At 36.2% G+C, this 119,268-nt stretch overlaps 2 protein-coding genes and 1 long non-coding RNA gene across 4 annotated transcripts; 2 read left to right on the forward strand and 1 right to left on the reverse strand.

The window, feature by feature from the left end:
• The first annotated feature begins 27,925 nt into the window (after positions 1-27,925).
• LOC113717412 (alanine--tRNA ligase) lies at positions 27,926-60,393 on the forward strand. The gene is made up of 23 exons (XM_027242252.2): positions 27,926-28,289; positions 28,732-28,970; positions 29,126-29,266; positions 30,054-30,200; positions 30,302-30,454; positions 31,388-31,517; positions 32,159-32,255; positions 32,431-32,551; positions 33,134-33,193; positions 34,743-34,793; positions 34,907-35,002; positions 35,218-35,319; positions 35,816-35,938; positions 56,327-56,470; positions 56,584-56,655; positions 56,787-56,862; positions 56,990-57,132; positions 57,225-57,333; positions 57,401-57,588; positions 59,041-59,130; positions 59,257-59,439; positions 59,513-59,689; positions 59,825-60,393. The coding sequence occupies exons 1-23, from the start codon at positions 27,926-27,928 to the stop codon at positions 59,897-59,899; spliced, it is 3,081 nt and encodes a 1,026-aa protein (XP_027098053.2). The 3' UTR covers positions 59,900-60,393.
• An 18,339-nt stretch (positions 60,394-78,732) lies between these two features.
• LOC140016725 (uncharacterized) lies at positions 78,733-81,303 on the reverse strand. 2 transcript variants are annotated; one of them, XR_011822932.1, is made up of 3 exons: positions 81,135-81,303; positions 79,607-79,692; positions 78,733-78,960 (listed from the first exon to the last, which is right to left on the reverse strand). It is a non-coding gene; the product is annotated as an uncharacterized lncRNA (long non-coding RNA). The 2 variants fall into 2 exon arrangements; XR_011822933.1 differs by having other exon boundaries at positions 78,733-78,963.
• A 5,159-nt stretch (positions 81,304-86,462) lies between these two features.
• LOC140016882 (alanine--tRNA ligase-like) lies at positions 86,463-104,164 on the forward strand. Its single transcript, XM_072070974.1, has 23 exons — positions 86,463-86,980; positions 87,423-87,661; positions 87,817-87,957; positions 88,745-88,891; positions 88,993-89,145; positions 90,079-90,208; positions 90,850-90,946; positions 91,122-91,242; positions 91,825-91,884; positions 93,434-93,484; positions 93,598-93,693; positions 93,909-94,010; positions 94,507-94,629; positions 100,098-100,241; positions 100,355-100,426; positions 100,558-100,633; positions 100,761-100,903; positions 100,996-101,104; positions 101,172-101,359; positions 102,812-102,901; positions 103,028-103,210; positions 103,284-103,460; positions 103,596-104,164. The coding sequence occupies exons 1-23, from the start codon at positions 86,827-86,829 to the stop codon at positions 103,668-103,670; spliced, it is 2,871 nt and encodes a 956-aa protein (XP_071927075.1). The 5' UTR covers positions 86,463-86,826; the 3' UTR covers positions 103,671-104,164.
• The last annotated feature ends 15,104 nt before the right edge of the window (positions 104,165-119,268 follow it).

Raw genomic sequence — 119,268 nt, forward strand, 5'->3', positions numbered from 1 at the left:
TAAAAAAAAAACAACAACAACAAACAACAAATAACAACAATGGGCGGGGGCAACCTTAGTAAAAACCCGAAGGGGCGCTGAGGTAGGGTATCATAAGGAAAAGTAAGTTTGGATCCGAAAAGCTGGTGACTTAGTTCATTGGAATTTCTCCTCATATTGCAGTTCTCTTTGTCAAGCATGGAACTTCCGAAGATTGATATCCAAGGGGTCAAAAGCGGCATTTAGTTCGAGAACTCAAATGTTCGATTTATCAAACACGAGATTTGGCTACACAAGCTTATTTATTTGAAAATGATTTTTCATGCAATAAAAGTAGAGGGTTGTGTTTATATTGTTCATTTAGAATGTTTTTCATGTGTTGCATGGTCACATTTGTCTCTTTTGTTCTATCAAATGGCAATCCCCATGATTTATCGAAGAGAATAGATACTAGATGACACGTTGGTTTGCATATGAGAAAATTATGAAAACTTGATGTTGCTCGCAGGGCAAGATTGAAGTACCCGCTTCGCCAAATAAGGAGTCTAAATGCTCATGTTTACACTTCTCTTGAAGAGTGGTTGATCGGATGGAGGCGGTTTTATCTATCATTATTTCTTTTCTTGCAGGTCTGATAGTCCAATAAGCATAACACTGTGGCAATTTAGAGGAAGTTGTTTATTTCCTTCCTCAAATTCTACGAAGGTTTGTACGGATCGACCAAATGAAGAACCTCGGCAGGCTCGGGTTTTATCCCACTGACCGCTTTTATTCTCAGCAGGCTCGGGTTTTATCCCACTGACCGCTTTTATTCTCGGCAGACTCGGGTTTTATCCCACTGACCGCTCTTATCCTCGGCAGGCTCGGATTTTATCCCACTGACCGCTTTTATTCTCGGCAGACTCGGGTTTTATCCCACTGACCGCTTTTAATCTCGGCAGGCTCGGGTTTTATCCCACTGACCGCTCTTAACCTCGGCAGGCTGGGATTTTATCTCACTGACCGCTCTTATTCTCGGCAGGCTCTGATTTTATCCCGCTGACCGCTTTTAACCTCGGCAAGCTCGGGTTTTATCCCACTGACCGCTTTATTCTCGGCAGACTCGGGTTTTATCCCACTGACCGCTCTTATTCTTGGCAGGCTCGGGTTTTATCCCTTTGATCGTTTTCTCAATCATTTAATTGATAATTGTGTTTATCATTCATTTTGTATTTCATGCTTAGAAGTTCTGAGAGTTTTGACTTCCTCTACTTTGCAAAGATCAAATATAGTCAACGCATTTGTTTCATTATGGTTCATTTGTATTCGAACTACGTTCGACCTGATTCCCATGATGGGATACGTAGGCAACTCTACATGAGTTCGGTCACATTTTCTGCAATGTTATTACATCATTTTGTCCAATAATTTCAGCCAAGTGTTGACTTGTTCAGAAGCAGCTAGAAGAGACAGATAAGTATTTGGTGTCTACATCTTTGTCTCAAGTTTCTTTGAAACTCAGACAAAGAGAGGCAAACTGTAGACACCAAATTTTAAAATATTTTTTATCCTAACTTTATTTTTACTTTTAGTAACAATTCTCTTAATTCCATAATTTCTAGTTCTTAGACTTTTAGAATTTGTATAACACTTTAGTTTTGTTTTAGATTATTATTATTTATCATTTTTTTATTTTGTATTCATTTTTACTCTTTTAGTTATTTGTTTTATTTTATTTTATTTTATTTTATTATTATAAGACTTTTAGCATAAATTTTTGCCAAAAAAGAGAAAATTTGGAAAAAATATGTTTTATTTCTTTTTATTGAAAAAGAAAAGAAAAAGGAAAAAAGTGAAAAAAAGAAATTGTAGCTTTTTATTTTATCGTTTGGGTACTAATTTTGTATATTTTATTTAAGTTTGTTTAAATTGTTTTTTTTTGTATTTCATTTTATTGAAAAAAAAAGGGATCTACGGCATGCAAGCTGCGTATTTTCGCAGCTTGCAAGGAAGGACTTGGGCAGCCCTTTGGCTGCAATTTTAGGAGAAGATGGCTAAGGGTTTAGGGTTATGATTCCCCCATATAAAATGAAAGAAATAGCAGCCGCAAGGGAGGAGAAAAGATCTGGTCAGAAAATCTGGATGAGGGCTGAAAAGAAAAAACTAGGAAAAACAAAGGGGCTGGGTATGGAAGGTAGAGTGGGAGATAGGGATAACCGAGAGTGTTGGAGATAGAGGGGAGAGAACTCTAGAAGAGGAACAGCTAGGTTTAGCCGAGAAAGGGGAGAGAGCAAGAGAATGGCGGCATGGGTTCTGAAAAAAAACAAGAAAGGGAGAGCAAGAGAGAGGCGGCGAAGAAAGATCTGAGGGGGAGGAACCACCGTGAAAGAGAAAGTTTATCGAGGTTTGACGGAAAACAACTAAGTTTGAGGCAAATCAGGAGGGAGCTACGGAAACTTGGTGGTTTCAGACCAAGCTCAAGTTTTTGCCATCGCTAACTCTACCGAAACAGCAGTGTAAGGTCCCTTTTAGTCTTGTCCTATAGTCAATCTCTGTTAATAAGTCTTTGTCTATGAGGGTTAGGAATCTACTTGATGTTTCTAATCATTTCTCTTGGCTTTGAGTCCGCAAGTATGAAAAATCTGGTCGCAGTAGTTATTTCTTTACCGTTAGTTGCAAAGCTGCGGTCTTTTGCTGTTATGCTACATAAATAAACTTTGTTAGGGTTTCAAATCTGTTGGGTGTTGTATATTTTGTTCCAAGGCTGTAGTTTAGTGGCAAAGATGTTAACTTTGACAACAAAAATGACATTTATATAGTCAGTTCATTCGAAAATGCATCTAAATTCCTGTCATCTGTTGGATAAGTCGTGAAGGTCCCAATTTGTGCGTGTTTTTCCTTCTGATTTTTCATGCTGAAATCCAAAGGTCTTACATTCCCAAAGTTGGAAGATTGTTTGAGGATTTTGTTGGCTGAATTTAAATGGCGTTTAACTATTGGTTGCGCATAAAAAAGAAATCTGCTGCAACAAGCTCTAAGCTTTCGGTTTGTTGCAGCGGCGTTGGTGAGGCTTAGTCTTAGGCTAGTTGAGGTTTTGGTTTGGCCTGATTTTGTTGCTTGTGTCTGTTTGCTATCGGGTGGTGAGCTTTTGCATACATTTGCTACCATTTAAAGTGAGAAATGCAAGACATAACAGTTGGCCGCAACAATGACTTTGCTTGTAGTTTTAGTTACTCCTGACCTGTTTGAATTTTTGTTGGGCCGAAAGATGTGTTGTAGGATTTGGTGTTCATAGGCAATACCAGTTTCGTGTGTATGTAGGCTCTTTTTTTCTACTTATTGTGGGTTCAGCTTTGGGTAAGGGGGGGAAGCATGGAGATTTGCAGAATGTTGAAGTGATTCTCTGCGTGTTATCCTGCTTCACGTTCTTTTTCTCAGAAGTTTGGTTGGCTAGATTTGCATGTTCTTGCTCTCTGGATTTTTCTGTTTAAAGATGAAAAGAAAGTTTGGTTGTCTTGTTGTTTAATCTGAATGTTTGGTTGGCGGAGATGTTATTTGCGTTAGGAAAGATGGGAGATTGCATGTTGAAAAGCTCAACCTGTTGCAAATAAAAGAAATCAGCAGAAATAAAGAAAGCTTCGTATGCATGCATGAAAAATTTGCACTTTGGCCCCCCAATTTCAATCTAATGCTACAAAGGCCCAATTACATTCCAATTTCTTGCGATTAAGTCCTAAGTTGATTGCAATTTGAACTATTATTTGATCTTGTCCTTTACTTGTGGACCTTTGAGTTCTTAAATGTTTCAATTGGATTCGAATGATTGACTAATTCTTTCAATTGGGTCTTTGTATGCTTTAAACCTTTGTGTATAGGTTGTTTAGTCTATTTGGGTGTTTTAAGTGCTTCAATTTCGTGTTTACTTTTATTCCATGTAATTTATTGGTAATTAAATTGGTGCGTTAATCCTTTGTTTTGATGGATTTAGCCCAAGTTATCCCTTTCTTTGGTGACTATAGCCCACATTAAGTTTTGTCCACTTTATTAGCGCCACAAAATGGGGAGATATAATTTCTTTTATCCTTTTTGTCTCTCCTATGTGATCCAACGTGCTAAGTGAGAATTACATGTCTAATTTGCTTTCCTTGCTTTTCTTTAGTTCCTTTATTTCATTTACTCTTGCTTTTATTGAGTTATTCTTTTAATGGGGTATGTGTACACCTCTTGGCTTGTAATAGATAGGGCTTGGAGAGCAATTTTATTCATTTTTCCCTTTCCCCTTTTGTTTTAGTTAGCAAAAATGTAATAGGTTCATTAGCTTGGTTGTTTGCCTTTGTTACTATGTGTTAATTTGCTTTATTAGACTCTTGCATCTAGTCGAGCATGCTAAGTGTTATGTGCTACGTGTTTATGTAACGGCCCCACCTCCCCCTAAGGCGAACCAGAGGGTTCGGCGGGCCGCCTGCCCAGCTCTCGCCGGGATTCAGTCGCTCACTACAGTCCTCAAATGAATTACAAGAATAAACCTCAAATATTACATCAAATTCTCCAATGATTACATATTACAAATGCAGCGGAAACTGATTCCAATCGTAGAACGTATACTTACATCCATATCAATTTCAAATATTTATACAAGACCAACTCATACATAAAATAGATTCAAACTTAAACTGTACACGATATAAGCCATCCAGTCACGTGAATAAGCACTCAAAGCTTTTCTTCGCCTTGAGCCCTGTGGGGGGAAATATAAAACATTTTTTGGGTGAGCTAAAAGCTCAGCGAGTAACCAGAAAATCATTAATCAAATCGGTTTCACAATAGTTCATTTCAATGATGTCATATAGCAATGATAAATCCGGAAACAACTACATCATTTGCAAAATAGTAAATATGGATTATCAATAATTCAAGAAACATTTACAATGGAAAGCGATAGTAACATTCATGAAAGGATACATTCATTCTCCTGACATTTCCTCGCTCATTTGGTCATTTATTTCATTTCATTCACCCCATCCCTGGCTTTTGGCCAGGCTCCACCAACCTACATAGGTAATACTCGAGTATACCAAACGTTCACCCAAGTTCCTAATCGCCTGACCGAGTCCGCTTCTGGCTCAAGACGACCGGTAACAAGGGGCAATGGCCAGTTCAGCCCAAAAGGCTTACATTCATGCGCAAGTAACATTTCAATCGAAAATTTCACATTTATCGAGGTCGAGTGCGATAAAGTACACACTCGCCTCGAAAACTCGTTTTGGAAATCATTATAAGCGCTTAACACGTTATCAACCAAAATACAAGTCATGAAGTCAAGAAATATAGCAAACAAGGCACCCTCACATGCCAGCACGCATGATATGCAAGAAAACATTTCAAAAGTAACTTTGGAAACAGTTCAAAAGTAAATAATGTAAGAAACGGTTCATAAATAACTTTAGAAGTAGTTTGAGGTCACTCACCTCCACGGCTCAGAAACCATCCATCATGTATCATTGCCTTGCTCAAATCCAAGTCTTGGATCACAAACTCAATGCAAACAAGTCCTTTAAAAGTTCGAACAGCACTTCCCCTGAATTTGCTACTTTCCCAGCCATCATGGCTTCATTATTACTTCAGCCAGTCCCAAAGTCACACAATTAAGTTCATCCAATAGCCATTCAGCAAGCTCCAAGTAGTACTAGCACAAGTCAAGCTAGGAAAAAGTCCGGAAATGAAGGTTAAGCTCAAAACCAGAAAAATAGTTTTGACGTCATTTTGCGGTAATGGTACCAAATGCGCTACGATTGTCGGATGAGGGTGTAAGACCCACCATTTCGAAGCTAAGAACCAGGGCTACAACAATGTAGAAGGTCACTCAGTCCAGTTCCTAGCACAACTAGGTCAAATATGCCAAAAATACCAAACCAGAACCACTAAAACAGGTTCACAAATCCCACTATGCTGTAATTGGTATAAATCGGCCTGTATAGGTCCAAATGCATTGATTCCAAAGGCATATGGAAGCTAAGACATCCAGTTATATTTCATCAGAAGACACCAACATCCAAATCCAAAGCAATTCCAGTCAAAATGGCCAATTACAAGTGCAGTTTTTGCATTCTGATCAACCCAGAACAGCAACAGTAAAATCGACATATCTCACTCTACACTAGTCCAAATGACCTGAAATTTTGCAGGGACTTCAAACTCACCAATACCTACAACTTTCATGTTTTGAGAAAAGCCAAATTCAGCCTCTAACCCTATGATCCAAAATCGGACAGAATTGGGGTTTTATGAACCCTAGCTTTGCAATTTTCACACCAAATCCAAAATTGGCTGCATTTATCCACATTTCACATCCACTAGAGCCATTATAGTCCATTGCCAATCATCACAAACAACCACACCATCATAATCCAATTAAACCAGAAAAATCATCATAAAATGGAAAACTTCACCAAATCAATTCAAACCAAGATAAAACCAGAAATTTCAGCACTTTAATCACTAATAAGCATAACTTAAGATTCATTAAGTGTAGTAGGATGTTTCAAGCTTCACTTACCAAAAACCAAGAGAGAGGAAGATGATGGACACCTTAGCTCTTCCAAAAAGCTTCAATAAACCAACCAATATCACCAAAAGGAAAGATTGTATGGAGTAAAACTAACTTAAACTCTTGATTTGGTGGATTTTGGTCCAATTGGAAGCTTGAAAGTTGAAGAATTTCCTTCTTCTTTGAGAGAGAAAGGGCCGGCCAACACAAGGAAGAAAATGGTGATTTTTGAGCAATTTTTGGATATTTAACCAATTTTGGTCAAAAGTCAAAAAAAATGAATAGTAACTCTTAAGTCAAATCAAATGAAATGGTGACACTTGTCACTCTCATAAATGCAATCCTATCCTTTCTTTTCTCTCTCACATCAATCATTTCACACACTCTACTTATCTCTTAACACCCGATAAATTTTACACAGTATCCGGAATTTAACCTAATTGGCCGAATTTTTCCGAACTTTTCGCACTAGTGGGTCCCACGTCCATTATACACTCTTAATTTTTCAAAAACTCTCCAAGGCTAGAAAAATCATCTAAAAACTATAATTGCTCATAAAAATTCCTCAGAAAAATTCCTAAGCCAGGAAATGCAGAAAACATGCTATTAAAGGAAATAAAACCCTCGGAAAAGATTAGGGTTTTTACGGGTTCTCAAACTCTTTTTTTTCGAGGCGTCACAGTTTATAAGTGATTCGCATGTCTACTCGCTTTTTATAGTCATGAATGAATGTGATGGATGAATGTACGTCACCACACTAGTCCAACACTAGTTATGGCTCATTGTCCGTTTCCACTAGTCCAAAACTAGTAGGAATTCAAAGAAAGTGCTAGTCCAATGCTAGACCCAATAGGCCGTTCCCTCTCAATAGAACGTATTTGCATGTTTCATTTCATTTCATGCATTTTTAGTTTTCTAGCTTTTGGCATGCTCCTCCAATCCTTTCCCCTTCATTTTAGGCTTTTGCATCTTCATGCTAGTTATAGGGTACATTTGCCTGAGAGTCCCCTTTCGATAAGGGAAACGAGTGAGTGTGGCTACAAAATAGCTTTAGCACGCTAGTTCTTCCTTCTAATCAAAGGGAAAATTAAAGTCGTGAAATTAGGAGTCATTCCCGTACCCGACTTGATGCATTCCTCTAGGCTCATGCACTCTCATTCTTATCATATCACTTCCCCACTCTTTTATCCACATTTTCTCACAACTTATATTTTTCTCACTCCACATGCCATGTTCACGCACTTTTTTCCTATCACTTATTTATTTTCTACCTCACGAATTGCACCCGATTGCACTTATATGTATCTACTATCATATTTTCATCCACTAGCACACAAACACCTTTATTTGCTCAATTTGCACACATGCACTTGTCTTACATTCGCACACATGCACGTTTTCTTACATTTTCACACTTGCACTCATATTTAGGTCTTCATTTGCATCATTCGCGACCTCTATGAGGACTTTCCTTATTGGCCACCACAACTCATGTGGTTGGGACCAATAAGCTTCATAAGAGACATTTTAGATTTAGGATTGCATTTTTTTTAGCATCCATTAGTCATGACCAACATGCAAAATATACTTTGGGTAGAAGAAATTAGGAAAAGAAGGGCGAAGTCACGCAACTAGCTTTTGCTAGGGTAAGGGAGTGCCTTAGGCTTTGCCTTTGCTTTCTCCCTTATCAAATGTGACCCCCGATCCCTTTCTTTGGTTACGTAAGCCTAAAAGTTCTTTAAAAAGGGTTTGTTTACTTTTCTTTCCAAAAATCACTTTTTGGGTGACTTGGTACAATCTAACTCTATACCAAGTGGCGACTCCATTTTCCATTAAAAACCCTTTTTGAACTTTGTTTGGCCAAATCGTCGCATCATCAAGTCCCACGGCCTTTTATTTTCATTTTCACACACGTTCACATACACACCACTTTCACACCATCAAAAAGTGGGGCGCGACAATAGGTCATTTTTTGTTTAGATGTGGTCTCTCTTCTATTCGCCCTGTTTGGAGGAGCTCTATATCTAACCTCTCCTTTAAACCAGAAGTGGATCCAGTCTTTCATCCATACTTCTTGATCATTCGTCCAAAGGTAGTAGTAAGCGAAAAAGAGATGCCTGCAACTCTTAGGGAGAAGTGGCTTCCCTTTTTTGTCACAAATGAGAAGTTCCTGCATTAAAAGAACAATTTCATCAAAGAATGAGCCATCGATTGAAAGGCCACCAAGTTTATAAAGGTCCCAAAGTGTGATGGACAACTCCCTAATGGGTATATGTAGTGTATTTGTCGAGAGACACCAATATTTAAAGAAAGCTTGCAACATATTTTCACAGCGATCGTAGGAGAATCTCGACACGTAGACGACTTCAAATATACCGGCACGTATAAGCACCTCTTTATATCTTCCAAGGATGTCCTCTACCCTTTCCCAATAATGAAAAATGAAGCACGCCTCACCAAAAAAGGAGGAAAGAATCTTCCATGTAGTTTTGTCAATATTTAATCCCACGAACGGAAGCGTGAATTTGGCTATTTCTGGATCTCCATTATGAAGTGACAAGTTTAATACGACCACTTCTTCTTCCTTCGACGTAGTGGAGAAAATCGATGATTCTACAACTTTCTTAGTACACTTGCTAGTCCAATTTTCAAGATGAAAACATTCTTCAAGGGGTATAAAAGACTCAGCAAAGGTGCCGATTGCTGGCTTGTTCACATATAATGACAAACTTTTCGGTTGAGACCCTCGTCGTTCATCTGTCAATGAGATATGTGGTAGTGGTAGTATAATTCTTAAAAGAAATTCTTTCAAACTTTTGGTAATCAGATTACCAAAGTGGCTATCTTTTGCCAAGATCCTGAATTTGATTCCCAAACTCGTCGATGGCTTTTACAAGAGGGCTAGCCTACAATGATTGAAATCAAGAGCATTAACGAGTAATATTTATTTGATGGGAAATAAGTGAGCCAAATATGACATTGAAAATTGGACTTAAATTTGGAATCACGTTACAAAACTATATTGTCCTATAAGATGCAACATGCTCAGCATGCAAACCTGAAATATTAGTCACATTAAATGCGACAAGTGCATGTAAACTCCAAGTATTAGTCACACTCAAAGTGGCAAAGTGCATTAAAATAAGCACGCAAACCATTAATATGTGAATATCTATGAACAAATGGTTCGGGATAATTACCTTCAAATTGCAGTGATAGCAGCAGCTAAATTTTGCAATGGCTCACGTCTGTCGGCGTAGCAATTTAAAGATGACATGGGAGCAGTTTGCAAATGGCAAGCATCAGCAACTTGATGATATCAACGCAAAGAAAAAACAAAGGGAGAGAGTTGGTTCTTGTTTTGATTGTGAATAAATTAATGCCTCGGTCTTGAGTATTTATAATAGATGTCCGCCGCACATTCAAGGAGAGTTCAAATTGAATAATGTTCTAATTTGAATCCAAGTAGATTTCTTTTCCCACGGAAATTTAGTTAACAGGCCTGAGGGATTGGTCTTCTTTTACAATTGGAAGTTGACCTCTTACAGATGTAAGTCCTCATCAGAATATTTCCTAAGTTCCCGGAAATCGAGTTTGATTGAATTCGCAAAGGAAGAGAATTCTTCTGCGCACGATACATTGGCAAATGGAAAGCTACACGTGGGACGGTGGACGTAAGGTTTCAGTATGAAATAATTTGGCCTCGGGAATTGAAAGTACTAATACTTTCAATCACCTTTTTATACCATTAATTAAAGGCCTATGCAAGTTCACCTACGGACTTTGGTTGGAAATCAATATTGCCTTGATCTTATGACATTCAAATTAAGAATATCAAAACTTGTTCGTTCAAATACTCTGTCAATTTCTTTTAGTATTCACAAACAAGCTTTTAGGGGGCATTTGTAGACAATAAAATTTTAATTAAATTCTAAAAATTACCATTAGTCTATAAATTATTTTTATGACTTATTTTTATTCAATTGAATATAGCCATATGTCATGCACACTTGGATGTTTGGCTATTCGTCAGCCAATTATGTCTCTCCATATGTCAAGATGAGGTGTTGCGGCTAATTAAAATTACCAAGATATCTCTATCAATTAAATTATGCCACGTCACATGCCTATATGATTTGGCAAAATTATGGATGACTATCTAAATAATTATTTCTTTATTAAAAAATAATATTTAGAGTTATTTAATCCATGTAGATGTCTTATATACTGCAATAGCGTATCCAATCAAATGACGTTATGTCATATGTCCCTACAAGTCTAGCCAATCGAGGGAATATTGCTTAAGTATTATCTCTTTGTTAATAAATACAAAATAAAGAGATGATATTTAAATTGGAACAGTACTTTCAACTATGAAGCAAATCTGATTCAAAGATCAAAAGCACTTAAAAGAGATAAAGGAACTTGGAAGCTGTCGGATGCGTGTGAAGACAATACCGGACGTCCGATAATCATTACATAACTTTGGACGCATGAAGAACTCCGTTACCGGACGTCCGAAAGAGTTAAGATATTCCTTCTAACTCACTATCTGCTTTCGGATGCAAGTACCGGACGTCCGATAGAATTGAAGAAGATTTTTCAAACTCACTGTCTGCTATCAGACGCATGTTTCGGATGTACCGGACGTCCGATACTCCCAACAGCTAGTTGACTCTTCAGCTACTTTCTATCCATTGAAAGCATTAATAAAACACTTTTTGTCTTATATAAATAGAGTATGGTCAGAAATTTCAAATAACTTTTGCACACTGAAAATACAAAAGATATAAAGTAGTTTTAGTGAGAAAATATTTTTCAAGAAAGATTTGTAGTTTTGGTGGTGTGAAATTCATTGTAAACTTTTCATTTGTGAGTGAATAATTCAATAGTGTAGTTCTGAGAAGATTGTCCTGAGAGATAGTAAAATTTTCTAGTTTGACCGAGTGGAGTTTGAGGTAAGGAGGAAGTGATCCTTCCTTTGTACATTAAGATTGGTTGTAATTGATCAAGTTGAAGAAACTTACTTTATAAAGTAACATTCAATATCAAGAGGAGTTTGGAATTTGGTTTGCTATTCTTTCCTTATTACTTACTGTCTTTCAAATATAAATTGCTCATCTCTTCCACTCATAAGTAATCTTACTTTCTTGTTATCTGTTCCTTTGAGTGGTCATCTAGAAAAAAGGGTAAATTTCATATTGAGTCAAAAAGTGTCTCATAACCTGATTAGTTTTTAAATAACCTGATTCACCTCCTTCTTAGGTCGTTTTCGATCCTTACAATTGATATCAGAATTTGGTTTTCTAGAGATTAAACTCAAATGAGTTTGGAGTAAAATGACAACCAACAATGCTATATTTTTTTAAGAATAATCTGTCACTAGACCCTTAATATTTAATGGATCAAATTATGTGCGTTGAAAGGAAAGAATGGTTATTTGCTTGCAATCTATTGATATTGAACTGTGATTTGTTGTTAATACAGGTCCATATGATGCCTCTATAATAGATTAAGTTACTCATAAATCAAGACCAAAAACCAGAAATGAATTGACTGATGAAAATAGAACCTACCTTACCTTGAATGCCAAGGTTATGAATGTGTTGTATAGTACTTTAGATTTAAATGAATTTATTAGAATCAAAGGTTGTAAGTTTGCTAAAGAAATTTGGGATAAACTGAGATAAATCCATGAAGGGAGTGAAATGTGAGAGAAGAAAAGATAACTATCCTAATTACTAAGTATGAATCATTTAAGATGTAATCTTATGAAAATACTAACAAGATTTATTATAAATTCAACAACCTCATTAAGGATTTAGAGGTTCTGGAAAAGGAATACTTCTTAGGTGAGAAAAATAGAAAAATTTTGAATGCCCTGTCCAAGAATTGGAAAAGTAAAGTGATTAACATTGAAGAAACTAAATATTTGAATTCTATACCTATTGAATCTCTTATTAATTCTCTAATCTCTTATGAGCTGAAAGTTAAGACTAAGATACAAGAGAAAGAGGATACAAAGGTAAGAAGAAGCATTATTCTAAATCTCTTATGATGTGAAAGTTGACGACAATGATCTTGCTTTTATCACAAGAAATTTCAAGAGAATCCTCAACAAAAGGAGATTTAGAAAAGAAGGACCTAACAATCCATTTCCAAATCAATTCAACAATACAATAAATAAAAAAAAAGTAAGAGATCAATAAAAAATACACTGACAAATGCTATGAATGCGGCCAACTTGGACACTACATGAGTGAGTGCCCAATGAAGAAGAAGAAAGAAGAAAAAGGTGAAAGAAAACCAAGATTCAACAACTTTCAATTCACATGGAATGAGTACAACTCCAATGATAAAATTAAAAAGGAAGAAAAATCTACTCAATTGGCTTTTATAGCCATTGGAGATAATGAAGTGACAACTTGTAACTTTCAATTTGAAAGTGATGCTGAAACTGATGATGATTTTGAATCTTTCATTAAAAAATTGCATGATAGTTTAAAAAAATCTTATGTTAGAAATAAGGAATTAAAACATAAAATTAGTTTTCTTCTTCATGACAATGTATGTCATTTTCAAGAAAACAAAAAACTGAAAATTGAAAATGATTACTTGAAAAAAAATGAGATTGATCTACAAAATGAGTTTGATAGAAAAATAAGGCTTTGTGAAATATTTAAAAAGGAAAAAGGTGATTTGAAAAGAAAAATGGATGATTTAAGTGAGTTGCTCCAACATAAAAAATAAGATTGTTTTCAAGGGAATGAATCAAAGGCTAATCTTGGCACTTATGAGAAGAAAATAAATTCTGATGCAAATGATTTTGATGTTTATAACAGAAAACTAGTAAGATTTATTAAACCTATTCATGTAAATAACTCTTTGATTATGCGTAATTTTGGTTGTCAAAATGGACACATGAAAAACGATTGTTATGTGAGAAAGAACATGAGAAGAGGTATGAAATGCATATGAATAGTTAGACATGATACTAATTCTCAAGCACCTAAAAATTAATAGGTTCCAAATATTAGTTCTTGAACTCATGAATAGGTGAATCTGATGAACATCATTAAAGAAGCAATATGGTTCATAGACAGTGAATATTCAAGACACGTGTCCGGTGATCCATAACAATTTATCAAATTCAAACCAAACTTAAGTGGCAAAATGACATTTGGAGATGATATCAAAGAAAAAAATTGGAGTAGGAGACGTTGGTAAGAATTGTCAGATTTTTATTCATAATGTTCTTTTGTAATTTTCTTTTGATATTTTTGATACTTTGAACTGAGTTTTCTTTGATTTTTTTTTTTGGATTTCGGTTGACATAAAAGTTGAGTTTTTTTGCTGAATTTTACTCTCATCTTATAATGACAAAAAGGAGGGAGAAATAGATGTTATATGTAAGCTATATGTAAGACGGAGCTTAATGTAAGAGGGAGTCATTCTGAAATTATGCTATGTGTAAGAGAGATTATAAGTTTGGCACTTAAAAATTTTTTATTGGATGCAATGAGTGAAGGGGAGTTTATGCTTAATTCTTTTTTCTTTCTTCCATCCATTGTTTTGTCATCATCAAAAAGAGGGAGAATGTTGATCTTGATTCCTAACTTTTGATGTTTACAAAATAATTGGATGATACTAATATCTCTTCAAAAAATACTTTCAACTATGAAGCAAATCTGATTCAAAAATCAAGAGCACTTAAAAGAAATAAATGAACTTGAAAGCTGTCGACGCTTGTGCAGACACTACCGGACGTCCGATAATCATTACACAATTTCGGACGCATGAATAACTCCATCACCGGACGTTCGAAAGAGTTAAGATATTCCTTTTAACTCACTATCTGCTTTCGGACGCACGCACCCGACATCCGATAGAATTGAAGAAGATTTTTTAAACTCACTGTCTGCTGTCGGACGCATGCTTCGGATGTACCGGACGTTCGATACTCCCAACGGCTAGTTGACTCTTCAACTACTTTATATCCATTGGAAGCATTAATAAAACACTTTTTTGGTCTTATATAAATAGAGTATGATCAGAAATTTTAAATAACTTTTGTACACTGAAAATACAAAAGATATAAAGTAGTTTTAGTGAGAAAATATTTTTCAAAAAAGATTTGTAATTTTAGTGGTGTGAAATTTATTGTAAACTTTTTATTTGTAAGTGAATTTTCAATAGTGTAGTTCTGTGAGGATTGTCCTGAGCGATAGTAAAACTTCCTACTTTGACCGATTGGAGTTTGGGATAAGGAGGAAGTGATCCTTCCTTTGTACATAAAGATTGGTTGTAATTGATCAATTTGAAGAAACTTACTCTATAAAGTAACATTCAAGGTCAAGAGAAGTTTGGAATTTGATTTGCTATTCTTTTCCTATTACTTACTGTCTTGCAAATATAAATTACTCATCTCTTCTACTCACAAGTAATCTTGCTTTCTTGTTAACTGTTCCATTGAGCGATCATTTAGAAAAGAGGATAAATTTCATATTGAGTCAAAAAGTGTCTCATAATCTGATTAGTTTTTAAATAATCTAATTCATCTCCCCTCTTAGATTATTTTCAATCCTTACATGGTATACATGTTTTCAACCTCTATCTCATACTGTAGCTAAATATAGGGGTCTCTCTACCAAATAGAGGGACATCCGAAGGCATCTCATGCGCTCAAGTCTTTTGAAGTTTTAAGTTACAAAGGCCTGCATTTTCAAATTTTTTAAGTCTTCCATATATTAAAGATTTCAAATATCATCCAAGTTCTTCAAATTTTTCATATTAAGATTTGGAGGAATCGATGATTGATCCAATAACAAGTTGCGAAACCCTTGGATTGGCATTTGAGAAGAAGAATCGAAGGAAACTCTCTATAAGTTCGAGAAAACCCCAGAGATTGTACTAATATATTTTCAAAAATTTATATATTACATATTTGTCATGTATTTTTCTTGTCTTTTGTAGATTTGAAATTTTGTCGCGTACAATATAATTTTTTGAATTTCTAATTCATATTCTTTTATACGAAAATCAAGAAAATTCAATGATATTTTTCAAGTAATTTTCTTTTTCTTTTTTGGTTAATCTTTACCTCTGCTAATATTGAAAAATGTGATTCATCAAAATGAAAATTTGCAAATCTTACAATAAATAAATCACCTATTAATAGTTCAATGGGCAAAAAATCCCAACGACCATTAAATTATTGTTATAATCATGTTTTGACCATTGAACTATTTTTCGTCAATAATTGACCACTGAACAATTTAATCAGTAAACTAGTGGCCATTTCATCGGTAATAGCTCATAATTTCTGAAATTAGCATGGCATGTGGCAAAACACAAGGGCAATTTTGTCCAACAATTTACAGATCAAATGCTACCACTTTTTGCTGCCGCTGCTCAGTCACACGGGACCCCTGAACCCTTAGCGATGGCAATAAGCCGAAACCTAAGTCCAAGAACCCCAAGAATCGATTTTTCGACACAACGCCCACCAGATTATCAAAACCAAAGCCCAGTACTTGAGCCAATTGAGGCGCAACCAGGGCTTCCAGGCTCAGACTCCCAAGTGGATTAAAATGACCCTTGAGTAGATGGTCCAGTACCTGGAAGATGATAGGAATGGCCACTTGTATGGAAAACACGTTGTTGCTGCCATCAAGAGAATGAGGAGCCTCTCCGGGAAGCCTGAGGGGTCTTATGACATGAGGGATGTGACGCCCCCACTTCTCCCAAGAGTGAACCCTAGGGTATCGGCGGGACGCTTGCCTAGCTCGCATCAGGATTCGAAATTTCAAAACAATAAAAAGTAGATAACCCAAAAGCATACTATTCACAATATAGCCAACTCCAAAAGAGTTCTATTTACATCTCCAAAAGCAGCTAGTCAAACCGCTATATTACATTATGATAACAACCAGCAGAAAGTAGACCTTAAGGAGGGTCCTTATACAAACCACCAAAACAAAAACAACCATCTTAATTGTCCAACTATTACAAGCAAATCTAACTATACTAGTGAATGTGCCAAAGAGTTCCCCGTGTCGTCCCCTGCTAAGAAAAACAAAGGAAACGGGGTAAGCTATATGTTTAGTAAGTAAACAGGGGTAAAATCATAAATTGCATATTCAAATAAACATATAAATCCAAATATTTCCCATCAGTACAGAAGTGTAACATCACAATGGTAGGATACGGGTTGGCTCCAAAGCCAAGTCGTTTGCTATATGTGACCTCCTGCCGACACTCCGTCGACCACAAATAAGGTCCGTAGAACTCCATTTGTACTCCCACCTAACACCTTATCACTCTCACTGGCCAGTCACCTCACAAACTTGCTCGAGCGAACAAAATGAAATTGAACTTGCTTCGCAAGCTCGATTCACAAACTTGGTTCACAACTTGAACCTATAAATTTGGTGACCTCAAGACTAGGTTGGACTAGTTTCGACCAAGTCCCGGCCGGCTCGAATAGTCCATCTAAGTCTTGAGATCGGGTCCCACAAAAGTCACCCCGAACTACAAGTTCAAGGGGTTCAACACGCAAAATAATTCATGTATATACATCTCATAAAGGAACACAAGTGCAAATTAGAGTTTAGGTCGAGTGTGATAAAATACACCCTCACCTAAGCACCCTTACATTCATCTCAAAACACATAAACAACGTATACAAACAAATGACCTGAATACTTACACAAAAGCAAGTATAGCAAAAATGTGAAGATTACGTCACGTATCCCAACTAGTAGGCCCCACCGGCACCGTCTCACTCACCACTATCTGAAATAGAAAATTGCATCACAATATATCACAAACGGCTACTAGAACGCATAAATCAAGCGAAACGGCAAAATTGGGACATGCAAGTGCGGAAACGGCATACCGAAACAGAAATGGCAGCATAACCGTTTTGGTGTCAAAACTGTTTCGAACACAATCGAAGCTATGAGTATCGGATCAAAGTGCATTAGGTACCGTTGTGAAGCTAAGAGGAAGGGCTACAATTTTCACGAAGACATCTTAATTTAGATCCGAATGGAAGCAAGTCGAAATTATAGAAAATAGTACCGGAAATTTGCAATTTAGGGTGACGGACAGGGTTTGTTTGCTGGACCATAACTCACAACTCACAAATCCAAATCAAGAAATTCCAAAGGCGTTGGAAAGCTATGTCATAATGCTAAAACTTTTATGTTCTGGACAAAACCTGAATCAATACAGGGCATGGGAAAAAATGGGTCCAAAGTTCTGTCAAAACTGTCCAAATTCAAAGGCAGTTCTGACAACCGATCTTGGTTTGATCATAACTGAAGCTACGGAATTTGGATTTGGATGCACTTGATACTGTTTTGAAGCTAAGACCAAGATCTACATTTCTTTTGAAGGGATTAACACCCAGCTCGCATGTTATCAGGACAAACAGAGCATGGTCAGAAGCAAAATTTAAAAACATAACACAATCCAGTGTTCAAAATAGGAGTGAGTGTTTTGGCTATAACTCTGGCTACACTAATCCGTTTGATCTGAAATTTTGTAGGCACATTAAGGACTTAAGAATCTACAACTTTTATGTTTTAAGAAACTTCTGAATCAGCACACAACATAAAGAAAAATAGAGCTCAAGTTCGGATTTGTGGACTGCCCTGCTTCCAGTTTTGCCGGTTTTCGCGCGCCGCAACCGCATAGTCCGTTTCTATGGTTCTCATACAAACTTTCTAGCCAAACTCATATCAAAAAATACTACCTATACCAGATTCTAAAAGACCTACCAATGGTCCAAAATTTCTTCCCCAAATTACCACAAAAATTACCAAACACCAACCACAATCTAGAATCCAATTTCACTAGTTTTTTTTTCTCACTTCAAAAACCCTAACCAACTAAACCCTAGCCAAGCTAAACTAACTTCCATTTATATTAGGATTTCATAACCAAGCCTGATTTTATTAATAATTCACCATTCAAATGGGATAATCACACCAAAAGTTCCATTATCAAGTTTAATCACCAACCCAATCAACTAAGAAAACTTATAACAACAAGTCCTAATTTCTCTTGGTTTGACCGAAATTTCAGTAGCAAAATCTCAACAAGATGAACCATTAAACTCTATATAATCACCATCTATATCATATAAGATCATAAAAATAACAAAAGCATCACTTTTCATGGATTCAAGACTTAAGCACCAAACTTTAACTTTCAAATCAAATGATTTACCTTCAATCCAACCTTGTTGATGATTAAAGCACAACAATCAAGTAGCAAAGATGTTGTCTTAAACTCTAAGATCAAGATGGAAGCTAGAAGAAGTTGAACTTGGAAGAACTTTTCCTTTCTTTCTTGCTCTTGCTCTCGGCCCTCCCTCTCTCTCTCTCTTTGGTTTTATTTTGTTTTGCTTCTTATGATTATCTTGCACATCCTATGATATATAAGCTTAGTCAAAGCCTTGGAAGATATTTTCTACTACCACCAATCACATAAAAGCTTCCAATTTGCTCTCAAGCCCTTACACCTTCAACTTTGCATTTGATCAACTCTTGCCCTTAAACATTTGGAATTCTTTCAATTTACTCTATAGGTTATAAACTTAATCTAGTCCAAAACATGTAATCACACTTAATTGCTTCACTAATCACTTTCCTTTCTTAATCACCTATACTTAATCATACTTTCTCCATAATAAAAACAATTAAACAACAACCTTTATAACATTGGCAAAATTAAGGTTTTAAACCCAACTTAAGCTTTCTAATCTATTGGAACACTAGAGGGTTTACTAGTATGAGGTTTTCTAACTTTTAAACTTACTCAACCTATATAAAATAAATCGAATCCTATACTTACTTGTACCAAAACACACTCTAGAATACCAAATGTTGACCTTGGTCGATCAATCCTTGATTTTGATGATTAACAAACCAAAATGAAGATTTGGGCTAATATTTTTATGTGAGTAATTTGTTAGAACAGATTCTTGTGACATAAAAGAAGAAGCAAAAACAGGGCACTCATGTGGGACGTCCGAAAGGAAGCTATCGGACGTCCGAAAGGATGAAGAACGTCAAGAAGGAAACTCTGTCGGACGCACATCGATCGCATCGGACGTCCGAGAAACTTCGCAAAGATTTGATGACTCTCTGCCTACGTTCGGACGCAGGGTTCGGACGTCCGACAGGTGGTTTGGACGCAGGGTTCGGACGTCCGACAGGAGGTCTCGGACGTCCGACAGGCCAACGGCTAGTTTTGACAGCATTTAATATTTGACCGTTGGAGAGCTTTTTGAAGCCATTTCTCACCTTCTATAAACACCCCAAAGCACAAGAAGACAAGGGACTTTTGCCAACACAAAATACAAGCTTACAAGTGAGATTTTTGAGTAGAAAGATTCTTTGTTGGTTGTATAAGGGGTTGGGAAAGTTGGGTTGTGAGGTTGCTCAAGTGAAAACCTTAGTGAAGGTGAACCTATCACTTGGAGTGGTAAAACCTTGGTGAAGGTTGCCTCATTTGTATAAAATAGTTCTTAATTGGGTGAGTGATCTTTCAAGTGTAGGTTGTTGAGGGTTAACTAGAATTGTTGTAAAACTCCTTGGCTCAACCAAAGAGTGTTTGGGGTGAGGAAGGAGTGAACCTTCACTTGTACATCTTGGTTAGCATCGCTATCAATTGAAGAGGCTATTGGATTGATATTTGGTTTGCATTTCTTATCTTTTCTCTTTAATTAAGTTTTCTTTATTGTGCTTAAATTTGATATATCTTTGTGCATCATTGTGAAATTGTTTGTACTCATTGGGTTGCACCGGGCCTTACAATTGGTATCAGAGCTTGGTCTCTTTTGATCAAGCTTAACCGCTTAGAGTAAAGATCATGGCAACCATAAAAGTTTCCTTTTTAGAAGGGCAATCTATTGATAGACCACCTATGTTTAATGGTTCTCATTTTAGCATGTGGAAACAAAGAATGATGATTTTCTTACAATCCGTTTATATTGAATTGTGGTATGTGGTAGAAGATGGTCCTTATGAAGCTAGAATAGTTGACTCTACCACCAATTTGAGTAGATTAAAGACTAGACAAGAATTGAATGAAAAAGACAAGAGATACCTTTCTTTGAATGCCAAGACCATGTGTATATTGTACAATGCATTAGATGTAAATGAATCTAGTAGGATTAAAGGTTGTAAATCAGCTAAAGATATTTGGGATAAATTGTGTGTATTTCATGAAGGTAACCAAGATATTAAAGAACAAAAGAAATCTTTGCTTGTTTCTCAATATGAATTTTTCAAAATGCATCCTCTTGAAAATGTTGATAAGATGTGTAGTAGATTTTGTGACATTATTGAAGATCTTAAATTGCTTGGAAAAAAATATTCTTTGGGTGAGAAAAATAGAAAGATTTTGAATGCCTTACCAAAAGAATGGGAAAACAAAATAAATGCTATAGAAGAGGCAAAAGATTTAAATTCTATGTCCATTGAATCTCTTGTGGATGCCCTAATCTCTTATGAATTAAAGCTGAAATTCAAAGTGCAAGAGAAAGAAAATGCAAGAATGTATAAGAGAGGCGTAGCTTTTAAAGCATCTCAAGTGGGGGATAACCCATCCTTCATGGGTAATGAAATCATGGAAGTGGACAATGATATAACTCCTCACATCAAAAGTTTCAAGAAGATCTTCAACAAGAGATGCTCAAGAGGAGATTGCAAAATTACATGGGATGAATGCAATTCAAAAAGAGAAAAAGAAGAGTTGGCCCAAATGGCACTAATGGCCGTTGGAGAAGATGAGGTAAGTTCTTATCACTCTTCTTGTGATGAAGATAATGAAGATGATGATGTGAAAATTCTTATGATTAAAATGCATAAAAGTTTAAGAAAATCTTATGCTAAAAATAAAGATTTGAAAACAAAAATAAATGATTTATTGGAAGAAAACTCCAAACTTTTTCAAGAAAACAAATATTTGAGAATGGAAAATGATGATTTAAAAAATCAAAAAAGTGTTTTTGATTGCAAAAATAATTTGAAAAGGAAGTTGGAAGAGAAAACAAAGTTTTATGAAAAAATGTTGGAGGAACAAAATGTGTTAAAGAAAAGAATTAATGACTTGAACGAGTTTCTCCAAAATGAAAAACAAAAGTTTTCTCAAACAAAAGAAAGCAAATCTTTTCAAGGCACAAATAAGTTTGCTATGATAAGAAGTAAGAAAATTAGTTGCATTAAATCCACCTATGTGCAAAATACTTCTATCATGTGTAACTTTTGTTGCAAATTTGGACATATGCAAAATGATTGTTATGTAAAGAAAAATATGAAAAAAGTCATGAAATTCATGTGGATTGTTAGATCATGTCGTATTAACTCCCAAGGACCCTATAAAGAAAGGGTACCAAATGAAATTTCTCATATTTAGGTACATCATGAAGATTTGATCCAAGTAGTGCTATATGGTTGTAAGTACATTTGAAAATTTTGATATTCAATATGGTCTTGATTTGAAAAATAAAGGGGGAGTTTGTTTGTTTTTTTTATTGATGCCAAAAGGGGGAGTAGGATTTATTGAAATTTCTTTGTATGTTGGCACTTTCTAAGGGGGAGCTTTATTTGAATTTATTTGATAAAAGAAATCTTCATATTGTTTGTCATCATCAAAAAGGGGGAGATTGTTGACCTTGGTCGATCAATCCTTGGTTTTGATGATTAACAAACCAAAATGAAGATTTGGGCTAATGTTTTTATGTGAGTAATTTGTTAGAACAGATTCTTGTGACATAAAAGAAGAAGCAAAAACAGGGCACTCATGTGGGACGTCCGAAAGGAAGCTATCGGACGTCCGAAAGGATGAAGAACGTCAAGAAGGAAACTCTGTCGGACGCACATCGATCGCATCGGACGTCCGAGAAACTTCGCAAAGATTTGATGACTCTCTGCCTACGTTCGGACGCAGGGTTCGGACGTCCGACAGGTGGTTTGGACGTAGGGTTCGGACGTCCGACAGGAGGTCTCGGACGTCCGACAGGCCAACGGCTAGTTTTGACAGCATTTAATATTTGACCGTTGGAGAGCTTTTTGAAGCCATTTCTCACCTTCTATAAACACCCCAAAGCACAAGAAGACAAGGAACTTTTGCCAACACAAAATACAAGCTTACAAGTGAGATTTTTGAGTAGAAAGATTCTTTGTTGGTTGTATAAGGGGTTGGGAAAGTTGGGTTGTGAGGTTGCTCAAGTGAAAACCTTAGTGAAGGTGAACCTATCACTTGGAGTGGTAAAACCTTGGTGAAGGTTGCCTCATTTGTATAAAATAGTTCTTAATTGGGTGAGTGATCTTTCAAGTGTAGGTTGTTGAGGGTTAACTAGAATTGTTGTAAAACTCCTTGGCTCAACCAAAGAGTGTTTGGGGTGAGGAAGGAGTGAACCTTCACTTGTACATCTTGGTTAGCATCGCCATCAATTGAAGAGGCTATTGGATTGATATTTAGTTTGCATTTCTTATCTTTTCTCTTTAATTAAGTTTTCTTTATTGTGCTTAAATTTGATATATTTTTGTGCATCATTGTGAAATTGTTTGTACTCATTGGGTTGCACCGGGCCTTACACCAAACATAAATTACAACTCAAATTTGTGATTAATACAAAAACTAGGATTTTATAAATAATCCAATTTAGGGTTTTCGAATAAGTTAATACAAAATAGAACAAAATGCTATTAATATCACATAATTTCGAAATTAAGGACTATCCGAGGTCTCACAAGGGAAGTGATGGGTTCTTTCGTTGCCAAGCTTACTTTCAGAGAAATGTGTGTGGTGTTGAATGAGCAGAAGGGTTGGAGATAAGTTAGGGACTTCTTTGCTTGGAAGAAATTGCAGGTGCCCCATGCCTTTCCACTTTTCTTTTCTTCTGCTCTTGTGTCTTTTTATGGAAAGCTAAATTATCACTTAGCACAACTGTATCTACCAATTGCAATTTACATTTTCCAAGACTAAATCCTCTTATTATAACATCTCCATTACAAATCTAACATCTTACCTCTCTTAAAGTGCAGACCACATATCTTCTTGTTGGGTTCCAATTTGTCCATGAGGTCTTCACCGTTGCTGTTAATTTGCAGGAGCATCTAGGTATGGGTTTATGAAAGTGTCTCGACATTCTTTGGTTTCTTCGATAGCTGACATCCAATTTAGGACTCCCAATTGAGTCCCTATTTTGACCAGACACACTAAACCAAGATTTTCCCTTCCCTTCTCTTTGATGGTTTAATGAAAACTAAGGTAAACGGTCAGTAAATTGTTGGACAAAATTGCCCCTGTGCTTTGCCACGTGTCATGCTAATTTTAGAAATTAAGAGCCATTACCGACGAAATGACCACGAATTTATTGATTAAATTGTTCAGTGGCCAATTATTGACGAAAAATAGTTTGATAGCCAAAACATGATCCTGACAATAGTTTAATGACCATTGAGATTTTTTGCCCTAGTTCAATATATTGAATTATCGAAAGTGATTCATACCCAAAATATGTCCAAACTTTCTTTGGGGGTCCAATTTATGAAGTTGGGGCGATGCAAGTGGAACATGTATTGCACAATTAAATTTTCGTAAATGAGAAATATTGGAATTATAACCAAAAACTAATTCTCACAAGTGTTGTTACATGTAATACAACATGTCTCTAAGTAGACAATAAAAGTTTAGACCTCATCAATAATGTGTAGCAATTAATTGTTACCATATTTTAAATGATTCGGTTAGACCATTTTTTGTGTGAACATAAGTTATAGGATGTTCAACAGTTATTCTAATGGACATGTAAGTATTATCAAAAGCATGTAATAGGTATTCACTAGCATTATCTAAACAAATTCTCTTAATTTGATAATTTAAAAATTATGTTCGCAACTTAATTATCTAAACAAGTAATCTCGCAAATGCTAGATTATAAGTAAATAATATACATATTTGTGACCATGTAGTTGATGTATCAATTAACACCATGGAATATCGAAATGCTCCACATGGTAGATCTATAGGTTCACATATATTACCATGAATTCGTTCTAAAAATGCAAGGAATTCAATCCCAACTTTAATTGGTGATGGTCTAATAATTAATTTTTCTTGAAAGCAAGTAATACATGAGAATTCATTTGACTTTAATACCTTTTAATTTTTCAATAAGTGACCTTGTGAATTCTCAATTATTCGCACTCATCATTATAGATCTAGGATGTTTGAAACGATCATGCCAAATCATAAAATCATTGAAATGAGTAGACTTCTGATCTATTAGGTAATGTATTTCAACTGCACTAATTTGTGCATAATATAAATCAGAAGAAAATGAAGACAATTTTTCTAATATACATTTCTTTTCAAAAATAGTATTTGTAATTAATAAAAATTTGCTATTTGTCTTATTCACTGTTTCAATGTGATATCCATTTTGGCGGATATCTCTAAAGTTTAATAAATTTTTTCAAAACTTGGGAGAGATTAGTACATTATTTATGACAATTTTAGTCCATCTAAGAAGAAATAAAGTGGCTCTTTCGCAATTTTCAATCAATTTACACTATCACTGATGGTATTAATATTTGTCTCTTTCATTTTTAAATAAAAAAATATTTTTTATTCTTTAATACAGTGTGCGTAATAGCACTATTAATGAGACAAATGTCATCATCAACATTATTTAATCCCAAATATTTGATATCCGTTTCTTCTTTAAGAAGAAAATTACAAACAAAAATAAACATTAATAAAAGATACAAAAATAGATATTTATAATTTACAAAGAAAATTCATAAAATATGTAAAAGAAAAAAACATCAGACATCTAAACAAACATTAAATATTTGACATATGAACATTTTACATCTTCAAGATACTCAAAGAAATCAGCAACATCAAAGTATGTCATGTCAGCATTATCATCGTCATAAGCACCTTTATTACCAATAAAATTTTTCTTAACATTTTAATCTATTTTTTTCCATGATACTTGATAAAAGTCAATAAGATGATCTATTGTACGACAGGCATGTGATCAATGACCTTCATGCAACATTGATAGCATTTTTCTTCATAAGCTTTTTTTCTGATTATTATTATTATTATTATCCCGCTTCTGGGGATATTTTGTTATTTGCTACGGTTATAATTATTATGAGGTACAAGTCTACCACGATCACGGCTACGTTCGCGGCTTCGACTAAAATTTTAAGATTGAGTCACATTCGCTTCAGGGAATAGACTAGTATCAGTTGGTCATGACTCATGATTTATCAGTAATAATTTATTATTTTATTCACTCGAAAAAAGACATGCAACAAATTTAGAATATTTCTTGATATCTACCACGACTAGGCATGTCAATGGATAGGGTTTGGGTTGGATCCCTTTGATCCAAATCCAAACCCATTTAATTTAGTTAGACCCAAACCCAAATCCAGACCCTTTTGGATCTGAAAAAGTAAGTCCATACCAAGACTCTTATGGATCTGGATATCCAATGGGCATTCATGGGTATTTTCTGAAAATACTAAAGTAAACATGTATTAAAAATATATAGAGTTCATAAATAATAGAAATAGCATCCAATTTTCTTTTTTAAATAATAAAATTAACATTCAACAAATTGAATGCAATATTTTGAATTCAAAGAAAGAATTATTATTGACTACTTCTATATATTTTTAAAGATTCAGCTGTATCCACATCAATATTTCATTTGTTTGCCTTTAGCTTTTCTCCTTTTCTTGAAAAATTTTGTACCAGTTACAATGACAACTAGGATTAGTTTTTAAAACGAAAACAACCATAACATATATAAATAATTAGTCTTATTAAAAAATGTAATTTTGTATCTCTTTTTCTTATTTAAATCTCAATGTTGGTAAATGTCTTGCAATCCAATACTAAAATAATGAATGAGATAAAAATCATTTGATTAAGGACCGATGGCAAATAAATAATAAAATAAGAAGATTTATAAATACTTACTCATTTTTTCTTTGATTCAATCCAATCATCAGTAGTCACTAATGTTTCAACCACATCTATAAGCAATTTGGCATGAGTCTCATCAATCACCTAATCACAAATACTAAATGCAGATTTTGATGTCATAAAATCTTATTGTATTCGATCCAATAACCATAAAATATTATATTATTTTATAAAATTTTTAATATATATTATTTATTTAAATATATATGGGGCTGAGTAAGATCTAGTATGAATCTGGATTTGGATATGGATTCTGAAAAATCAGACCCAACCCAGATTATGACTCTCTCATTGGATCTGGGCCTGGGTAGGGTCTGTATTTGAGAAATTAAATCCAAACCCTATCTAAATATATTGGATCTGGATTGGATTTGGATAAGACTCGATCCATTGGCATGCCTAACCACGACCATGACTACGTCCACGGCTTCGACTAAAATTTTGAGATTGAGTCGCATTCGTTTCGTGGAATGGACTAGTACCAGTTGGTCATGACTCATGATTTATCAGTAATAATTCATTATTTTATTCACTCAAAAAAAGACATGCAATAAATTTAGAATATTTTTTAAATCCCTTTTCTTGATATTGCTGCTGCAGGAGCATGTTAAAAACATGAAAATAGAAAATGTTTTCTCTAACATATCTTCATCAATTACATTTTCACCACATAATATTAATTGAGAAATAATTTGGAACATGACTGAATTATATTCATTAACAGATCGTAAATGAAGCCAATTATACTGGGCTTTTGGCGGAATGACCATCTTTAGGTGGTCGAATCTTTCTTTCAAATCTTTTCAAAGGACAAATGAATATTTGACAGAAATATATTCTATTTTTTATCCTTCATCTAAATAATGATGAAGAAATATCATAGCTTTGGCACGGTCTTGATTTGAGACTTCATTATTTTCAAGATTCATTATCTCAAGATGAATTTTAACATCTAACGTCCATGATAAGTAATTTTTTTTTCAGAAATATCAACAGGTACGAACTCTTGTTTTGTAAGACTAACCATAAAATAAATTGAAAAGTAGAAATATTATCTAAGAGATTCTCTCAAGAAAATCAACACGTGCATTCCAATGGTAGAATCTTGTTTATTTTTCTTTATCCCGAGGTAGAATCTTGTGCTGTCACAAAATTTTGAAACTAATAAAATAAATTGCTAAACAAGGATTGTAAAAGTAGAGTAAGAAGTAGAGAGAATTAAGAACTATTTTTTTTTTTATTTTTTCAACCGATCAAAAGTTGTTACGAGAGAGGATAGTACGTGAATAGAATAACTCCATTAAATGAATTAATGAATAAAAGACTTAACCAAATGATTTGAAATGTGTTTTTTATTATTGTTTTTTAAATTGTTTTCAAATTTGTATTTGGATGAAAATTGTATTTGGGGAAACTAGAGACTGGTCAAGAGTAGCGCTGGAGAGGAGCCGAGTCCTTGCGTTTGCTTTAGGCGGCGGTGGCAGAAGAGGAATAAGCATTAGAAGAGGATTCGCTGCTTCTCCTCCTCCTCCTCTGCATCAGCATCTTATTCTAAAAAATTCTTGTTCTTGTTCAGTTTCCCCATCACTACTACTATCGGCCATGGCTTCCCAGCAGCCGACGACAGCATCGGATTGGCCGGCCAGCAGGGTCAGAGAGACTTTCTTTAACTTCTTCGAGGGCAAAAATCATGTCAACTGGAAATCCAGCGCCGTCGTTCCTCTCAATGACCCGACCCTTCTTTTCGTGAATGCTGGTGTGTTTCCTTTACTCTTTCTTTCCTTTTTTATTTCCATTTCATCTTTTTATTACATTCCTTGCTTTCACTTTGAATTGATATCCGTTTCCCCCTTCAACTTGTTGTGTCAATTTTATCGTAGAGTGGTCTTTTTTGCGTATTCATCTTCACCTGTGTTGTATATTGTTCACCTTCGACCGAACGCTTCCTATTTCTTCACTACTAGAGATTGTCAACACCAGAATTTCAATTTTTTTTAAAGGGAAAAAGAAACCATTGTAATTTCTATGGCCTTGTAAAATGTGTTCCCTTTGGTTGCTATTTTTTGGAGTTTTTTAGAAAAATTTGTTGTAGCAATTTGATGTATGAGAGGTAAAGAAGTGATTGGGAAATGTGTTCGTACAAAATATAAAAGTTTTTCAGCGAAAATTCACAATCCAAACAATTTGCTGTTTTACAGGTATGAATCAATTCAAGCCTATCTTTCTGGGCACGGTAGACCCAAACACTCCCTTGAGCAAACTCACCCGTGCATGCAACACGCAGAAGTGCATTCGGGCTGGTGGTAAACACAATGATCTTGACGACGTTGGCAAGGACACCTACCACCATACTTTCTTTGAAATGCTTGGCAATTGGTCATTCGGGGACTATTTTAAAACCGAAGCTATTGAATGGGCTTGGGAGCTACTCACCAAGGCAAGTGCTGCAATTTCAACTATAATTTTACAATTTAGCACCTGCTGCTATGAATAAAACACTTCACTTGTATTCTATTGACTTGTTATGTGACATTTTCTCAATCAATGTTAAGTGATTTCTTTTGCCTGAAGTATCCTTTGTTGTTAGTACAGATCTATGGGCTACCTGCTGACCAAATATATGCAACTTATTTTGGTGGTGATGATAAATCTGGTCTTCCGGCTGATTTTGAAGCAAGGGATCTCTGGCTCAAGTTTCTTCCAAACAAACGAGTTCTGCCTTTTGGTTCTAAAGTATGCTTCTCTTAAGTTATTTACTTGAACAAACTTTTATTTTCCTGTATAAACATGGAACTTAATGGGGAGGACTACCGGGTTGTCTGCTTTGAGATTGTGTGGATTTGAGGGACAGTGGCTTCGGCATCGGTTGATAAAATCATTACTAAGGTGGTTGTGATTTATTCCTATAATAAATCTAGGAACAGCATTATAGGGAATCTAGGAAGACATTTAACATTTACAAATCAACAAATCTTGAGAAGTCAAAAAATTTAAGAAGGAAATCAATTCTTCCAGTTTCGTCTCTATGGAGCATAAGATCAAGAGAATCTGCCTGCGGCAATATAGGGTGGTGCCAAAAGAGATAATGACTGCAACGAGCAATCTTGTTTAATCAAAATGGTAGTGTACATTAAATTCAATAAATTCCTATCTTTAGGATAAATGACGAGATGAATAGGTTGTCTATTTTCGCTCTTTAGTAGTTGTTTACTTAAGTGTGAATACTCGTATGCTATGGTGCCTGCTGGGGCAAGGTCATGATCTGATTTGTTGCCTTGTTATGAATGTACAAGGGGGGCCTTTTTATTTATTTTTCATAATTTTGAATTTCTGGAAAGAAGCTGCAGTCTTTAGCCCTTACGGGACCTTGTGTGCTGGTGCCTTGTGTTGTGCTTGCCCTTTTCTATGAGCTTTGTTTATCCCTATACAAGACAGTATTGGAGATTCACATCCTCATGTGAATTCTCTATGTTAGCTTCAATTATGCTTGTATGCTAAATTGTTATGCTACATTGATTAGGACAATTTTTGGGAGATGGGTGATACTGGGCCTTGTGGACCTTGCACAGAGATACACTTTGATAGGATTGGTAATCGCGATGCTGCTTCACTTGTCAACAATGATGATCCAACCGTTATTGAGATATGGAACCTTGTCTTTATTCAGGTAGCATTAGGTAGATTGAAATGATTTCTTGTTAAAAGAGAAATTAATCCAACTGAACTTGTTATTTAAACAAGTCTAAGTTCTTGATATCTGTTCTGCAGTTTAACAGGGAAAGTGATGGCTCTTTGAAACCTTTACCTGCAAAACATGTTGATACTGGACTGGGTTTTGAACGATTAACGTCCGTCCTCCAGAACAAGATGAGCAATTATGATACTGACGTGTTCTTACCAATCTTCGATGCCATTCAACAGGTAGAATCACTGCCATGTGCAATTCTGTTTTAAAATCATGTAGAAGATTGTGCACAGTCATAGTCCTGGCTGGCTAGTCCAATATAATGGTGTCACCTGTTGCGTATTTTGTTTTCTGATCTTTATGTGAGGTCCAATATGGCATCGCTTGTCTCTTTTCGTTCTTTTCCTGTACGATCACTGTGTTTTCTATGTTACTGATATTTGATGACACTTGTTCAAGTCCTCATTGTAGCTTTTGTTTTTTAATAACTGCTTTATTGATGGCTTAATTTCTTGTCAAGTGTGTTTAGGATGCCATCTTTATACTGAATTCAAGGATGTATCTTTTTTTGACTATTATGGAAAGATACGGTGACACTGTAGTTTGATGAGATTAGTGTCAATTTTCATTGTGCGTTGTTAGGGAATTTAGGAGTTGGGAGAAAAGAAACAATCGAGAAAGTAAGTAGTGGTTATCTCCTTTCAAGAATTTTAGAAGGAGAGTAAAAGAGGAAACCTAGAGAACTATAGAGAATATATCCATCTGTAGTTTTTGAACATATGGGTAGAAACAGGTAAAAAATATATTGAGAGCTTCTTACCTTTTATGCCTTATCAGATCAATCATCTCAATGGAATATTGTGCTTAACGTGCAAATTATATACAAAAATTTCTTTGTTCCAAGAGAAAGAGAGCTCTTTTCATTTTTTCCTTGCTACCAAAATGTCTGTTCTTTACTCTTCATTTCTTTTTCTTAATCTACGAACATAGGGTTTTGAAATTCTTCTCATATACCATGCGAGATCTACTCTTACTCATTCCTTCTTGGTCCTTAGTAAAGATCAACAAGAAATAAATTTATTACCTTGATATACCTGAAAGCCAGCATCTATTATTTTGCTGTAAATGTTTCCAGAAGTAAATATCCAACATTCTTCTTTCCCTGGTAGGCAACTGGTGCTAGAGCATACTCCAGGAAAATTGGAGCTGATGATGCTGACAATGTGGACATGGCATACAGGGTTGTGGCTGACCATATTAGAACTCTATCATTTGCCATTGCTGATGGTGCTTGTCCAGGTGGAACAAAGGATACTTGGACTTAGTCCCTCAAGCTTCCTGCTTGCTTGTGAATTATGTAGTAGTCTGAAGCCTAATTTTTTCCCAGTTCTTTCTGGTATTGCAGACACAATTATTGTTTAAATATGTATGGGGCAATATGGAAATATGTACTTGTTCTTTTGACTTTTGGTTGTGGAAAGTGTAATGGTGTATGAGCTCTATTTGCTTATGTTACCTTCCTGTTTGATAAAGTAAATTGGCAATTTCTTGAAAGTTATTTGTTTCTTGCAACATTGTTCTATTCAGAAAACCATGCACAAGAGAGAGACTGTTACATTTTTTTTTAGTTTGAACTTTAGATATATATAATTGTAACTGTGAAGGGACTGAATTGTTTCTTTTTTGACCATTTCGTGGGTATTAAGCTTTTGTGCACCAGGCGAAATGGACGCATTCTTATGTTGGCAATCTGAATTATATAGCGCGATTAAGCATATATGTATCATAGCCAAGTAAAAGGATATGCCTTTTAAGCTTAGCTTTGACCATGTAGATATCAACAGGGATTGCTTATTTATTCATTGGCTTTGTTATTTTCATTTTTTTGGTATCATTAGTGGTTTTCAAGTTTAAGTTGCTCAGTTTTTCTTGCTATGTAGGTAATGAGGGTCGTGAGTATGTACTGAGACGGATTCTTCGACGAGCAGTTCGTTATGGTACTGAAGTACTCAAAGCCAAACAAGGTTTTTTCAGTGGGTAGGAGTGATAAACTTCTATGTGTTCCTTTCATTTCTTAATATAGTGCATTTAATTCATTCTAATTCTCCAGAATCTATATTTTCCTGTTTGCCAAGTAAGTTAAGCGGTTTACAAGGTTACTGAATATATTGACTGTAACTTCTACGTTCATCATTGTTTGTGCTGAAAGCAGTTTGGTAAAGGTTGTTGTCGAAGTGATGGGTGATGTTTTTCCAGAGCTGCGGCAACATGAAGTGCACATTAGCAATACGATTGCAATTGAAGAAGCCAGTTTTGGCAGGACCCTTGTTGACGTGAGCTTTGACACTGATTCAAATGCATATAGTATTTTAAGTATTACTTTTGACTAAGTGACTTGCTATATATAGTCAATTGACCACACTTTTCTGTGATAACCGAGTACAATCATTACTTGACAAGATTTGCTTGGGTCATAGTGCATCAAGCGATTAGCATTTTCAAAACTGTATCATCCTGACTTGACCTGTTATTATTTGTTAAGATTTGCTTGGATTACAGTACACCCAGCTTTTATATTTTAAAAGCTCTTTCATTGCTGAGTTGACATACACAAAACTTGCTGCGATCCGTTGCTTACGCACTGACAATTACAAGCATTTTTTGGCATTCAAGGACATCTAATTGTAAAATCGTTGCATTTTCAATGACTTTATTTTCTGCCTAGATGTGAGGTAGTCAGGCTCTTATGGATCGATAAGGTTGCCATTTGAACCTAAAAGACTTAATTCTAGTTTTCAATGTTTTGTAGGGAGACACAAGCCCCTTTTTTTTCAAAATAGTAATTCTAGTTCAGATATATCTGTATTCTGATTTGAACCATTAAGTGTTCATTATCTTCTATGCGCTGTCTTCAGGGAATTGAAAAGTTTAAGAAGGCTGCTCAAGATGTTCAAGGAAATACCTTGAGTGGACAGGTAACTGTTGCTTTTTCCTTTTTGTCATCATCAATATTCTTTGGATCATATGTTGGGAAGTTTTCCACTGCTTGACAACTTAGGTCTGTTGCCAAAGTGAGTACTTCTGCATCATACTTGTGGTAGGAACAAATAGTTTGATAATTAATTGATATGTACTGCACTTAAAATAACTATGGAAATAGAGGTAATTTGAGGTTGAATTGGAAAATAAACGTAAATGGACTAGTTTTAGGGGGATGACATATATACAAAAGGTTTATAATCATTTTGGAATGGGATGAGCCGACTTATTTTTCTGAATTTTTTTGTTAGTTCAAAAATCAATCATAACTTAAATCATGCATGTAGATGTTTCTGTTGTTATGTATTTACCTTCTTATTCATTTGTACGCTCATTTACTAATTTGAGATAACTTGCCTGGCTGTAAATGCCAATTTATATTTTAGTTTTACAGTCATGTTATTCTCTAGAAAGAACTCAGTGCTATGTACTCATGATGCCGACCAAAACGATGAACATGTGGACACTCTTGCTGCTTCTGCATAGGAACTTGGAGAGAGCAAGAGTAGAAGGAAGAACAAGTTCTAGGAATTCCACCCATAATTCTTTATGCTTCACCACCTGTTGTGAGGCTGCCTTCATTTTTAGAAAAACGAAATTCAATTTAATAACTGCAAAAAGAAAACATGAATTATCCCAGCGGGAAGTCCCTACTTTCTATTTCCATATATATTTTTAGAGAGAGTTAAAGTCATAGTCTTGGAGGCTAAAACACTCATTTGTAGATAAGCAAACCCAACTACAGAAGCAGCTTTGACTTTCACACTTGCCTCCTATAAACTCTAGCTCCCAATAGAGCAAAATACTACTATTAAGACTGCCGATACTTCCTTCTAGAACCTAAACTCTATATATCTAAAAGTTCTAAAATCAGATCATATCCCAAATTGCTTCTTGTCACTGCATTAACTTGTGGTCAATACATTGGTCAGCATTTTGGCAATTTTAAGGATTGCCACTCCATTCGCAAATTTTACATCTTGGAATTGCGTTACACAGAGTTGTGAAAAGTTTTGAAGGTTGATATAGGAAATCTGTGGATGTACTATGTTGACTTTTGTACTCTTTTGCATGCTTTTCCTTTTGGTCATTTACTGTATATATTTGCAATGTGAGAAGGCATTAGCCTTGGGAGAGTTTTCTGTAGTGAGAGTTATTAAATCAAGGTAATTCTAATATATTTTGATTATCTCTTTAGCTCTCTTGAAATGCTATCATATGTAATTCGTATGTGCATTTTGCTCTTTACAATAATTCTCCGTAAACTTTGCAAGTTACGAAATTCAGTATCTTGATATTAATGTTTTAAATTTCTGTTATAACAGTGCTTCTTTTTTGGTGAAGCTTTTGTCACTGTGAAATTCACTGTCCTGACTTGTTTTAAAGCTTTTTTCCAACCTGTTAATTCCACGGAGTTTTAAAACGCCAATAGATACAGCCAACCTTGTGTCTCAACTTGTTACCCTGTTGCTGTGTTGGTTGCAGGATGCATTTGTGTTATGGGACACTTATGGCTTTCCGTTAGATCTTACTCAGGTGATGAAGACCTATGCTCTCTCTCTCTCTCTCTGTGAGTTTTTGAGTTTTTGTTCTCCTGTATATTATTGTACAGTACCACAATTTCAATTGGTCTGCATTTCTTTTACCAGTTGATGGCTGAAGAAAGAGGCTTGGCAGTTGACATCAATGGTTTTAACATAGCCCTGAATGAAGCAAGGGAAAGATCAAGAAATGCTCAGAATAAGGTTGTCTTGATTTTCTCTTCTTGAAATGATTGGGATCACATACATCAGATTGGGAGCTACCATAAGGACATCTCTCTAACTTGTGTTACTGTTGATCCATGCAAAAGTTTTAGGACGCTAAAGTAGCATAAATACAAATGTCTGACCAAAATTGAGAATGGTTTTTCTGTGGTATTTTATACTTATCTGTTTGCATTCTAATGTAATTCTGGCAGCAAGCTGGTATTGGTATCATAATGGATGCTGATGCTACCACAGCTTTGCGCAAGAAAGGGGTTGTTACAACAAACGACACATTCAAGTATACATGGTTTCAGGTTTGATGTTGACAGATTAGTTAATCTGCATTAAGTTATAAAGTCTTCACTGCACTTTCTGTTTTCAAGGTTTTCCTTCTTTTTCGTTCCCCTTGTTTCTATTTCACATTTTTTTCTTGGGGCACTGGGGGCTGGAAAAGGAAGGGGTTTAAATGTTTAAATTGTATATATCTCCAGTACTTGTTCTGTATGGGTGCTATTTTGTTGCAGAAGCTTTATGTCTCAGGCATAGTTTCCCTTGTAACCCTTTGGCTTCAATTATTGAGGTTGATTTAGGAATATTACTGTATGAGATAAAATGTAAACAATGCTATCTACTGGAAAGGCTCTTTCTCAAGTAACCTGAATAGTTGTAGCAAGAAGCGCGTTCCATGTTTGTCATGATTATTCTTCAATTGGTACTCAGTTTAATTCATGTTCCCTTACTGTATTGATTTTGAAGAGAATTTTGGGCAAACCCATGTGATGCTTTGTCAACCTTTATTTCTAACTTCAGGACCATGAAAGTGAGATAAAAGCTATTTATGGAGGGAATGAGTTCTTTGAAAGTGCTTCTGGTGATGTTAGAGTTGGTATCATTCTTGAATCTACAAGCTTTTATGCAGAGCAAGGTGGTCAGGTAAAGCCCTGCCCTGTCTGTCACATTGAGCTACTATTTGGAAATGGTTAACTTCATTGATGTTTAATCCACTATTCCCAAGAAGTTAACAGAAATGCCCTATTAGCTTGGTTAGTTAGCAATAGATTAAAGAGTGATTAATCTTATGTTGAACTGTTTGTTGTAATGTTTTAGGGCTGTGCTGTTGCTGATGAACTCTTTGATAGACTCTGAATGCAACAATAGGGTTGACCTTGCAATCTTTTCGTTTGAAATCACTTAGAAATGGGATTTACTCTTTTGGTTCCTTTTAAAGAAATGATACTTGAGAAGAGCACTTCTTTAGGGATAAAGTCCTTGGTAGAGAATTGGCTGGTAGTATTATGGTCATTTTTGCAAGTGATGGAATAGATCACAGCTACAGTTGTGATCTAATGGAATTTCTTGCTTCAGGTTAGGTTATTTCTGCTTTGGGGGCACATAAATGTTGTGCATGTAATTTTAATTTCCTGTAAAGTCTGGGTAAGGAAAGCTTTTCTACATTAATCTTGGGCTTTTGAGTATTTGGGGCAGCTTCTTTGCAAACTAAAGTATGAGTGAAGTTTTTCCAGTTCTATTTCTTCATTAATGGTACAAGCTACAGATTTGAAATGGAATGAATTGTTAAACATATTTCTACCTGGTAGTGTTAACAGGTATCTTGGGAGGAAAACATCTGGTCACCGTATTATGAGTGACTAACTAGTATTTATAGGAGTACAAACCTAACCAATTATTTATAAGAATACCCTTACTAATTTATTATCTACAAGAAAACTGATATTCTTCTAACACTTCCCCTCAAGTTGGAGCATATATATCATAAGCATCCAACTTGTTACAAATGTATTTCACCCTAGAGCCCCCTAAACTCTTGTAAACAAATCTGCCAATTGATCTACAGACAGTATATGAGATGTCTTGATGACTCCGTCAAGCAATTTCTCTCGAATGAAGTGACAATCAACTTCAATATGTTTTGTCCTTTCATGAAACACTGGATTAGACGCAATATGGACAGTAGCCTGATTATCACACTAAATTCATAGGCTGTTTATGCTCACCCAATTTCAAGTTAACATACTCTTCAACCAAACCAACTCACAAACAGTGTGAGCCATAGCGCGGTATTCAGATTCTGCACTTGATCTGGAGATAACTGTTTGCTTCTTACTCTTCCACGATACTAAATTACCACCAACAAACACACAATGTCCTGTGGTCGATCTTCGATCTGAGGCAAAACCAGCTCAATCTGCATCACTATATCCTTCAATATCATTGTGTCCATGATTTTGATACAGCAACCCTTTTCCAGGAGCACTCTTAAGATACCTGAGAATCCGTATAACAGCATCCCAATGACTAGTACGACGGGTATCAAGAAATTGACTCACAACACTCACTGCAAACGAAATGTCATGTCTCGTTACAGTGAGATAATTTAATTTATCCACAAGTTTTCGATATTGCTTAGGATCATCAAGTAATGCACCTTGATCTCCTGCTAATTTCACATTGGGATCCATAGGAGTATCCACAGGTCGGCAACCTAACATCCCAACTTCACTCAACATATCGAGTACATATTTCCTTTGACATAAATAAATCCCATATTTAGACCGAGCTACCTCAATACCCAGAAAATACTGTAGATGGCCTAAATCCTTTGTCTGAAAGTTTGCCTGCAGATTGGATTTAAGTTTCTGAATCCCCGCAACATCATCACCTGTAATCACAATATCATCCACATAAACAACTAATAAAATTTTACCAGCATTAGAATGCCGATAAAATACAGAGTGATCTACTCCACATCTTATCAGACCGAACTCCATGACAACACTACTAAACCGGCCAAACCAAGCCCTCGCAGACTGTTTCAATCCGAATAAGGATTTTTTCAAACGACAAACCAACCGCGAATTCTCCCCCTGAACAACAAATCCAGGAAGTTGTTCCATATATACCTCTTCTTCCAAATCTCCATGCAGAAATGCATTTTTCACATCCAACTGATGCAATGGCCAATTATAAATTGCTGCCAAAGAGATAAGAAGACAAACAGAGGTAATCTTTGCAGTAGGAGAAAATGTTTCGAAGTAGTTGATTCCATATACCTGAGCAAATCCTTTAGCTACCAGACGAGCCTTCAATCTATCAATAGAACCATTAGGTTGTACTTTTATAGTGTACACCCATTTACAACCAACAACCGGCTTACCAGAAGGAAGAGGAACAAGATCCCAAGTACCATTGTTCTCCAAAGCAAGCATCTCTTTCTGCATAGCTAACCTCCAACCAGGATCATTGAGAGCATGGGTAATAGACTTAGGAATGGATACCGAATCAAGAGATGCAACAAAAGAAGAATATGACAGAGAAAAGTGTGAGGACTCGCAAAAAAACTATTATTTTATGCCTAATTTATGGCTTAATAAATTATTTAATTGGATTTTTATTCCAAGGAATATTTTCTAGTCTTATTAGACCTAAATATATGGTAATATAACTTCGTTATATTTTTAAAATGATTCGTTTCGAAAATTAATTTCCTGGAGCGCGTTTAGTAAAAATAGTAAATAGTATTTGGAGATTTTATCCGCATAGTAGCACAATAAGCTTGGAATATTGGAGACTTGTACTATGGTCCTAAAATAGGTAATCTTATGAATAAATACTCAAGTGATAGTTAATAGTGCAATCGTTATAAGAATTTCTCGGAAGTTTCGCGTTATAGCGTTAAAATTGACGGTACGCGTTTTCACACCCGCGACTTTATTTGAGGGACTTTAGACCCTTATTTCGAGACAATTAAGAGAAGAATATTTACATGAATATATACGCATTGGAGGTTTAGTGCACTAGTGAACCAAACGCGCGAGAAAATCGAACCGTAATCGCACCAAACGGCCCCTAATGAGAGTTGACTTTTGGGTGAATTTACACCACTCATTTAATCTTCTCTTGGAAGCTCAAAGAAATCTGATTACTCTCCATCTTCTCTCACTAAGACAGCCGGCCAACATCTCCCTCTCACTCACTCTCTTGCTTCACAAATTTCTTCACTAAATCAATCCAAAACCTCAACCAATCTTCACCAAACTTGGAGATCATCTAGCAAACTACTTGGAGGTTGGATTTAGCTAACAACAAGGGCTGAAAATCACGATTTTTCTGGGGTAAAAGAGGGCTGAAAATTCTGCTTGAACATCAAACCAAAGTAAGTGATGATCCACTCTTGGAAACTTGAAGTTTGGAAGCTATCTTACCTTGTTAAGTTCATGCATGCATTTGGTTAGCTTGATATGGTTGTAAAATGTGAAAGTGGGCTCTTTGTATTCCCACACTTGGGTTGTTGTTGCTGATTAGAGGATTAATGTTGGATTTAATGGTAGCTTAATGGTTATAATGATGGATTCATAGAGTATTATTGTTGGAAACTCAAAGTAGAGGTCATGACAAGAAATTTTCGAAACTGCCCCTGTTTTGTTTGGCCATGATAAGGCCCATTTTTGGTGATTTATTGGCATGAACCTGATGTTTATATGTTATATTATACGTGTAAAAATTTTCGTTGGAAAACATTAACGTTTGGATGGGCAAAAGAATTTATTCGTGAACTAGGCAAATTGGAAAATTATTTTCGGGTAACTCTGTCCAGCGGTAGCATTTTGACCATAACTCTGTCCTCGGGTGTCGAAATCAAGTGCCGTCGGTGGCGTTTGAAACTAGACATTCCTGGCTTTAATTTGAGATAAAATGCACGTTCTGATTCTTTGTGAGTGATCCGAACCAAACGTTTTAAGTTAGCTGTCCTGTCTCTCGGATTTGCTGGAATGGCTTGTAGAGGCAGCAACTTGAGGCTCAATTTTGAGCTGGTTGCTTGCCGAATTTCAGAACATTTCCTTCTGTGAACTTTTAGTCCTATGAATGTATTTTCTAACGCCATAAACCATGCCTCATTCCGAGTTAAATTGACTGAGTTGTGACTAAAACAAGTGGACTGCCCTGTTTTGGAAAAACGTAGTATTTGGACTGATTTGGGGCAAAACTTGGGAATGATTTTATTACTTGAAGTTCTTGATGCTAAACCATTACCAAAGGTATCATGGATGTATCTTAGACCTTTATTTCACCAATGAACCATGGTTGGATAGCTTTCTTGGTTAAACGATTTGAAATTGGGAAATGAAAGTCAAAAGGCAGATTGCCTTAGAATTTTTCCTGAACTTTGGTTGACTAATTAACTATCTTTCCGAAGGTATTTTTCCCTGAAATTTGATAGAGCGGTACCTTTCATATAGGAGTAAAATACTGCCAATTTTGGTACTAATCCAAGTTCGTTTCGATACCTAATTAAATTTCTAGTGTTGGAGGTTCAAATCTGGAAATTCTTCTCCATTCTTGAATTTGCCCAACTTTGAGCTACCGTATCTCGGTACTCGAAACTCCGATTCTTGATTCGCTTGTTTTGTTATAAAGCTCACTTGCAACACTACTTGAGTGACAAATTTCAGAGGCTGGTTTGCAACGTGTGAATCGTGCCGAATTTTCAAAGTTGGCCGAAATTCAACTTAATTCTGCCTTGTAAACCAATCCTGCATCTTCAAGCTCATTTTTGAACACTTTTCATTTCGATTCATGGAAAAGTGTCTTCTAGGAACTTATAGTACTTTCTAAGAGGTTTCCAACGGTATAAAGTTTTTCAATTCTCGACTTATGCCGAGCGAGTTACGATTTTTCAAAGATTCATAATAAAATTGAAAATTTTCCAATTTCAAAGAAATAGAGTTTTTCAAGAACTCTTTATTCTTTTGATATTCTTAAACGTTATACTCACGATTTTCATGATAAACCCTCAATTAATATTATACTTAATAAAACGCAAGTTGAACCTCGATTTACGAGTAATTGAGGTTCCTTTTGTGAAATAATCTTTAGATTGTACTAGTGTACAATCTTCCTTGATAATTGGATTATTGAGTGATTATCCACTATTAATTGCCAGGCGCACAAGGAGACCTCCAAGAGGATCTTACAGTGGATTGTACTTTTCGATGTGTTTAGTTCGGTTTTAAATTGAGTGAGATTGCTTGAGTCCTGGCGCGAGTTGGGCAGGCGTCCGCGGTTTCATTCAATTTAAAATCGAACTAAACACATCGAAGAGAACAACATGAATACAAATAATGCGGTAGCGTTCAAGCATAAAATTATCCATTACTCCACCCATAGATAGGGCGTTCAAGATACAACTTAAATCCAAAATATACGTCAGGCCCAAAAGTTACTTCAATTCCAAAAGTACAATTCCCACAAAGGACGTAGCCACTAACAATAGAAAACCTTAAAACAAAAGTACAGCGAAGGGTTTTCTCCAAACTTCTCCGAGATTCGATCCTGTTAAGGAAAACAAACTATAGGGTGAGCAAAACGCTCGTGAGGCCAAAAACACACATGCAAGCACTTTGTTCAAATAGCAATCCCAAATTTAATAGATAAAATCATGTCCCTTCAATAATCAATCATTCGAACAGGAAAAGTAATCAGAAACAATTCAAGGATATAGTAGCTCTCAGGAGCTAAGTTCCACTCGATCTGCCGATGTCATTCGTATACCTTCCCGCGTTGACCCTCCTGTCAACCGGGTCGGTATTTCCATTACCGTAGATCACCACTTACTTCCCTCCGTCCACCGTACACCTCAAGGGCCTACAAGTCATTTATAAGGCGATACTCCACGAGTATGCCAAGCAAGACCTCTCATTAGGTCGAGCTTATATATATCTCATGGCTCGCCCAAGTCCCCGATCAAGCCCATTGCCGGCTCGAGTCTAAGGTTGGCCTATGAGTTTGGGCGTCCCCCATTCATTTGATAGTCGAGGAGGTTCACTCCAACGACATATGTAATTATAACATAACATTGCATTTCATTCATTCATTCAATACACTTCAATCATTCATTTGAAATTAGAACGAGTGCGATAAAGTACGCACCCGCCCTTATTTTTTTAAAATTCCCAACAATTACCACAATTAAGTAAGTACCAAGAATTCACACACTTGACACTCACCGAGCAATTCAATAGGGATTATTCTTTGGAGATTCAAGTATCCACTGTAAGATCCTCTTGGAGGTCTCCTTGTGCGCCTGGCAATTAATAGTGGATAATCACTCAATAATCCAATTATCAAGGAAGATTGTACACTAGTACAATCTAAACATTATTTCACAAAAGGAACCTCAATTACTCTAAATCGAGGTTCAACTTGCGTTTTATCAAGTATAATATTAATTGAGGGTTTATCATGAAAATCGTGAGTAAAACGTTTAAGAATATCAAAAGAATAAAGAGTTCTTGAAAAACTCTATTTTTTTGAAATTGAAAAATTTTCAGTTTTATTATGAATTTTTGAAAAATCGTAACTCGCTCGGCATAAGTCGAGAATTGGAAAACTTTATACCGTTGGAAACCTCTTAGAAAGTACTATAAGTTCCTAGAAGACACTTTTCAATGAATCGAAGTGGAAAGTGTTAAAAAATGAGCTTGAAGTTGCAGGATTGGTTTACAAGGTAGAATTAAGTTGGATTTCGGCCAACTTTGAAAATTCGGCACTATTCACGCGTTGCAAACCAGCCTCTGAAATTTGCCACTCAAGTAGTGTGAGCCCTTTCCCATTTTCCTTTTGTCAAATCCAACCAAGCACGGGCTATTCCCTCAAATTGGAAAGCAGCAAAGTTCACTCGCCTATGCTCAGTGTAGTCTAGAGCGGCGAATATATTGGTCATCCTTTTTAACCAATTCTTTGCTATTTCGGGGTCAGGTTCACCCATAAACTTAGGCGGGTTAACTTTAAGAATCTTTCCAGGGCTCTATCCTCTCCTCTATCCTGGCCCCCAGGTTAGTTAAATGGTCCAGGACCCTGTCTCTCCGCTAGACGTTCTAGGATATCAGTCATCCTATTGATGGCAGTAGCCACTTGGTTACCCTCAATGTTTTCCTGTCCCTGAGTCGGTCCAGTTGCCGATCCCTGGTCATCCCCCTGAGGTTGGGCCTGTCTAGACGCTCGCCCACGGCCTCGACCACTCCTTAATCCTTCCATTAGTCTAAATGTGCCTAGTGCAAGAAGTAGATTAATTTAAGCAGAAAAGAAGAAATATCAAAACTATAACCAACCAAGAAAGCATTAAAATTAACAATAATTTACATTCATAAGCATGTCAAGTTCGTACAATTAGCAAGTTAGGGACAATTCACAAAAATATAGCACACAAGTGCTCAAAAATATACTTTTAGTCACAGAAGACTAAAGTAAGAACAAGTGCCCAAAAGTAGGCCACACAAGCATGCAAAATACAATGGCCTCAGCACTCGCGTCACCCTAACTAGTCCTAACTGTACCGGTCAAAAGTCAAAATGGGTCAACAACTAAGATCTTAGTCCACAGCGGGGCTATCAGGAGGAACCCCCTCCTCGGGATCCTCCTCCTCAGCGTCAGGAATCACCTCAGCAGCGTTCTCAACCAATCTAGTGGCATCAGCCAGGATCTCGAAAGCCCGAGTACAGACATCCCGTCCTAGCCTAATGAGTCGAGTCCTAGTATCCCGAAGCTCCTCATTAACCACTGCAGATGTGACTACCTCACCCTCCAGCACCTCCTCGAGCTCGGCAATCCGCTCACCCTGAGCGCCAACCATCTGCCTAAGGTCGTTGACCTCAGCCTGTAAATCGCGGTTGGCATCCACCAACTGACGACGCTCGTCCAGAGCAAGCACTATATGGTTCGGGTAGGCGAAAGTCAACCTACACGAACATCGAGGGTATCTATCATAAGGTGAGTAGCGTACTTGAGCTCCTCCCGCTAGAGCTCGGTAGAAGATAATCCTAAGAGGCTCGTAATGACCATTCGCATGGCCATTCCCGTTAGCTGCCGGGGCTCCATTTCCGTCATCCATCCCTGCAAAATAATAATAATACTTTTCAGGTTAGAAACTTAAATCACTACTCAGTTCCAATATCCTGCAATGCATGCCTAACTTAATCGTTGGTTCATCCCAATCGTCACTTGAGATAGGACTAACTTAGTTGCTAGCTCGCCTCAAGTATCACTTAGGGTAGGATTAAGTCATCACATATCAAGTCTTAAAGTTAGAGTATCTAATATGTCTTCCATATAGACCTCTAACCTAGTGCTCTGATACCAACTGTGACGCCCAACGTCTCCCTAAGGCGGACCAAAGGGTATCCGCGGACGCCTGCCCAACTCTCGCCAGGACTCAAGCAATTTCATTCAATTTAAAACCGAACTAAACACATCGAAGAGAACAACATGAATACAAATAATGCGGAAGCGTTAAAGCATACAATCATCCATTACTCCACCCATAGATAGGGCGTTCAAGATACAACTTAAATCCAAAATATACGTCAGGCCCAAAAGTTACACTTCAATTCCAAAAGTACAATTCCCACAAAGGACATAGCCACTAACAATAGAAAACCTTAAAACAAAAGTACAGCGAAGGGTTTTCTCCAAACTTCTCCGAGATTCGGTCCTGTTAAGGAAAACAAACTATAGGGTGAGCAAAACGCTCGTGAGGCCAAAAACACACATGCAAGCACTTTGTTCAAATAGTAATCCCAAATTTAATAGATAAAATCATGTCCCTTCAATAATCAATCATTCGAACAGGAAAAGTAATCAGAAACAATTCAAGGATATAGTAGCTCTCAGGAGTTAAGTTCCACTCGATCTGCCGATGTCATTCGTATACCTTCCCGCGTTGACCCTCCTGTCAACCGGGTCGGTATTTTCATTACCGTAGATCACCACTTACTTCCCTCCGTCCACCGTACACCTCAAGGGCCTACAAGTCATTTATAAGGCGATACTCCACGAGTATGCCAAGCAAGACCTCTCATTAGGTCGAGCTTATATATATCTCATGGCTCGCCCAAGTCCCCGACCAAGCCCATTGCCGGCTCGAGTCTAAGGTTGGCCTATGAGTTTGGGCGTCTCCCATTCATTTGAAAGTCGAGGAGGTTCACTTCAACGACATATGTAATTATAACATAACATTGCATTTCATTCATTCATTCAATACACTTCAATCATTCATTTGAAATTAGAACGAGTGCGATAAAGTACGCACCCGCCCTTATTTTTTTAAAATTCTCAACAATTACCACAATTAAGCAAGTACCAAGAATTCACACACTTGACACTCACCGAGCAATTCAATAGGGATTATTCTTTGGAGATTCAAGTATCCACTGTAAGATCCTCTTGGAGGTCTCCTTGTGCGCCTGGCAATTAATTGTGGATAATCACTCAATAATCCAATTATCAAGGAAGATTGTACACTAGTACAATCTAAACATTATTTCACAAAAGGAACCTTAATTACTCTAAATCGAGGTTCAACTTGCGTTTTATTAAGTATAATATTAATTGAGGGTTTATCATGAAAATCGTGAGTAAAACGTTTAAGAATATCAAAAGAATAAAGAGTTCTTGAAAAACTCTATTTCTTTGAAATTGGAAAATTTTCAATTTTATTATGAATTTTTGAAAAATCGTAACTCGCTCGGCATAAGTCGAGAATTGGAAAACTTTATACCGTTGGAAACCTCTTAGAAAGTATTATAAGTTCCTAGAAGACACTTTTCCATGAATCGAAGTGGAAAGTGTTCAAAAATGAGCTTGAAAATGCAGGATTGGTTTACAAGGCAGAATTAAATTGGATTTCGGCCAACTTTGAAAATTCGGCACGATTCACGCGTTGCAAACCAGCCTCTGAAATTTGTCACTCGAGTAGTGTTGCAAGTGAGGTTTATAACAAAACAAGCGGATCAAGAATCGGAGTTTCGAGTACCGAGATACGGTAGCTCAAAGTTGGGAAAATTCAAGAATGGAGAAGAATTTCCAGATTTGAACCTCCAACACTAGAAATTTAATTAGGTATCGAAACGAACTTGGATTAGTACCAAAGTTCAGGAACTTGGATTAGTATCAAATTTCAGGGAAAAATACCTTCGGAAAGATAGTTAATTAGTCAACCAAAGTTCAGGAAAAATTCTAAGGCAATCTGCCTTTTGACTTTCATTTCCCAATTTCAAATCGGTTAACCAAGAAAGCTATCCAACCATGGTTCATTGGTGAAATAAAGGTCTAAGATACATCCATGATACCTTTGGTAATGGTTTAGCATCAAGAACTTCAAGTAATAAAATCATTCCCAAGTTTTGCCCCAAATCAGTCCAAATACTACGTTTTTCCAAAACAGGGCAGTCCACTTGTTTTAGTCACAACTCAGTCAATTTAACTCGGAATGAGGCATGGTTTATGGCGTTAGAAAATACATTCATAGGACTAAAAGTTCACAGAAGGAAATGTTCTGAAATTCGGCAAGCAATCAGCTCAAAATTGAGCCTCAAGTTGCTGCCTCTACAAGCCATTCCAGCAAATCCGAGAGACAGGACAGCTAACTTAAAACGTTTGGTTCGGATCACTCACAAAGAATCAGAACGTGCATTTTATCTCAAATTAAAGCCAGGAATGTCTAGTTTCAAACGCCACCGACGGCACTTGATTTCGACACCCGAGAACAGAGTTATGGTCAAAATGCTACCGCTGGACAGAGTTATCCGAAAATAATTTTCCAGTTTGCCTAGTTCACGAATAAATTCTTTTGCCTATCCAAACGTTAATGTTTTCCAACGAAAATTTTTACACGTATAATATAACATATAAACATCAGGTTCATGCCAATAAATCACCAAAAATGGGCCTTATCATGGCCAAACAAAACAGGGGCAGTTTCGAAAATTTCTTGTCATGACCTCTACTTTGAGTTTCCAACAATAATACTCTATGAATCCATCATTATAACCATTAAACTACCATTAAATCCAACATTAATCCTCTAATCAGCAACAACAACCCAAGTGTGGGAATACAAAGAGCCCACTTTCACATTTTACAATCATATCAAGCTAACCAAATGCATGCATGAACTTAACAAGGTAAGATAGCTTCCAAACTTCAAGTTTCCAAGAGTGGATCATCACTTACTTTGGTTTGATGTTCAAGCAGAATTTTCAGCCCTCTTTTACCCCAGAAAAATCGTGATTTTCAGCCCTTGTTGTTAGCTAAATCCAACCTCCAAGTAGTTTGCTAGATGATCTCCAAGTTTGGTGAAGATTGGTTGAGGTTTTGGGTTGATTTAGTGAAGAAATTTGTGAAGCAAGAGAGTGAGTGAGAGGGAGATGTTGGCCGGCTGTCTTAGTGAGAGAAGATGGAGAGTAATCAGATTTCTTTGAGCTTCCAAGAGAAGATTAAATGAGTGGTGTAAATTCACCCAAAAGTCAACTCTCATTAGGGGCCGTTTGGTGCGATTACGGTTCGATTTTCTCGCGCGTTTGGTTCACTAGTGCACTAAACTTCCAATGCGTATATATTCATGTAAATATTCTTCTCTTAATTGTCTCGAAATAAGGGTCTAAACTCCCTCAAATAAAGTCGCGGGTGTGAAAACGCGTACCGTCAATTTTAACGCTATAACGCGAAACTTCCAAGAAATTCTTATAACGATTGCACTATTAACTATCACTTGAGTATTTATTCATAAGATTACCTATTTTAGGACCATAATACAAGTCTCCAATATTCCAAGATTATTGTGCTACTACGCGGATAAAATCTCCAAATACTATTTACTATTTTTACTAAACGCGCTCCAGGAAATTAATTTTCGAAACGAATCATTTTAAAAATATAACGAAGTTATATTACCATGTATTTAGGTCTAATAAGACTAGAAAATATTCCTTGGAATAAAAATCCAATTAAATAATTTGTTAAGCCATAAATTAGGCATAAAATAATAGTTTTTTGCGAGTCCTCACATTCTCTCCCCCTTAAGAAAATTTCGTCCTCGAAATTTACCTTGGTTGATGAACAAGTCTGGATACTTCTCTCTGATTGTCTCTTCAACTTCCCATGTTGCCTCCTCTACTCTATGGTTCTTCCATAGAACTTTCACTAGTGGTATCTGCTTGTTCCTCAATTCATTCACCTTTCGATCCAGAAGTTTTACCGGTCTCTCCTCATAGGTCAGGGTTTCATCGATCTCAATATTCTCCGGTTGTAAAACATGAGAGGGGTCTGGATGATACTTCTTAAGTATGGACACATGAAACACGTTATGAATACGAGATGAGCTCGGTGGTAATTCCAGCTTATAGGCTACATTCCCAACTCGTTGAATAATCTTATAAGGCCCTACAAACCTTGGTTGTAGTTTCTTCCCTTTTCCGGACATCAAGCTTGCTTTTAAAGGCGTAATCTTGAGAAATACCACATCTCCAACAGTGAACTCCAAATCTTTTCTCCGATTGTCGGCATAACTTTTTTGTCTACTCTGAGCGGTTTGAATCCTTTGCCGTACCAATTTTACCTTTTCATTAGCCTCCTCAATCCAAGATACAGTAGTCGGGTCTAAAATTTTCCGTTCACCTATTTCATCCCAACAAATTGGGGATCTACACTTCCGACCATAAAGTGCTTCGTATGGAGCCATTTGAATAGAAGAGTGGAAACTATTGTTATAGGCAAATTCCATTAAAGTCAAAAACTTACTCCAACTCTCCCCAAAATCCAGTACACAAGTCCTTAACATGTCCTCAAGGGTCTGAATTGTTCTTTTCGATTGTCCATCGGTCTGAGGATGATAGGTGGTACTAAAGTTTAACTTAGTCCCCAACACTTCTTGCATCTTTTGCCAAAACCTCGAAACAAATCTTGGATCCCTATCTGACACAATACTAACAGGTATACCATGTAGTCTGATGATCTCATCCAAGTACAACCTGGCCAACTTCTCCAACGGATGTTTCATGTTAATCGGTAGAAAATGAGCCGATTTAGTCAATCTATCCACTATCACCCAAATGGCATCATGGCCTCTCTGTGTCCTTGGTAAGCCTGATACAAAATCCATGGTAATATTTTCCCATTTCCACTCAGGTATTTCTAGAGGTTGCAAAAGCCCTGATGGTTTCTGATGTTCGGTTTTAACCTGTTGACAAACCAAGCATGTCTGAACAAATTGGGCAATTTTCTTCTTCATATTTTCCCACCAATATAGACTTTTCAAGTTTTGGTACATTTTATTTCCTCCTGGATGTACTGTAAACTTTGACCGGTGTGCCTCTTCTAAAATTTCTTTTCTAAACCCTTCCTCCTTTGGCACAACCACCCGATTTCGAAATCTCAATATTCCATCCGATCCCAAATTGAAATCTGTCTGGTCTCCCATCTTAACTTTCTCCACCAACTTTTGCACTTCAGGGTCCTTTTCCTGAAATTCCTTAATGCGTCCCAATAAAGTGGAGATTATCACAATATTCCCCAAAATTACTTTTCTTGGTTCTAATCGAGGATTCCAATAGCTAACTTCCTCCAACAACTGAAATTCCTTAACCATCAATCCAGCCATTTGTACCTGACGGCTCAAAGCATCGGCCACTACATTGCCTCAAATTCAGCTCCTTCTGAGAAAATAAGTACTTAAGACTTTTGTGATCTGTAAAAACCTCAAATGTTACTCCGTACAAATAGTGTCTCCATTTCTTCAAAGCAAAAATCACAGCTGCTAATTCCAAATCATGGGTCGGATAATTTCCTTCGTGCGGTTTCAATTTCCTAGAGGCATAAGCTATCACTTTATCATTTTGCATCAAAACACATCCTAAACCTTCCTTAGAAGCATCTGTGTAAACCACAAAACTATCCTGTCCATTAGGTAGAGCTAAAACTGGCGCTCTAGTCAACCGTCTTTTCAACTCCTGAAAACTTCCTTCACACTTAGGACTCCAAATAAATTTTTCATTTTTCTTGGTCAACTCAGTCATAGGCCCAGCAATTTTCGAAAAATCCTGGATGAATCTCCGGTAATACCCTACCAATCCTATAAAACTTCGAACTTCCGTTGGATTTTCCGGTCGTTTTCATTTCGAAACAGCTTCAACTTTAGTTGGATCCACTTTAATCCCATCCTGAGAAATTATATGCCCTAGGAAAATCACTTCTTTTAGCCAGAATTCACACTTGCTAAACTTAGCATATAACTGATGTTCCCTCAAGATTTGTAAAACAATTCTCAAATGTTTCTCATGATCCTTCATATTCTTAGAATACACCAAAATATCATCAATGAAGATCACCACAAATTGATCCAAGTAAGCCTTAAAAATCTTATGCATTAAATCCATGAAAGCGGCAGGTGCATTGGTTAACCCAAAAGGCATTACTGCAAACTCGAAGTGCCCATACCTCGAGTTAAAAGCAGTCTTAGGTATGTCCTTCTCCAAAATCCTCAATTGATAGTAATCTTGCCTTAGATCCAACTTTGAAAACACTACCGCCTCTTGCAATTGGTCAAACAGTTCATCAATGTGGGGTAGTGGATATTTATTGTTAATCGTAACATCATTTAAACTTCGATAATCTATACATAACCTTAAACTCCCATCTTTCTTCTTTACAAACAAAACTGGGGCTCCCCACGGGGAATCACTCTCTCGTATAAAATCCCGTTCTAACAAATCCTGTAATTGTAACTCCAACTCCTTTAATTCAGCTGGGGCCATCCTATATGGTGTCCTTGATATAGGTGCTGTTCCCGGAGTTACATCAATTTTAAAAGTTATTTCCCGTTCCGGGGGTAGAGATTCCAATTTTTCAGGAAAAACATCGAAAAATTCTTTCACTACCGGTGTGTCCTCCAGATTCACCTTATCGCTTGGGGTATTAATAAGAAAAGTCAAATATCCTTGAGCTCGCTTATTTAACAATTTTCTAGCCCGAATTCCCGAAATAAGTACAGACGAGGCTAACTTACCCATCACATCCAATTTCAGGGTTGCCTCTCATGGAATACACAATTCTACAGTTTTCGTCCTACAATTCAGTTGGGCATTATAACGGGCTAACCAATCCATCCCTAGGATCACATCATATCCTTTAATCGCTAAGCCTATCAAATCGGCCAGCAATTTTCTTTCCTTCACGCAGATTTCACTAGTCTTATACACCAGATTAGCAATTAGACTTTTGCCCCCAGTGGGTATTTTAACCTCCAAGTCATATGGTAATTTAATTGGCTTCAAGTCTATTCCACTCATGAAATCAGGGTTTACAAAAGAGTGCGTTGCACCCGGATCAATTAAAACCCTAGCTAGGCGGTGAAAGATTGGAATTGTACCTTCAACCACCTCGGTCGCCTCTGGAACTTGTGGATAGTCCAATGCGTAGATCCTAGCCGGTACTTTCGGTCAACTCCCTCCGGCACTGGTCTGCTTAGAGGTTGATTTTTCAGGCCTTTGCAGGCTTCCCCCTGTCTTCGACGTTTTCGGACAATTTGCGATTTGATGCTCAGTGCTCCCACACAGTAAGCATTTTTTCAACTTTCTCCAGCAATCGTTCTCAGAGTGGTTGGATTTACCACAATACCCACATGTAACTTGAGGGGTCACAGTCGATCCAACAGATGGTGCCCCCTAACTTGAGTCGTCCCGCTACGACCTCCTCTAGATAGAGCTCCCCTAGAAGCTCCAGCAGTTCTCGTTCCTCCTTCCCCTCTTCCCTTTTTAGAAGGGTGTACAAACTTACTGGTCTGCCCAGAAGTGCGACTAGAAAAATTCCTTTTTCTGTTGTGGAAATCCCTCACTTGAGATCTTGCATTCTCAACTCTTTGCGCTTTCTCTAAAGCCTCAGTAAAGGTAGAGATTTGGGCTGCAGCCAGGCCCTCCTGAAGTTCCACATTAAGTCCCTGTACGAACCTTCTAATTCTCCTCTGTTCATTGGCTACTAACTCAGGAGCGTATTTGGAAAGCTTAGTGAACTTCCCTTCATACTCTGCTACAGTAAGGGTTCCTTGTTTCAACTTAATAAGTTCGTCCTCCCTTTTCTCTTGGATTAAGGGTGGAAGAAACTTTTCATTAAACTCCTTTGTGAAATTCTCCCAAGTCCAAGGGGTTTGAGCCCTTTCCCATTTTCCTTTTATCAAATCCCACCAAGCACGGGCTATTCCCTCAAATTGGAAAGCAGCAAAGTTCACTCGCCTATTCTCAGTGTAGTCTAGAGCGGCGAATATATTGGTCATCCTTTCTAACCAATTCTCTGCTATTTCGGGGTCAGGTTCACCCATAAACTTAGGCGGGTTAAACTTTAAGAATCTTTCCAGGGCTCTATCCTCTCCTATATCCTGGCCCCCAGGTTGGTTAAATGGTCCAGGACCCTGTCTCTCCGCTAGACGTTCTAGGATATCAGTCATCCTATTGATGGCAGTAGCCACTTGGTTACCCTCAATGTTTTCCTGTCCCTGAGTCGGTCCAGTTGCCGATCCCTGGTCATCCCCCTGAGGTTGGGCCTGTCTAGACGCTCGCCCACGGCCTCGACCACTCCTTAATCCTTCCATTAGTCTAAATGTGCCTAGTGCAAGAAGTAGATTAATTTAGGCAGAAAAGAAGAAATATCAAAACTATAACCAACCAAGAAAGCATTAAAATTAACAATAATTTACATTCATAAGCATGTCAAGTTCGTACAATTAGCAAGTTAGGGACAATTCACAAAAATATAGCACACAAGTGCTCAAAAATATACTTTTAGTCACAGAAGACTAAAGTAAGAACAAGTGCCCAAAAGTAGGCCACACAAGCATGCAAAATACAATGGCCTCAGCACTCGCGTCACCCTAACTAGTCCTAACTGTACCGGTCAAAAGTCAAAAGGGGTCAACAACTAAGATCCTAGTCCACAGCGGGGCTATCCAGAGGAACCTCCTCCTCGAGATCCTCCTCGGGATCCTCCTCCTCAGCGTCAGGAATCACCTCAGCAGCGTCCTCAACCAATCTAGTGGCATCAGCCAGGATCTCGAAAGCCCGAGTACAGACATCCCGTCCTAGCCTAGTGAATCGAGTCCTAGTATCCCGAAACTCCTCATTAACCACTGCAGATGTGGCTACCTCACCCTCCAGCACCTCCTCGAGCTCGGCAATCCGCTCACCCTGAGCGCCAACCATCTGCCTAAGCTCGTCTACCTCAGCCTGTAAATCGCGGTTGGCATCCACCAACTGACGACACTCGTCGTCCAGAGCAAGCACTATATGGTTCGGGTAGGCGAAAGTCAACCTACACGAACATCGAGGGTATCTATCATAAGGTGAGTAGCGTACTCGAGCTCCTCCCGCTAGAGCTCGGTAGAAGATAGTTCTAAGAGGCTCGTAATTACCATTCGCATGGCCATTCCCGTTAGCTGCCGGGGCTCCATTTCCGTCATCCATCCCTGCAAAATAATAATAGGAAGATCTGACTCACAGGAGGGCGTCATACCTGGATCTGAAGATTGATAGTTAATCGGTGAAGTGCGTAGCATATCAGTACCTTTCTCAACCATGGAACGACGAGAATAAACTTGAAGATTAGGGCGAGATAATCGAGTGGTGGAATTTGGTGAACTCGATAATTCAAGTAGTAAAGATGAAGGGACTAGTAAAATAGGAGAAGGAAAAGAGGAACACCGGTCCAACTCACAAGACATACCTTGCTTCATAAAATAAGGAGTGGATTCAAAGAAAGTAACATCAGCACAAGTGAAAAAACGATTTAAAACTGGACTATAGCATCTATACCCCTTTTGCGCTCGTGCGTATCCTTAGAAAATACACTTAATGGCACGAGAATCTAATTTATCCACCCCGGGAGCAAGTTGATGAACAAAACACACACACCTAAAAATTCGAGGAGGTAATTTAAATATAGGGTCATGAGGAAAAAGAATGGAGTGAGGTAGTTGACCTCCCAGAATATTGGATGGCATGCGATTAATTAAATAACATGTAATTAAAACTGCATCACTCCAAAATTGTTTGGGCACATTCATGTGCAACAAAAGTGTCCGAGCAATTTCGATTAAATGTCCAATTTTTCTTTCAGCAACTCCATTCTGTTGTTGAGTGTGAGGACAAGAGGACTGATGAAAAATACCGGATTTAGTCATAAAGGTATCAAAAGGAGTGAAAAAATATTCTTTCGCATTATCACTGTGAAGTATATGTACATGCACACCAAATTGATTCATTATTTCTGTAACAAATGCACAAAAAATGAAATATAATTCTGAACGATCTTTCATTAAATAAAGCCATGTAACTCTGAAAAAATCATCAACAAAGATTACAAAATATTTAAAACTTAATTTTAAAGTAACTCGATTAGAACCCCAAACATCAGAATAAACTAACAAAAAGGGTTCGGAAACCCGTTTATTGACCCTAGGGGCAAAAGAAACACGATGATGTTTTCCTAATTGACAAGACTCACATTCTAATGAAGACAACTGACTCAAGGTAGGGACCAACTTCTTCAAATTTTGTAGAGACGGATGACCCAAACGACAGTGAATTTCAAGAGGAGAAACAGTAGCAGGGCACGCAATCGGACTATTAGAGTTGAGAAAATAAATACCATTATGCTCATGTCCTACACCAATCATATTCTTTGTCTTCAAATCCTGAATGACAACAAAATCAGGAGAAAAAGTAACTGAACACTGTAGAAATTTAGTGAGCTTACTAACGGACATTAGATTAAAAGGCAAACTGGGAACGTAAAGAACAGAAGGCAGCGGAAGAGATGAGTTAATTTCTACAGTGCCTAGTCCTTTAACTTTAGTTGTAGATTCATCAGCTAAAGTAACATGAGGGAAGGAAGAAGACTCTTGAAAATTAGAAAAATTTTTAGAGGTACCTGACATATGATCAGTAGCTCCGGAATTAATGATCCATGAGTCAAAATTAGATGATGTTGAGAGACAAGCCATAGCATTACCTTTTTGTGCTAAAGAAGTAGAGGGAAGAGATGCGTGATTTGCAGTTTGGTACTACAGAAATTTGACATAATCTTCCTCAGATATGGTAAAAGTCTTCTGGGACCCTTGTGCTAAAGAACTTGATTCAGCTTGGTCAGTGGTAACCGTATTAACAAACCGAGGTGGTTTTCCAATTAAATCCCAACAAGTATCACGAGTGTGATTCTTTAAACCACAATGATTGCACTCACGGGTGCCTCGACCTCCGCGACCCTTGTGCTAAAGAACTTGATTCAGCTTGGTCAGTGGTAACCGTATTAACAAACCGAAGTGGTTTTCCATTTAAATCCCAACAAGTATCACGAGTGTGATTCTTTAAACCACAATGATTGCACTCACAGGTGTCTCGACCTCCACGATCCCCACGACCGCCTCTACTTCTTCCTCCACGAGAGCCACGTCCAAAATTAAGTTGCTCTATCCGATTATTGTTAACAATTAAAACAGATTTATCATTAATTAGAGCACCGTCACCCTGTGCATTGTCCTTAGATGTAGAACGTAAGACCCGAGCATACGCCTCTGCAAAGGATGGTAATTGTTCACCTGCTAGAATTTGAGATTTGATTGGTTCAAATTCTGGCTTGAGACCAGCCAAGAATTTGAGCACAAGCATTTGTTCTCTTTGCCTCTGGATAACCGTAATATCACTTGAGAGAGGCATTATAGCATTTAATTCTTTTGAGATTCGCTTAAGATTAGCAAAGTATTCAGTTACTGTCTTGTCATTTTGTTGCAACTGAAAATACTCCAAAGAAATATCATACATCCGTGAGAGATTACTGCAATATAATAATCGGACATAATCCTAAACTTCTATTGTTGTCTCACAATGAGAACACATGTAAGCAATTCATGGCTCCATGCTTTTGACCATTGTTGATAATTGGTGTCATTCAATTTTCAATTTGTGATTTAAGGCATCACCATTGGCATAATATTAGTGGACGTCACAATACTTTTTGATAAACTTTCAGCCACAGCGAATAGCACTTCAAACCCAAAAAAGGGTCAAAACTCGAAATGAACAGTGCCGCGTGAACAGGAACAGCGTGAATAGGACGGTGTGAACAGTGCGCTGTGAACAGTAACGGCGTGTATAGTCTTCTGAACATTAACGGCGTGAACAGTATGCCATGAAGAGTGCCGTGATGAACAGTGCAGCGTGAACAGTATTTTTGCTAGATGTTTAACTCTAACCCTAGGACTATAGCTCTGATACCATGTTAACAGGTATTTTGGGAGAAAAACATCTAGTCACCGTATTATGAGTGACTAACTAGTATTTATAGGAGTACAAACCTAACCAACTATTTACAAGAATACCCTTACTAATTTATTATCTACAAGAATACTGATATTCTTCTAACAGGTAGTAATGTTAATTGCAATGTAGAGTTATTCTGACATGTAGTCTGTTCTTCTGGCTATAGATATATGATACTGGATTTCTTGAAGGCCCTTCAGGGTTGTTCAAAGTTAGTGATGTGCAAGTCTTCGGAGGATTTGTTGTTCATGTTGGTTCTTTCTGTGGAGAGACTGATAGATTCAGCATTGGTGATAGAGTTGTTTGTAAGGTGAGTTTCGTTTGTTTTTGCATATTGTATGACATATAAACTACTGCATAGCTTCGTGCGTGCTTTTTCTTTGATTCTCCTAACTGTGGTCAAATCTCTGGCAAATTGATCAGGTTGATTATGACAGGCGTTCCCTTCTTGCTCCCAACCACACATGTACACACATGCTAAATTTTGCTCTGAGGGTAATTTTCTTATATGGAATGGTTATTAACTTCCCAGGTCCCATAAACTGTTGCTTCTGTTCTAAATTAGCTGTAGTTCTGTTTCGGGTCAATAGATATGAACACTTGACATTGCTGTGACCTGAGTGCAGGAAGTACTTGGAAACCATGTCGATCAGAAAGGTTCTATTGTTCTTCCTGAAAAACTAAGATTCGACTTTTCTCATGGTTAGTTTGCCCTTATTCATAGAGTACCGGATATAGATGTCTGTTCTTTAAATTCTGATTAGGATTGTCGCATACTAATAGACCATGTCTATAAATGCATATTTTTATGCTGTAAATTCTGAAACAGGTAAGCCTGTAAAGCCTGAGGAACTTAGAAAAATTGAAACCATTGTGAATGAACAAATTAAAGCAGAAATGGATGTATTCTCAGAGGAGGCAAAATTAGCTGATGCAAGGCGCATCAATGGTTTACGAGCAGTTTTTGGAGAAGTAAGCTTCATCTTTTAGTGCATTTGAGTGTTATTCTACTAGTAGCTCTTGTGGAAGTCTCACCTTTTGTTGCTTTCTGATTGTATCTACAGGTTTACCCTGACCCAGTCAGAATAGTTGCCATTGGACAAAGTGTGGAAGATATGCTGGCAGATCCAGAGAATCAAAATTGGTTATCAATATCCGCGGAGCTCTGTGGAGGTAAATGGTGGTTGTAATGCTTTTTGATCGGTACTTCTTGTAAGCTTAATTTCACTGACTTGCTCAGGGACCCATATTTCAAACACTCGAGAGGCCAAAGCTTTTGCTCTTTTGTCTGAAGAAGGAATTGCCAAGGGAATTCGTAGAATAACTGCTGTCACCACGGTTTCTGCATTGAATGCTATGGAATTGGCTTCTTTAATCGAGCATGAAGTAAATGAAACATTTAAGTCTGAAGGAGCCTTACTGGAACAGGTTGGTGCCTGTTCACGTCATTCTTTTCAAACTGTATTGCTAGGCATAGAATTCACTTGAAAACGTTTCTTGTTTGTTAGTAGTTACAAACACTGTTCTACTTATTTGAGCTGGTTTGCTGATACCGTGTTTTTGGTTGCATATGCATTTAGTTCTTCAGTCATGATGATTATGGGATTGAACATATGTTAACATGTTGTAAGACTGTTGGAAAAATTTATTGAAGACCTATCGGGGACAATGGTGTGTGTCCGTCGTCTGGATTCCTTTACTTCTTTTTCTCTTTTCCTGATTGACATCTGGTCTACTTTGCTCACCATAACAAGCCATGAAAAAATTAATCATTTCTCAATGTGTTTTTTTTCCTTCCCTCTTTCTCTTTAATCCTTTTTAAGTTATATGTTTTTATTTGTGCAATTCATGGCCTTCCTACTTGACCCAAGTATGCTTGTCTGCGTAAAATTCATTGCTTCCATAAAACTCGTCTGACAGGATTTTTGTCTACTTATTGCTGTTGGTAAAATAACTTGCAAGTGAATTTTTTGCTTCTGTGATCCATTAGCATGCACATATCCTTACGAGAGAACAGATAACAACTTTCTTTTCATTTTTTATTCCTTTTTTGGATATGACTGTGTGTCCTTATCTTAAAACAATCTGACAGTGCAATTTAAACACCTCATATTGACTCCAATTAGATCTCTCTTTCGCTTAATAGTGATAAGAGGATGTTAGTCTCCTTTTAGGGTCTGCATCTAAAGAAGTGACTCCATTAGTTTGATAGGCAAGTCTGTCCAATCTTGAATACTTGACATGGTCTTTTCTCTATTCCTGCTACAATTGCTTGTTGGATCTAGAAAGAGTTAGAGCCTGACTGCAGAGAATGTGTAGTGCTCTAGCCTAAAGCTAAATACAAAAACAAGTACATGTTCTCAGCAGTCTATGCATATTCTTCTTTAGGCAGCTTTCACTATTTAAGTGATGCTATGTGAATAAAGATAAAAGCTAAACAAGCACTTCATTCATTGTCCTTACAAAGAGAGATGGAAGACCAATCCATTTGGGGTTGCATGGAACCCAAATATGAAGATTGATAGCTACAACCAATGATAAGCAAGGTCTCAGCGATAATCACGTTTCCCTTCCTTCGTAGTATATTTTTGCTAACTTTGAACCATGAGTTGCTCTCTGGCTTGGACCAAAGGTCACAGGAACTTGCCAAGCATCAGGTTTGAGTTTGCTTCATGGTTTTCATGGATTACTAGTTGCTTTCCTGTTCCTCATTGCATAACTGCTTTGACAGCTGCAATGTTTAGAAGTGCATTTCTTATATGAAATCATCTGAATATTTGCAACTTTGCTGCTAAATTTATGCTTTGTTTTAGTTTCTATTTTTTCCATCTTGATTACTTGATGTCTTATAAAGCTATTTCTCATTCTTATTGATTCCAGAGAGTCACTAAATTGAATGGTCGTGTGGAAGGTGCTGTTATTCCAACAGTTAAGAAGGCTGATCTCAAGGCCAAACTTTCTCTACTTCAGGTACTTGTCCAACTTTTTGTATCTGTTTTTGTGCCTGTACTTAGCTTTTGCTTGTTTTAGGTGACATAAAATAGTAACACCGTAGAAAAGAACAAAAAGCATAAAAATTGATCTGTATTGTGACAGAATCACATCATTAAAGCCAAAAAGAAGATTGCTGAAGAAAATACCCAGAATGCTGTTAAAGTTGCATTAGAGGAGGCAGCAGTTTCTTCGTCTGATGGAAAGGCCTACTGCCTAACTCATGTCAATGTTGGTGGAGATACTGCTGCAATCCGTGAAGCAGTTCTTAAAGTGACAGAACAGAAGGTTAAAATGTGTTGCTGCGTTGTAAAATTATATTGAGCTCTAAATGTGACTGACTGTCCTGGTGGATTTGCAGGGCATGGCTGTTATGGTCATCAGTAAAGATGATGCTGCAAACAAGGTTGTGGTGTGCGCTGGGGTTCCAGAGAAAAATGATCAGTACAAGCAGCTGAATGCTAAGGAGTGGCTAAGGGTTGCTTTGGAGCCTTTGAGTGGAAAAGGAGGAGGAAAGGGTTGTCTTGCTCAAGGGCAGGTTTGAAATTTCTCACGCTTCTGCAAAATAATTATGCTTCAAATTTTGTTTCACACATTTTGTTAAAGATCTTTTATTGGGTGTGAGGGAAACTAGGAGAGTTAATTTACCTATCTCTGCTTTTAACCCTTTCAGGGATCTGGCATATCGCACGTGTCGGAAGCTATGGACATTGCAGCTTCTTTTGCTACATTGAAGCTTAATCAATAGAAAGATTGTGGAGACCTTTTGTTGGTTGAGTCCATATTCTACAAATGGAGCATTTGTTGAGTTTGTAAGCCACAAAAAAGAATCGGTCATTCAAAAGTTAATCTGCCTAGTTGTGATGGAAGTCAAAGAAGAGGTGCCTAGTTGTGTAGTATTGCAACTGGCATGGGTGCTAAAGACGGTTAGAAGTCTTCATCTACGTACCTCAGCTTTTCGTGAACCTCACCAAGATGCGGGCAGTGCCAGCGGATCTCCCACTGTATTATTTTACTTGGAACTCAAAGAAAGATGGCGATATTGGCGTCCATGATATTTCTCTACTCAGATGCAATGTAATTATAAGGGCAGCAAAAATCTTAGGTCTAATAGACATTTGTGTTGGCCCATTTCTTTGGGGAGTTTAGTGCTCGGCTGAGTAACATTAAACTCTAATATGTGATTTAGTGGGAAATCTAGCTCATTAATTCTATGGAAACTCCTCTGCCGTTTACCCTCCATTGTGAGAGTTCCCTCCCTCTCGGTATGAGTGCATGTCTCTCAGTCTTGAGAGTTTGAAACTTTTTCAAACTTTCCCAAAAATCCCAAATTTCAGACACCAACCTCAAGCATTAACGTCCGGAAGAAATCAAGTAGCATTAACACCCAGCTAAATCAACTGTCCCTAGCTAAGATCAGTTTGGGTTTCAGCAAACTATAACTCCATTCTCCTTTTATTGCAACACCAACTCACACGAGGAAGGTAGTTAAATTAGGTAACACTGGTCTTGATGAAGAACGCCAAAGCAAAGGTAGTGACCAGGGAAATAAACTCCATGATATTAAGAAGGGCTCTAGCAGGTAATTTTCACTGATAAAAGCATCCCTTGCCGAAATTTGCGTCGTTGCCCTGATTTCCTAATCTTTGTTTTTTCCAAGTTTTCGAAGCTAAGCCTACCTTTTCATTTTTCCTTTCTTGTGCATTTTTAGTTTTCTAAATCTTAGTTGTTTTTGTAAGAGATAGCCTTAGTATCTCTATACACCTCATGGCGGAAGAACTAGCAGATGCAATGAGGAAGTTTGTGTTATTTGAAAAGGATTTGGAAGGAGCTGATCTTGGGTGTGAGGACATAGAGGAATTCAAGAATGTCAATCCAACTTTGTTGGCAGAATCAGAGGAGAAAAGACAGTAAACTTTGTTGGGGTTGAGAACTTTGTGAACTCAACATAGGGATATCCTGGAAATCTCAGAATCATTGAGTTGGGTCAAAACTTGTTCCAATTCTATATTCCAAACACTGAGGATAGAGAAAGGATTCTAGGAGGGGGGCCATGGATTATGGACAACCAACTTCTTGTGATAAAAAGATTGTTTGAAGGTATGGAGGAGAATACAAAAGCTTTTAACTTGGCTCCCCTATCGGTTCAAGTTTGAAATTTGCCTATGAATTAGATAACAAAGGAAGTAGGAAGAAAAATTGGAGCAGTCTATCATGAAGTCAAGGAAGTAATAGTACCTTAGGTAGGAGGAAAGGAGGGCAGACATTTAAAGATGCTAGTAGTAATGGATGTCTCTCAGCCTATTCTAAGGGGAACAACAGTTAAGGTGAATGGAGAAATGAAAATACTGAACGTCAAATATGATAGATGTCCGGATTTCTGTTACAAATGTGGAATACTTGGGCATGGGGAAAAAATCCCGCTAGGCAATAATCCAGGTAAGAAAGGGAAAGCAGGAGAATCAGTATGACCCATGGTGTGAGGATCCCATAATTATTTTCATATCTTTTATTTTAACTTATTTGCCTTGAATTCATAGTTGATTTAATGGTTGAGTAATGATTTTTGTATTCTATTGCTTCAACTTATTGCATGTCCAGTTTCATGGTGCATTATGCTAATGTGACTAACTAATGAAGTGAGTGCAATAAATTTGATGGACAAGAAGGAGTTTTGTACAAAAGGGATTATATGTCAAGAAGTATTAAGAGTTAAATGGAGAAAAAATAGATATTTGGGTGCATTAGAAACAATTAGATAGATTTGAGTTGGATACTTGCCATTTGTCACTCACCTAACCAACCTTGACCAAGACTAAGTTTCATACTTATCACAAACCAAGCTATTATTTCAGCACCATTTCTTCTTCTTCTTTCAAATATTGACAATCTGTTATATATTTTTTTCTTTTATTTCTCCTATATATTTTTTCTTTTTTGGAAAATTTTCTCTACTTTTATAGTATTTAGAATTTCTTCTTTTCATATATTTTCTTTTAAAATGTTTTCATTTTTTATATCTATTTTTCATCTTATGATAATAATATGGAGTGTCACATCCTATTTGGGTAAGCATATTAATATTATTACAATATAGTCTCATAAAATTAACGAAAAGCATCATATGAAGAGTTGTGGCCCTTTTGTCAAATCCAGCAGTTAAAATTAACGGAAAGTATCATCTCGTGAGACGCACGACCAAATATCAAGGGCATTATAGTCTCTTTTCCAAGACAGAGTAAAAACACTTTCACCACTGATTTCCCCTCCAACAATTTCCACTCCTTTTGCTCCAAAACCCTAGTGCGAAAAAATCATACTACGCAATCCAGATGCTGCAGCGAAAGTGCTAATTGCTGGCATGGGAGGGGTTGTAAAGACATAAATGGAGTGGCAAATACGGAGGAGAGATGACTACTTTGATCCATACCTTGTTTACGGTAATTGAAAGTCTTGTTTACTAATCCGTTGGCCTCCCAGGGGACCCAAGGAACACCCCTCAAGTTCCATCTGATCAGAATCAAATTCTCAAACGGCTGCGAAATCCTTAGTACTTCTTGGCGGTAGCGGATGTCATTGTCGTCGTCGTCCCGAACAAGAACCTGGTTGAGATTGGTGGAAGCAAATGATGTAGAGGTGAAAGGCTGATATAGATGATGGTGTTGGAGTGTGGTGGTCAGGCGAGGGAAATTATTTGTAGGACTGGTATAGTACTTTTTACCAGTGGCAGTACCCGCCGCATAACTGCCGTTGACGAGCTTGAATTAGAGGGGTGCAAGTGGAAGTGAAAGTGGAAGTGGGTGGGTGGTCAGATGATTCTTGTTTTTTAAGGAGGAAGCAGCTCCAACTCCAACTCCAACCCCAGCTCCTATTCCCATTATTTCCATTTCCCTTCCCTCCGTTGTTGCCACCATCGACTGCTATGGAGTAAGCTTCTGTAACCTCACACTACCGCTAAGTTGTACTTCGGTGGGATCACCAACTACACTCCCCTGCCGAAGCCCACTTTTCGCAGCTGTGTGGTCATGCTGCTTATGATCGTGAGGAGAAGCAAGAGCAATGGCAGCAGTGGCAGTGGCACAGGTGGTGGGGTGGTGGAGGAGTAGGTGGGGGCGGAGGTGTTGTTGCTGCTGCCTAGTGGGAACAGAAAGAGAGGAGGCCTGCAGGTGGTGGGGGTAGAAGCAGAGAAGGAGGAGGACAATAATACCCTTGATATTTGGTTGCGCGTCTCATGAGATGATGCTTCCTGTCAATTTTAACTGTTGGATTTAACAGAAGAGCTACAAAGATGCTATTTTATTAGATCGAGGGCCAAACCATTATCATTAATTATTGGAGGGCTAAAACTTTATTTGAAAAAGAGTTGAAGGGCCATTGAGACTCTTTTCCCAAAGGAAATATGGTTTCACGTGTGGTCCTATCTAAAAGTGTATATCTTTCATTATCTAAATAGCCTTTTTGCTTTGCTATGTTCATTAATGATTTCGTATTTGGATTTATTAATGATTTCATTAATGGTTTCACGTGTGGCAAATCTAAAAGAAGGCATATCATTTATATTTGGATTTATTTCTGATTTCATATTTGGTTTTATATATATCATCAGATCATTAAGTTTATCATTTACATTTTCTATTTCAGAATCTAAAAGACAAATAAAGTTATCTTTAGACTCACTCATTTTATTTTAGCTATATGTTCTATTAAATATTCTATAGTGGTCTTATTTTTCTTTTCAGTAATTTTTCACCTGAATTTATTTTTTCTAGTTTTTCTTTAATTATTTGAATTTCTTTCTTTAGATCTTTATATATATAACATTGTTTTTTGTATTCAAATAAGTCTTTTTCTATTTTTAAATTTTTAGGTTCTATTATTTTATAGTTATCTGAATTCATGTATGTGTTCTTATTAAATGTAAATTTTGATTTGAAACAATTTTTTCTAGGTTTCTTTTTTCAATATCTAATAATATATTTAATACTTCTAATATTATTTCTTCAAAGGAATATTTAACAATAAGTTGTCCTAACTTATTTATTTTAGCTTTAGCTACTAGGTCTTGACTAATAAATTTTTGACATTCTTGGCAATATGTTATTTTTCGTAAGAATTCATGGTTGATTTAAATGAGATTCTCTATAATGATCAGTAAAGTCTTTATTGAGCTCTGCATATCTATTGGTATTAAATATTTCTCATGTTCTGCATCTCTTAAGATCTTATATCTATCATGGCATGTAATTGGATTACAATCATACAAAGTGACATGTATCCACCTTTCTTGATAATATGCAATTCTTTCATTTAATTGTTGTTACTGATATGCATATTCTTGAATAAAAAATAACATTAAATCACATATTTGACATTCTTCCATTTAAGGAGATGGATAGTGTCAATTTGAATCATCAAATTCTATTCCATTATTAAAATATCTAATAGGTACTGGATTTGCATCAAATTCTTCATCAAAAATATAATCATCATTATTATTTAAGAAAATACGTAGATTATTTCTAGGAAGTGTGAGATCATTTATGTTTGGGTTTATGGGATCAAATAAGAAATCACTGGAATTATTCATGAGATCACTAGGCTCTAATACCATTTCGGTGCCTTTCTCCAATTGCCTTCTTCATATGGGGCCTACCTATTTATATAGGTGTTTAGCAGACTTCAATATCGGACAGAATATATCATAGAATCATAGATTTGACAGCCTTCCATTTTTAAGGGGATGGATAGTGCTAATCAGAATCGTCAAATTAAATACCAGAAGCTAATTTTTAATATATATTCAAAATTTCTTATAACATACAAGATAAAAATTTTGATAAAACACTTTTAGATAATGATATTTAAACGATATCATCAAATAGCTATTGATATAATATAGAATAGAGGATTTTCTGTATAACTTAATGATAACTTTTCTTTTATATCTTCTAGAGTAGTAGATATAGATTTTAATTGTAGTTGTTTTAAATGTAGATGTCTTTCAAATTTTAACATAGGATTTCCTTTTGGTATTTTTTATTTTTCTGAATATTCAATATCACCACGCTGACTTGCGCGAGGATGAAAAGTTATAAGAATTTTACGGGTATAAACATGTTTAAGATGGGAAACTACTATCCAATGGCCACAAGGAGTTTTAAAATGTATTTGAGTTTGTAAAGTTTCAAATAAAACTTTATGAAATAATTGAAGAAAATAGATTTTGCAAAACAATCGTTATTCAAGAGTTCTTCGATAATATATTTTTTCTTCAGAAAAATATTCATATTCCTTCCGTTGAGGGTAGACCTTTATTTCCAACTCATCAAACTTCATGACTTTGATATGATGAAAGGCATCATATCTATTAAAATCTTCAAAATTTGGTCCAATTGAAATAATCTTGAGTAGTAAAATGTCTTTGGGACCGTATGTAGGATTATTTTGATAGATGTGCCTAACTCCTCATTGCTTTACAAAATCTAGAAAATACACCCAAGTAAAGATTTCATACATACGGAGGTAATGGAGCATTTTCTTCTATAATGACTACATATGCAGGGAAGGCTCCAGAAGCAGCAATGAATTATTTGAACTGAATAATACGCTTACTAGAAAGCAGCAGAATAAAATCCAACAATAAAGCAATCAAGACTTTGTGCAGGATGAGAAAACATAAAAATAACATGTGTTTATCCTGTACTAAAAAAGACGATAAGGTCACAGGCATCAAGCAATCAAAGAAAAATCAATTCAAGTCCGATATTGAAGTTTGCCAAACACCTATATAAATAGGTAGACGCCATATGAAAAAGGTAATTGGAGAAACCCTAAACCCTAAACCCTAAACCCTAAACCCCCAACCCTAAACCCCCAACCTTAAACCCTAAACCCCCAACCCTAAACCCTCAACCCTCAACCCTAATCCCTAAACCTTAAACCCTCAACCCTCAACCCTAAAACCCTCAACCCTCAACCCTAAACCCTTAACCCTAAACCCTAAACCCTAAAAGGTAAAGGAATTCAACAACGCCTAGCTCCGGTCCGCGGGGCTAATTCGGGCAGGGGTGAACGACCCTGCCCCCGATCTCCGACCTCTCACCCCCGAGGAGCTGGCAGCTTGTAAATTCTTGATTTCATCTCCCTTTCCTTCTTTTTTATGAGTTTCACTATATTTGTTCGAACTGACCTCTCCTCTTTATCCTGTAGTGAAAAGATTTTTCCAGCTGCTGAACTTAGGTGGAACAGGCAGCTCCAGCACGCCTGCCGCCGTGCCAGGCAGTTCGATCCCTATCGCTCCTCCTCCCATACCAGCTTCCCAAGCCCCTATTTAGCCATCTCCTACGGAGAGGGCCAACAAGAAGAAGAGGAAGAAATCCATGGTCAAGAGAGCCCGAACCGAGACCACCTCTCCTACTGCCCAGACGCCGCAACCAACTCCTGCCGATACCCCGCTGGAGCACTATGGGGTGAACTCGGCCGAGCAGCAGGCCTCCTCTAACTGCCCGCCTGCCATGTAGCGTCAGAGGAACGTGATCCCCCTGAAGCACGTGACCGAACTGAGCTCACACCCCCATCCTATGCACTTTTGTCCGAAGTGGGGATTGTCCGAAGTGAGGAAGAAAGCTCATCATGTGTTTGGGTTATTTCAGTCTGGATCTCTTTGAAAGTTTCATACTTTTGATCGATAGGTTAACTAATTTCCATGCCTTGGTTCTTCAAATCGATAAGTTCCTGTTGCAGAACTTTCTTTTTGTCTTCGATGGATTGCAACTTTTCTTCAAGATTTTGCAAATGACAAGTTAGTTCTTCTTTTTTTGACTTGGCTCTCCCGAGTTGGACAATCACTTTGGAAAAGAGTTTTGCATGTATTTCTTTATCATCTTTTTCCATGATCAAGATGCCAAAATATCAAATGCCTCTGCTTTGGCAAACAATTCTATCAAGTAGTCTTTTAAAGGAAGATCATTGGTAGGATCCGTCTTTGTGATTTTTGCAAAAATTTTCTCTACACATTCTTTTAAAGAAGAGATCTGCTCAATATGAGTGTCAAGAATCTGTCCGCGAAAATCTATCCACAAACTTTGCAAGTATTTTCTTCAATACGCTTGGATCAATTTTTGTCCATGAAATTCGGAGACCAGTGCTACATTACGTCTCTTTCGGATCTCATGCGAACTAGTCAACACCTTCTTATGCATTGATGGGTTACATTCATTGGTGGCAAACTGTCTTGGAATACTGATAACGACTTCGTCACTTTTCTTAATTGAAATTGTATCATCAGCTTCAAGTTCAATTAGTGAATTGTTACCAACATCTTCTTAACGGAATTCAAGAAATAGGGGCTGAAAAAAAAGAAGAAAAACGTTACAAAAAAAAAAGAAAGAAAAAAGGGAAAAAAAGAAAAAAATTTACAATGAAAAAAAAAATAAAAAAGTTACAAAAAAAAAGAAAAAAAGGGAAACGAAAGAAAAATGGAGAGATGATTACCTGAAGTGATGACACTCTAACCAACGATGGTGCAAAGGAAACTTCCTTCAAATCAGAAGATGTCCTCTTTTTGATCGGTTCCAATGACGGTTTTGACTGCTACTGCCGTTTGCCAATGAATGGATTTTTCCTTTGGTAGATCCGGTGCGCTGGACTTGAATTTCTTTCTTTTCAATAGTTTTGATAGAATCGTGATCATCAAACATTTCAATTTCGACATCTTCTCCCATAGAAGTCATAGTTAAAAATTGTGAAATTTTTTATGGCGTCTTTTTTTTTGAAGTTGCTAATTTGTCTCTTTGATGGCTCATTGAGAGTCTTTTGAAAACTTTTTTTCGTGACAATACTTTCCAAGCAAGTGCTAGTAATTTTGTTCTTATGCAAGGTAGATACAGTAAGACCCGTTTCACTCTCTATGGCTCCGTTGTGCTGCTTTGACTCGTTGATAGAGGTAATCTTGCCCTTCTTTGATAACTGCTGAGGGATCTTGACCGCCAATTTAAAGGAAGTTAAAGAGACGCCATTTGACCGTATTGACCACCAGACATCATAGTTTTTTGTGATCAATAGATGCTTCCTATGCATAGGTATAATCATCCGAGATCGCGTCTGCGTGCGAATTGAAGAATCTCATAATTGAATAATCTCACTCAAAGTACAAGTGTGAGTAATCTCTTTCAAATTATTTAGAATATCCTGTCAAAAGCCGAATTGTCTACTAAATCTACAAGAATTATTTCTTTCAATAATAAAGATATTGTCCTTACGATGAGTCAAGTGGCAAGAGTGTTGACTGATAAAGTAGCTCGTAAATGTTGATGATAAGAATCCATCGTCAATCAACACTTTTTCTTCATTTTCAGTCCAACACAATTTGGGAAGCATCAAGGAATTCATTTCTTTAATGATTTCCTCAACTTCTGATTTATCATAAAATATTGTTATTTGCTCGCCTCTAAATCTTGTCATGCCCACATGATAGCTGCTCACTTGATTATTCTCATAATATACGTCAAAATATTAGCCAATTCAAGCATAGACATAATGGATTGGAAAAGTTATCCCACATTCTCCAAGGTTAGGGGCGTAGACAATCTCCCTCAACCCATGATATATGCTCGCAAGATCGGGAATTGTAAGATAAAAATTTTTTTCCTATGACCATTAAGCATGCAACCTTGAAAACACTTGGGCGAATGCGATCGGCCTTTTTGTTTGACAAAAGAAACTTGCAAACCCAACACACTATGAATGCCGCAATATAGGTTTTCTTTCTTAAGAACCCTGAGATATCCAATATGTTAAAAGAGATGTTAAAATCCTTTGTATCTGTGACGACCCCGCCTCCTCCTAAGACGAACCCAAGAGTTTGGTGGACCGCTTGACCAACTCTCGACAGGAGTTATGCACTCACTCAAACCAAATCACGATTTTCAAGTCAAACAATTTTTTAAAACCAAAAAAGTATTTGAATAACAACAGCTACAATCTTTAGGCAACAGCGTTAACTATTACAATCATAATATTTCAAATACAAATGAAATCTACACTTCCAAATGTACAAAAGTTGCACAGGGAATCACACTAACTCTAAACAAAAGTTGGCTAGTCTAGCGCCTCCAATTCTTCACTTCAAATTTCTGTTAAGAACAACTTAAATGGATGAGTGGACACTTAGTGAGTCCAAGAAATCAAGCAAGCAAGTAGAGCAAGTACCATAATTCAACTCAAGCAGCACATGTACAAAATAACAACAATGGTTTCACGTAAAGCCACAAAAGGATTAAAACACGTTCATTAAGAGAATATAGGAGCTCTCAGGAGCCAATTTTTTGGTGCAGTAGCTTGATCCAAACCTGTTGACACTCCGTCAACGTTTAAAGAAGTAAAAACAATGATCGTAGATCTCCACTTTATACCAATTTTTTGCCCATCAAACATACCCCTTACCGGATTCGAACACCAAATAGAAACAGTGGTGTTAACACTCGAGTATACACAAGCAAGAACAAGTATGGTCGATGAGATAACACTCCAATCAACTTAATCAAGATAGAGGTACTGAGACTGGATGAGTGGCACCTCCCACTCGAATTGAATGTGGTACATGCTGCCGTTCAGTGCTAGGGTTGACGAGATAACTCTCCAATCGATTTAATCTGGATAAAAGTACTGAGACGGGATGAGAGACACCTCCCACTCGAATTGAGTGTGGTATATGCTGCCGCTCAGCACTAGGGTTGACCAAATAACTCTCCAATCGACTTAATCAGCATAAAAGTACTAAGACGGGATGAGAGGCACCTCCCACTAGAATTGAGTGTGGTAGATGCTACCGCTCAGTGCTAGGGTCGACAAGATAACTCTCCAATCGATTTAATCAAGATAAAAGTACTGAAAATGGATGAGAGGTACCTCCCACTCAGATTGAGTGTGGTACATGCTGCCGCGCTCTCATCCCATCTCAGTACCTTTATCTTTATTAAATCGATTGGAATGTTATCTCATTGACCATACTTGTTCTTATTTGGGTATACTCGAATATTTCTACCATTATTTCTATTTGGTGTTCGGACCTGATAAGGGGTATGTTTGGTGGACAGAAAATTGATATAAAGTGGAGATCTACGGTCATTATTTTTATTTCTTTAAACATTGACGGAGTGTCAATGGATTTGGATCAAACTACTGCAACGAAAAAATTGGCTCTTGAGAGCTCTTGTATTCTCTCAATGAACGTGCTTTAGTTTTTTTGTGACTTTACGTGAAACCATTATTGTTATTCTGTACATGTGCTACTTGAGTTGAATTATGGTACATGCTCTACTTGCTTGTTTGATTTCTTGACCTTATTGAGCGTCCGCTCATCCCTTTAAGTTGTTATTTCTTGCCAGAAATTTGAAATGAAGAATTGGAGATGCTAAACTAGCCAAGTTTTGTCTAGAGTTAGTGTCATTTTCTGAGCGACTTTTGGACATTTGGAAGTGTAGATTTTATTTGTATTTAAAATATTATGATTGTAATAGTTAACGCTGTTGTCTAAGGATTGTCGCTATTGTTATTCAAGTGCTTTCTTGGTTTTAGGAAATTGTTTGGCTTGAAAATCGTGATTTGATTCGAATGAATGCATAAGTCATGTTGAGAGTTGAGAAGGCGGTCAGTCAAACCCTTGGCTTCTCCAAGGAAAGGTGGGGTCGTCACAGTATCAGTAAGGTCATGAGACTTTACACTTTCAGAAGGGTTATAGGTCATTTTTTGTTTAGATGTGGTCTTTCTTCTATTCGCCCTGTTTGAGGAGCTCTATATCTAACCTCTCCTTTAAACCAGAAGTGGATCCAGTCTTTCATCCATACTCCTTGGTCATTCGTCCAAAGATAGTAGTAAGCCGAAAAAGAGATGCCTGCAACTCTTAGGGAGAAGTGGCTTCCCTTTTTTGTCACAAGTGAGAAGTTCCTGCACTAAAAGAACAATTTCATCAAAGAATGAGCCATCGATTGAAAGGCCACCAAGTTTATAAAAGTCCCAAAGTGTGATGGACAACTCCCTAATGAGCATATGGAGTGTATTTGTCGAGAGACACCAATATTTAAAGAAAACTCGCAAGATATTTTCACAGTGATCGTAGGAGAATCTCGACACGTAGATGACTTCAAATATACCGGCACGTATAAGCACCTCTTTATATCTTCCAAGGATGTCCTCTACCCTTTCCCAATAATGAAAAATGAAGCACGCCTCACCAAAAAAGGAGGAAGGAATCTTCCATGTAGTTTTGTCAATATTTAATCCCACGAACGGAAGCGTGAATTTGGCTATTTCTGGATCTCCATTATGAAGTGACAAGTTTAATACGACCACTTCTTCTTCCTTCGACGTAGTGGAGAAAATCGATGATTCTACAACTTCCTTAGTACACTTGCTAGTCCAATTTTTAGGATGAAAACATTCTTCAAGGGGTATAAAAGACTCAGCAAAGGTGCCGATTGCTGGCTTGTTCACATATAATGACAAACTTTTCGGTTGAGACCCTTGTCGTTCATCTGTCAATGAGATATGTGGTAGTGGTAGTATAATTCTTAAAAGAAATTCTTTCAAACTTTTGGTAATCAGATTACCAAAGTGGCTATCTTTTGCCAAGATCCTAAATTTGATTCCCAAACTCGTCGATGGCTTTTACAAGAGGGCTAGCCTACAATGATTGAAATCAAGAGCATTAACGAGTAATATTTATTTGATGGGAAATAAGTGAGCCAAATATGACATTGAAAATTGGACTTAAATTTGGAATCACGTTACAAAACTATATTGTCCTATAAGATGCAACATGCTCAGCATGTAAACCTGAAATATTAGTCACATTAAATGCGACAAGTGCATGTAAACTCCAAGTATTAGTCACACTCAAAGTGGCAAAGTGCATTAAAATAAGCACGCAAACCATTAATATGTGAATATCTATGAACAAATGGTTCGGGATAATTACCTTCAAATTGCAGTGATAGCAGTAGCTAAATTTTGCAATGGCTCACGTCTGTCGGCGTAGCAATTTAAAGATGACACGGGAGCAGTTTGCAAATGGCAAGCATCAGCAACTTGATGATATCAACGCAAAGAAAAAACAAAGGGAGAGAGTTGGTTCTTGTTTTGATTGTGAATAAATTAATGCCTCGGTCTTGAGTATTTATAATAGATGTCCGCCGCACATTCAAGGAGAGTTCAAATTGAATAATGTTCTAATTTGAATCCAAGTAGATTTCTTTTCCCACGGAAATTTAGTTAACAGGCCTGAGGGATTGGTCTTCTTTTACAATTGGAAGTTGACCTCTTACAGATGTAAGTCCTCATCAGAATATTTCCTAAGTTCCTGGAAATCGAGTTTGTTTGAATTCGCAAAGGAAGAGAATTCTTCTGCGCACAATACATTGGCAAATGGAAAGCTACACGTGGAACGGTGGACGTAAGGTTTCAGTATGAAATAATTTGGCCTCGGGAATTGAAAGTACTAATACTTTCAATCACCTTTTCATACCATTAATTAAAGGCCTATGCAAGTTCACCTACGGACTTTGGTTGGAAATCAATATTGCCTTGATCTTATGACATTCAAAGTAAGAATATCAAAACTTGTTCGTTCAAATACTCCGTCAATTTCTTTTAGTATTCACAAACAAGCTTTTAGGGGGCATTTGTAGACAATGAAATTTTAATTAAATTCTAAAAATTACCATTAGTCTATAAATTATTTTTATGACTTATTTTTATTCAATTGAATATAGCCATATGTCATGCACACTTGGATGTTTGGCTATTCGTCAGCCAATTATGTCTCTCCATATGTCAAGATGAGTTGTTGCGGCCAATTAAAATTACCAAGATATCTCTATCAATTAAATTATGCCACGTCATATGCCTATATGATTTGGCAAAATTATGGATGACTATCTAAATAATTATTTCTTTATTAAAAAATAATATTTAGAGTTATTTAATCCATGTAGATGTCTTATATACTGCAATAGCGTATCCAATCAAATGACGTTATGTCATATGTCCCTACAAGTCTAGCCAATCGAGGGAATATTGCTTAAGTATTATCTCTTTGTTAATAAATACAAAATGAAGAGATAATATTTAAATTGGAACAGTACTTTCAACTATGAAGCAAATCTGATTCAAAGATCAAAAGCACTTAAAAGAGATAAAGGAACTTGGAAGCTGTCGGATGCGTGTGAAGACAATACCGGACGTTCGATAATCATTACATAACTTTGGACGCATGAAGAACTCCGTCACCGGACGTCCGAAAGAGTTAAGATATTTCTTCTAACTCACTATCTGTTTTCGGATGCAAGCACCGGACGTCCGATAGAATTGAAGAAGATTTTTCAAACTCAATTTCTGCTGTCAGACGCATGTTTCGGATGTACCGGACGTCCGATACTCCCAACAGCTAGTTGACTCTTCAGCTACTTTCTATCCATTGAAAGCATTAATAAAACACTTTTTGTCTTATATAAATAGAGTATGGTCAGAAATTTCAAATAACTTTTGCACACTGAAAATAAAAAAGATATAAAGTAGTTTTAGTGAGAAAATATTTTTCAAGAAAGATTTGTAGTTTTGGTGGTGTGAAATTCATTGTAAACTTTTCATTTGTGAGTGAATAATTCAATAGTGTAGTTCTGTGAAGGTTGTCCTGAGAGATAGTAAAATTTTCTAGTTTGACCGAGTGGAATTTGAGGTAAGGAGGAAATGATCCTTCCTTTGTACATTAAAATTGGTTGTAATTGATCAAGTTGAAGAAACTTACTTTATAAAGTAACATTCAATGTCAAGAGGAGTTTGGAATTTGGTTTGCTATTCTTTCCTTATTATTTACTGTCTTTCAAATATAAATTGCTCATCTCTTCCACTCACAAGTAATCTTACTTTCTTGTTAACTGTTCCATTGAGTGGTCATCTAGAAAAGAGGGTAAATTTCATATTGAGTCAAAAAGTGTCTCATAACCTGATTAGTTTTTAAATAACCCGATTCACCCCTTTCTTAGGTTGTTTTCGATCCTTACAATTGATATCAGAATTTGGTTTTCTAGAGATTAAACTCAAATGAGTTTGGAGTAAAATGACAACCAACAATGCTATATTTTTTTTAAGAATAATCTGTCACTAGACCCTTAATATTTAATGGATCAAATTATGTGCGTTGAAAGGAAAGAATGGTTATTTGCTTGCAATCTATTGATATTAAACTGTGATTTGTTGTTAATACAGGTTCATATGATGCATCTATAATAGATTAAGTTACTCATAAATCAAGACCAAAAACCAGAAATAAATTGACTGATGAAAATAGAACCTACCTTACCTTGAATGTCAAGGTTATGAATGTGTTGTATAGTACTTTAGATTTAAATGAATTTATTAGAATCAAAGGTTGTAAGTTTGCTAAAGAAATTTGGGATAAACTGAGATAAATCCATGAAGGGAGTGAAATGTGAGAGAAGAAAAGATAACTATCCTAATTACTAAGTATGAATCATTTAAGATGTAATCTTATGAAAATACTAACAAGATTTATTATAAATTCAACAACCTCATTAAGGATTTAGAGGTTCTGGAAAAGGAATACTTCTTAGGTGAGAAAAATAGAAAAATTTTGAATGCCCTGTCCAAGAATTGGAAAAGTAAAGTGATTAACATTGAAGAAACTAAATATTTGAATTCTATACCTATTGAATCTCTTATTAATTCTCTAATCTCTTATGAGCTGAAGGTTAAGACTAAGATACAAGAGAAAGAGGATACAAAGGTAAGAAGAAGCATTACTCTAAAAGCATCTCAAGATGAAGATGGCTCGACTTCCTTGGATGGAGATGATGTGAAAGTTGACGACAATGATCTTGCTTTTATCACAAGAAATTTCAAGAGAATCCTCAACAAAAGGAGATTTAGAAAAGAAGGACCTAACAATCCATTTCCAAATCAATTCAACAATACAATAAATAAAAAAAAAGTAAGAGATCAATAAAAAATACACTGACAAATGCTATGAATGCGGCTAACTTGGACACTACATGAGTGAGTGCCCAATGAAGAAGAAGAAAGAAGAAAAAGGTGAAAGAAAACCAAGATTCAACAACTTTCAATTCACATGGAATGAGTACAACTCCAATGATAAAATTAAAAAGGAAGAAAAATCTGCTCAATTGGCTTTTATAGCCATTGGAGATAATGAAGTGACAACTTGTAACTTTCAATTTGAAAGTGATGCTGAAACTGATGATGATTTTGAATCTTTCATTAAAAAATTGTATGATAGTTTAAAAAAATCTTATGTTAGAAATAAGGAATTAAAACATAAAATTAGTTTTCTTCTTCATCACAATGTATGTCATTTTCAAGAAAACAAAAAACTGAAAATTGAAAATGATTACTTGAAAAAAAATGAGATTGATCTACAAAATGAGTTTGATAGAAAAATAAGGATTTGTGAAATGTTTAAAAAGGAAAAAGGTGATTTGAAAAGAAAAATGGATGATTTAAGTGAGTTGCTCCAACATAAAAAATAAGATTGTTTTCAAGGGAATGAATCAAAGGCTAATCTTGGCACTTATGAGAAGAAAATAAATTCTGATGCAAATGATTTTGATGTTTATAACAGAAAACTAGTAAGATTTATTAAACCTATTCATGTAAATAACTCTTTGGTTATGCGTAATTTTGGTTGTCAAAAAGACCACATGAAAAATGATTGTTATGTGAGAAAGAATTAATAGGTTCCAAATATTAGTTCTTGAACTCATGAATAGGTGAATCTGATGAACTTCATTAAAGAAGCAATATGGTTCATAGACAGTGAATATTCAAGACACGTGTCCGGTGATCCATAACAATTTATCAAATTCAAGTCAAACTTAAGTGGCAAAATGACATTTGGAGATGATATCAAAGAAAAAAATTGGAGTAGGAGACGTTGGTAAGAATTGTCAGATTTTTATTCATAATGTTCTTTTGTAATTTTCTTTTGATATTTTTGATACTTTGAACTGAGTTTTCTTTGATTTTTTTTTTTGGATTTCGGCTGATATGAAAGTTGAGTTTTTTTGCTGAATTTTACTCTCATCTTATAATGACAAAAAGGAGGGAGAAATAGATGTTATATGTAAGCTATATGTAAGACGGAGCTTTATGTAAGAGGGAGTCATTCTGAGATTATGCTATGTGTAAGAGAGATTATAAGTTTGGCACTTAAAAATTTTTTATTGGATGCAATGAGTGAGGGGGAGTTTATGCTTAATTCTTTTTTTTTTCTTCCATCCATTGTTTTGTCATCATCAAAAAGAGGGAGAATGTTGATCTTGATTCCTAACTTTTGATGTTTACAAAATAATTGGATGATACTAATATCTCTTCAAAAAATACTTTCAACTATGAAGCAATCTGATTCAAAAAACAAGAGCACTTAAAAGAAATAAATGAACTTGAAAGTTGTCGACGCTTGTGAAGACACTACCGGACGTCCGATAATCATTACACAACTTCGAACGCATGAAGAACTCCATCACCGGACGTTCGAAAGAGTTAAGATATTCCTTCTAACTCACTATCTGCTTTCGGACGCAAGCACCCGACATCCGATAGAATTGAAGAAGATTTTTTAAACTCACTGCCTGCTGTCGGACGCATGCTTCGGATGTACCGGACGTCCGATACTCCCAACGGCTAGTTGACTCTTCAACTATTTTATATCCATTGGAAGCATTAATAAAACACTTTTTTGGTCTTATATAAATAGAGTATGATCAGAAATTTTAAATAACTTTTGTACACTGAAAATACAAAAGATCTAAAGTAGTTTTAGTGAGAAAATATTTTTCAAGAAAGATTTGTAATTTTAGTGGTGTGAAATTTATTGTAAACTTTTCATTTGTAAGTGAATATTTCAATAGTGTAGTTTTGTGAGGGTTGTTCTGAGCGATAGTAAAACTTCCTACTTTGACCGAGTGGAGTTTGGGATAAGGAGGAAGTGATCCTTCCTTTGTACATAAAAATTAGTTGTAATTGATCAATTTGAAGAAACTTGCTCTATAAAGTAACATTCAAGGTCAAGAGGAGTTTGAAATTTGATTTGCTATTCTTTTCCTATTACTTACTATCTTGCAAATATAAATTACTCATCTCTTCTACTCACAAGTAATCTTGCTTTCTTGTTAACTGTTCCATTGAGCGATCATTTAGAAAATATGGTAAATTTCATATTGAGTCAAAAAGTGTCTCATAATCTGATTAGTTTTTAAATAATCTAATTCATCTCCCCTCTTAGATTGTTTTCAATCCTTACATGGTATACATGTTTTCAACCTCTATCTCATACTGTAGCTAAATATAGGGGTCTCTCTACCAAATAGAGGGACATCCGAAGGCATCTCATGCGCTCAAGTCTTTTGAAGTTTTAAGTTACAAAGGCCTGCATTTTCAAATTTTTTAAGTCTTCCATATATTAAAGATTTCAAATATCATCCAAGTTCTTCAAATTTTTCATATTAAGATTTGGAGGAATCGATGATTGATCCAATAACAAGTTGCGAAACCCTTGGATTGGCATTTGAGAAGAAGAATCGAAGGAAACTCTCTATAAGTTCGAGAAAATCCCAGAGATTGTACTAATATATTTTCAAAAATTTATATATTACATATTTGTTATGTATTTTTCTTGTCTTTTGCAGATTTGAAATTTTGTCGCATACAATATAATTTTTTGAATTTCTAATTCATATTCTTTTATACGAAAATCAAGAAAATTCAATGATATTTTTCAAGTAATTTTCTTTTTCTTTTTTGGTTAATCTTTACCTCTGCTAATATTGAAAAATGTGATTCATCAAAATGAAAATTTGCAAATCTTACAATAAATAAATCACCTATTAATAGTTCAATGGGCAAAAAACCCCAACGACCATTAAATTATTGTTATAATCATGTTTTGGCCATCGAACTATTTTTTGTCAATAATTGACCACTGAACAATTTAATCAGTAAACTAGTGGCCATTTCATCGGTAATAGCTCATAATTTCTGAAATTAGCATGGCACGTGGCAAAGCACAAGGGCAATTTTGTCCAACAATTTACAGATCAAATGCTACCACTTTTTGCTGCCGCTGCTCAGTCACACGGGACCCCTGAACCCTTAGCGATGGCAATAAGCCGAAACCTAAGTCCAAGAACCCCAAGAATCGACTTTTCGACGACAACGCCCACCAGATTATCAAAACCAAAGCCCAGTACTTGAGCCAATTGAGGCGCAACCAGGGCTTCCGGGCTTAGACTCCCAAGTGGATTAAAAGGACCCTTGAGTAGATGGTCCAGTACCTGGAAGATGATAGGAATGGCCACTTGTATGGAAAACACGTTGTTGCTGCCATCAAGAGAATGAGGAGCCTCTCCGGGAAGCCTGAGGGGTCTTATGACATGAGGGATGTGACACCCCCACTTCTCCCAAGAGTGAACCCTAGGGTATCGGCGGGACGCCTGCCTAGCTCGCATTAGGATTCAAAATTTCAAAACAATAAAAACTAGATAACCCAAAAGCATACTATTCACAATATAGCCAACTCCAAAAGAGTTCTATTTACATCTCCAAAAGCAGCTAGTCAAACCGCTATATTACATTATGATAACAACCAGCAGAAAGTAGACCTTAAGGAGGGTCCTTATACAAACCACCAAAACAAAAACAACCATCTTAATTGTCCAACTATTACAAGCAAATCTAACTATACTAGTGAATGTGCCAAAGAGTTCCCCCTGTCGTCCCCTGCTAAGGAAAACAAAGGAAACGGGGTAAGCTATATGTTTAGTAAGTAAACAGTGGTAAAATCATAAATTGCATATTCAAATAAACATATAAATCCAAATATTTCCCATCAGTATAGAAGTGTAACATCACAATGGTAGGATACGGGTTGGCTCCAAAGCCAAGTCGTTTGCTATATGTGACCTCCTGCCGACACTCCGTCGACCACAAATAAGGTCCGTAGAACTTTACTTGTACTCCCACCTAACACCTTATCACTCTCACTGGCCAGTCACCTCACAAACTTGCTCGAGCGAACAAAATGAAATTGAACTTGCTTCGCAAGCTCGATTCACAAACTTGGTTCACAACTTGAACCTATAAATTTGGTGACCTCAAGACTAGGTTGGACTAGTTTCGACCAAGTCCCGGTCGGCTCGAATAGTCCATCTAAGTTTTGAGATCGGGTCCCACAAAAGTCACTCCGAACTACAAGTTCAAGGGGTTCAACACCAAAAATAATTCATGTATACACATTTCATAAAGGAACACAAGTGCAAATTAGGGTTTAGGTCGAGTGTGATAAAATACACCCTCACCTAAGCACCCTTACATTCATTTCAAAACACATAAACAACGTATACAAACAAATGACCTGAATACTTACACAAAAGCAAGTATAGCAAAAATGTGAAGATTACGTCACGTATCCCAACTAGTAGGCCCCACTGGCACCGTCTCGCTCACCACTATCTGAAATAGAAAATTGCATCACAATATATCACAAATGGCTACTAGAATGCATAAATCAAGCAAAACGGCAAAATTGGCACATGCAAGTGCGGAAACGGCATACCGAAACAGAAATGGCAGCATAACCGTTTTGGTGTCAAAACTGTTTCGAACACAATCGAAGCTACGAGTGTCGGATCAAAGTGCATTAGGTACCGTTATGAAGCTAAGAGGAAGGGCTACAATTTTCATGAAGACATCTTAATTTAGATCCGAATGGAAGCAAGTCGAAATTATAGAAAATAGTACCAGAAATTTGCATTTTAGGGTGACGGACAGGGTTTGTTTGCTGGACCATAACTCACAACTCACAAATCCAAATCAAGAAATTCCAAAGGCGTTGGAAAGCTATGTCATAATGCTAAAACTTTTATGTTCTGGAGAAAACCTCAATCAATACAAGGCATGGGAAAAAATGGGTCCAAAGTTCCTGTCAGAACTGTCCAAATTCAAAGGCAGTTCTGACAACCGATCTTGGTTTGATCATAACTGGAGCTACGGAATTCGGATTTGGATGCACTTTATACTGTTTTGAAGCTAAGACCAAGATCTACATTTCTTTTGAAGGGATCAACACCCAGCTCGCACGTTATCAGGACAAACAGAGCATGGTCAGAAGCAAAATTTAAAAACATAACACAATCCAGTGTTCAAAATAGGAGTGAGTGTTTTGGCTATAACTCTGGCTACACTAATCCGTTTGACCTGAAATTTTGTAGGCACATTAAGGACTTAAGAATCTACAACTTTTATGTTTTAAGAAACTTCTGAATCAGCACACAACATAAAGAAAAATAGAGCTCAAGTTCGGATTTGTGGACTGCCCTGCTTCCAGTTTTGCCGGTTTTCGCGCGCCGCAACCTCATAGTCCGTTTCTATGGTTCTCATACAAACTTTCTAGCCAAACTCATACTAAAAAATACTACCTATACCAGATTCTAAAAGACCTACCAATGGTCCAAAATTTCTTCCCCAAATTACCACAAAAATTACCAAACACCAACCACAATCTAGAATCCAATTTCACTAGTTTTTTTTTTCTCACTTCAAAAACCCTAACCAACTAAACCCTAGCCAAGCTAAACTAACTTCCATTTATATTAGGATTTCATAACCAAACCTGATTTTATTAATAATTCACCATTCAAATGGGATAATCACACCAAAAGTTCCATTATCAAGTTTAATCACCAACCCAATCAACTAAGAAAACTTATAACAAGAAGTCCTAATTTCTTTTGGTTTGACCGAAATTTCAGTAGCAAAATCTCAACAAGATGAACCATTAAACTCTATATAATCACCATCTATATCATATAAGATCATAAAAATAACAAAAGCATCACTTTTCATGGATTCAAGACTTAAGCACCAAACTTTAACTTTCAAATCAAATGATTTACCTTCAATCCAACCTTGTTGATGATTAAACCACAACAATCAAGTAGCAAAGATGTTGTCTTAAACTCCAAGATCAAGATGGAAGCTAGAAGAAGTTGAACTTGGAAGAACTTTTCCTTTCTTTCTTGCTCTTGCTCTCGGCCCTCCCTCTCTCTCTCTCTCTTTGGTTTTATTTTGTTTTGCTTCTTATGATTATCTTGCACATCCTATGATATATAAGCTTAGTCAAAGCCTTGGAAGATATTTTCTACTACCACCAATCACATAAAAGCTCCCAATTTGCTCTCAAGCCCTTACACCTTCAACTTTGCAATTGATCAACTCTTGCCCTTAAACATTTGGAATTCTTTCAATTTACTCTATAGGTTATAAACTTAATCTAATCTAAAACATGTAATCACACTTAATTGCTTCACTAATCACTTTCCTTTCTTAATCACCTATACTTAATCATACTTTCTCCATAATAAAAACAATTAAACAACAACCTTTATAACATTGGCAAAATTAAGGTTTTAAACCCAACTTAAGCTTTCTAATCTATTGGAACACTAGAGGGTTTACTAGTCTGAGGTTTTCTAACTTTTAAACTTACTCAACCTATATAAAATAAATCGAATCCTATACTTACTTGTACCAAAACACACTCTAGAATACCAAACATAAATTACAACTCAAATTTGTGATTAATACAAAAACTAGGATTTTATAAATAATCCAATTTAGGATTTTCGAATAATTTAATACAAAATAGAACAAAATGTTATTAATATCACATAATTTCGAAATTAAGGACTATCCGAGGTCTCACAAGGGAAGTGATGGGTTCTTTCGTTGCCAAGCTTACTTTCAGAGAAATGTGTGTGGTGTTGAATGAGCAGAAGGGTTGGAGATAAGTTAGGGACTTCTTTGCTTGGATGAAATTGCAGGTGCCCCATGCCTTTCCACTTTTCTTTTCTTCTGCTCTTGTGTCTTTTTATGGAAAGCTAAATTATCACTTAGCACAACTGTATCTACCAATTGCAATTTACATTTTCCAAGACTAAATCCTCTTATTATAACATCTCCATTACAAATCTAACATCTTACCTCTCCTAAAGTGCAGACCACATATCTTCTTATTGGGTTCCAATTTGTCCATGAGGTCTTCACCGTTGCTGTTAATTTGCAGGAGCATCTAGGTATGGGTTTATGAAAGTGTCTCGACATTCTTTGGTTTCTTCGATCTCTGACATCCAATTTAGGACTCCCAATTGAGTCCCTATTTTGATCAGACACACTAAACCAAGATTTTCCCTTCCCTTCTCTTTGATGGTTTAATGAAAACTAAGGTAAAGGGTCAGTAAATTGTTGGACAAAATTGCCCCTGTGCTTTGCCACGTGTCATGCTAATTTTAGAAATTAAAAGCCATTACCGACGAAATGACCACGAATTTATTGATTAAATTGTTCAGTGGCCAATTATTGACGAAAAATAGTTTGATAGCCAAAACATGATCCTGACAATAGTTTAATGACCACTGAGATTTTTTGCCCTAGTTCAATATATTGAATTATCGAAAGTGATTCATACCCAAAATATGTCCAAACTTTCTTTGGGGGTCCAATTTATGAAGTTGGGGGCGATGCAAGTGGAACATGTATTGCACAATTAAATTTTCGTAAATGAGAAATATTGGAATTATAACCAAAAACTAATTCTCACAAGTGTTGTTACATGTAATACAACATGTCTCTAAGTAGACAATAAAAGTTTAGATCTCATCAATAATGGTGTAGCAATTAATTGTTACCATATTTTAAATGATTCGGTTAGACCATTTTTTGTGTGAACATAAGTTATAGGATGTTCAACAATTATTCTAATGGACATGTAAGTATTATCAAAAGCATGTAATAGGTATTCACTAGCATTATCTAAACAAATTCTCTTAATTTGATAATTTAAAAATTATGTTCGCAACTTAATTATCTAAACAAGTAATCTCGCAAATGCTAGATTATAAGTAAATAATATACATATTTGTGACCATGTAGTTGATGTATCAATTAACACCATGGAATATCGAAATGCTCCACTTGGTAGATCTATAGGTTCACATATATTACCATGAATTCGTTCTAAAAATGCAAGGAATTCAATCCCAACTTTAATTGGTGATGGTCTAACAATTAATTTTTCTTGAAAGCAAGCAATACATGAAAATTCATTTGACTTTAATACCTTTTAATTTTTCAATAAGTGACCTTGTGAATTCTCAATTATTCGCGCTCATCATTATAAATCTAGGATGTTTGAAACGATCATGCCAAATCATAAAATCATTGAAATGAGTAGACTTCTGATCTATTAGGTAATGTATTTCAACTGCACTAATTTGTGCATAATATAAATCAGAAGAAAATGAAGACAATTTTTCTAATATACATTTCTTTTCAAAAATAGTATTTGTAATTAATAAAAATTTGCTATTTGTCTTATTCACTGTTTCAATGTGATATCCATTTTGGCGGATATCTCTAAAGTTTAATAAATTTTTTCAAAACTTGGGAGAGATTAGTACATTATTTATGACAATTTTAGTCCCTCTAAGAAGAAATAAAGTGGCTCTTTCGCAATTTTCAATCAATTTTACACTATCACTGATGGTATTAATATTTGTCTCTTTCATTTTTAAATAAAAAAATATTTTTTATTCTTTAATACAGTGTGCGTAATAGCACTATTAATGAGACAAATGTCATCATCAACATTATTTAATCCCAAATATTTGATATCCGTTTCTTCTTTAAGAAGAAAATTACAAACAAAAATAAACATTAATAAAAGATACAAAAATAGATATTTATAATTTACAAAGAAAATTCATAAAATATGTAAAAGAAAAAAACATCAGACATCTAAACAAACATTAAATATTTGACATATGAACATTTTACATCTTCAAGATACTCAAAGAAATCAGCAACATCAAAGTATGTCATGTCAGCATTATCATCGTCATAAGCACCTTTATTATCAATAAAATTTTTCTTAACATTTTAATCTATTTTTTTCCATGATACTTGATAAAAGTCAATAAGATGATCTATTGTACGACAGGCATGTGATCAATGACCTTCATGCAACATTGATAGCATTTTTCTTCATAAGCTTTTTTTCTGATTATTATTATTATTATTATTATCCCGCTTCTGGGGATATTTTGTTATTTGCTACGGTTATAATTATTATGAGGTACAAGTCTACCACGATCACGGCTACGTTCGCGGCTTCGACTAAAATTTTAAGATTGAGTCACATTCGCTTCAGGGAATAGACTAGTATCAGTTGGTCATGACTCATGATTTATCAGTAATAATTTATTATTTTATTCACTCGAAAAAAGACATGCAACAAATTTAGAATATTTCTTGATATCTACCACGATTAGGCATGTCAATGGATAGGGTTTGGGTTGGATCTCTTTGATCCAAATCCAAACCCATTTAATTTAGTTAGACCCAAACCCAAATCCAGACCCTTTTGGATCTGAAAAAGTAAGTCCATACCAAGACTCTTATGGATCTGGATATCCAATGGGCATTCATGGGTATTTTCTGAAAATACTAAAGTAAACATGTATTAAAAATATATAGAGTTCATAAATAATAGAAATAGCATCCAATTTTCTTTTTTAAATAATAAAATTAACATTCAACAAATTGAATGCAATATTTTGAATTCAAAGAAAGAATTATTATTGACTACTTCTATATATTTTTAAAGATTCAGCTGTATCCACATCAATATTTCATTTGTTTGCCTTTAGCTTTTCTCCTTTTCTTGAAAAATTTTGTACCAGTTACAATGACAACTAGGATTAGTTTTTAAAACGAAAACAACCATAACATATATAAATAATTAGTCTTATTAAAAAATGTAATTTTGTACCTCTTTTTCTTATTTAAACCTCAATGTTGGTAGATGTCTTGCAATCCAGTACTAAAATAATGAATGAGATAAAAATCATTTGATTAAGGACCGATGGCGAATAAATAATAAAATAAGAAGATTTATAAATACTTACTCATTTTTTCTTTGATTCAATCCAATCATCAGTAGTCACTAATGTTTCAACCACATCTATAAGCAATTTGGCATGAGTCTCATCAATCACCTAATCACAAATACTAAATGCAGATTTTGATGTCATAAAATCTTATTGTATTCGATCCAATAACCATAAAATATTATATTATTTTATAAATTTTTAATATATATTATTTATTTAAATATATATGGGGCTGAGTAAGATCTAGTATGAATCTGGATTTGGATATGGATTCTGAAAAATCAGACCCAACCCAGATCCATGACTCTCTCATTGGATCTGGGCCTGGGTAGGGTCTGTATTTGAGAAATTAAATCCAAACCCTATCTAAATATATTGGATCTGGATTGGATTTGGATAAGACTCGATCCATTGACATGCCTAACCACGACCATGACTACGTCCACGGCTTCGACTAAAATTTTGAGATTGAGTCGCATTTGTTTCGTGGAATGGACTAGTATCAGTTGGTCCTGACTCATGATTTATCAGTAATAATTCATTATTTTATTCACTCAAAAAAAGACATGCAATAAATTTAGAATATTTTTTAAATCCCTTTTCTTGATATTGCTGCTGCAGGAGCATGTTAAAAACATGAAAATAGAAAATGTTTTCTCTAACATATCTTCATCAATTACATTTTCACCACATAATATTAATTGAGAAATAATTTGGAACATGACTGAATTATATTCATTAACAGATCGTAAATGAAGCCAATTATACTGGGCTTTTGGCGGAATGACCATCTTTAGGTGGTCGAATCTTTTTTTCAAATCTTTTCAAAGGACAAATGAATATTTGACAGAAATATATTATATTTTTAATCCTTCATCTAAATAATGATGAAGAAATATCATAGCTTTGGCACGGTCTTGATATGAGACTTCATTATTTTCAATAATATTATTTTCAAGATTCATTGTCTCAAGATGAATTTTAACATCCAACGTCCATGATAAGTAATTTTTTTTTTCCAGAAATATCAACAGGTACGAACTCTTGTTTTGTAAGACTAACCATAAAATAAATTGAAAAGTAGAAATATTATCTAAGAGATTCTCTCAAGAAAATCAACACGTGCATTCCAATGGTAGAATCTTGTTTGTTTTTCTTTCTCCCGAGGTAGAATCTTGTGCTGTCACAAAATTTTGAAACTAATAAAATAAATTGCTAAACAAGGATTGTAAAAGTAGAGTAAGAAGTAGAGAGAATTAAGAACTATTTTTTTTTATTTTTTCAACCGATCAAAAGTTGTCACGAGAGAGGATAATACGTGAATAGAATAGCTCCATTAAATGAATTAATGAATAAAAGACTTAACCAAATGATTTGAAATGTGTTTTTTATTATTGTTTTTTAAATTGTTTTCAAATTTGTATTTGGATGAAAATTGTTATTTGGGGAAACTAGAGACTGGTCAAGAGTAGCGCTGGAGAGGAGCCGAGTCCTTGCGTTTGCTTTAGGCGGCGGTGGCAGAAGAGGAATAAGCATTAGAAGAGGATTCGCTGCTTCTCCTCCTCCTCCTCTGCATCAGCATCTTATTCTAAAAAATTCTTGTTCTTGTTCAGTTTCCCCATCACTACTACTCTCGGCCATGGCTTCCCAGCAGCCGACGACAGCATCGGATTGGCCGGCCAGCAGGGTCAGAGAGACTTTCTTTAACTTCTTCGAGGGCAAAAATCATGTCAACTGGAAATCCAGCGCCGTCGTTCCTCTCAATGACCCGACCCTTCTTTTCGTGAATGCTGGTGTGTTTCCTTTACTCTTTCTTTCCTTTTTTATTTCCATTTCATCTTTTTATTACATTCCTTGCTTTCACTTTGAATTGATATCCGTTTCCCCCTTCAACTTGTTGTGTCAATTTTATCGTAGAGTGGTCTTTTTTGCGTATTCATCTTCACCTGTGTTGTATATTGTTCACCTTCGACCGAACGCTTCCTATTTCTTCACTACTAGAGATTGTCAACACCAGAATTTCAATTTTTTTTAAAGGGAAAAAGAAACCATTGTAATTTCTATGGCCTTGTAAAATGTGTTCCCTTTGGTTGCTATTTTTTGGAGTTTTTTAGAAAAATTTGTTGTAGCAATTTGATGTATGAGAGGTAAAGAAGTGATTGGGAAATGTGTTCGTACAAAATATAAAAGTTTTTCAGCGAAAATTCACAATCCAAACAATTTGCTGTTTTACAGGTATGAATCAATTCAAGCCTATCTTTCTGGGCACGGTAGACCCAAACACTCCCTTGAGCAAACTCACCCGTGCATGCAACACGCAGAAGTGCATTCGGGCTGGTGGTAAACACAATGATCTTGACGACGTTGGCAAGGACACCTACCACCATACTTTCTTTGAAATGCTTGGCAATTGGTCATTCGGGGACTATTTTAAAACCGAAGCTATTGAATGGGCTTGGGAGCTACTCACCAAGGCAAGTGCTGCAATTTCAACTATAATTTTACAATTTAGCACCTGCTGCTATGAATAAAACACTTCACTTGTATTCTATTGACTTGTTATGTGACATTTTCTCAATCAATGTTAAGTGATTTCTTTTGCCTGAAGTATCCTTTGTTGTTAGTACAGATCTATGGGCTACCTGCTGACCAAATATATGCAACTTATTTTGGTGGTGATGATAAATCTGGTCTTCCGGCTGATTTTGAAGCAAGGGATCTCTGGCTCAAGTTTCTTCCAAACAAACGAGTTCTGCCTTTTGGTTCTAAAGTATGCTTCTCTTAAGTTATTTACTTGAACAAACTTTTATTTTCCTGTATAAACATGGAACTTAATGGGGAGGACTACCGGGTTGTCTGCTTTGAGATTGTGTGGATTTGAGGGACAGTGGCTTCGGCATCGGTTGATAAAATCATTACTAAGGTGGTTGTGATTTATTCCTATAATAAATCTAGGAACAGCATTATAGGGAATCTAGGAAGACATTTAACATTTACAAATCAACAAATCTTGAGAAGTCAAAAAATTTAAGAAGGAAATCAATTCTTCCAGTTTCGTCTCTATGGAGCATAAGATCAAGAGAATCTGCCTGCGGCAATATAGGGTGGTGCCAAAAGAGATAATGACTGCAACGAGCAATCTTGTTTAATCAAAATGGTAGTGTACATTAAATTCAATAAATTCCTATCTTTAGGATAAATGACGAGATGAATAGGTTGTCTATTTTCGCTCTTTAGTAGTTGTTTACTTAAGTGTGAATACTCGTATGCTATGGTGCCTGCTGGGGCAAGGTCATGATCTGATTTGTTGCCTTGTTATGAATGTACAAGGGGGGCCTTTTTATTTATTTTTCATAATTTTGAATTTCTGGAAAGAAGCTGCAGTCTTTAGCCCTTACGGGACCTTGTGTGCTGGTGCCTTGTGTTGTGCTTGCCCTTTTCTATGAGCTTTGTTTATCCCTATACAAGACAGTATTGGAGATTCACATCCTCATGTGAATTCTCTATGTTAGCTTCAATTATGCTTGTATGCTAAATTGTTATGCTACATTGATTAGGACAATTTTTGGGAGATGGGTGATACTGGGCCTTGTGGACCTTGCACAGAGATACACTTTGATAGGATTGGTAATCGCGATGCTGCTTCACTTGTCAACAATGATGATCCAACCGTTATTGAGATATGGAACCTTGTCTTTATTCAGGTAGCATTAGGTAGATTGAAATGATTTCTTGTTAAAAGAGAAATTAATCCAACTGAACTTGTTATTTAAACAAGTCTAAGTTCTTGATATCTGTTCTGCAGTTTAACAGGGAAAGTGATGGCTCTTTGAAACCTTTACCTGCAAAACATGTTGATACTGGACTGGGTTTTGAACGATTAACGTCCGTCCTCCAGAACAAGATGAGCAATTATGATACTGACGTGTTCTTACCAATCTTCGATGCCATTCAACAGGTAGAATCACTGCCATGTGCAATTCTGTTTTAAAATCATGTAGAAGATTGTGCACAGTCATAGTCCTGGCTGGCTAGTCCAATATAATGGTGTCACCTGTTGCGTATTTTGTTTTCTGATCTTTATGTGAGGTCCAATATGGCATCGCTTGTCTCTTTTCGTTCTTTTCCTGTACGATCACTGTGTTTTCTATGTTACTGATATTTGATGACACTTGTTCAAGTCCTCATTGTAGCTTTTGTTTTTTAATAACTGCTTTATTGATGGCTTAATTTCTTGTCAAGTGTGTTTAGGATGCCATCTTTATACTGAATTCAAGGATGTATCTTTTTTTGACTATTATGGAAAGATACGGTGACACTGTAGTTTGATGAGATTAGTGTCAATTTTCATTGTGCGTTGTTAGGGAATTTAGGAGTTGGGAGAAAAGAAACAATCGAGAAAGTAAGTAGTGGTTATCTCCTTTCAAGAATTTTAGAAGGAGAGTAAAAGAGGAAACCTAGAGAACTATAGAGAATATATCCATCTGTAGTTTTTGAACATATGGGTAGAAACAGGTAAAAAATATATTGAGAGCTTCTTACCTTTTATGCCTTATCAGATCAATCATCTCAATGGAATATTGTGCTTAACGTGCAAATTATATACAAAAATTTCTTTGTTCCAAGAGAAAGAGAGCTCTTTTCATTTTTTCCTTGCTACCAAAATGTCTGTTCTTTACTCTTCATTTCTTTTTCTTAATCTACGAACATAGGGTTTTGAAATTCTTCTCATATACCATGCGAGATCTACTCTTACTCATTCCTTCTTGGTCCTTAGTAAAGATCAACAAGAAATAAATTTATTACCTTGATATACCTGAAAGCCAGCATCTATTATTTTGCTGTAAATGTTTCCAGAAGTAAATATCCAACATTCTTCTTTCCCTGGTAGGCAACTGGTGCTAGAGCATACTCCAGGAAAATTGGAGCTGATGATGCTGACAATGTGGACATGGCATACAGGGTTGTGGCTGACCATATTAGAACTCTATCATTTGCCATTGCTGATGGTGCTTGTCCAGGTGGAACAAAGGATACTTGGACTTAGTCCCTCAAGCTTCCTGCTTGCTTGTGAATTATGTAGTAGTCTGAAGCCTAATTTTTTCCCAGTTCTTTCTGGTATTGCAGACACAATTATTGTTTAAATATGTATGGGGCAATATGGAAATATGTACTTGTTCTTTTGACTTTTGGTTGTGGAAAGTGTAATGGTGTATGAGCTCTATTTGCTTATGTTACCTTCCTGTTTGATAAAGTAAATTGGCAATTTCTTGAAAGTTATTTGTTTCTTGCAACATTGTTCTATTCAGAAAACCATGCACAAGAGAGAGACTGTTACATTTTTTTTTAGTTTGAACTTTAGATATATATAATTGTAACTGTGAAGGGACTGAATTGTTTCTTTTTTGACCATTTCGTGGGTATTAAGCTTTTGTGCACCAGGCGAAATGGACGCATTCTTATGTTGGCAATCTGAATTATATAGCGCGATTAAGCATATATGTATCATAGCCAAGTAAAAGGATATGCCTTTTAAGCTTAGCTTTGACCATGTAGATATCAACAGGGATTGCTTATTTATTCATTGGCTTTGTTATTTTCATTTTTTTGGTATCATTAGTGGTTTTCAAGTTTAAGTTGCTCAGTTTTTCTTGCTATGTAGGTAATGAGGGTCGTGAGTATGTACTGAGACGGATTCTTCGACGAGCAGTTCGTTATGGTACTGAAGTACTCAAAGCCAAACAAGGTTTTTTCAGTGGGTAGGAGTGATAAACTTCTATGTGTTCCTTTCATTTCTTAATATAGTGCATTTAATTCATTCTAATTCTCCAGAATCTATATTTTCCTGTTTGCCAAGTAAGTTAAGCGGTTTACAAGGTTACTGAATATATTGACTGTAACTTCTACGTTCATCATTGTTTGTGCTGAAAGCAGTTTGGTAAAGGTTGTTGTCGAAGTGATGGGTGATGTTTTTCCAGAGCTGCGGCAACATGAAGTGCACATTAGCAATACGATTGCAATTGAAGAAGCCAGTTTTGGCAGGACCCTTGTTCACGTGAGCTTTGACACTGATTCAAATGCATATAGTATTTTAAGTATTACTTTTGACTAAGTGACTTGCTATATATAGTCAATTGACCACACTTTTCTGTGATAACCGAGTACAATCATTACTTGACAAGATTTGCTTGGGTCATAGTGCATCAAGCGATTAGCATTTTCAAAACTGTATCATCCTGACTTGACCTGTTATTATTTGTTAAGATTTGCTTGGATTACAGTACACCCAGCTTTTATATTTTAAAAGCTCTTTCATTGCTGAGTTGACATACACAAAACTTGCTGCGATCCGTTGCTTACGCACTGACAATTACAAGCATTTTTTGGCATTCAAGGACATCTAATTGTAAAATCGTTGCATTTTCAATGACTTTATTTTCTGCCTAGATGTGAGGTAGTCAGGCTCTTATGGATCGATAAGGTTGCCATTTGAACCTAAAAGACTTAATTCTAGTTTTCAATGTTTTGTAGGGAGACACAAGCCCCTTTTTTTTCAAAATAGTAATTCTAGTTCAGATATATCTGTATTCTGATTTGAACCATTAAGTGTTCATTATCTTCTATGCGCTGTCTTCAGGGAATTGAAAAGTTTAAGAAGGCTGCTCAAGATGTTCAAGGAAATACCTTGAGTGGACAGGTAACTGTTGCTTTTTCCTTTTTGTCATCATCAATATTCTTTGGATCATATGTTGGGAAGTTTTCCACTGCTTGACAACTTAGGTCTGTTGCCAAAGTGAGTACTTCTGCATCATACTTGTGGTAGGAACAAATAGTTTGATAATTAATTGATATGTACTGCACTTAAAATAACTATGGAAATAGAGGTAATTTGAGGTTGAATTGGAAAATAAACGTAAATGGACTAGTTTTAGGGGGATGACATATATACAAAAGGTTTATAATCATTTTGGAATGGGATGAGCCGACTTATTTTTCTGAATTTTTTTGTTAGTTCAAAAATCAATCATAACTTAAATCATGCATGTAGATGTTTCTGTTGTTATGTATTTACCTTCTTATTCATTTGTACGCTCATTTACTAATTTGAGATAACTTGCCTGGCTGTAAATGCCAATTTATATTTTAGTTTTACAGTCATGTTATTCTCTAGAAAGAACTCAGTGCTATGTACTCATGATGCCGACCAAAACGATGAACATGTGGACACTCTTGCTGCTTCTGCATAGGAACTTGGAGAGAGCAAGAGTAGAAGGAAGAACAAGTTCTAGGAATTCCACCCATAATTCTTTATGCTTCACCACCTGTTGTGAGGCTGCCTTCATTTTTAGAAAAACGAAATTCAATTTAATAACTGCAAAAAGAAAACATGAATTATCCCAGCGGGAAGTCCCTACTTTCTATTTCCATATATATTTTTAGAGAGAGTTAAAGTCATAGTCTTGGAGGCTAAAACACTCATTTGTAGATAAGCAAACCCAACTACAGAAGCAGCTTTGACTTTCACACTTGCCTCCTATAAACTCTAGCTCCCAATAGAGCAAAATACTACTATTAAGACTGCCGATACTTCCTTCTAGAACCTAAACTCTATATATCTAAAAGTTCTAAAATCAGATCATATCCCAAATTGCTTCTTGTCACTGCATTAACTTGTGGTCAATACATTGGTCAGCATTTTGGCAATTTTAAGGATTGCCACTCCATTCGCAAATTTTACATCTTGGAATTGCGTTACACAGAGTTGTGAAAAGTTTTGAAGGTTGATATAGGAAATCTGTGGATGTACTATGTTGACTTTTGTACTCTTTTGCATGCTTTTCCTTTTGGTCATTTACTGTATATATTTGCAATGTGAGAAGGCATTAGCCTTGGGAGAGTTTTCTGTAGTGAGAGTTATTAAATCAAGGTAATTCTAATATATTTTGATTATCTCTTTAGCTCTCTTGAAATGCTATCATATGTAATTCGTATGTGCATTTTGCTCTTTACAATAATTCTCCGTAAACTTTGCAAGTTACGAAATTCAGTATCTTGATATTAATGTTTTAAATTTCTGTTATAACAGTGCTTCTTTTTTGGTGAAGCTTTTGTCACTGTGAAATTCACTGTCCTGACTTGTTTTAAAGCTTTTTTCCAACCTGTTAATTCCACGGAGTTTTAAAACGCCAATAGATACAGCCAACCTTGTGTCTCAACTTGTTACCCTGTTGCTGTGTTGGTTGCAGGATGCATTTGTGTTATGGGACACTTATGGCTTTCCGTTAGATCTTACTCAGGTGATGAAGACCTATGCTCTCTCTCTCTCTCTCTGTGAGTTTTTGAGTTTTTGTTCTCCTGTATATTATTGTACAGTACCACAATTTCAATTGGTCTGCATTTCTTTTACCAGTTGATGGCTGAAGAAAGAGGCTTGGCAGTTGACATCAATGGTTTTAACATAGCCCTGAATGAAGCAAGGGAAAGATCAAGAAATGCTCAGAATAAGGTTGTCTTGATTTTCTCTTCTTGAAATGATTGGGATCACATACATCAGATTGGGAGCTACCATAAGGACATCTCTCTAACTTGTGTTACTGTTGATCCATGCAAAAGTTTTAGGACGCTAAAGTAGCATAAATACAAATGTCTGACCAAAATTGAGAATGGTTTTTCTGTGGTATTTTATACTTATCTGTTTGCATTCTAATGTAATTCTGGCAGCAAGCTGGTATTGGTATCATAATGGATGCTGATGCTACCACAGCTTTGCGCAAGAAAGGGGTTGTTACAACAAACGACACATTCAAGTATACATGGTTTCAGGTTTGATGTTGACAGATTAGTTAATCTGCATTAAGTTATAAAGTCTTCACTGCACTTTCTGTTTTCAAGGTTTTCCTTCTTTTTCGTTCCCCTTGTTTCTATTTCACATTTTTTTCTTGGGGCACTGGGGGCTGGAAAAGGAAGGGGTTTAAATGTTTAAATTGTATATATCTCCAGTACTTGTTCTGTATGGGTGCTATTTTGTTGCAGAAGCTTTATGTCTCAGGCATAGTTTCCCTTGTAACCCTTTGGCTTCAATTATTGAGGTTGATTTAGGAATATTACTGTATGAGATAAAATGTAAACAATGCTATCTACTGGAAAGGCTCTTTCTCAAGTAACCTGAATAGTTGTAGCAAGAAGCGCGTTCCATGTTTGTCATGATTATTCTTCAATTGGTACTCAGTTTAATTCATGTTCCCTTACTGTATTGATTTTGAAGAGAATTTTGGGCAAACCCATGTGATGCTTTGTCAACCTTTATTTCTAACTTCAGGACCATGAAAGTGAGATAAAAGCTATTTATGGAGGGAATGAGTTCTTTGAAAGTGCTTCTGGTGATGTTAGAGTTGGTATCATTCTTGAATCTACAAGCTTTTATGCAGAGCAAGGTGGTCAGGTAAAGCCCTGCCCTGTCTGTCACATTGAGCTACTATTTGGAAATGGTTAACTTCATTGATGTTTAATCCACTATTCCCAAGAAGTTAACAGAAATGCCCTATTAGCTTGGTTAGTTAGCAATAGATTAAAGAGTGATTAATCTTATGTTGAACTGTTTGTTGTAATGTTTTAGGGCTGTGCTGTTGCTGATGAACTCTTTGATAGACTCTGAATGCAACAATAGGGTTGACCTTGCAATCTTTTCGTTTGAAATCACTTAGAAATGGGATTTACTCTTTTGGTTCCTTTTAAAGAAATGATACTTGAGAAGAGCACTTCTTTAGGGATAAAGTCCTTGGTAGAGAATTGGCTGGTAGTATTATGGTCATTTTTGCAAGTGATGGAATAGATCACAGCTACAGTTGTGATCTAATGGAATTTCTTGCTTCAGGTTAGGTTATTTCTGCTTTGGGGGCACATAAATGTTGTGCATGTAATTTTAATTTCCTGTAAAGTCTGGGTAAGGAAAGCTTTTCTACATTAATCTTGGGCTTTTGAGTATTTGGGGCAGCTTCTTTGCAAACTAAAGTATGAGTGAAGTTTTTCCAGTTCTATTTCTTCATTAATGGTACAAGCTACAGATTTGAAATGGAATGAATTGTTAAACATATTTCTACCTGGTAGTGTTAACAGGTATCTTGGGAGGAAAACATCTGGTCACCGTATTATGAGTGACTAACTAGTATTTATAGGAGTACAAACCTAACCAATTATTTATAAGAATACCCTTACTAATTTATTATCTACAAGAAAACTGATATTCTTCTAACACTTCCCCTCAAGTTGGAGCATATATATCATAAGCATCCAACTTGTTACAAATGTATTTCACCCTAGAGCCCCCTAAACTCTTGTAAACAAATCTGCCAATTGATCTACAGACAGTATATGAGATGTCTTGATGACTCCGTCAAGCAATTTCTCTCGAATGAAGTGACAATCAACTTCAATATGTTTTGTCCTTTCATGAAACACTGGATTAGACGCAATATGGACAGTAGCCTGATTATCACACTAAATTCATAGGCTGTTTATGCTCACCCAATTTCAAGTTAACATACTCTTCAACCAAACCAACTCACAAACAGTGTGAGCCATAGCGCGGTATTCAGATTCTGCACTTGATCTGGAGATAACTGTTTGCTTCTTACTCTTCCACGATACTAAATTACCACCAACAAACACACAATGTCCTGTGGTCGATCTTCGATCTGAGGCAAAACCAACTCAATCTGCATCACTATATCCTTCAATATCATTGTGTCCATGATTTTGATACAGCAACCCTTTTCCAGGAGCACTCTTAAGATACCTGAGAATCCGTATAACAGCATCCCAATGACTAGTACGACGGGTATCAAGAAATTGACTCACAACACTCACTGCAAACGAAATGTCATGTCTCGTTACAGTGAGATAATTTAATTTACCCACAAGTTTTCGATATTGCTTAGGATCATCAAGTAATGCACCTTGATCTCCTGCTAATTTCACATTGGGATCCATAGGAGTATCCACAGGTCGGCAACCTAACATCCCAACTTCACTCAACATATCGAGTACATATTTCCTTTGACATAAATAAATCCCATATTTAGACCGAGCTACCTCAATACCCAGAAAATACTGTAGATGGCCTAAATCCTTTGTCTGAAAGTTTGCTTGCAGATTGGATTTAAGTTTCTGAATCCCCGCAACATCATCACCTGTAATCACAATATCATCCACATAAACAACTAATAAAATTTTACCAGCATTAGAATGCCGATAAAATACAGAGTGATCTACTCCACATCTTATCAGACCGAACTCCATGACAACACTACTAAACCGGCCAAACCAAGCCCTCGCAGACTGTTTCAATCCATATAAGGATGTTTTCAAACGACAAACCAACCGCGAATTCTCCCTCTGAACAACAAATCCAGGAGGTTCCATATATACCTCTTCTTCCAAATCTCCATGCAGAAATGCATTTTTCACATTCAACTGATGCAATGGCCAATTATAAATTGCTGCCAAAGAGATAAGAAGACGAACAGAGGTAATCTTTGCAGTAGGAGAAAATGTTTCGAAGTAGTTGATTCCATATACTTGAGCAAATCCTTTAGCTACCAGACGAGCCTTCAATCTATCAATAGAACCATTAGGTTGTACTTTTATAGTGTACACCCATTTACAACCAACAACCGGCTTACCAGAAGGAAGAGGAACAAGATCCCAAGTACCATTTTTCTCCAAAGCAAGCATCTCTTTCTGCATAGCTAACCTCCAACCAGGATCATTGAGAGCATGGGTAATAGACTTAGGAATGGATACCGAATCAAGAGATGCAACAAAAGAAGAATATGACAGAGAGAGACGAGAATAAGAGACAAAATTAGAAATAGGATGAGAAGTATAATGTCTCTTACCTTTATGTAAAGCAATAGGAAGATCTGACTCACAGGAGGGCGTTATACCTGGATCTGAAGATTGATAGTTAATTGGTGAAGTGCGTAGCATATCAGGACCTTTCTCAACCATGGAACGACGAAAATAAACTTGAAGATTAGGGCGAGATAATCGAGTGGTGGAATTTGGTGAACTCGATAATTCAAGTAGTAAAGATGAAGGGACTAGTAAAATAGGAGAAGGAAAAGAGGAACACCGGTCCAACTCACAAGACATACCTTGTTTCATAAAATAAGGAGTGGATTCAAAGAAAGTAACATCAGCACAAGTGAAAAAACGATTTAAAACTGGACTATAGCATCTATACCCCTTTTGCGCTCGTGCGTATCCTAAGAAAATACACTTAATGGCACGAGAATCTAATTTATCCACCCCGGAAGCAAGTTGATGAACAAAACACACACACCTAAAAATTCGAGGAGGTAATTTAAATATAGGGTCATGAGGAAAAAGAATGGAGTGAGGTAGTTGACCTCCCAGAATATTGGATGGCATGCGTAATTAAATAACATGTAGTTAAAACTGCATCACTCCAAAACTGTTTGGGCACATTCATGTGCAACAAAAGTGTCCGAGCAATTTCAATTAAATGTCCAATTTTTCTTTCAGCAACTCCATTCTGTTGTTGAGTGTGAGGACAAGAGGACTGATGAAAAATACCGGACTTAGTCATAAAGGTATCAAAAGGAGTGAAAAAATATTCTTTCGCATTATTACTGTGAAGTATATGTACAGGCACACCAAATTGATTAATTATTTCTGTAACAAATGCACAAAAAATGAAATATAATTCTGAACGATCTTTCATTAAATAAAGCCATGTAACTCTGAAAAAATCATCAACAAAGATTACAAAATATTTAAAACTTAATTTTAAAGTAACTCGATTAGGACCCCAAACCTCAGAATGAACTAACAAAAAGGGTTTAGAAACCCGTTTATTGACCCTAGGGGCAAAAGAAACACGATGATGCTTTCCTAATTGACAAGACTCACATTTTAATGAAGACAACTGACTCAAGGTAGGGACCAACTTCTTCAAATTTTGTAGAGACGGATGACCCAAACGACAGTGAATTTCAAGAGGAGAAACAGTAGCAGGGCACGCAATCGGACTATTAGAGTTGAGAAAATAAATACCATTATGCTCATGTCCTCCACCAATCATCCTCTTTGTCTTCAAATCCTGAATGACAACAAAATCAGGAGAAAAAGTAACTGAACACTGTAGAAATTTAGTAAGCTTACTAACGGACATTAGATTAAAAGGCAAACTGGGAACGTAAAGAATAGAAGGCAGCGGAAGAGATGAGTTAATTTCTACAGTGCCTAGTCCTTTAACTTTAGTTGTAGATTCATCAGTTAAAGTAACATGAGGGAAGGAAGAAAACTCTTGAAAATTAGAAAAATTTTTAGAGGTACCTGATATATGATCAGTAGCTCCGGAATTAATGATCCATGAGTCAAAATTAGATGATGTTGAGAGACAAGCCATAGCATTACCTTTTTGTGCTAAAGAAGTAGAGGGAAGAGATGCGTGATTTGCAGTTTGGTACTACAGAAATTTGACATAATCTTCCTCAGATATGGTAAAAGTCTTTTGGGACCCTTGTGCTAAAGAACTTGATTCAGCTTGGTCAGTGGTAACCGTATTAACAAACCGAGGTGGTTTTCCATTTAAATCCCAACAAGTATCACGAGTGTGATTCTTTAAACCACAATGATTGCACTCACGGGTGCCTCGACCTCCGCGACCCTTGTGCTAAAGAACTTGATTCAGCTTGGTCAGTGGTAACCGTATTAACAAACCGAAGTGGTTTTCCATTTAAATCCCAACAAGTATCACGAGTGTGATTCTTTAAACCACAATGATTGCACTCACAGGTGCCTCGACCTCCACGATCCCCACGACCGCCTCTACTTCTTCCTCCACGAGAGCCACGTCCAAAATTAAGTTGCTCTATCCGATTATTGTTAGCAATTAAAACAGATTTATCATTAATTAGAGCACCGTCACCCTGTGCATTGTCCTTAGATGTAGAACGTAAGACCCGAGCATACGCCTCTGCAAAGGATGGTAATTGTTCACCTGCTAGAATTTGAGATTTGATTGGTTCAAATTCTGGCTTGAGACCAGCCAAGAATTTGAACACAAGCATTTGTTCTCTTTGCCTCTGCATAACCGTAATATCACTTGAGAGAGGCATTATAGCATTTAATTCTTTTGAGATTCGCTTAAGATTAGCAAAGTATTCAGTTACTGTCTTGTCATTTTGTTGCAACTGAAAATACTCCAAAGAAATATCATACATCCGTGAGAGATTACTGCAATATAATAATCGGACATAATCCTAAACTTCTATTGTTGTCTCACAATGAGAACACATGTAAGCAATTCATGGCTCCATGCTTTTGACCATTGTTGATAATTGGTGTCATTCAATTTCCAATTTGTGATTTAAGGCATCACCATTGGCATAATATTAGTGGACGTCACAATACCTTTTGATAAACTTTCAGCCACAGCGAATAGCACTTCAAACCCAAAAAAGGATCAAAACTCGAATGAACAGTGCCGCGTGAACAGGAACAGCGTGAATAGGACGGTGTGAACAGTGCGCTGTGAACAGTAACGCGTGAATAGTCTTCTGAACATTAACGGCGTGAACAGTATGCCGTGAAGAGTGCCGTGATGAACAGTGCAGCGTGAACAGTATTTTTGCTAGATGTTTAACTCTAACCCTAGGACTATAGCTCTGATACCATGTTAACAGGTATTTTGGGAGGAAAACATCTAGTCACCGTATTATGAGTGACTAACTAGTATTATAGGAGTACAAACCTAACCAACTATTTACAATAATACCCTTACTAATTTATTATCTACAAGAATACTGATATTCTTCTAACAGGTAGTAATGTTAATTGCAATGTAGAGTTATTCGGACATGTAGTCTGTTCTTCTGGCTATAGATATATGATACTGGATTTCTTGAAGGCCCTTCAGGGTTGTTCAAAGTTAGTGATGTGCAAGTCTTCGGAGGATTTGTTGTTCATGTTGGTTCTTTCTGTGGAGAGACTGATAGATTCAGCATTGGTGATAGAGTTGTTTGTAAGGTGAGTTTCGTTTGTTTTTGCATATTGTATGACATATAAACTACTGCATAGCTTCGTGCGTGCTTTTTCTTTGATTCTCCTAACTGTGGTCAAATCTCTGGCAAATTGATCAGGTTGATTATGACAGGCGTTCCCTTCTTGCTCCCAACCACACATGTACACACATGCTAAATTTTGCTCTGAGGGTAATTTTCTTATATGGAATGGTTATTAACTTCCCAGGTCCCATAAACTGTTGCTTCTGTTCTAAATTAGCTGTAGTTCTGTTTCGGGTCAATAGATATGAACACTTGACATTGCTGTGACCTGAGTGCAGGAAGTACTTGGAAACCATGTCGATCAGAAAGGTTCTATTGTTCTTCCTGAAAAACTAAGATTCGACTTTTCTCATGGTTAGTTTGCCCTTATTCATAGAGTACCGGATATAGATGTCTGTTCTTTAAATTCTGATTAGGATTGTCGCATACTAATAGACCATGTCTATAAATGCATATTTTTATGCTGTAAATTCTGAAACAGGTAAGCCTGTAAAGCCTGAGGAACTTAGAAAAATTGAAACCATTGTGAATGAACAAATTAAAGCAGAAATGGATGTATTCTCAGAGGAGGCAAAATTAGCTGATGCAAAGCGCATCAATGGTTTACGAGCAGTTTTTGGAGAAGTAAGCTTCATCTTTTAGTGCATTTGAGTGTTATTCTACTAGTAGCTCTTGTGGAAGTCTCACCTTTTGTTGCTTTCTGATTGTATCTACAGGTTTACCCTGACCCAGTCAGAATAGTTGCCATTGGACAAAGTGTGGAAGATATGCTGGCAGATCCAGAGAATCAAAATTGGTTATCAATATCCGCGGAGCTCTGTGGAGGTAAATGGTGGTTGTAATGCTTTTTGATCGGTACTTCTTGTAAGCTTAATTTCACTGACTTGCTCAGGGACCCATATTTCAAACACTCGAGAGGCCAAAGCTTTTGCTCTTTTGTCTGAAGAAGGAATTGCCAAGGGAATTCGTAGAATAACTGCTGTCACCACGGTTTCTGCATTGAATGCTATGGAATTGGCTTCTTTAATCGAGCATGAAGTAAATGAAACATTTAAGTCTGAAGGAGCCTTACTGGAACAGGTTGGTCCCTGTTCACGTCATTCTTTTCAAACTGTATTGCTAGGCATAGAATTCACTTGAAAACGTTTCTTGTTTGTTAGTAGTTACAAACACTGTTCTACTTATTTGAGCTGGTTTGCTGATACCGTGTTTTTGGTTGCATATGCATTTAGTTCTTCAGTCATGATGATTATGGGATTGAACATATGTTAACATGTTGTAAGACTGTTGGAAAAATTTATTGAAGACCTATCGGGGACAATGGTGTGTGTCCGTCGTCTGGATTCCTTTACTTCTTTTTCTCTTTTCCTGATTGACATCTGGTCTACTTTGCTCACCATAACAAGCCATGAAAAAATTAATCATTTCTCAATGTGTTTTTTTTCCTTCCCTCTTTCTCTTTAATCCTTTTTAAGTTATATGTTTTTATTTGTGCAATTCATGGCCTTCCTACTTGACCCAAGTATGCTTGTCTGCGTAAAATTCATTGCTTCCATAAAACTCGTCTGACAGGATTTTTGTCTACTTATTGCTGTTGGTAAAATAACTTGCAAGTGAATTTTTTGCTTCTGTGATCCATTAGCATGCACATATCCTTACGAGAGAACAGATAACAACTTTCTTTTCATTTTTTATTCCTTTTTTGGATATGACTGTGTGTCCTTATCTTAAAACAATCTGACAGTGCAATTTAAACACCTCATATTGACTCCAATTAGATCTCTCTTTCGCTTAATAGTGATAAGAGGATGTTAGTCTCCTTTTAGGGTCTGCATCTAAAGAAGTGACTCCATTAGTTTGATAGGCAAGTCTGTCCAATCTTGAATACTTGACATGGTCTTTTCTCTATTCCTGCTACAATTGCTTGTTGGATCTAGAAAGAGTTAGAGCCTGACTGCAGAGAATGTGTAGTGCTCTAGCCTAAAGCTAAATACAAAAACAAGTACATGTTCTCAGCAGTCTATGCATATTCTTCTTTAGGCAGCTTTCACTATTTAAGTGATGCTATGTGAATAAAGATAAAAGCTAAACAAGCACTTCATTCATTGTCCTTACAAAGAGAGATGGAAGACCAATCCATTTGGGGTTGCATGGAACCCAAATATGAAGATTGATAGCTACAACCAATGATAAGCAAGGTCTCAGCGATAATCACGTTTCCCTTCCTTCGTAGTATATTTTTGCTAACTTTGAACCATGAGTTGCTCTCTGGCTTGGACCAAAGGTCACAGGAACTTGCCAAGCATCAGGTTTGAGTTTGCTTCATGGTTTTCATGGATTACTAGTTGCTTTCCTGTTCCTCATTGCATAACTGCTTTGACAGCTGCAATGTTTAGAAGTGCATTTCTTATATGAAATCATCTGAATATTTGCAACTTTGCTGCTAAATTTATGCTTTGTTTTAGTTTCTATTTTTTCCATCTTGATTACTTGATGTCTTATAAAGCTATTTCTCATTCTTATTGATTCCAGAGAGTCACTAAATTGAATGGTCGTGTGGAAGGTGCTGTTATTCCAACAGTTAAGAAGGCTGATCTCAAGGCCAAACTTTCTCTACTTCAGGTACTTGTCCAACTTTTTGTATCTGTTTTTGTGCCTGTACTTAGCTTTTGCTTGTTTTAGGTGACATAAAATAGTAACACCGTAGAAAAGAACAAAAAGCATAAAAATTGATCTGTATTGTGACAGAATCACATCATTAAAGCCAAAAAGAAGATTGCTGAAGAAAATACCCAGAATGCTGTTAAAGTTGCATTAGAGGAGGCAGCAGTTTCTTCGTCTGATGGAAAGGCCTACTGCCTAACTCATGTCAATGTTGGTGGAGATACTGCTGCAATCCGTGAAGCAGTTCTTAAAGTGACAGAACAGAAGGTTAAAATGTGTTGCTGCGTTGTAAAATTATATTGAGCTCTAAATGTGACTGACTGTCCTGGTGGATTTGCAGGGCATGGCTGTTATGGTCATCAGTAAAGATGATGCTGCAAACAAGGTTGTGGTGTGCGCTGGGGTTCCAGAGAAAAATGATCAGTACAAGCAGCTGAATGCTAAGGAGTGGCTAAGGGTTGCTTTGGAGCCTTTGAGTGGAAAAGGAGGAGGAAAGGGTTGTCTTGCTCAAGGGCAGGTTTGAAATTTCTCACGCTTCTGCAAAATAATTATGCTTCAAATTTTGTTTCACACATTTTGTTAAAGATCTTTTATTGGGTGTGAGGGAAACTAGGAGAGTTAATTTACCTATCTCTGCTTTTAACCCTTTCAGGGATCTGGCATATCGCACGTGTCGGAAGCTATGGACATTGCAGCTTCTTTTGCTACATTGAAGCTTAATCAATAGAAAGATTGTGGAGACCTTTTGTTGGTTGAGTCCATATTCTACAAATGGAGCATTTGTTGAGTTTGTAAGCCACAAAAAAGAATCGGTCATTCAAAAGTTAATCTGCCTAGTTGTGATGGAAGTCAAAGAAGAGGTGCCTAGTTGTGTAGTATTGCAACTGGCATGGGTGCTAAAGACGGTTAGAAGTCTTCATCTACGTACCTCAGCTTTTCGTGAACCTCACCAAGATGCGGGCAGTGCCAGCGGATCTCCCACTGTATTATTTTACTTGGAACTCAAAGAAAGATGGCGATATTGGCGTCCATGATATTTCTCTACTCAGATGCAATGTAATTATAAGGGCAGCAAAAATCTTAGGTCTAATAGACATTTGTGTTGGCCCATTTCTTTGGGGAGTTTAGTGCTCGGCTGAGTAACATTAAACTCTAATATGTGATTTAGTGGGAAATCTAGCTCATTAATTCTATGGAAACTCCTCTGCCGTTTACCCTCCATTGTGAGAGTTCCCTCCCTCTCGGTATGAGTGCATGTCTCTCAGTCTTGAGAGTTTGAAACTTTTTCAAACTTTCCCAAAAATCCCAAATTTCAGACACCAACCTCAAGCATTAACGTCCGGAAGAAATCAAGTAGCATTAACACCCAGCTAAATCAACTGTCCCTAGCTAAGATCAGTTTGGGTTTCAGCAAACTATAACTCCATTCTCCTTTTATTGCAACACCAACTCACACGAGGAAGGTAGTTAAATTAGGTAACACTGGTCTTGATGAAGAACGCCAAAGCAAAGGTAGTGACCAGGGAAATAAACTCCATGATATTAAGAAGGGCTCTAGCAGGTAATTTTCACTGATAAAAGCATCCCTTGCCGAAATTTGCGTCGTTGCCCTGATTTCCTAATCTTTGTTTTTTCCAAGTTTTCGAAGCTAAGCCTACCTTTTCATTTTTCCTTTCTTGTGCATTTTTAGTTTTCTAAATCTTAGTTGTTTTTGTAAGAGATAGCCTTAGTATCTCTATACACCTCATGGCGGAAGAACTAGCAGATGCAATGAGGAAGTTTGTGTTATTTGAAAAGGAATTGGAAGGAGCTGATCTTGGGTGTGAGGACATAGAGGAATTCAAGAATGTCAATCCAACTTTGTTGGCAGAATCAGAGGAGAAAAGACAGTAAACTTTGTTGGGGTTGAGAACTTTGTGAACTCAACATAGGGATATCCTGGAAATCTCAGAATCATTGAGTTGGGTCAAAACTTGTTCCAATTCTATATTCCAAACACTGAGGATAGAGAAAGGATTCTAGGAGGGGGGCCATGGATTATGGACAACCAACTTCTTGTGATAAAAAGATTGTTTGAAGGTATGGAGGAGAATACAAAAGCTTTTAACTTGGCTCCCCTATCGGTTCAAGTTTGAAATTTGCCTATGAATTAGATAACAAAGGAAGTAGGAAGAAAAATTGGAGCAGTCTATCATGAAGTCAAGGAAGTAATAGTACCTTAGGTAGGAGGAAAGGAGGGCAGACATTTAAAGATGCTAGTAGTAATGGATGTCTCTCAGCCTATTCTAAGGGGAACAACAGTTAAGGTGAATGGAGAAATGAAAATACTGAACGTCAAATATGATAGATGTCCGGATTTCTGTTACAAATGTGGAATACTTGGGCATGGGGAAAAAATCCCGCTAGGCAATAATCCAGGTAAGAAAGGGAAAGCAGGAGAATCAGTATGACCCATGGTGTGAGGATCCCATAATTATTTTCATATCTTTTATTTTAACTTATTTGCCTTGAATTCATAGTTGATTTAATGGTTGAGTAATGATTTTTGTATTCTATTGCTTCAACTTATTGCATGTCCAGTTTCATGGTGCATTATGCTAATGTGACTAACTAATGAAGTGAGTGCAATAAATTTGATGGACAAGAAGGAGTTTTGTGCAAAAGGGATTATATGTCAAGAAGTATTAAGAGTTAAATGGAGAAAAAATAGATATTTGGGTGCATTAGAAACAATTAGATAGATTTGAGTTGGATACTTGCCATTTGTCACTCACCTAACCAACCTTGACCAAGACTAAGTTTCATACTTATCACAAACCAAGCTATTATTTCAGCAACATTTCTTCTTCTTCTTTCAAATATTGACAATCTGTTATATATTTTTTTCTTTTATTTCTCCTATATATTTTTTCTTTTTTGGAAAATTTTCTCTACTTTTATAGTATTTAGAATTTCTTCTTTTCATATATTTTCTTTTAAAATGTTTTCATTTTTTATATCTATTTTTCATCTTATGATAATAATATGGAGTGTCACATCCTATTTGGGTAAGCATATTAATATTATAACAATATAGTCTCATAAAATTAACGAAAAGCATCATATGAAGAGTTGTGGCCCTTTTGTCAAATCCAGCAGTTAAAATTAACGGAAAGTATCATCTCGTGAGACGCACGACCAAATATCAAGGGCCTTATAGTCTCTTTTCCAGGACAGAGTAAAAACACTTTCACCACTGATTTCCCCTCCAACAATTTCCACTCCTTTTGCTCCAAAACCCTAGTGCGAAAAAATCATACTACGCAATCCAGATGCTGCAGCGAAAGTGCTAATTGCTGGCATGGGAGGGGTTGTAAAGACATAAATGGAGTGGCAAATACGGAGGAGAGATGACTACTTTGATCCATACCTTGTTTACGGTAATTGAAATTCTTGTTTACTAATCCGTTGGCCTCCCAGGGGACCCAAGGAACACCCCTCAAGTTCCATCTGATCAGAATCAAATTCTCAAACGGCTGCGAAATCCTTAGTACTTCTTGGCGGTAGCGGATGTCATTGTCGTCGTCGTCCCGAACAAGAACCTGGTTGAGATTGGTGGAAGCAAATGATGTAGAGGTGAAAGGCTGATATAGATGATGGTGTTGGAGTGTGGTGGTCAGGCGAGGGAAATTATTTGTAGGACTGGTATAGTACTTTTTACCAGTGGCAGTACCCGTCGCATAACTGCCGTTGAGGAGCTTGAATTAGAGGGGTGCAAGTGGAAGTGAAAGTGGAAGTGGGTGGGTGGTCAGATGATTCTTGTTTTTTAAGGAGGAAGCAGCTCCAACTCCAACTCCAACCCCAGCTCCTATTCCCATTATTTCCATTTCCCTTCCCTCCGTTGTTGCCACCATCGACTGCTATGGAGTAAGCTTCTGTAACCTCACACTACCGCTAAGTTGTACTTCGGTGGGATCACCAACTACACTCCCCTGCCGAAGCCCACTTTTCGCAGCTGTGTGGTCATGCTGCTTATGATCGTGAGGAGAAGCAAGAGCAATGGCAGCAGTGGCAGTGGCACAGGTGGTGGGGTGGTGGAGGAGTAGGTGGGGGCGGAGGTGTTGTTGCTGCTGCCTAGTGGGAACAGAAAGAGAGGAGGCCTGCAGGTGGTGGGGGTAGAAGCAGAGAAGGAGGAGGACAATAATACCCTTGATATTTGGTTGCGCGTCTTATGAGATGATGCTTCCTGTCAATTTTAACTGTTGGATTTAACAGAAGAGCTACAAAGATGCTATTTTATTAGATCGAGAGCCAAACCATTATCATTAATTATTGGAGGGCTAAAACTTTATTTGAAAAAGAGTTGAAGGGCCATTGAGACTCTTTTCCCAAAGGAAATATGGTTTCATGTGTGGTCCTATCTAAAAGTGTATATCTTTCATTATCTAAATAGCTTTTTTGCTTTGCTATGTTCATTAATGATTTCGTATTTGGATTTATTAATGATTTCATTAATGGTTTCACGTGTGGCAAATCTAAAAGAAGGCATATCATTTATATTTGGATTTATTTCTGATTTCATATTTGGTTTTATATATATCATCAGATCATTAAGTTTATCATTTACATTTTCTATTTCAGAATCTAAAAGACAAATAAAGTTATCTTTAGACTCACTCATTTTATTTTAGCTATATGTTCTATTAAATATTCTATAGTGGTCTTATTTTTCTTTTCAGTAATTTTTCACCTGAATTTATTTTTTCTAGTTTTTCTTTAATTATTTGAATTTCTTTCTTTAGATCTTTAAATATATAACATTGTTTTTTGTATTCAAATAAGTCTTTTTCTATTTTTAAATTTTTAGGTTCTATTATTTTATAGTTATCTGAATTCATGTATGTGTTCTTATTAAATGTAAATTTTGATTTGAAACAATTTTTTCTAGGTTTCTTTTTTCAATATCTAATAATATATTTAATACTTCTAATATTATTTCTTCAAAGGAATATTTAACAATAAGTTGTCTTAACTTATTTATTTTAGCTTTAGCTACTAGGTCTTGACTAATAAATTTTTGACATTCTTGGCAATATGTTATTTTTCGTAAGAATTCATGGTTGATTTAAATGAGCTTCTCTATAATGATCAGTAAAGTCTTTATTGAGCTCTGCATATCTATTGGTATTAAATATTTCTCATGTTCTGCATCTCTTAAGATCTTATATCTATCATGGCATGTAATTGGATTACAATCATACAAAGTGACATGTATCCACCTTTCTTGATAATATGCAATTCTTTCATTTAATTGTTGTTACTGATATGCATATTCTTGAATAAAAAATAACATTAAATCACATATTTGACATTCTTCCATTTAAGGAGATGGATAGTGTCAATTTGAATCATCAAATTCTATTCCATTATTAAAATATCTAATAGGTACTGGATTTGCATCAAATTCTTCATCAAAAATATAATCATCATTATTATTTAAGAAAATACGTAGATTATTTCTAGGAAGTGTGAGATCATTTATGTTTGGGTTTATGGGATCAAATAAGAAATCACTGGAATTATTCATGAGATCACTGGGCTCTAATACCATTTCGGTGCCTTTCTCCAATTGCCTTCTTCATATGGGGCCTACCTATTTATATAGGTGTTTGGCAGACTTCAATATCGGACAGAATATATCATAGAATCATAGATTTGACAGCCTTCCATTTTTAAGGGGATGGATAGTGCTAATCAGAATCGTCAAATTAAATACCAGAAGCTAATTTTTAATATATATTCAAAATTTCTTATAACATACAAGATAAAAATTTTGATAAAACACTTTTAGATAATGATATTTAAACGATATCATCAAATAGCTATTGATATAATATAGAATAGAGGATTTTCTGTATAACTTAATGATAACTTTTCTTTTATATCTTCTGGAGTAGTAGATATAGATTTTAATTGTAGTTGTTTTAAATGTAGATGTCTTTCAAATTTTAACATAGGATTTCCTTTTGGTATTTTTTATTTTTCTGAATATTCAATATCACCACGCTGACTTGCGCGAGGATGAAAAGTTATAAGAATTTTACGGGCATAAACATGTTTAAGATGGGAAACTACTATCCAATGGCCACAAGGAGTTTTAAAATGTATTTGAGATTGTAAAGTTTCAAATAAAACTTTATGAAATAATTGAAGAAAATAGATTTTGCAAAACAATCGTTATTCAACAGTTCTTCGATAATATATTTTTTCTTCAGAAAAATATTCATATTCCTTCCGTTGAGGGTAGACCTTTATTTCCAACTCATAAAACTTCATGACTTTGATATGATGAAAGGCATCATATCTATTAAAATCTTCAAAATTTGGTCCAATTGAAATAATCTTGAGTAGTAAAATGTCTTTGGGACCGTATGTAGGATTATTTTGATAGATGTGCCTAACTCCTCATTGCTTTACAAAATCTAGAAAATACACCCAAGTAAAGATTTCATACATACGGAGGTAATGGAGCATTTTCTTCTATAATGACTACATATGCAGGGAAGGCTCCAGAAGCAGCAATGAATTATTTGAACTGAATAATACGCTTACTAGAAAGCAGCAGAATAAAATCCAACAATAAAGCAATCAAGACTTTGTGCAGGATGAGAAAACATAAAAATAACATGTGTTTATCCTGTACTAAAAAAGACGATAAGGTCACGGCATCAAGCAATCAAAGAAAAATCAATTCAAGTCCGATATTGAAGTCTGCCAAACACCTATATAAATAGGTAGACGCCATATGAAGAAGGTAATTGGAGAAAGAATTGAAGTTGAGAAGGAATTGAGGAAATCAAAAGTTCAACTCACCGATTGTCTTGAAAATTTTCTCTCATGTATAGTAAATATAGAGAGAGAGAGAGAGAGAGAGAGAGAGAGAGAGAGTAGTGTGTTAGGCCAATATCTTGTACTAAACGTTCTTCATTAATAAAAAAAGCAAGTTTCTTCACAACTTTTCATATTTACATCTGAGTATACTTAGAGGTAGGAAACGAAACTAAATTGTACTGCAAAACTCTGAAGCGGCCCTTAAATGAAGTCACCCTAGTGGTTGGAGGCTACAACGCCCAAGTAAGAAGTCTTCAAGGAGGTAGTCAGAGTTTTGTCGGTCAAAAATTAGATTTAAGATATGGAAGCGTGTTGGACCCATTTCTTTTGTTAATAAGAAATTGTTAGTTTTGATATGGCTTGCACTCTATTCTCTTGCAAAAAATTTTATGAAAAATATTTCAAATCTATACACTTTTAGATAATGAAAGCTATCAGAAAAGAAAGAAAAAATAGGATTAAAAGAAATTGAATTTTTAGGATTAGAAATAAATGGTGAAGGAATAAAATGTAGCCACATATTTTAGAAAAAATACAAGCATTCCCTAATAAATTAGAAGATAAGAAACAATTGCAAAGATTCATTAAATTATGCATCTGATTTTATCTACAATTTAGCGGATACAAGAAAAGAATTACAAAAATTGCTAAAGAAAAATAATAAATTTGAATTCTCTGAAAATCATATAGCTCTAGCAAAGAAAATAAAAGAGCAATGTAAAAATTTACCATTTTTAACTTTACCATCTGATGAAGATAATCTTATATTAGAAACTAATGCTCTCGAAGAAGTTTGGATAATCGAATAAAAAATAGAGAAGAAGCAACTCTTGGTATCCTTAGAGGAAATTTGTAGGGATGTGATTGCAATTTCATTCAAAAATGGTACAATTTTGGAGTAATCAATGGAACTAGACAAGAGCAATGAGAACGGATTTGTTGAAGCTTTTCCTCTTTCAAGTGCATATTTTTGGGAACCAGGGTTGATTTTCGCTCAACTTTGACACCGAATTTGGTGGCCTTATAGCTGTTTTCTCATGAAAGTTTCAACACAAAAGTTCTTCTAATGAACCTATAGAGTACCCAAAAAAGAATCGGTCAAAGCAAGGCCAAAATGAAGGGAAAAAAGTGGCATGAACAGGCGTGCTTGCTCAGCCCTGTCCCAGCTTCTGCAAAAGATTTTTTTGAAGAGGCAAGTTTTGGGCTTCGATTTAAGGGATCTCTGATGGTTATCGATGGAACTCTTTCACATGAAAGTTATTACTTATATCTCATCAAAACAAAGAAAGAAGAATCACCTAAAAGCAAACTATATTGGAAGAGAAAATTCCCTCCGAACCAGCATGGTTTATCAACCTTTTTCCAGAAAAAATTTGTAGAAAAACTCTTCCCTTCCCTTCCCCCCTCCTGTTTTTCCTTTTTTTTTTCTCCTTTTTGTTGTTGTTGCCGCTTTCCTCATTTCCCTCTCTTGCCCTAAAGACTTTCCCTTAGCCTTTTAAATGAAATAAAACCCATTATACCCTAAGAACAATGGCTTGGATGAAATCAAGTTTTTTGTGGGTTTTTGGTGGCCATATTTGGTCCATTTGATCTTGCTTTGCTAGCTGTTACTTGAGAGATTTTGGGGTAGTATGTGTCCCGTACTATCCAATCTTGGACGGAAAGAAATTGGAAGCAAAATCAGATTTGAATTGCATTTCTGTGATGCATGCTAGTTTTCGTGGCTGCAAAAGAAACAGCGTGCGTGCAATAAGGAAATTTTTTTTCAAAAATTGCATTTCTTATTTTTGTTTTTCCCTTCTTTTCCTTTCTTTGATTTTCCTATAAAAACCAATCAAATAAAAATCAAATGAGATAAAATGCTTTTTCTTAGAAAATGAAATAGAAAAAAAATACAAATACAAATAAAAGAAAGAAAATAATCAAATGAATTAAAAAATTTTGGTGTCTACAGAAAGAAACCTATTTTGAGGAGGAATTGTATTGGGCTCAAAATGCTAGAGTTAATTGGTTGAGAGAGGGGGACAAGAATACAAGTTTCTTCCATGCTTGTGTGAAAGGAAGAAGAAGGAAAAATAGAATACTCAATATCCAAAGGGAGGATGGAGCTTGGACAGCAAATGAGGATGAGTTGGGAAGGGAAGTGGCTGATTATTACAGGCATCTATTTTCTAGTTCAGGGAGTGAGGGTCTAAAAGAGATACTACATGGCATACCTCTTACAATCACTACTAAGATGAATGAAAAATTAACTAAAGATGTAGATGAAATGGAAATAAAATCAGCTCTCTTTTCCATGAATCCAAATAAATCACCAAGAAGTGATAGCATGACACCTTTATTTTTCCAAAAAGTTTGGCACATTGTTAAATTTGATATCATCAATGCCATTAGGTCTTTTTTCCAGTCTAGCCATATGCTTAAGGCTTGGAATCATACAGTTATCTCCCTTATCCCCAAAGTGTAAAATCCAACTAACTTGAAGAACTATAGGCCAATTAGTCTTTGTAATATAGTTTACAAGGTGATTTAAAAAATATTGGCCAATAGACTCAAGAAAGTTTTAAATTTTTGTGTTAACAAAAACCAAGTAACTTTTATCCCCGGCAGGCAATCCTAGACAATGTTATTATTTCACATGAATATTTGCATTTCTTGAAAAATAAAAGGCAAGGAAAGGATAGCTTCATGGCAATGACATTAGACATAGCTAAGGCTATGATAGAATGGAATGCAAATTCCTTGATTCCATGATGTAGAGGTGGGCAAAAAAATTCAATAACCCGAAAATTCGAGAGATCTAATCCGAACCACACCGAAATTTAGGTTATCCGATCCGATTTCTATCAGAGGAGCAAATGAGGGCCGGGTACCCATAATATTTAGATACGGATATGAATCATAAAAATAAAAATCCGCGGGTACCCGATCCGAGAGTATATTATATAAATATTAAAAATATAGGGGCAATTTTATAATATTTTAAGTTATTAACCCTAAAACCTAAATGAATCATTTCACTCTCTGAGTCTTTGTACTTCAATCGATTGCCTTTGCCATACTCACCTGCCACTAGTCTCCTTCTTTTCAATTTTTGTTTCAAGTTGAGGTCAAAGAAATAATCTTCTCAATCACCTCCTCGTCAAGGTACATTCTACCAATAGTTTCCTTATATTTAGTCATCATCTTCTGCCTCAACCCCTGAACTCCATCATTAGCTCCTTTAGTTTCTTTAAGCCCATTAGTCACCGTAGAGGCGTAGACCTGGTCCAATCAACTGGGGTAACTTAATTACACCCAAAAAGTCATCGACTCACTGTATTAGCCCTGTCGATTTCCTCTAGCTGAGACCTAATATGCTTCATCTGCAGAACATCGGATCTTCATTTGCAGGTTTTTTTTTTGAGAAAACATTCTGGGTCTGGATTGAATTCTAATCCGGTAGCTTGATCATTTTGTTTGTTGGTTTTTTATTTTTCCGTTGAAAGGTTGAAAATTTTGATGGTGTTTTTGCTAATTTTACTTTTATTTTGATGTTTACTGCAAGTTTGGTTGATACCAGGATTTAGCCTTTCTTTTCTTTAATTTTCATTTTGCTGCTTTCATTTGGTTGATACCAAGAAATCTATTGGAGTCTAATATATTGAATCCGTCATTCCATTTCCATCAATCATCCTTTGCAATTTTTTTCTACTTGGATTTTTGTTGTTCATGAATCCTGATTGCTTGAGCTATGGACTGCTATAAATAATGCATTCACCAACTTATTACGGCTCCAGTACTCGGAACGAGCACATGCTTTTATCCATCAAGGAAAAATAAAAGCACATGGCTTTGTCTCACACTGCTGAAACATTTCTATATGTCTTACTTAGCTAGCAGCCGGTCAGAAGGTTCTTGAGAGCACTCAGTCTAGATTTGTAATGTGACCCTTCTCTCCCTCTTCCCAAAAAAAAAATGTTACCAATGTTTCGAATTTTTGTCATCATTGAGGGAGTGGTCTATAGATGGATATTCGAACGCTAATGTAATGCAGATACATATATTGATTGTGAGAATGAAGTTGACGGAGAGATGTTGAAAATCTTAGCAACTCATCATGCTGATCTTTAGGGGCGGGTACCCTGTGACTCGCCCCTTTTTTTCTGGTATCCGATCCTCGGGTACCCCAGAACAAGTGGAGTGGATTAGGGTCAAAAAAATAGTGATCCGATATATTAGGGTTGGGTCAGCCATTTGCCGTTTGAGCTGGATATCTGACCCGTGCCCACCCCTACCATGATGGACAAGATGGGCTTCCGTGCTATTTGGAGGAAGTGGATTATGAATTATATCTCTTCAGTTACATATTTTTTCAGCATTAATGGAGTACCAAAAGAGTTTATGCCCCCTGGAAGGGGGATCAGACAAGGTGATCCCTTATCACTATACTTGTTCCTATTATGTTCAGAAGGATTCTCTAACCTTCTTAAGCAGGCAGAATTGGACAAAAAGGATTTCAAGGATGGGGATAAGTAGGAATGGGCCAAACATGACTCATCTTTTCTTTGCAAATGACTCCCTAATATTTTATAAAGTTGATAGTGAGCAAGCCACTGAACTAAAACATCTTTTGAGGAAATATGAGAGAGGTTCAGGACAATCCACTAATTTGGAAAAGTCTTCTGTTTTCTTTAGTAAAAATGTGAGCCAACAGATGAGAGAGAAAGTAAGACAATGCCTTTGCATTATCTAGATTGCAATACAAGGAAAATATCTGGGACTTCCCATGTTGGTAATAAGATCTAAAGAGCAAGTCTTTGACTACATCAAAGATAGCATCAAGAATAGAATGAATAGCTGGAAGAAGAAATTACTCAGTCAAGGTGGGAAGGAGGTTTTATTGAAAGCTATATCAATGGCTATGCATGTCAACACAATGTCCTACTTTAAACTGCCAAACAAACTTAGCAAAGAAGTAACCTCCATGTTAGCCAATTACTAGTGGGGAGAAGCTAAAGGAAAAAACAAGATGCATTGGTGCTCATGGAGTAAGCTAACTAAGAAGAAAAAATGGGGAGGCTTGGAATTCAAGGCCCTTCAGAATTTCAACAAAACACTGCTGGCAAAACAAGTATGGAGACTGATCTCAAGCCCAAACCTCTTAGTCAGTAAGGTTCTGAGGGCAAAGTACTTCTATAGGGAATCAATTTTTAAGTGCAAAATACCTAAGAATGCTTCCTGGATCTTGCAAAGCATAATGGGAGTAAGAGACTTTGTGGAAAAAGGAACAAGGAAGAGGATTGGAAATGGCAAGACTACTAAAATTTGGGAGGATAATTGGATCCCTGAGAATTCGAATGTCAATGTCACTTTTGGGAGACCTCAACATAGCACCCTGATGATGGTAGATGAACTTATCGGTGGCTTTAGATGGAAGAAACCAATAGTTCTAAGGACTTTGAACCAAATGGATGCAAAAATAATCTTGGAAATCCCCATCAGCATTTTAGAGAGAGATAACTGCAATTACTAGATTCATAGTGAAAATGGAATACACATTGTCAAATCAAGCTACAAGGAACTATGCAAATGGTCAACTGATCAGCGGGAGAAAAGAGCAGCAGAGGGAGAAACAAGCTTACTTAACTCGTGCCGAAAAACATAGAAGGTACCGTGGAAGCTTAACATCAAATGTAAGATAAAACACTTCATCTAAAGGTGTGTCAATGGTGCCTTACCAGTAAATGGACTAATACATAAAAGAACATAGAAAGGTGATCCAATCTATAAAGGATATAGAGAGCAAGAAGAATCTGTTGAGCATGTACTCTTTCATTGTAGGAAAGCTCAAGAGGTATGGAAAATGTCATTAGTACAATGGGATGGAATAGCAGAGCATGCAGGGAATTTTTTGGCTTGGTGGAATGCCATTATAGGAGCAACAAGCGGGATAAATGGCATGGATCATATTGAGCTGATAGCCAATACACTGTGGCAAATCTAGAAAAATAGAAATGACTGGGAGTTCAATGCCAAACAAAGACATCCAATGAAAACTATTCAAAAAGCACAAAAGGAATCGCAGGAGCACGTAATAGCCATGGAAAAGAAAGAAAGAATGAACACTGTTGATACTAGTTGAGTAAGGGATGAATTAGTAGCGGTAACTAAGGAGAATGCAGGAATTCAAATTCGTGTAACAACCCAAGTGAAAAAAGAATCAAGCAGAGTTGGAATGGGGATCATTGCAATAAACAGCCATAACCAGGTAGTGATAGCCTAGGCACTTAATGATAGAAGCTCAGGAAATCAACTACTGGACACCGGTGAAGCTGTTAAACTGGCCATCATCAAGGCCAAAAGAAAGTAGTTGAAGGAAATAATAGTACATGTCCCCATCAACCAATTGCTGAAGAAGATAATGTCCAAGAAGACCAGGAACAGTAGAATGGCAACATTAATTGATGACATCAATAACTTGAGGTCCTTATTCCAGAAATGCTCCTTTTGTTTTGATAAGGGGATAGGGGTATAAATGATAGATGTAAATTGATTAGTGATTATGCTTTAGGCATTTTTCAAGATGAGGAATGGATTAATCTTCAGTATATTTAGCATTTTTGTATAGAAATCAATTGAGCCTTTGCTCATATAAGTGTACATATTTTGCCCATCAATACAAATTAATCGTTTTCGAAACAAAAAAAGAAACCTAGCTCATTAGTACTTAGTACTACATACTTTATGCTACTAAACCTACAAAGATGACAAGACATTGCATTCTACTTTTTTGTCTTTTTTGGCCGGAGAATTCCACTTTATTTTGTCAAGTTTTTCTTGATTGGTTTAACAAAAATGTATTGGTTTGATGTCTGGAAAAGGAGGTTGTGATGGTTGCATTTATTGTTATCTCTAAGATGCAATAAGACTAAAACAACGAATTGAAACGTTCCCACCTGTCGAAACTTTGACTCAATCCCTAACAAAATGGGTGGAACTTTATCCAACAAGAGTACGAGTAAAAATGAGTCGAAGGACTAAAATTGAAATATGCATTTTTTATTTGTGGGACGAGAGGAGTAAGTAATGGAGGCAAAAGAAGCAGCTGGACAGGGGAAGGACCCCATTGCCATTCCTACCAATAGCCAACTTGTAACATTAATAGCCAATTTGGCAGGACGGATTTGGTGAGAAAAGAAAGGACTAAGAGAGAAAGTGAAATTTTTCTGGCATTTAAGAGTTTTAGTAGGAAAGAAATGGAAAGAAAGGAAGGGATCCCACATCCTTTTCAAGCTACGAAAACCGTTAGCCCAAAATTGGATGGAATGCGCGAGAAAGGAAAGTGAGTAAGTAAATATTTTAACATACCAATTTTGCCCTTATAAAGATTATAATATAACGTTTTCTTATATTATGTGAATTTCAAACTTCAAGGGCACTTATGTAAAATATAATCTTTTCCTTTGGCTTTTCATTACTTCCAATAAAGGAAAATTATTTCATTATCTTTCTCTCTGAAAACTCTCAAACAGAACAAAGAGATATTACAATCTCTTCTTCTCTTTCTTTTCTAATTTAACCTTTCTCTTCTTTTCTTTTCTGTCCCAAACTCCCAAACTAGCCGCAAGAGATGTAAAAGGTGTAGAATTAATATGTGGAGTACGATTGTTTCATATGTGAACGCAAAAGATATCTTATCTTACTATAATATAAGCAAAGGTCCAAAGTTACTTCAGCAACTTTCCTTGCTAACACGTGGCAGTATGGGTAAATTTTGAGCTTTCTCTATGGATTTGGCATTACGTTATAAGGTTGACTAAGGGAATAAGTCCTCTGTCTACGATTATAAGGTTGAAATATTTTTAATAAATTTTTCAAACTCTAAATTTTGGAGAGATATAACTTAATTGGATTACATGATCATTCCAACTTATATTTAACAAATTAACTTAAATTTTAATCAGATTACAACATTATTATCATTTGAATTTATATTTATATTTATTTCAATATGAATTATCATTTAAAATTATATTTGACAAATTAAGTTGCATTTGTTAAAATTCGTCGAATTGCATGGATTTTTTTCAAATTGTTATATTCTTTGACATTTTGTTATTTTGTTAATGTAACAAAAAAATTATTTAAAACAAATTTCATCTTATTATAAAGAAAAAGATTATTACCACTGCTTAATGTTATGTGCATTTTTCTATTTCAAATTTATTTTAATTTGTTCATATTAAAATATTTGGTAACATTTGACTTTATGATCATATATTTTTGTTATCAATTCTATTTTAATTCATTTATACCTTAATATGTGTTTTTTATTACAATTAATTTTTTCCTTCTTAATCAAACGAATACATTAACGGCTTAATGAAAAAAATATGTGCATCTCTATTATATTTCATTAAAATGCTCTTTGTTGTTGTTTTCATGGCAACCATTAGATTTGCATTTTTTTTCTTATTTTCTATTGTATGCGATAAAATTGCAAGTCTGCAAAAAACAAGAAAAATACATGATAAATATACAATATATAAATTTAGAAAAATATGTGAGTACAATCTCTGGGATTTTCTTGAATTTCTAAAGAGTTTCCTTCGATTCTTCCCCTCAAACACCAATCCAAGGGCTTCGCAGCTTGTTCTTGGATCCCTCACCGATTCCTTCAAATCTTGATACGGAAGATTTGAAGAACTTGGAAGATATTTGAAGACTCAAGTCTTGATATATGAGAGACTTGAGAGCTTGAAGATCCACACCTTTGTAGCTTAGAGCTTCAGTACTTGAACATATGAGATGCCTTTTCATGTTCCTCGACTTGGTAGAGAGACCCCTATTTATAGTTGTGGTATGAGGTAGAGGTTGAAAACATGTATACCACCCTACTTGTTTTGCAAGACACGCAGTCATATTAGGACTGTGCCAACTTAAATATTATCTCTTCATTTCGTATTTATTAATAAAGAGATAATACTAATAAGTAATTCCTTGATTAGCCAAACTTGTAGGGACACGTGATGTGGCGTCATTTGATTGGACAAACTATTGCAGTATATAAGAAATACATACAAAGTAAACAACTCTAAATATTATCTCTTTAATAAAAAATAAATATTTAGATATCTATCCAAAATTTTGCCAAGTCATATGTGACATGATATGATTTGGTTGGTGGAGACATCCCAGTAATTTCAATTGATTGGAACACCTCAACTTGACATGTGGCAAAATATAATTGGCCATTTAATAATCAATTCTTCCAAGTGTACATGACTTGTGGCAATATCCAATTGGATAGAAATAAGCCACAAAAATAATTTATAGACCAATGGTAATTTTTGGATTAATTAAAATTCCATTGTCTACATCTATACCGTCAGATTATTAAATTATTCAATAAAGCTTATTTATTATAAGTTCTAATTTGGAGAGAAAAACGTTTTTCTAACCTTATTGCATTA

The sequence above is a fragment of the Coffea arabica genome, chromosome 11c (assembly GCF_036785885.1).
Source record: "Coffea arabica cultivar ET-39 chromosome 11c, Coffea Arabica ET-39 HiFi, whole genome shotgun sequence".
NCBI classification, from domain to species: Eukaryota; Viridiplantae; Streptophyta; class Magnoliopsida; order Gentianales; family Rubiaceae; genus Coffea; species Coffea arabica.

Coding starts and splice junctions, on each gene's coding strand:
- LOC113717412 (XM_027242252.2), top strand. CDS start 27,926: ATGAAAATTGTATTTGGGGAAACTAGAGACTGGTCAAGAGTAGCGCTG. Junction 56,863..56,989: donor AAGATTCGACTTTTCTCATG/GTTAGTTTGCCC, acceptor ATTCTGAAACAG/GTAAGCCTGTAAAGCCTGAG. Junction 57,589..59,040: donor AAGGAGCCTTACTGGAACAG/GTTGGTGCCTGT, acceptor TATTGATTCCAG/AGAGTCACTAAATTGAATGG.
- LOC140016882 (XM_072070974.1), top strand. CDS start 86,827: ATGGCTTCCCAGCAGCCGACGACAGCATCGGATTGGCCGGCCAGCAGG. Junction 101,105..101,171: donor ATCCGCGGAGCTCTGTGGAG/GTAAATGGTGGT, acceptor TGACTTGCTCAG/GGACCCATATTTCAAACACT. Junction 101,360..102,811: donor AAGGAGCCTTACTGGAACAG/GTTGGTCCCTGT, acceptor TATTGATTCCAG/AGAGTCACTAAATTGAATGG.